Source organism: Ixodes scapularis, unplaced genomic scaffold, assembly GCF_016920785.2.
Source record: "Ixodes scapularis isolate PalLabHiFi unplaced genomic scaffold, ASM1692078v2 PGA_scaffold1__304_contigs__length_218370807, whole genome shotgun sequence".
NCBI classification, from domain to species: domain Eukaryota; kingdom Metazoa; phylum Arthropoda; class Arachnida; order Ixodida; family Ixodidae; genus Ixodes; species Ixodes scapularis.
Genome location: NW_024609846.1, coordinates 106,554,191 through 106,698,369, shown reverse-complemented (window position 1 = coordinate 106,698,369; position 144,179 = coordinate 106,554,191). Strand labels below are relative to the sequence as shown.

General features: G+C 47.8%; 2 protein-coding genes across 2 annotated transcripts; one reads left to right on the top strand and one right to left on the bottom strand.

Moving 5' to 3' along the window:
* Window positions 1–14,560: 14,560 nt before the first annotated feature.
* On the bottom strand, window positions 14,561–39,217 carry LOC120850733. Its single transcript, XM_040223355.1, has 4 exons — window positions 39,062–39,217; window positions 37,491–38,138; window positions 17,839–18,824; window positions 14,561–15,017 (listed from the first exon to the last, which is right to left on the bottom strand). Exons 1-4 carry the CDS (start codon window positions 39,215–39,217, stop codon window positions 14,561–14,563), a joined length of 2,247 nt encoding a protein of 748 aa, XP_040079289.1.
* A 20,702-nt stretch (window positions 39,218–59,919) lies between these two features.
* On the top strand, window positions 59,920–133,543 carry LOC121045697 (sodium-dependent low-affinity dicarboxylate transporter 1-like). The gene is made up of 11 exons (XM_040498810.1): window positions 59,920–60,048; window positions 60,125–60,413; window positions 61,502–61,538; window positions 82,690–82,809; window positions 90,414–90,530; window positions 110,132–110,206; window positions 113,559–113,666; window positions 124,784–124,967; window positions 130,041–130,199; window positions 132,859–132,996; window positions 133,424–133,543. The coding sequence occupies exons 1-11, from the start codon at window positions 59,920–59,922 to the stop codon at window positions 133,541–133,543; spliced, it is 1,476 nt and encodes a 491-aa protein (XP_040354744.1).
* The last annotated feature ends 10,636 nt before the right edge of the window (window positions 133,544–144,179 follow it).

Genomic DNA, 144,179 nt, shown 5'->3' with positions numbered 1-144,179 from the left:
CACATCATTTAGTCCTGCGTGTACAAACACTAGGTTCTCTCCTTCCCTGTTTTTCCAGACCTTCGCTTTGGCCATAGCGTCTACCATGCACTTTCCTGGCTGAGCCATACGATTACCCTCCCATCCCCTTTCACCCTATCCAGCAGCCCCTCCTTAACCCTTGTTATGTTTGAGTCTCCTACCACCAGCACCCTCTTAGCCCCCGACTGCCTGTCTTCATCCCCTCCAGCTCTCTGTGCTTTCTCTGCCTCAAGTTCTGCTGCCTTTCTCAAGCCCTGCTGTACTGCAGTACTATACAGCTGTGCAGGCTCCTTTCCTACACAGTCAATCACCTCGTCACTATTTAACTTGCCCCCTTTGTCTGCCCCCCCCCGCCGTCTTCTCTGCCACCTCACCCTTTTTCTTATTAACTACTCCTGCTAGTTGCTGCACCATCACCTCATACTTCTTATGCTCTTCCAACTCCGCCTTCCACTCTTCCCCTAAGCTCCCCTACCTGTCGCTCTACCTCGGCTCTCTGTTCCCGTTATCGTCTCAGCTCTCCCGCCACGCTCCCTACCTTACTTTCCCATTCCCTGGTCATCTCCACCACATCCGCTTCGGCCCTTTTATTCAAATCTCCGACCTGCGCCTCGAGCTGAACCCGCTTCTCCAGCTCTACCCGTATCTCCCACTTCGACTCCTGAACCGTATCCGCCCATTCCCTTCCTATTCTCCCAAAACCAAGTTCTACCTTCTCGCAACTCCGACAGGTAAAGTTGCTCTCTTCGGCTTCTGCTACAGTTTTGAGCTCCAACTCCATCATGCAGCACCAACGGCCACACTCCTCAGATTCTACATCGGGTCCCCCTTTTACTTTAGCCTGCGCATTTTTCTTCCGTCGCATATTCACCATTGCCTACGGGCACACAGTGCGACCCCCCGATAAGTATCGCACCAACACCAAAAAAGCCTGGGTACGTCTCTGTCCACAAAACCAACTAGCCCGCCAAAAGTTTCAAACGTGCAGGTGGTTCGGTCTCGTGACCCTACCTAAAAAGCCTGCTGTAACCCAACTATCGTATCGCTACTTTAAAAACTGCTTTCTGCTACCTCATAAAACCACCAAAGTTAGAGCAAAAATGCTTTACAGCAGGGTGGTAAACCTGGAGGATCAACCCCAATGGGGTGTGCCCGTGCAACACCACCAATGAAGCAGATGCAACAAGCAAGCCTATCCTATCGCTACTTTAAAAAGTGCTTTCTAGTACCCATAAACACACTCGCAACTAAACTAAATACACCAAATATTGCTTAGCTTCGCAGGAGCTCTGGAAAACACGTCCTCTTTGTCAGCTGACAAGCAGCTGACTGGTGAGACATATTGATGCCTATTTCGGAACACATAAAGGGAAGGTAGTGAGCTATGGTAATAGCACACTCATTCGTGTTTTCTTTTTCATGTCTTGTCATGAAGTGGAGCCAACGGGTTTTTTTTTTCACATTGCTCGGCTGACCGAGGTTACAAATATTTGTACAAAACATGGGAGTGCACAGCAGTATACTTCCTTCATACTTTGCGATGTCGAATTTAAAAATTGTCAAAATGGTTCATTAAAGTCTACCTAAAATATCATGTATGTGAAAAGCCAAGCTTTCATGAAACAATTTTTTTATATCATTATTAGTATTTGATGTATACAGCAATAATGGACCTCCTTTCTTAATGCATATTCCAAAGCTGAAATTACTTGTCTTAAAGGGGCGCTCGGGAGCTTTCTAAGACGGCCTATTTATGGCCGTAACACATCCGATGTGCTCTAAGCATCCCAAATATTTAAGTTTAAATCATGTGCAGCTCAGTTCACTAATAAAAATGTGATAAAAGCGAATCTTAGACATACAAATGGCGCCACTGAACCCAGCCGAATGTAGGTGAGGAACGAACGGGGCTCATCAGACAATCACAAGCGATAGCTTCACATCCGGACAAGCAGCCAACCAGCCCTGCTCGTCTGCACGAGAGGCTTTCGCTTGCAATTGACTGACAATTGTCTTTCGCCGGTCCACCCTATTCGCCTTGATTTGGTTCAACTGCATTCGCAATCTTTGATCACATTTTTTAATAGTGAAATAGGCCACACATGATTGTAAGTTTTGGACTTGTGGGATGCTTAGAGCACATAGGTTGAGTTAGGAACATAAATAGGCCATCCTGGAATACTAGAGAGTGCCCCTTTAATTTATTTCATTTTCTTATATATAACTACAGTTCAGCATTTCAGTGAAACAAAGCAGGAACATGATTGCAGACGAAAGTGGAGAGTCCATTTGTGTTGCCTGTATTTCTCCACTTTTTGTGCATTTTCTTGACAGTGTTACTCACTGCAGATTCATCTTAGACCTGGCATCAAAATGCGAGAGGCAGCATTTACACACGCCGTGGAAAAGGCTGCCACTCCTGGCCGCTCTCTCAGAATGGCCAGCGGATCACTATGGGAGCCTGCGGAGCTCTTCGACAAGGGTGTGTCAGGGCAAGCCTGCAGGCGTCTCCTCTAGGAGGGTGTGGTGGGAAAGCAGCCCCTACCACACCAGGTGGGTATTTCTGATCAACCTGGAAGGGCACAGCATCTGTTGTGGCTGCTGTGCTTAGCTCTGAACATAATGTTTGTATAGTGTGAGTTATGATTTACTATGAGTTGAGATTTTTATGAACCTATTGTTGATTTTGCCTTGTGCAGCACACATGTACAGTGAGAGGCACTAAGAGGTCAGACAAGGTGAATGTGGACAGAGCAGGAGAAATGCCACTTGGGGTGCAGCGCTTTCTTTGCTAACTGGCAGCGAGGCCACGATGTTCGACCTACAGTCAAACCTGATATTATCCAACCCGGTTAATTTAAACTATTTGTAAATGGACTGGTAGCTGCAATAGAAATGCATAGCGAAAAATGCAATTACATCGAACGAAAATTGCACCATCTCCCCATGGACCGATCTGCCAAGTGTGCTGTTTAGCTCTGGAAGCTGGCTTTCCCCCAGCATGAGAATCTTCCTTTGGGGAGAGCCAGCTTGCAGAGAAAGCTGGCTTTTTTTCTTTTGAGCAGCCGCGTCGATCGCCCAGGAGTAGAGAAAATCTTGTGCGGGGAGAGGGTGAGCCGGTAAACGAAGAAGCGGCCACTAAATAACTGCAGTCGGCGTCCCTCATGATGTACAGATGGCCCTTCGAGCGTGAACAACTTTTCTAAATGTGGCGTGCTTGTTCGTTGTCAAATTCATTAAAACTTCTATAGAGAATTGCCCGCCATATCAAAGTGGTAGACGGTTTTTTGAGAGTTTGATATAGTCAGGTTTGACTGTATTATGTTGCCGACAGGTAGGCGAAATCAGATAGAACGTAGGAGGGCGGGCCGAGTGATAAATTGACTGATTATCAGGCTCGACATGACATAACCTCTTGTTTACTGTTGTAGTTGTGATTTTATTATTTTAAGGTTTTTTTGGGAATAACTGCTCGTGTATTTCTTTTTATGCACTGCAGGTTTTATCACGCAATACCGACTTGCCGAAGCCATCATCTTAGCCATCCAGATGTGCTGGCAAAAGTGGCATGGAAGAAAAGAGCCGTGGACAGCCCAGTCTGCATGAGAGTGTTTGCGAGTGGTGCATGTTGGGAAAAAAATAAAATAGTAAGTTCCATTCTCTTTGTCTTTGTAGTTTTGTTTCATGGCAGAATGGACACCTAAACCTGCAAAAAATTAGCAGTCTTTTTGCACAATTTGCTTGCTGTTGTCATCAGCAGTCCTTTCTGCATTTAAATTATATTCTGCATGCATGACTAGGTCACCTCAGAAGACACTAGGTCGGCCGGGTCACATCAGAACACGCCAAGACACTAGAACACGTCAGGACAATAGAACACGTCAGGATACTAGAACACGTCAGAACACTAGAACACACCAGGACACCAGAACACGCCAAGACCCGTGTCTGAATTTCCGCTCTGATGTAAACGTCAGAAACACACCAGACCCGGGCTGGTGGATTTTTCAATAGGGTATACAAACCTCTCAAATCGCGAAAGACTCTGGTTTGAGGCTTGTCGCTGTCGTTTGTCTCTGTCTGTCGCTGTAGAGGGAAACGGGCATAAGAGATCAGTGGTGCCAGTCCTATTAGACATAAATCGTTTATTTGCATCGGTACACCCATACCTGCCGGATGTCGGGACGAGGCGCAAAACCGTACATCCGGCCAATATTGAAGCCGGTTTTAAGCCCAAATTGCCTTGACACTCGCCAAGAAGCAACTGTCTGTTTCGGCGACTGGTTTGTGTAATTTATTTGTTCAGTCATTTTATTGGGTCCCGGGCCACTGTGTACACCCCAAGGGGGGGGGGGGCGCCCATGACAAAGTGCTCTATGAGGGGGGAGAGGAGAGGGGGCCCAAGCAAAATGGAAGATTTCAGAGAGGCGGGCCTTATGCCCCCCCCCCCTGGCTACGTGCCTGACGAAAAGGGGTATTGTAGTTTTACATCTTTATAAATGTGTAGTGCATTATCACACGTTGTAAGAAACATGTTTAAGAGATCACAGATTTTTAAAGGTGTGAGGTTTACATTTTTTTATAAGGTTTATTGCTGTACCTATTAGGGTGTTAGTAATGGGACACCCCACTTACATGTATAAAGGTGCGAAAATGTTTAAGGTGTATATCCCTCAAACGGAAGAAAATCTCTTTCATGTGATTACATCGCATGCCGATGAAACGATCTGTCGATGACACGTCGTTCCATGAACTGAGTTGTCCGCCAATGCGTGACGACTGGCAGCAGAATTTCGGGTAAATAATTCTGCCGGCCGCCGGGAGACTCGACCCTACCCAAGAATTACCCCGGTCCTTGCTTGTTTTCAAACATTCTGAATTGTATACCAGCTTATTAGTACCTCTTCGGATATTACAGAAAAAAAAAACGACGGCAGCCGCAAAAATTCTCAGCCGGGCTCACAGTCATGTGGGAGGCTGACAGGTGCTCGTCAGTTGCCCCCGTGCCTTGAAAGCTACCGGTTCCGAAGAACCGGAGCGCGCAGAGAACTTGTGGTTCCACGGTCATGGTAGACGCGATTGTCCGCCGCCTCGAAGTCCGGGCGCCGAACGAAGCTCGTCGCAGAGTCAACGCACAACGGCTTTCGATAGCCGGTACTGTCGCCAAAAGTCGTCGTCGGGAAATTGAAAGGCGTCCCCGGTGGTCTTGGTAGCGACGCCGATGGTGGCGGAAGATGAGCTCGGCCGCAGCGTACGGCAGCGCCATGTTGACAAAGTTTAACTTCGCCTCGATCCGGACCGAAGATCTCGAGCTCATACCACGGCTCTCGCAAACTTCGAAAAACGTCACTTTGACGTCAGCGACAACTTCGACAAACGAGGTTTCTAATCACTTTTTTTTTACACAAACTTTCGGGGGATTTGGAGCGTCAGCAGGTCGCCTAGGGAAAATCTGCAGAGCATTAATTTTAGCTTGGCGTAGGGATGTAGGGACAAACGGGCGCTACGTCATCGGCGAACCGGTTCAATCAGTGGGCTCCTCGCGCCCCTCACGCGCTGCACGCGCGTTTTGATGAACTTTGCTACATTCTGCCTCTCTCAAAGAAATGAGCGTTCGAATGATTGACACCTCGCTCGGCGCGACGTCAGCGTCCCGCGAGTCCAATTAGCGCGTTCCGAAAAACTTTGGGCACAAAGTTGTGCTTGACGAGTTTAGCGACCCGGGGGTCTTTAACCTGCTCACACAGTAGTGATACACGACCGCACGCCGGTACGATGCTCGTCCAGATCGAAACGGGCAGGGTTGGGGCTCGAGCCCAGGATCTCTGGGTTCTGCAGCGCCGCTTTCGCTCCACGCGGGTCGAGCTGGGTGTGGGTTTTAGCGCACTCGGCCACCGATCCCCCTCAATGTTGTCACTTTCCACAAGATGCAAGGAGCATATGAATCGGGTAGCGTCCGCTTTCCGAGCTTCGCGTAACTGTTCTACAGGAATTGCAGCCAGCCATTGATCCCGACACGTTGATCTTTCGGAAACTTGTGCACTCTGCCGCACAATGCCACTTTCAGATGCAGGACATGTGACGCAGCTCTTCACGCAACATCTTGCGAGTGTTCTTTTCGGAGCCAATCACGGGAATTCACCACGGGCACTCAGTACTATAATATAGTATTGCCGACACATTTAAATGTCGGCAATTTTTTTTATAATTGCCGACACTTAAATGTAGAAAACAACTCATCTTGAAGTACAGAACAGCGAGCGAAACAAACATAACTGCAAAGGAATCGCGCGGCGGATAAACGCACTTCGTCGGCTACGTGCGGAGAAAAAAAAACGCACGGTTGGGTGTAGCCACGTGACTTCCGCCACTCCTTCTATCCTCTCCACTCCTACGTGGGGTGCAGTAGTTTCGGTATCGGTTTCGAGCAGTTGCGTTTTTTGGCTTTATTAAAAAAAATGCGTGACTCTGTAGCAAAATATTAATTGGGTAGTATTCCGACACCATAATGAATCGCGTGACAAAAAAGGAAAACAAATTTTGGGGGGTGTCAGTGTCCCTTTTAGGGCATGAGTTTGGTGAGGGGCGTGAGTTCGCTGAGGGGCGCGAGTTCATGAGGTCGGTGAGTTCATGCGTTTGGGGAGGCATATCCTAAGGAGCCACGGGTTTTATGATGGTTTGCGGGTTGACGTCGAGAATGGGCGGGTCATGTGACTTTTCCGTACATTTTCGGCGAAGTTGAGTTGATGCTCGCTTCGCAAACGCGCAGTTAGCTCGTGCGGCTCCTTCTATACGAGTTAAGGTCCGTTCACACTCTTGCAACCTGACCCACACATCAGATATACTTCTGGAGCCCCTGACGATAAGCCTGTTGGTGTATTGAAGAATTGAAGAAAGAATAAACATGGTAAGCCAACGACAACACGACAACATCTCTCATGGTTATGTTGCCTTTGTCTTACATGTTTATTTTTTCATTCAGCCTGTCACATAAAAAACTGCGACTTGCATATTTACTTGACGACATTCATCGTCATTGCTCGCACGTCACTGATGGGCAGACGGTTTTGATGGCCAAGGTCCAATGGTAATAGATGCTGTTTCCGAGTGTCCCCGCACGATGCCGTTTCAGTGTCCCCGCACAAACGATGCCGTTTCCGAGTGTCCCCGCACACTCGCTCAGGCTGCAGCCACTTATTTCACCCTTGATGCGACCATACAATACGAACCCGAAGCGGTCGATGATGACAGCAGCTGAACAGACAAGCTCACCTACGTTTTCGAAATCAGTTTCGAAATTTTAGGAACATAGTCGCCAGTCATGAAATGGTAATGTAAAAGGACACCCGAGGATCACATGATTTTCTTCAAACTTATGGAGAAGCAAGGCGTAGTTTCTGTGATGAGGGCTGTGACATTCAAAAGGGATCTCCCTCTGGTTGTAAAAATAGAACGAAAGTTGATGCCAGAGGCAAGGTATAGAAGTCAATGTACGACTCAGCAATTGCTATCATCCCTCAAATAATTGGGAGTGTTCTTGGGCTATGTTGACTCCCTCAAAGTGTGCGCTGGACGCCCCGGTGGACTCTGTCCAACTGTTACAACACTAATGGCGCATTCACACTGGAAGCGGATCCGCGTTCGCGAAGCGGTCGCGGATGCGGTTCGCGAGCGACCCCGTTCAGACACACCGAGACGCGGTTGGCGGTTTCTCGGCGATCACGCGTGATCTTTTGAGACTTGCCTTTGGCAACCCTGTTTTACAATCCAAAATCCACTTTAGTTCTAGATCCAAAGCCAAACTTCTGCTATTTTGGCACTCTGAAGATTTTTCTCCGGTATGTTCGCACGCATCACGACTCACAAGTTCAGGCGGCGAAAAAAGAAGCATGGTCCTGCCAAACTCGCCTGTGATTCCCTCGACTTCGCCCACAAGCAAAGCCCAGCTAGGCGCGCCTTGCTGACTCAGAACAGGATGCCCCCGACCTTTTCTTCGAAGTGGGCTCTTCCCGCATAAATAGCTGACCTTATTTTCGGGATAGAGGGCCAGTTTTTCCCCTTCGTTCGCTCTTATCATTTTCGAAGTTGTGAGCGGTGGGGCGGACCGTGGTGCGGGGGAATGTGTTCGGTGCTAGCCGGTCGAGGCTTCGTTGGTGGCGGACTCTCCTCTCGTCACTCGCTCGTCGATCGAGTCTACTGTTTGTTTGACATTAAGCTCAAATAAACGCCGTATGGATTACCTCTGCATTGTCTGGTACGTGCACTTTATTCCTTGAGTAGCTTCCCTTTACTTATTTTATGAGTAGTAAACGTTACAGGTCGAGCTAGCGCAGGTACCCTGCCCCCTCCGCGGTAGTGCGTTGCTTACGCAATCAAGCTCACGACGTCTCTATCGGCCTTCGTGGTGGTCATGCACGGTGTCGAAATCTTTCAATAGTTCACGCGACTATCTTAGTGGGTAGAAAGGCTGACATTTCGGTCGATCAGGGGCGGTTTCCGACGTTCTACAGGCAGAGATTAACAAGGCAGCGAGCTTGGGCTGTGGCATTTGGAATAATAAACAAACTCTTACCCGAACCAAATAACCGGTGCGAAGCCCGTTAAAATTACCGAGTCAATTCCTTTCGCGGCGGATTCAAGTGATGGACGTGAACATCAAGTTTCTCCGTTGATTTGTCGAAAGCTAAGACTACAGCGCTAGGACTACACCACCTTGGACGCCTCACCAGCGACAGGTGCCATCTTGTTTCGAAAGTCACTGACGTCACGTCAGCGTCGCGTTGTGATTGGTTGCCGCTTTGCGGTTCGTGAAAGCGGTTGGGAGAAATCGGTCCTGAAGCGGTTGGCAAAAACGCGCTCCAACCGCTCGATCCAAGCCGCTTTGCGGTTGAGAACGCGCGGATCCGCTTCGCGAACGCGGATCCGCTTCCAGTGTGAACGCGCCATAACAACAGCCATCTCGAATCGGCGATTAAAAAGAAAGTGGATTTACAGCTTGAGATTAGTTGACCATTACAGAACCGATGCGCGCTAGCGGAGGATTTGCAGCCGGCCAGGCGGAGCCCGCAGCAGATCACGCACGCAAAGCAAGTGCAGAAGAAGACACGGGGAGAGCCGATCTCATTGCGCTGGCAGCGCCACTGTTTCGTCCGCTACCGCAGCAGCCCGCGCTCCTCCGGTGAATGCCGTTCGAGTTCCTAAACTGAACCACTGTAGTAACATTGACTTGAAGTGATATTCGGTAAGCTGAAGTGCACTCGGTTGAAGTGCACTAAATGAGCCCCTCGGACAGGGGCTTCGCCAACTCGCAGCGAGAACAAGCGGTCACGTGATCTGGTGGCTGCGACAAGGAAGATTGTGGGTCAATGGCGATGCGTGCAAGCATAGATGCTTTTCACACGCGCCAGATTACAGACCCCATTGCTGGCCTTATCTTGTCTTACCGAGATACCAAGCTACTGAAGCGGGCTTTGACGAGCCTCCACAAAGTGCAATGCTCGGGAGGACACAGTTGAATCTAAAATTATGATAACCTGTCCTGCTGTGGTTATGATGAAAAGTAGTGATCAAAAGAAGAGGGGAAAAAATTCGATTACGGCGGCGCCCATTCACAGATGCATGGGCACCACAGTGCATGCACAGAGGCCGATTTCTCTGTCATCCAACCTTTGCAAACTCATGGAGCGCATAGTCACCGCCCGCCTGTCATGGATCCTCGAGTCAACGGGGGCCTTCCATCCCATGCAAACGGGTTTTAGACCCCACCTCTCAACACAGGACAGTTTTCTCAAGATTCACCATGACCTCTAATAGCACGGGCTCTTCAAAAGCCAGCCCCGTACGCTCGTGGCCATGAACCTACGAAAGGCGTTTGATTCAATTCCGCATAGCACCATTGTGTCTGCCGCCAAGAGGATAGGTGTTCAAGGCCGCTTGTTGAACTTCATCAAGACGTTTCTACAAAATCGCACATTCCAGGTCTCTATCGGTCAAACTAAAGGCCGGTGGAGAACAAATAACATCGGAGTCCCACAGGGGGCGGTCTTGTCCCCACTTCTGTTCAATCTCGCCATGGTGGACCTCGCTCTCGCCCTTGAAGCCGTCCCGGAAGTTCGTTTTACAATCTAAGCGGACGATGTTACATTGTAGACGACTGCAGGTGGGGCGAAGAGCCAGCAGAACAACATGCAAAGGGCGCTAAACATTGTCACAACCTTCACCCTTAAGTCAGGCCTCGAATTATCGAAGGAGGAGACAACATATATGGTAATCCCCTGCCGACGCCGAAGCGCCCGAACAGACATTGAACTGCTGCTGGATGGAATTGCCGCAACCCCAACCAACTCCGTCAAAATTCTAGGGGTTATATTTGAAACCAAGGGCGGCGCCGTTACCTGGCTCAGACAAGTAAAGCCGCAATGGAAGGACGGCACAGAGCTACTGAAGGCTATCTCGAGCGAAACCTGGGGGGCGCAGGAAGACCTCCTCCGACGACTCGTTCGCACCATCCTTACCTCTAAGGCTGTGTACGGACTGAATTACCTTCGTCTTACAAAGAACCAAGAAATGACACTTGTAACCATGATGCGAGCGGCCATGCGGGTCGTAACAGGGCTGCCCCGCTTCACACCGGCTGACCAGCTCGAGCGTATCTCACAAATGAGCACCATCGGGGAGATTTCCGATGAGATGCGGATCAGCCAGGCTTGTCGACTGTCTCGCACTCCTCACGGTCGAATTATTCTCACATCGAGTGGACGCACCAACCTTATCGAAGGCCCACTAATACCTACGCCGACTCCACCCTGGGATGCGGAAGTAGTCGCACCTGTCAAGCCCCTCCCCAGTCATCAAAGACTTGAGAATCCCGGTCGACGAGCCACGCAAGCAGCTATTCACCGCAGTGAAATCAAAAAGCTTGCCGCTCATGTAGAAGTCTTCTACACCGACGCGGCGAGAGACGATAGCGGTCGCACTGGGATTGCATGGCACTCTCCTACTCGCAACTAGACGAGCCATCAACTCACATCAAACACAAAGAGCACTTGCATGGCGGAACTCTTTGCTATTATGTTCGCCGGTGAGACTGCCACGACCACTTTAATACTAGAAATAAGATAAACACGTATATACACCGACTCTCAAGAAGCGGTGCGCGCACTTCGGCGCTCGAGCACATGCACTGCTACAGTTGCGCCAATCCGAGAACTTGTTCGCCAGGACGAGACCCGACAGACGATCATCATCGCGTGGATACCAGGCCACGCAGACATCCCGGGGAACGAGAGGGCGAACGGGGCCATAAGGGCACTAAAAGAGGAAAGTATTCAGCCCTCACGAGGCCCGGTCCTCTTACCTGTTCAACGGGATGTCCCACCCGACGAAGACTATGACCCATCTGAGTCGAAGAACTAGGAAAAGAAAGCCCGAAAAAAACGTCTCTCGGCGCTCCTACCTTCCAACCCCCACCCAATCCCACGAGGGCTTCCACGATGGGAGCAAGTGGCCTTGCACAGACTACAGAGTCGCAGCATGGGGACCCCCGTTTGGCGGGCCAGGTTCCACAGATCAACGGACCAGCAGGACACAGGCCCTGACCCAAATTGCATGCACTGTGGCGTCCCCGCGACTTGCCATCACCTGGGCCCGTTTTCTCGAACGCGAACCGTGGGTTAAAGTTAACTATTGTCCCTAGAAGGGGGAATTCTAGGTCACGTGACTGGAAGAGCAGTGGCGCCGAGGGAGGAGCAGTACCTACAAGCAAAATGGCCGCGGCGTCGCTTAAGGAGGGCTAATAGTTCTGCTTGGTTCTGTTGAACATTCATTTCGATCCGGCTGTTATATTAATGACGCGCCATCAACCTATTAGCACGTCAAGCAAAGCGGTAGTTCAGATAGACTACTAAACTAACCGACGGCAGCATTCCGCGAAGGCATCACTCTTCAGCAGTCCGGGATCCAAGACATATGACGGTACATAAGCCTTGCAAATGTTTTCATGGTGAGTAAAAAAATGTTTTGCGAACGAGTGTTGGTATATATTTATTCTAACACGTTTAATTTGTTACACTACGCACGCCAATTCGTGAGCAGCGATTACTTTGCAGAGAAAGGGGGTTATCTTTGATAAAGTCTTCGTTTCGGGTGAACAGCTGGGACATTGTACTGTTTTTTGTTCGCAGTGCGCCGACAGTATACCGACAGCATCGAGGTTTCTGCCTATCCCCGGTGGCCAGCAATTCAACGGTGACTAGAAGCTTAGCTTCTCGTCACCGGTGGATCGGTTGGACAAACGGAAGAGGGGGCAAACAGTTGAGATCAGCAGAAATCGCAGAAACGTGCGTCTCAAGGAACAAAACCGAGACTACAGCACCGGCGTTGCCAGACTGGAAGGAACAGGGGAAAGTTATGCGTTGTTTATGGCGAAACATATTGAAGGAAATGTTTCTTACATTTTCGAATATTCGTCGACAAACTCTAGCATAGTAGCTAAAATTTCTTCGCACCATCAGAAGCAAATAAATTGGGGTCAAGTACAACATTACTATATTTTGAGTTAAAATACCATACTAGATCGATAACAACCAGCGGAAAAAGAGGATAAACAAAATGACTGGCTTGCTTCACCTATAGATGGCGCACCTTATTCCCCAATCAAAAATAATTATTGTTGCTCTATATCCAGCCGTTTATTACAGTACCTAGGTACTTTTTCCTTCCTAGGCACCGTGGTTTACCAAAATGGGTTTACCACCGCTTCGAGAAAACCGGCCCTGGTATGATCAGGTCCGGGGACATCTCGTGAACGGGTGGCAACGATCAACAGTCTACCGCCGCCCTTCCGACCGACGACCCTACGGGAATGAACACACCCAAGGACGTCAGCACCTGCTGACCGAACACTAGCATTTCCATCGATTATTTCCTACGTCCGATCCTCCGGCACTGGACGGTACATCTAACCGATCGTCATCGCTAAATCCCCCTTTCCCCTGCCCTGTGCCATATGATGCCCAATAGGCCAGCGTATGGTTCACATAGTAAACGTTTCAATCAATCAATCAGATGCAGCAAAGCGTCTATAGTTATTTTACACATTACCGTTTGTGTGAAGTGAGAAACCTTCCGTCCCAATATTGTAGCACGGCCTTTCACACGGCTGGAACATATCTCAAAAATAAGATCTGTGTAACAAAACAAAACAAAAATCACGCAACCTTTGCGTCTTGACGGACGAGTATGCACGTCCCCACACATCAAGAACGTTAAACGTTGAGCTCCATGATTACCGAGAACCGAGGAGAGGACGGCGATTCTCGGTACATAGGTTCGGTTGCTGCTCTCTCAACGTGAGCTACGGGACAGGATCATGCAGCATGTTTCCAACGCATTCGACGCCCTTTTTACGATATAGTGCACAGTCGACGCTTGGTTAAAATTACTTATATTGGGATGGCATATGTTACAAATGATAACAGCAGTCTGTATTTTGCCTATTGTTATAAAGAAACAGGGTAAGCAAAGCGTATCTCGTTCGAATGTCCACCCTCCCACAGGGGGTAATTTCCTGCTGGTATGCTTTGGCCACGCGTGCACGGTCCAAGCTCATGATCGACGCTGAAGTGTCATAAAAAATAGAGAGCTCGTGCTAAAGCAGGGCAACTGAGAAACCTTCCTGGCGTGTATCTCCGCGTACAATCGGCTCAAACACTTTGTCCGAAGTCTGGGACTTCAACTTCACATTCCACGCCTCGACCGGACCACAGCTCCCTCAAAGACTGGCAGGCACTTCAAAGTAGCATGAGGGACTTTTCCAGCCTCATATCTTTTGCAAAGTAAATATATAAAATATGCGGGCAAAGCATAATCGAAATGCAGAATGCAATCAAAAACGTTAGAGACTAAGCAAGCTCACATATCATTTGAATGTGTATTTTACGGATTCAATTGCCACAAGAATACTTAGTCTACTAATTTCCAAATCGCTCTAAACGAACTAATTTTCTGTTATGCACAATAATAAAGTGTCGGGTAAGCGTGTTTTCTTACCGCAAATATAAACTGCTTATTGCCAGTTGCTCCGTCACCGCCGAAATATGGCGCTAACGGTTCGGTTTAGAGCCAAATTTTCGAAAACTTATCGTAAAGAGTTATAGCGGTACAGAAGCTTTCAATGGGAAAACGACACCCAATTTTTGGTCGCAGACGTCCTTTAAGTCCACGTATTTGTGGGGTTCGTTGGCGCCATTTTTACCTTGAAACATTTTGAAAATCGCTTATAACTTTAAATTAATGACGTTAAGGTCTGACACTTTGGCACCTGATCCGGACTCCTAGCGCTACATTTGGGCTGAGAGGAAATGTTCGGCAACGCGTAAAACGTTTTTTTTTTCTTTTTCTTCTTTTTCTTTTTTTTTTTGGGGGGGGGGGGGGAGCGAAAAAAAACAGTTTCGTTTACTCCCAAACATCTTCAATTTTCCGATTGCACTGGCACTCTTCTAGCTACCACGTATATGTTCTGACGTCCGATTCCAGACGCCTACCACATAAGGAGGCGGCACCTGGGAGTCCCGGCAGGCCGCTTGGGACAGTTGAAAGCTCTGCGGAACTCGTCAAATTGTTGCACCACCACGTTGCAGCGATGGTCGCGGCGCGGAATCTTTGACGGGACATAGCTGTCGATGGAAGCCCTGCTTCCGCAGAAACTCATACAGTAGCTGACGAAAAGAAGCTTCTGCTGGCTGAGGCCGGGTATCCGGGACGGGTTGGTCGGCACGTAGCACGAGTCATTCTTGATGCCCTCCAGCAGCAACTCCAGGCCGCCGATGTCCGCCATGTTCTCGTCACGTGCAATGTCGGCGTACACCTTAGTGCCTCGCGAGGGGATGAGGTTGTCGTACAGGTTCCGCATACAGGCGATGCGAAGTGCGTATTCCGAATAGAAGTCGTAAGGCCAGTACTGGAGGAGCCCGACGTCGCTTTTTTCGACGTTTGCGCTGTAGAGAAACAAACAAACGGTGGGGCGGAACAGCTTAGGGAGATTGCAGTATTTAATGCATACTCATGGCACGCGCCAAACATCTTTTTCTCCTTTCCGTTCTGTCTTTTTTTTTTCGAAATTTAAACGTTAAGCATGGTCACGCTAAGCCACATGGGCGTGAAGATGAACAGTAAGATGAAGGGTTAGAAGCGGAGGGGATAAGAGGATGTTACAGTCCGGTTCCCGAAACAATTTACCAAAAGAAGATACTCTAGCCTTTGTATCTCGCAGAAAAACATCATTTTATGACTGAAAAAAAGAAAAAAAGTCATAAATTATTTTTGCTCGATCGTGAATATGGGTGAAAAAGCTAGCGTCGCAACTTCACATTGGTGCGCCTTTGATTTGAAAACAATGTTGGTTGTCAAATGGTTACAGATTGGCAAATGGTACTTGCCTAGGAGAAAACTGTATGTCTATTACCCATAAAAAGCACCCCTCACTTTAAACATACCACATAGGTAACCAAGCACTGATCCGTGTTAATGAATATAATTATTTAGGACTACATATAACACAATTTAAAATGGGATAAACATATCACCGCGGTTATAGACAAAGCATCTAGAAAACTACGCAAATTACGGCAGGCAGCTCCAGATATGAAACTATTGTCGTACAAAACTTTTGTTCTTCCTATCTTGGAATACGCGAGTGTTATATGGGACACTTACACAAAAGAAGGCATCAATAGGCTGGAAATGGTACAAAAAAAAAAAGCGGTTCGATTCATCTACGGGGTATATAACAGGCATGCTTCAGTTAGTGAGTTACTTAATGAAGCACAACTATCAACCCTTAGCACGAGAAATATTATTAACAGATTGAAACTGCTCTTCCAGATAATTCATGGCATGATCAACATCAATCGGGTCAAGTATATATCATTTTCTGCACGCTCCAATATACGTAGCTTTCATCCCTATTATATCATTGAGCCGTTGCTGCGAAATAATGTTTCCCAATACTCATTTTTTTCCTCGCACTTTCAAAGATTGGAATAACTTACCCGCTGAAATAACGAGCTCTAGTTCCATAATTTCATTTCTTGATTATGTACGAGAACATTTCAATGTTGAGTGAAGATTTTGTTTGTATTTGCTTGCGTGTTTTTCCTTCCGTGACATATTAGTGTCATTTGGTTCTTGTGTTTGTTTGTTTTGTTTGTTTGTTTGATGACGATTTTGTAACCTCATGAATGTAACCATTCCTACAATAGTCCTGAACAAGGACCAGTAGTATAAATAAGTAAAAATAGATAAATAAACAAATAAAATAAAACGCAACAAACTAGGTGAAATGACTCATTATTTTTCCACTTTCCCCCCAGCACTCTAAAGGCTGGTTCATATATCTGCGTTATGAGTAGAGCTGACTACCTTACGGCGGCTTTCGACTGCTGAGGGTGGGGCGATGCCATTTCTGGCCATGACAACCGACAGCTGCGTGCGAGATGCACCGCGTATCACGTCTACTACTACTACGAGTAGTAGTAGTAGTCGACGCCATGCAACGCAGTCAACGGAGCAGTCTAAAGCAGTCTTGAGGAATTAGGCAGTTTGCAGATCGTGCTCTATCTCCGCCACCCTGGAGGATGGCACGATATGTTTGGTGTACTTATGTAAGTGAATCAGCATAACTAGTGTTGTTATATTTAATTATGCGGATGATACAGTTCCATTATTATCAGACGACAACATGGCGAGCCGTCCCCCGCCTTCAGAGGGATGTATATCCGATAACGTTATGCGTTTTTTTTTTTTTCTGTAGTCACTGAGAGTTTAAGAAACAATTAAGGGGCTTGCCGCCGTGTTGGAATAATTCAAACAAGCGCGAATATTCGGGCTTTTATATAGAAAACAAAATTGCATAGCTGCGTGTTGATCGCGTGAGAATATGCGGAGCGCAAATTCGTCTGCTTCTTGGAAGGGGTTGCGGTGACGTCAAAACGCCGAGCTCTGATTGCCTTCGACTGAAAGGATAGTGTATAGACACCAAGCCAGCTATACCATTGAGGTCAACCCAGCTATAGCATTGAGGTCAACCCCCTATATTTCTCATCAAAGCTAATCAGAGCTCGGCGTGTACAGGCGTCACTGCAACTCCTGCACAAGAAGCCGACGCACTTACGCTCCGTACTGACATCTTGCATATTTGCATACGTTTCTTTCTTAGTCGACTGTTAATCTCGCAGGTGACGGCTGCGAACTCGGAGGTGAAGCTCATTTGACTGACTTCCACGCTAATTCACTCCACCGCATTGTGTCGTTGTCCATGGTTATTATGACAACATGCAACAAAGCTACTAGTTAACCACATTTATCATTACAACTACAGCCCTCTGGTGTATGTATGTTTGTCTTGCAAGTAGCGTCAATAGGGCCAAAGCAGGAGGTACATGCCTCGTGCAGCTCTTGAAAGCGTATGGCGGTGCAGGAGTGAAATGAGCGGCCCTTGGAAGCGAATGGCGGCGGAGTCCTCGCTAGAGGCACGTATTTGGCGCGTTCGCACAACAATGGCTGTCGCTACTCGGGAAAAGCTCGATGGATGAATTTTATCAAGAGGCATTAATCATAACATTACTCTTACGCCCCCTGGAATTAACGCGCCAGCGCAACCATAGAAAAAATACCACCAGAAGTAGCACACATCGAAAAACTCCAGGCTTGCTGGTACGGATTTGGAAGTTTTCAACGAGCCAAAATTCCACTGTCGAGGTTCTAGGCACGCGTTTTAGCACGAACGCGCTGCTGACGTGCTGAGGAAAGTGGACTTACACCGTGAAGGGGTGCACCATCCCGCGGGCTATGAGGCGTCCAATGCTTGCCCACTGGGACACCGAACTAGAGCCGGCAAAAAATGTGGTCGACAGCAGCACGGGTGGGATGAAGAACACCGAGAAATAGGGCACGTACAATGGAGTTGCGCCGAGGAAGAAATTTTCCGCAACGCCATCTTCGCGCAGAGGCTTGAATCGGTACCGATTGGCGAGAACGCCGCTGGTGAACATCCCCATTTGGTAATTTAGCATGTCATGTTTGGCCTTCGCCTCGAAAGCCAGTAGGATACTGAGGACAACTGGTTCATCGAACTTCGGCAGGTACGAGTAGTGCCTGTCCATGGTCAGCGGGTTGTACAGGATATCGGGGATGCCCAAAATGACTCGTACGTTCCGAAATCGCTCTTGTGCCGATTTGTCACCGCCCAGCCAGGGGAACACTCTCGAGCTAAGGGAGACGAACTTTCGGTGAATGCGTTTGGCAAGGGCCACGTCGTCCGTAGATACGTGCTTGTGGGCGAAGAGGGCTTGAAGGGCGAACGGCGCCACCTGCCGGATGTAGCTGGCGCACTTGCTCGTGGGCGATCGGCTCAAAAGCACGTACTCGAAGGACGAGGCTGAGAATAGGTACGAGTGCACCATCATCGTCAGCCAGTGGTACACCGGCTTGGTGTTGGCTTCGAACTCCTTCTTTAAGTTGCTCATAATGAGCAGTCCCCACATATTATGTAGGTTTATGAGGGATAGGTTCTCGTCGAAAGGCGTCAGGAGGTATTTATTGATGCTGGCCTTCCAAGTGGCCTTGTCGATGTTGGGTGTCTTATTTGCTATGGCGTCGAACACCCCAATCACTGGAGTCCGGTAAGAAGACGGTACTTGGTTGATCCATATGCGGAACAGCCTATCCACCTTTTGCACGTCAATCATGAAGGAAGCGTCTGCAAACGGGATTGCAACTCCCATAATGCTTTCCTCCGTCATGTCCTGGAGAGAAAGATACAAATTCAGGCACTCACTAGCTAGGTCGAGCATTCGTATAAACAGTGACAAAGTCATATGAACCCTCTGAAATGAGACCCTAAGGATTTATCTTATTCGGAGTAGTATACTGCGGCAAGTCATAACAACACCTAAATGGCCTTCACGCAAAGGCCCGGAAGATATCTAGGCACCCGGGCCTTGCCACGGATGATTGCCGCCTCATTCGTACGGCCAAAAATGACTGCTGACGTCCGCAGTTGGGCAAAGGTTTGTCGGCAGCGCCAGCATATTACAGTAAGGAGGCGTACCTTACATGCTTGAAGCCATTTGCATCCCCTGGTGCATAATCCGACCGCATGCCCAACGACATCGTGGGCGAGACTCCCATCGTATCGATGGAGCACATTTTAATGAGTGTATTCACCGGCACGTACGGTGGTTATCCCTGTTGAGCGAAAGAATATCATCAAGGACCTGGATTGCTCAATTCGGCAGCTCACCGTAACGACGTACATTGAACTCTTTTTGCTGCTTTTTGTTTGCTACTCCGACAGAGCCGCTCAGGACATCAGCTATTGGTGGAACGTTCACACCGGTAGCTCAAGGAGGTCATCTCGCACGGGCGGTGCCTTTATGTGATCTACGACTTGGCTCCTGTACTACTTGATTGATATTGGCTTCGCTTTTTAGCAAGCCCTAAATTGCACCTCCGACAAGTTGGCGTAGGCTACCTTGCATAGATATGTCGAAGACTTCTTCGAAGAAGTCAATGCATTTATACTTTATCACAAATGTACGCAGGAAAACATTGGGCAAATCCTCTAGCAGCTATACAATCAAAAATAGTTTGGCTGCCAGACTCCGCGGTATGTGTCAGCCAAGGCTTCACAACGTGCACACACGCTCTCTTGCGCAAGGAAGGTCTTAAAGGTTTGGCAAAAAAGAAGAGTTTGACGATAGACTGTTCTAAGTTTATGATCTATGCGGCAGAAACTCAGCGAGAGGACAAGGCGAGAGCGCGCGGGGACGTCAAAACGTCGAGCTCTGGTTGGAATGATTAGTGGGTAAACGTAAAGCTATCTAGCTGCGTTTATCTCCACTGCATTTGCCCAACGCGTTGGAACGCGAAAGCCAAACGCCAGACGCCGGCGTTCCGCGCTCTAATGCGTTCGACGAGTGCAGAAAATGTACAAAGGATAACGATTGTTTGTAGAATACGAGTGGATATATAGGAGTAGGCTTTACGAGCGGTGTCACGCCGTGAGTTGCACGGTCGTTTCGGAGCTCGCCAGGATCGACTTTTCTGGAGCGCGCCTATTTTACCGGGCGATCAGGATCGAGACGGACGTCTTCCCCTCGTGGTTTTAGATCAGTTCCCACTCCAGATTTCGATTGGGATCCGAGAAAAGTACCTTCGCCCATATCGGTGGATTCGACCAGAGGCCAGCCTGGCCAGCCTCTCTATGCCTTTACACGCTTGGATACCGATCAAGAATCGACGCCGCGGCAAAGTATTGAAGGCGTGTCCCGCGTAGGTGTTTTTGCGTCATATATCGGCCAAGGAGTTCTGGGTCATCCGGATATTCCGGCGAGTTGCAATCAATAAAAAGGGGAAAATCTGTACCGTTGCTCTTATACATTATTAACCATGGCCATGTTCCAAATCTACTAAATATCGCAGAACAAATGGAGCAACACTGTGGAGCAAGGAAGATTTTCGTAGGCAAACGTGCAAGGCGGTGAGATTGAAACTATTTGAAATGCGGCCCATAGGATCGTGTGCAATCTGTTGTCAAACCACAATTCCTGAAGGGTCCAAATCAAATCGCCCCCTTTGAATATTGGAGCCAGGGTGTCGGAAGTATTTGGTAGGAAAGGCGGGGGGCGGAGTGCACAGAATATAAACGTATTTGTTCAACTGAACTGATTATCATAAGCGCCTAGCAAACAAAGCAAATAAGAAAACGCGCCGCAACCGCCGCACCCCTCCCCCCCCCTTTTTTTTTTTTTTTTGTTCCGTCACCCCTTTGCACTGGATCAAGCTCGTTCCTAGACCGCGAGTGCCGCAAGTTGCACATACAGTCATCGGGGTAAAGTAACACGCTGCTCCAGAGGCACATACACTTTCACGTACATGGCACACGCAAAACAGATCCACACGGCGTCGATTCTTGAACGGAATACAAGCGTACAAAGGCACAAAGAAGCAACACATCGGGGTGCCAAGGAAGCTTTCATCACGCCGCGAGTTTGGCGAAATTTGCCTTCGACGAGTTGTGCCCTTTTCCTGCGGCGCTGCACTTTCGTATAAATTTCCACGTGTTTTCAAGGGCAAGTATCACCGCTTTCACAAGGGTTTAAGAAATTTCTTCGGCGAATAACGACGAACGAGTAGAAAACGTCTTTAGCATGCTGCCGCCAGCCTCTGCAACGCTCGCAAAAACGCGAATTCGCTGCATGCAAGATGGCCGTCCGGTGGCCGCGCTCAAGCTGCAGCGACCAAGCGAGGATGCGCGATCCAGCAAATTATCACAGAGATCAGTGCCGAATACCATGACTCTTGACTTCTACAGTCGAGCAGCTAGGGGCCACCACAAAGGACCGTGTCAAATCAGCCTTCGTGGATTATGATTCCTTAGGTATTCAACAAGCAGTCGTCCGCACGGCAATCACTTCGCCAATCTTTAAGAAAAGACTGTCTCACGGGACACGTGACTTTGCGTTCTCTTCCTCCTCAGCGACTCGTGAGTCGCAAAGGAGGCGGGAGAGGTGGCGCCACTCCCTTTTCAGACGGCAAACGCAGTTCGAGCTTTCGCCGCTAGGGTGTCCGCACTCGGAGAACGCTTCTTAAACAAAATTCATAAACTACCGCTCTTTCAAACCAGAATATACGTTCGCCTTTTTTCTACATTATAAAATATGGCCTTATCAAGCGGCAACAGCGAGTTCGAGTTGTCATCAGAAGGGAGCGAGTGCGGTCGCACATATGGTGGGAGAGATTACAGGATGCTTGCGACAAAATGGGAAGCGCATACACACACAGCGAAAAAGTACACCCCTGGACGTGTAAACCGTTGTCCCAGGGCGGACTCCCCAAATGGTGTTCGTTTTACACGCGAGGCTCGGTGTATTTCGTTTGCACCCGAGGTCTCGTGTAAAATGAACATCTTTGAACGTGTACTTCGTTCTGCGATCACACGTCTAGGGGTGTTTTTTTACAATGGCGGCCGTTTGACGCAAGACGGGTTCGACGAGCGAGGCCCAGCGCTTTACACGGCTTTTCGCCGCAGCGAAAGCGTAGTTTGCACGTGTTCGTTCGTAATCGTCCATACGTGCTGAACTACCGCAAGCATTCACCCCTAAGCGCCGACGCCGTATCCATTTACGGCGATTACGCGACAGTGGGAGCGACCATCGACTGCATCCAGCAGCGTGCTTCCCCACCGAGCAGGTCTCGTTCGCGTGGCGGTTCAGCCGATCGCCGAGGCCTCAAGCCGGTTGCATTGTCACCGACGCCGGGTAATTTCCACAGCAGTTATCTTTTCGCGACCACAGACATGAACTTTATTGAAAAAGCCCGTTTGCCGCGAGCGACGACGAATAGCTCCGACACCGACCCGACCCGACCCTACCCGACCGGCGTTACCGACGTCCCGCTCACCTCTTTACCGCGAGCAAAGTTGTACGCGACGTTTCGACGTATCCACTCATATCTCGTGTGTACGCAAATTTTGCGGCTTTCCGGGTACGAATCGGCTACCGAAACGGCCAACGAACGAAGACGAACTGAACGCCGGCGCTATGCGCCATTTAAACACGCGGTTACTTTTCTACTAGACTGTAGCTATGTGGTGTGGTTCCTTACACATAAATGGACTACGTACAAACAAAGATAAAATGAAATTGGGCGGCTGCTTGCGCCACCTAGTGAGTATGCGGAAAACTACAAAAAATGAAGGACATTTCGGCATTTGTGGAAGTGACACGCTTGAACACGGACGGCAGCATACCAACACATACATCACAGCACATACCACAAGATCAACATACAAGCATCTACATACACAAACAACGACAGAGGCACTAACAACCCGACACTCCTACTCAATTGTAATAGAAACCCGCTCGGTATATATAGCAGACTTTTTGTTTCAGACGAAGGTCCGGTGACACCCCCCGTATTTTATATGAACGTAACGATATTACACAATTATTACTTATATAGTACGACGACATAAATATAATTTGGGAAGGTACACATTTCTCTTAGTCTAGATTATAGCTAAAAGACACCCTATATTTAAAAAAAAATGTTTCGAGCTAGCCAAAATGTAGCAAAATCTGGTTTCGTTTTCGGAAGTTCGAGCGCTCAAGGCTGGAATGCGCTAGCAAAGTGTGTGCTTGCTTCTGTCAAACTATAATCCATTGTATGACGCTCTCAAAGCTGCTGGCTGCAGCCCCCGTCTTGGTTTAGGGTTTGATTTACACGCGCTCCCGTGGAAATGAAATTATGCGCGCTCGAGTCGATAGTATTGACAGCGTGAAGTATAAACCTAATGTAAACGATTTTGCGAGCGACGAGAACAGCGACGGCGACCCGCTTCGCTGACGCTCGGTCACGATCGCGCGACGACGCAAGCCGCATGAAAGCGGAACGATGTTTTCTAGAAATCCAAAAACCGAGTGACGCGACGAGCGATAGTAAGAAATCTTCGTAATACGTCGCTGATTCGTCGCTGTCGCCGTCGCTCGCTAAATCGCTTTATGCAGTTCAGCCTTTATACTCACGCTAGTGCCGACCTGCATTACCCGCTGAGCCCAAGCAAGCGATAAGGATATTCAAATATGTCACAACAGTGGCGTGCATTCGCTAAGAAAACATATATCTCAAATTCCTGCAGTTTGACGTCGGGATCCGTTACTTGTTCTGCTGTCACCTTGGCGAAACGGTCACTAAAGAGAAACTAGTCAGTTTGTTTTATCAGAAATTATAAAAACCTTATCTAGCCACTGTTATGCACAAAAGCACTCTGGAATTTCATATAAATAGTTTAGAATAAACTGAACACAATCGGCAACTTAATTTTCCAAGCATAATAATAAAAAAAAAATCTTAGAAAACAATGTATTTTTAAGGTGTTTCAAATAAAAAAAAAACTGAAAAAGGAGCCTTATTTCAGCTGCACTATCACGTAAATACTTTGGGAAAAAAATATCTATTGAGAAGTAGGTTTTGCAATCTCTAATTTGCTTCTTTCAACTTTCCAGTTACTTTATGCATACTTGCAGATTGTATCCTGACAAATCTAGACAAAATTGTATAAAAAGTAACAGTCTATATAAAATTTATAGCTTAATTAAATTCACATTTGTTTGATAATGTTCAATCTTAAATATGAGTTTTAAATTTCACATCTATTATTACAAATGATTGAATTACATGCTGCTTGATGCATGCTGTGCCGCCCCCCCCCCCCCCCCCCCCCGCCCCCCCTTTTAAATATATATATCCTGTATATTTGCTGGTTAGTTGTTGTAAACCTCTTAATGTCGTGTTATTTGTTTGTTGTTGTAGGTGTGTGAATGCATATGTTGTACCCCACTCCTACTTGGGCCTTCAATGGCCAGTAGTATCCTCTAAATAAAATTAAAAAAACAAGTGAGCAGTAAAAATCTGGAAGACAAAAGTAAACACAGAGCCATGCAAAAAGGCATTCAGTATATGAAACAGGTACAGATATGGGCCTCTGGCGGTCCATCGGTTCAGCCTCCACACCGCCTAAAGACGGCAGTGTTGCAATATTACGAACCAGCGCACAGGTAGACAGTTACCAAAAATCCAAACACAAAAAACTCACATCAGCGCTGTGCGAGTGTATATTTTTGTGTATTTGGATTTTGAGTAACTGGTCTACCTGTGCGCTGGTTCGTAATTATGCCGTACCAACTCGCCCAATCTGCCGTATTAATGCATGGTGTTGCAAAATACTTAGATCAACTATAATGCTAATGACTGCAGTGTATAAAAGCAAGCTACTCGTCGGAACGAGCTTGACGGTACGAGAATAAAGAGAATTTTTTTACAGTTAAACTCAGAGTCTGTTGCACCGTCTCTTCCGTCCTCAAGATCGAAAGTGCTACAGATTGGTGACCTGGACATGATGATTGACTCCGAGCACCTGCTATCCAGGGGAATGTTCTTCGTGGCCAAGGGCACGGCAATGGCTCTGCCTTTTCGGACGAAAATGCAGTAGGCACATATTCAACTTTCTCAGCCTCCACATCTGCAGCGCCTCCGCAACCACCTCTGCACTGTCGCATCTAGCACCGGCATCTCCCAGCAATGGGCTGCAACCACCTTGCTTGCCCCACCGGCTTGGCAAGTGAATATTCATCGACATCTTCACACTGTTCACAAGGCATGCTGCTAGCCGACCAGGGTCTCCTCATCGTTGCCATGTCAGGCATTCGCTCTCAGTTCGGTTCCTCATCTTAGGGGATGTTGCATCGGCCCCGCAGTCGGCCGGCATCCCCCTTTCAGTCCGAGGCTGTACACTCCAAACTGATCGAGCCGGACTGAAAGCACGACAGGGTCGATTTCCCCCGTCTGCTGCCTCATTTCCTGACCTCGGCGTCAACTACCATGCACGGCTTCCAAACGCTCTCTTTCCTGCTCTCTAGTATGTCATCCTGCTTGCGGTACATGTCAACAGCAACGACACCTCTCTGGAGCCGCAATCACTTCAACAAAATCGTGCCATTCCTCACAGTGCAGAGCTGAGGGCGATAGCTCTGCGGCAGTCTATCGGTTCAGCTTTGGCATCGCCAAAGATGACAGTGCTACTCATACTCGTCACCACGAGCTCAACGACATGAGAATAAACAGAATGTTTTTATTGCTCGAAGTCGGTCGCAGCATCTTTTCCGTCCACAACATCGTATGCTCTATAGGTAGTAAGCAAGAGACACACTTCAGATGAAAAGAACAAATGCTCAGATCACACATGCCGCGGGTGTCCAAAATTATCCATCATGTTGAATATTGTTTTGGTTTTTTTAATTCTAACAGAAGACAAACATCATTATCGCGCAATCAAAATGAATACTTACGAAACACCTAAGTCGCAGTGTAAGTGCTCATCGCTGAGCTGCGGCTGTGGCATATATGTATTTATTTAAAAGTGCACCGATGATAAAACCTTCAGGTTTGGCAACAATACCGAGATTACAACGGTTGTTGTCCATTATAAAATACAAAAGAAATAAAAAATACCGGAAACAATGCAAGGTACAAATCTGCACAACAGGCTTCCGAATTCAACTACTTCGTCGTACTGGAGTTTGTTACAGTAATAACAGCTTTGGATGGGCTGTGAGGACAGCATTCACACTGAACTGGGTGCCTTGGTGACTATCACCAGTGTTGAGGAGTTGCCACTCCAGAGTTGGATCGATTCCGCACTTCCACAACCCTGGAATCGAATGCAAATAAAATGGTGGCAGCACTGGAATGGAATGGGAATGAAATTAGTAGTTACATTTTGCCCAGAATAGAGTAGGAATGGAATAGGCTTTGTTCTAATGCGAGCTGCTTAGATGCCGTCAAAGGGGCTTTCGAAACGGCATTATTGCACTTAGGTAACTGACGGTTTGGTTATCTGACTGCTTATGTTCCTTCGAGGATGAAAGTGGCAACCCCAGTGAAGCAACCCAAACTGTAGAGTTGTAGGCTGAGAAGGGCAATTTACTCAATCTTAATCCAGGGTAAGGGTTTTGTACCTCAGCATTCCAAAAACTACCCGTGCCCAGCACTTTTCAATCTGTGTTGTCACGTGACACGACCCACCGGAGTAACTCGGATCTATTTGGGTAAGATTTGGAACACAGCCAAAGTGTCGTTCCTGGTGCTGCGAGATGCAACCATAAGGCTGTTGGGACCATGTGTGATTACAGCACCAGTTGCAGGCTACCAGGCAGGGACAATGTCATACCGCCCGCACTTCGTTAATACACGTGACTCCTCACTTATTATGTATCTCGTAAAAGTGGAGGACATATACGGTTCTTTTGTGGAAAAGATGGGCGACTTAGTTTTCCTCTCTGTTACGAGGCTTTTACACCTGGTGGTGCGATCAATATCTGCAGTGCCCCCATACCAATTGCCACTAGTGCTATGTGCGACCAAAGCTCAACTTAGTAGAATCAATGATTGCGGGTAGGGTTTTGAATTTTGCAGTTGTCTACGCATTTCACAACGCCAGCTTTACGCCGACGTTATTTTCCGGTAACTTAGTACTAGCTGTCAAGTGCCATTTTCACAATTGGGAGGGATTGAGAGGAATGGAATGCAGCAGTTCAGCCATTCCAGGAGTGGGAATGGGCCCAGTTTTTCCTTTCCAGGAGTTCAAAGGAATGGAATTAGTATTAGAAAATTCCAATTCTCTGCAATGGAGTTGGGTGGAACGGGGAATCTTTTGTTTGTTTGCACGCCTAGAATGTTTGAGATGACTCGAGAATCTTGTTTGTTCGAGCTCGGAACCTTCTAGATACCTACGGGCTTACAAAAAGAGCTTCGCATGGCTGCTCGAGTCAGTCGTCCTTTTGTCGCTGTCAAAGTATGTGCGGTCTTTGTTACTTTATGTTTCTTGGCACAAGTTCGCTGCATTTAACATTGATCTGAAGTTTTATTAATCAAGTTTGTTTTTGTTCATGACATATTGGTGGATGTGCAGGGTAACGCAGTCTATGCCCATAAAGCGTACCATCTGTGAACACGATAACTCTGAAGACGACGATCGTGAAGGCGACGTCCTTGAAATCATCCGAGGACGACTCCAACTCTGACACCAACGACAACCTCAACTACGGCCTCGGAAGCGACCCGGACAATGAACTTGACAAAGCCCCTGGCTACCACACTTAGACGAAAACATCATGACGACTTCTACGCTGATGATGAAACGGACGACAACTCCAAAGACCAAACCCGGCTACAATGTCAACAACCAGCCTGACAACGGCCTCGATGACAAACAGTCTTCAACCGTGGTGACGAGACTGATGACGACACTGATGATGACCCAGGCGAAGACTCAAACAATTTCATGGAAGACGATCCCGACTACGGCTTCGACAGTTACCCAAGGACAATCCGGACGATGACTTTAAAGGGCAACTCCGGCCAAAACTCGAAATTAAAGAAATTACTGGTATCGCTGTAGTGACACAAAATACGACCCCAGCCAAAATATTACGTCCGTGGGATGCCGCATTCTCAACTAATGCCGATAATAAAAATGTGACCCGCCGCGAGCCGCTGGACCTTAGCGGTCGGCTAGCGGGTTGCCGATCACTAAAGCAACATTGGACCGTGATGTCAGTATCGTTCTTTTTTTCCTCCAAACGTTACGCGGAGTGCGCTTCTTTGAGCCGCTACCCCCGCTACTTGGACTTGTGATTGTCATGTTTAGCCATTGCTTTTATCTGTAGCCCGTGTAGCTTCGGTATAGCCTTTTGTTTATTTGCTTGTGAGGACTCAAAGACTGGTTTTAGCGAGCAACTCGTAGCGCCCAAGACTGCCCAGCTGTTCCTCGAAAGATGCCGAGTAGAACTTGTAGTGCTGTGGGCTGCTCAAACAACCCGCTGCACAACCCGGAGGTGCTTTTTCACAAGTTTCCAACGTACCAGAAATTGAAGAAGGTGTGGGTAAACGCTGTTCGACGAGTGGACTTTGGCTTTTACGCGCCCAAGGAAAAAAGAATGCAAAAACAGACATGTACAGCCCTAACGCAGCAGCCCGTGCCGGAAAGCCTCAAAGCTTCGTGTCTGTTACTGACCCGCAGCGCGAAAGCGAGAGGGCCCCCAGTACTGTACTTCACTGGCAGCGCGTCGTAGAGCAACGCCGCTCCATCCACGGAGCCCCGATGACAATTTAGGCCTAGCGACAGAGTACGGAAGACTGCACACACGGCAACAGCTGCTGAGTACGGTACTGAACGAGTTCACTCGTTTTCCAGTCGCTACCTTTTGGGTATACTAGCGACAAGTACGGCATGGCACACGCACGGCGGCAGCGGCCGCCGAGTACGGCACTGTACGAGTTTACGGGTTTTCCAGTCACTAGCTTTTGGGTATACGCACTAACTCTTCCTACATGTGCTGGATAACTACCACATATACAGAATTAAAATAAAATCAGCTTACCTCCTACCTTTAGACGGCTAGCGCAACAGAAGCAGCTGCTGATCAACCTGCGTACTCGTTGAACGAGAACGATCCTGACGTCACGTTCACATAGCGGCTGATTTCTAGTGCTGCCAGGGCCTCGAGCAGCTAGTTTCGGTTTTGTTGGCCGTGCCCCAAACAAAACTTTGAGGCATCCATATCTTTAAAACTACGCACAATAACGAGGAAAAAATTACACCCTGCAATTCAGGGACGCTGACTGCACTAAAAACAGTCATAATCCCAAAATTGAAAGTATGGTCCGGAGTTGCCCTTTAACGACAACCTCGACTACAAACTTGACGGCGACCTTGATGATGAACCCGATGACAATACCTACGGCAAGTGTGGTATCTGTCACGAAGACGAACAGGACGACGACGCCTGGTATGTCACTCAACGAACGAAGGAAGTTTGCCAGCTTGGTCGCATTTTGATGCAAGCCACAAGTTCCTGACGATGACTGCTACAATCTTTGTCACCACGACGCCCAGTTTCAGCCTGGCTACCCACTGTGAATCTAAACACCAATTCATCGTCGCAGCAAGGAACTGTTAAAGTGGTGCTTCGACCTCAACGTTATTCGCTACACGAGACCTAAGTTGTAAGTCGTTGGCCAATGGCACATCAACATTGTCACGCTGCCCTCTGCGACCCGTAGGCGATTCACGTCTTCCGACTCAATTGAACTAGGTATGCTCGGTAGGACTGTGAAAATCTGCTATTTACGAGACTCTGTATTTTGACTTAGTCTTGTTTAAGCTGTTAATTTAATTTTGTGTTGCATAAAGACGATGAGTCTTTCACAAGAGGGGAGTAATGCCATGTGCAAATAGCCGAGTCAGCAGCGTGATCGACTCACATGCCGCTGACCCCGCCAGCGCATGTCCTTCTTTCTTTTGTTTGCGTGACTGGAATGAAGAGACGACTTTAAAATTTTTTTTGTTCGAGCTCAGAAACTTCTAGATACCCACGCGCTTACAAAAGTACCTTCGCTTGGCTGCTTGACGCAGTTGTCCTTTCGACACCATCAAAAGTCTTTGTTAATTTATGTTTCTCAGCACAAGTTCGGCGCATTACACACTGATTTTAAGTTTAATAAAGAAGTATGTTTTTATTCGTGACAATATTTAGATGAATTTTGATAATTCAATCTTCTGATATTTCAAACTAAAGTGTGTGGCTTCCAGGGCCCGTTTGCTCAAGCGCAAACCGCGGCTAAAGTTAACCGCAGTACCTAGGAGAGGGATTTTGAAATCACGTGACTGGCTCGGCAGGAATGCAGGGAAACATGGCGGTGCCCCGGTGAGTGAGCGCCGCTCGCTTTGAAACTAATATGTCGTTGTAGCTGCAATATTGGGCGCGTTAGTCAGCAATGAATGGTGCCAGAGGCTTTCGCTTTGCCTTACCTCATTTAAATCGCAAAGCATGAGCATATGACCTCGCCGCATTTTTTAGATAGTCTTTCGATTCTGGCCATTCCTAAGCCTAAATGAACGCGATAAATGTTAGCATGGCAATGTCTTTGGAAAGTGGATTGCCTTGACTCAATCGGCCGGGTATTAATAGCACACAAAAGCAGACAGCGTCCCAATAAACCATATTAGACCTTTCTCTAAATTTCCCAAGCACCGAGGTGCATGCTACAAGTGTAGTTACAAGCGTTGCACGTGCTGGCGTCTGAAGTAGTAACTGTTCTAAAGCAAAAAGTCTAAAACAAATTTTGTCTTGCACGTGCATTGGTCAAATATTTATTATGATTATTTACTTCGAATCTTTTATAAGAGGAAGGCCAGTGCGTGCGGACCGCAGAATTATACTTCCAGTGTTCTTCTCGATGCTTGGGTAATTTAGAAAAAGGTCTATAGGGATGCTGTTTGCTTTTGTGTGCAATCAATACCCGACCGATAGAGTCAAGACAATCCGCTTTCCAAAGATGTTGCTAAGCCGACAATTACCCCATTCATTTAGGCTTAGGAATGGCCAGAGTCGAAAGACTATCTAAAAAATGCGGCAAGAGCCTTGCTCATGCTTTGTGATGAAGTGAGGTAAGGCAAAGCGAAAGCCTCCTGCACCATTCGTTGCTAACTAACGTGCCCGGTATTGCAGCTACAACGACATATTAGTTCCAAAGCGTGCGGCGCTCACTCACCGGGGCACCGCCAAGCTTCCCGGCATCCCAACCGAGCCAGTCACGTGATTTGAAAATCCCTCTCCTAGGTACTGCGGCTAACTTCAGCCGCGGTTAGCGCTTCGAGCAAACGGGCCCTGGAGTTTGAAATAATGAGAGTCGACTGTAAAACACCATTTTTGCTACCCCAAGTAGCAATTTATTTTAGTGTAATTTCTGGAATCTTTTATTCAGACCGAACACTTCTTTTTCATTAAGCTTGTCGGCATAAAATTTAGACTATTTTTTATAGCCTAAACGTAGCAAGCGTTCAAAACAAATACAACCTAGTGCATCAGATACACAGAAAACACAATATTAGCAAATGCTACTTTTATTGAACACATTTGGAGTTTCTGTTGGATACATACAGCGCTGTGAAGAAGTACACCATTCTTATATGAAAATAAGCTTCCCACCAGTGAAATTTCTCAAGTTGGACAGCCTTGTTGTAAGTCAGGCACGTTAAAGAGAACCCTGCCCAAGTTTTCATAGACACTCTTACAAAGTTGTTTCATCCGTACAATAGCGACTTCAAGGTATATGTGTAGAAACTTCCCAAAGTGCAAACATTATGTGAAGAAACTGCATTTCACAGTTGACGTCCTCGCAACCCCCCCTATCGGTAGCTGCTCTACCGGCAACAATGAAAAGAACTATAGAAAGACCGCTGAGCCACTTAACGTAAGACATGGTGTCCAAGATTCGCCATGGACAGCATTGTTGGTAGTTGGACTTGTTTGTGCTCACTCTTTTACCCAGTCTGTCGATTGACAGCTATTTAGAGTGCATGATAGGAACTATTTGTGCTGTAGACATAAAAACATGTACATGTTGCCCCCCCCCCCCCCCCCCCCCTTTGAATCTGGCAGGCGAGACCACTCGAAAATGTTTGAGAGTAGCTGTGTAGAACTGACATGTTCTAACATTCTGATGACACAATTATTCATATTAAAAGGTATGCTTAACCGAAATTCGAAGCTTGCAAAACAACACTGGGGCGGTAGGCGGGACGCTGCAAAACCCCCAAAACATCACACATACAGCATTATTTCTAACGGATGGCCGTATTTTTGGAAACATGTGGGATTCAACAAGGCCGACGAGACATGTGATGTCGCGATTCTCATTCCCTCTCCTCTAGGCTTCATCCCCTTAAGCAGGTGAACCGAAGCGGGAATGAGAGAAGCGAGGCCGCTTCCCCTCACTCTAAAGTGTACCAGGAGAAGTATGATGTCACATTTCTTGTTTGATTGTGCCCTTTCCTTTCCAAGAATACGGCCATCCGTTTGAGATATTAATGTATGAGTGATGTTTCGGAGTTTGTAGAGCTCCCATTCAAAGCTTCCGCGGCCTTATTTTATGAAATCCAAATTTTGGTCCAGCATCCTTTTAAACAAGCTTTTTCAAATATTAGCATAATGAACATACAATTGGACAACTTGCTAACTCACAACAGCATCCTCCCGATGATGCCGTACAAAGGTTCTGTCACACGCACCAACCGAGGGGATTGCTGCAAGTCCATCCACCCTCAACTTTTAGTCACCTTTGAGACTGAAGAACTGCTGTATGAGGCCCGTCCAGCCACTGCGCACACAAAGAGAAACACGGGAAATAACACTCAGTGACGAGCAAAGTCTCTGGGCGGAAAGCCCTCCATGACAAATGAGCACTGTTGGGTTACGGCAACGGCGTAATACACAGGTTCTGCTTCTTGGATGCCTTCACCGCTGCGGTGGGTGGTCGTAGCTAGTCGTAGCAGATAGTGTCACGTTTGTTGCTCGTACCAAAACACCAAAGCCGTGTAGTATTCTCGTTGCCGAAATTCATAAGCCTACGTTCCCGGTCTACACACACTACACAAAGCCAGCCACGAGCAAAGCTAGCTAACCCCGTTTCTGCTTCGGCGACAAGCCGCCAGGGCGGTGACATTGCCGCTGAAACTTCTGCCTCGGCTCTTCAAACCAGGGCCCCTCAGTGCACAAGCATGACACTTGCTAGGCTGCTCTGCCTGTACCAAGTGACACGCGCCCGCATGTTCCCTCTCATAATTCTTCTGACTGTACGTGCCCCGTATTGTACACGGCCATACTGTGCACATGGCGAAAGTTCCCTTTTGAAAGTGCTCCACGGTCGGCTTACAATGCTGCGAACACATAGCACATGACCACTATAGGTGATGACACTTGGGACACTTGCCATCCGTCGTTGTGGCGCAAAGTCGCTTTCTCAGTCGTCCTCACAAGGGGCAAGGAAAGGCAGGCACTGCATAAAAAATCAATACATATTATAACACTGGCTGTGGCAAACTAGTTTCAAAGATGATACAGTCATGTCTTCTTAATATGGACACCTCCGTACTATAAAAAGATTTTTTTTCTATAATGTAAGGTGTTTATATGAGAAAATTAAATTTAAAACAAAAATTGGGTAACAAGCATAACCAAAAACAGTTTATTCAGCTAAAAGATAATGAGATGTGAGTTTGCTCTATCGCTTTAGAGCCGTTTAACATGTAGCACTACTGTCGTTTACAAGAACAGATACCCAGGCTGTAAAGTGATGATCGGCTGAATAGCAAAAGATGTTGCACTGTATGCACAAGCCGGATGTAATTGACACTTAGCTGCCGGCAGTTAGGATCCTATAATCTTATGATCGCAGACGGGAATTACATCTGGTGCCTACGGCTGGAATAATGTCTCGCTTCGTAATAGAAAAAGCACGAAAAAAACACAGGATGGAGAAACCGGGTGTCACAAATTCAGGCTTCTCTTCATTTTTTTAAATACTTTTATGATCTTTTTTTTGGACCACTTTAAGTGTTGGTACGGTCAAAAAGGGGGAGTGTGGTGCCACTTTTAATCTCAGTTCGTCCCGTCGTAGTTCCTTTCGAAGTCCCCAACGAATTTGCTCGTTTGCGGAATGGGTTTTTGTTAACGGGCGACGTAGATCATCCCAGGTCACAGTTTGTGGCTTTGACCTCGCGGACGGAGGGGTGCGTATGCTGGCTCGCGTATGGTGCCGATTTGACATGCAGGGACGTTGCCGGGATACAAAGATGTTTACGCTGGCTAGCGCACTTTTTGAAGGCGGCGGCTTTGCTCAGTCTGCCGCCGTATCTATGTATCGGCGATAATTGATGTTTTTGGACTCGTACGGGGGAATGGATGGGCACATATGTTTGGTTGTCTGAAAAATGTAATAGGTTTTGCCATTTGGGTCGTTGCTGTGTGGCTTTGTTTTTCTTGAAAGTTGACTGACCCGAAAGGCGGGGAAACGGGAGGTTGGTCGGTAGACGAGCCTATAAAAGGGGGTTCGGGAACAAAGAAGGTAGTCCAACCCCAGAGCTGGCCGGGTCGCTACTCAACGCGGTTACTCCCTGCAGATGAGTCTTGGAACGTGTAACGTGTAATTTTTGGCTTCTGCCCTGCCCGTCGGACAAGTGTTTGAGTTTGTTGTGCTGAAGCGTGTGTGGCTGTGTGGTGCGCGGTGTCGACCTCATCAAGCCTCTAATTGGACCGCTGGACTTCGAGACGCCGTTCTTCGGCCGACAACTCCAGACTATGGACTGCTCTGGACTCGGCACCTATTGGAAAGCTAAGCCTGGTTTTCTAGGACTTGTCTACTGCATTCTCTGGCTCTGAAGTACGAATTGTTGAATGTTGGGAAGATTTTTACACAGTGCTACTTTCTGTTGCGACTGTTTTGGGGGATTATCCCATGTGTGTAGCGGTAACGTTCGAGCTCCATCTCGGTTTGCTCTCGTTGTTAGTGTCGGGTTTTCGTCACTGTTTTGTTGGCTTATTCCGGTTTTATGAGCGTCGAGTCTTTTTAGTATTAGTTTCTGGCTCGCAGGGCTCCATAGCTTTGAGCTGGAGTGTGGTTTGTGTTGAGTGCTCTATTGCCGTGTACAGCTAAGTTTTTCACTTTATTAAATCTAATCTTTTGTTTGCTTATCCTCCCTGTGTCATCATCTTTCTCTACTGATTATACACCAGGCGTGGACCTAGCGCTAGTCAATGGTCGAACTTAGCTCTCTTGTTCTTTTCCCGTTATTTCGCGTTTATTCTCAGAGTGGATCATTGAATTATTTTTATTAATTTGAACCCCACTCCGTGACACCGAAACAGATGGGAAAGCACCACAACGTATTAAACTCGTCGAACATTAAATGTTCTTGAATTATACCTCACCCATGCTTGCTACGTGATGAAGCCCAAAGGTTAGTTCAATGCCAATCAATATTAAATGTCTTTAGATGGGCACCTGCTGCCCGATCATGGCCTTTATTGCAAAGCACTGTTCACACATTTGCGAGTCCTGCAGTGCCTTGCGGAATGGTGGGCGATACTTGCCGTTCCGCAAGGCACTGCAAGACAGATCAGGCTCAACTTTTGAATGTCGACGTGCTTACGGAATGCTGCAGCAAACCAATCATTCGCCGAGGGAAAAAGAAAGGAAGCTGCATGCCTCCGTGTGCTCATTGCCAGTGTTTTCTGCTCTGCTATGTACCCTGCTTGTGTGCTGTGATTTGCAAGCCAGCGCGGGATATATTTCCTTGATTTGTTTGTCTGTTCAGCTGTGCGAGGTTGTGATTGAAACAACCAAGAAGTATAGACCGCCATTCTTTTCATCAAGCTAAGGCTTCGCTCATCCGAACCGGGGACGATGACTGCTGTTGTTTACACGATTTTCGACAGCTATGTGGAGTGGCTTTGTGTTTAAAATTGCAATCCTAAGTGCAAAAAGAAGTTACCGCAGACTATATTGTTAAAGGTTGATTTCAACTGGCAGGCTCTGGCTACAACCACCTTAATATTCATTCAACATTGTTTGCATTTCTACTTACCCGTGATCGCTTCATTTGCGAAACACGTTAGTGGCCGGTCACCTTACCAATGAAACTAATGTGCTGGTGTCTCCGGCGAAGAATTCCCTCAGGGCTACATGCAATGCACAACCCAGTTTGTAGCCCGTTGTGACTGAAAGCTTTCACACTGGGGAAACGTTGTTGTCACAAACGCAGTCAAAGAATGCGATAGGATTGAGGGAACAGGGGGATTGTCCAAGTTGACTGACTGCATGAGCATATGTTTCTATCGCCACCGTGTTTCCTCCACGCAGGCGACGGAGAAAACGATATAGAGACTCCTCGCGCTTGCCAATGCCAAGTTTCTCTAAAACGTCGAAATACGAGACACCCAGCAGCGAAGTGTCGATATTGCCGGAGAGAGCGGCGGGACAACGATCAGCGCAGGATCGCGGCTTCGCCACTCTTATGCGACGGTGTCTTCGGTGTCCGCTCTCTGCAGCTTCCACCGGGACGCTAGCCGTGCCTAATTGTGCTAGCTTTGAGCACCACAGTTCATAGGGTTCACAGCGCCCGAGCGAAAGCTCGCGCAAAAGAACCGGCGAGCAGTCGAGTTGTTTCCAATCGACGGGGTGTCTAAACGCCGGTTGTGTGAATCGGGCTTAACGCCTGAGCCGGCTTGCTCAAAGCAAATCTAACGTTCTTGAATGGCATGTAATAAAAATCTGAGACGTGCTACATTCTATACAAACTTGATAAAAAAAAAATCAAACACTCACCTTCGGCTGCTACGTCCGCCGTACCGCTTCAAGGCAGAAGCAACATGGCGCTCGACGTTTTGGGGTGTTGGGCTGGGGTGTTTTCAGTGTTGCTTACACGCCTAGTCGTGTAAACCGAAACCGAAACACCAATTTTTACTACCCCAAGTAATTTTTTGACGATTTATCACTAGCAGAGCGTGTAAAAATATGCTAACGAGTGAAAATGGGGTGTAAACAGGCGAAATATTACATTTTCGCTAACAGTGTACTGCTGAGGTGTACAGTATCAAAATACGTGCACTGCACATTACACTCCCGCTCGAGCGCTTGCTTTGATAGGGCTTTCTTACACCGGTGCTATTTTAAACGAGCTCATGACAGCTGCCTCCAAGAGCAACTTTGGACGCCTGCCGCTGGGTGTTTTGTTTATGCGCAGAAGGCCCGATACAGAAGATGGCAGCCATGTATAAAACGTCGTAGCGTTCACACACATCTCCTTAAAATATATATTCAATTTTGCTACCACTGTCCGTGCCACTATAGTGCGGGAAAAGAGCCAATTTATTTTTATTTATTTGAATACCTGAGAACCTCTTTACAGGTACGCAGAAATAAGTCAGTGTGTATTTATGCTGTTCAAAAGGAATGTGCTTCCAACATGTGATATAAAAAGAATCTTGTAAAAAAATTATGCTCACCACGATCCAGTTATCTACGATAAGGCTCTGGCCAGAAATGGTTAACCGCGTTGTGTTGCCAGAGTCACCCAAGTTGCCGAGGTCATACTTGGGCTGGATGGCTAATAGGGTATGAATGCCGTGGCGCATGGTCAGCTTGACCATAAACTCCACGATGCCGGTGACAGGAAAGGAGTCGTTGTAGTAGCGCAGGCCGAGTCTCGACAGGTACTGCCTCGCGTCGTTCATATTCTCCTTTCTGCCCAAGTAGACCTTGTGGCAGAGTTTGTAGGCCGCCATCACTTTGTCCCTGCTTCGATGTTGGTCCAAAGACACGGGCGTCTGCATGATCCAGTTGCGGCCGGTCTCCATGACTATCCTCTCCAGTCGGTCGTAGGCGTCCTCGTCATTTTTCTTGAACACGTCCCAGTTGCCGCACGAGTAGCTGTAGAGATCCTGACATGGGTCTGCGGTTTGTCGTTGCACGCGAAAATCAAGAAAGGTCTCCTGGTTTGTTTTTGGAACACCGGAGCTCGGCGACCGAAGAGCCGCCAGCATCACGGTTGTGGCGAGGACAAGCAAAAGGACGAGTATGAGCGCCAAGAGAGCTCGTTCCCTCCCGGTCTGGGTGACCGGGGATTCTGCAGGAGCTTCTCCCGCCACATCGTCCTACATGGAAGGTTTGCACGAAATGTTATTAGCCAACGTGCAGGCAAGGTAACTTACCTGCCAGCATCATTAGCAACGCTGACAGTCTGACACATGGAGGTAGGAAGGAGGTAACATACCGGCTCGAACAAGCCAAATGAGAAAATCCCAAGTGAAGCCGTAAGTAGAGGTCACGGTCGGTGGAAAAGCCCCCAAGGGTGCTCCAGGGTGTGCCTTTCGTCTAATAGGGTGTTTTAGAATTTTTTCGTTTTTGGTTATCATTGGGGGCGTGTCCCTCCAAACCGAAGTCTCCTCCAGCTTCACCTCTGGTGTCGTCATGTCGCTTTCAGAAGCTTCCTACCTACATGGCATGACATGGACAGGGAGGAATCTCGCTGTCAGCGACGCGCTTCAAAACAACGCAGGACTATGGCGATGTCTCTGTATTTGTGATAGGTACGAGCGTGTGGCTATACAGAGGCACTGCGTGTAATCTCTAAGCATGCCTCCTTCCTTTCTGGTAAACTAGGCTCAAAGTTGAAACGTCCGTTCAGTCATCGTTTCGAAAACCGTTAGCTATGACAGCGTATTTGTTATTGGCAACATGGGCGATAAACGTCTTCGCCCTGGATGGCCTTCCACAATTGAGCAAACGCTTCTATAAGATCTTTAGTATTACACATTCTGCTTTCTTCTGCGCAATTAAGAATGATATATGGCAGATGGCGCCTTCGAACTCCAAATTTCCACTTCCACAGAAACCTTTTAACCTGACGGGTATAGAACCCTAATATGGTCCCACCGAAATATCTTGTTGACAGTATAGTTCTTTCAACTGTTGAAGTCTGCATCATCTCCGCCGATTTAATGAGGAAATTGAGCTTCGGATCTAAGCTTTCACAATCCATCAAAAGTTTAAAAAAACTGTTAACATTGAGAGGTACCTTGACGTTCGGTCCAGCTGGGAAGTACTCGTTGACATCGCTCGTTTCGATATGTTCAGAAAGCATAACGAAGATAACTGTATAACTGCGATGACAGAGGGGTAGGTGCAAATAGAACTGCTCGAGACGGCACATTGGGCATTTCTTCTTCCTCATCGTCAATACACACACCCGCTCAAGGCCCCCGAGATTTTCCGCGCACTGGCTGCGATTATTGGGCCGTTGCATTCGCCGGTAGAGACCTCTACGCTAAGTGGCACTCGCAACCAAACCAAACAGTACAAAATATTGTCCTCGGCCTGCAAAACTTAGGAGCAGCGAAAAAAAAAAAAAAATTAGTATTTTTTTTTTTTTATACCGCAGGAGTTTACTCTGCCAGAACATGGCGACGTTGTTACTCACTATAAATGATCACTGCAGTACGACTGCTAGCCTTGGCTAGCCCGGGTCTTTAACGTGCTCTACGCACGACCGCGCACCGGTACGATGTTCATCCCACTGATCTCCACTAGAGGGCTGGATGGCGCATTGAGCAGACAGGTATGAAGCCACCGGAAGTAAGCCGCCTGTCTCGGAAGTAAGCGCTTAACAGGCTTTCCCACTCTGACGTTCGGTGGTCCAAGCATATTCCAAGGCTCTTGATTTTCTTTTGTTATTTCAAGAGAGAACCTGCTTGTGGCGCAATAACAGCTCATGCAAGCCCGAGAAGTCCTTTTGGAAGCCATTTGAGGTGAGAGAATTTCGAGATTCTAGTCGATTAAATTTAAGTGTACATGCACCACGTTCAATTGCCTAGTTTTCAATAATAAATATTAAAAGGGAGTATTGAAACCCACGCAAAAGTGCAAAGAAAAGTGAACCAAAACGTCAAATGCACTATAAAACCCAGCAGACACTCGACTTCCGAAACAAACATCGAACTTCCGGTGGCTTCACTCGCGCCTGACTCGAAGCTTGGCTACAGTGGCTTGCGCGGCTAAGCGCCATTCAGCCCCCTTGATTCATCCAAATCGAAACGGGCAGGGGTGGTGATTGAACCAAGGATCCTTGGATTCTGCAGCGCCAGCTTTCGCTTCACGTGCTCCGAGCTGGTGTCGGCTGTGCGCTAGCCCACTCGGTCACCGATCGGCGATCCCCCAGCAGCGCGAAATGTGCTCCCCGCCTCTCGTCGTAACTTCGGCAAGGAAGACGATCTAAATTCTAAAGTTCATCTTTGTAAATAGCGGAAGGTGTAGAACAGGGTCGCTGAACTCTTCAAGCACAAAGATTCTTGGTGTTACGATATAGTGGGGGGAGGATCCTAAAGATTGCCGCGAAGTTTTCTATTTTAACAAACCCGTATATTTGTGTAACAAACCCGTATATTTGTGAACTCCCCGCACCTCACGGGCTGCTCCGGGCGGGAGGATCGCCTGCATTCCCTACATGCATAACGTGGCGCACCGCGTCAAGTCTCTCGCGTCCCGCTTTGGCACCAAGGTCATTTTCAAATGCAGGTTCAAACTGGGTTCCATGTGCAAACTGGTTAACAACGCCAGTTCCCCCCCAGCATGTGCAAAAAAACACGGCTCTCAATTCGTTCGATGCGCAAAAGAAAAAGTCTACTCGATTCCTTTGACCTGCGGTGCGGAATATATCGGCCAAACAGGCCGATGCATAAATGATCGCCTCCGAGAACACCACATTGAATGCGCGTCACAGCCAGAGGGGTCATTGCATCCTATTATAGTTCACGGTAAGGAGTGCCAGGCATGCACGCCTTTGTTCAACGAGACCAAAGTAGTTGGGGGACACCGGGAGCGCTATGGGAGGGAGATAATTGAAGCTTATAGGATGACTACCACCAAGAATAACATTGCTTCCCCATCCCTCTCGTTGACAAAACCAGAACTGGTGTTTCTGAGGCCGGCGTTTTCTCGGACTCCAATTGCACAACCTTGAACAACAAGACCCCCCCCCCCCTCGGCCTTCGGCCGTCAATCAGCTTCGTATGCGGAAACGCTATCTTCCCTTCCCTCCCCCCTTTTCTTCCCTCTCAACCTTCTCTCCCTTCTTTTCTCCCTCTTGCTCGTTCCCCCTTTCCCTACCGACGGTTGTTGGTGCAGACTTCGCTGGCGTCAAATATATGTTGTTGTAAACTGAAAGCTTGTACATGTCTGTTTTTGTCCCTCTGTTTGTTTTGTGCTTTCTTACTGTTACTTGTGTATCTTCGTGACGTTTTTCATTGAAGGGGCGAAAAATCCCAACCACTTTCTAGGCGCCGAAAAAGATCAGCACAAAAAAGCGCGCGGAGACGACCGTGGCTCATACGTGTGACTTTACGACAAAGACTATCAGCTGCAACCCACTTGTTTGATAGTCTCTATATAATAATAATAATAATAATAAGATTAATTTTATTGCAAATGAACATAACGTATGTTAAGTCTGACCTGCCTAAGCCACATTGGGCTTGACTGGCAGCGTCTTAAAATCAGTGAAACCATGCCGTTTGCAAAAGGAAACATGTAAAATAAAATCCACACAAAAAATCAGAATAACAAAAGCAAACTAGTGAGCACTTTACGATCTAAAATTTCTCAGGGCTTTCTTGAGCTTGTATTTTGTTCTTAAATTTAGAATACTAGAAGGTAGTTTGTTCATAAATGCTGGTGATGGAGGCTTGGGTAGTTGCATTCTAAAATCAACACCGTCGAAGTTGATAGTCTGATATCGTTCTTATTTCCTTTGATAAAGCAGAATTTATTGAAAAGCATCCTCGCCGTTCCTTTTATTTCTTTCGGCCTTTTGGATTTGATCAAATGTATGTAGCCCGAAGTGGCCAGGTCAGAACCAGCCGGGTAGCATTGTCCACTTTCAGGCGTATTTTGCCTCCGGGAAGTTGTCCCCTTATTGGCGCGATAAAATAATTTCGTGGTAGGCTTTTCAAGACTACTCAAACTGGGATTAATTCTGCGTTCATGAACGGAAATAAGAGTAATATCAGGTTGTCAATATTGACAGCAATGTGTTGAGAACGTGATGATACCAAGCTTCTATCGTACCCAATCAAACATGCCACAGTCGATTCGAGCACGTACCATCGAATTTGCCGTTCACAACTGATATCCTGACCCTGACGTCGAAGGCAGGAACTACTAAAGGACGTCACTGAACGCGCCTGCACACTACGAGTCCTGGCACGAGCCTTTCGCTTGGAATTATGTCGTGGCCGCTCGTGAGTTTATGCAACGTGAACAGCTTTAATTCCAGAACCTCTAGAACCATAGTTCACAGAAAGAATAAAAACACTGAAAATATACGAGGGACAGACACTCACAGTTCTTTAGTGAAAAAACTGTGAGTGTCTGTCCTCCGTACATATTCAGAGTGTTTATTCTTTCTGTGTGAACTGTATCCAACACGCTCTAGTACGTGTATCTCTAGAGCTATTATTTCGAATATTACACGCTGTGCTGTTCCCCGTCGTCCCTCAGTTGGAACGCCTCTAAGGAGGGGCGTTAAAACAGGAGGACGGAAAGGGGTGATTCATATCCCCCCCCCCCCCCCCCCCCACAGCGTCAAAAGAGGGGGGCAAGGGGAATGAATGTGTAAAGGGGGGGGGGGGGATCACACGCAAAAAGAAGGAAGGAGTACGAGATCTGTTAAAATGTTTTAAGCATTCTTGTAAACCAACTAGCTGCCTCCTTCAAAATGTAATATTGCACAGCCGAAGGCCCTCGTTAAATCTTTAGCTTCGTTGTCCGTGTAGCATTTATGCTTTCTAGCACTGGTGACATAAGCAAGCTCAACAAGCTTGCAAAGACGGTGCGACCGAAAGTCGCTCGGGACGCAAGCGGCATGTTCACGTTTGTAAACAGCAAAAGGGTCCATACACGTTTGCAAGTCCGGCCTCAGGGTGCGGCCACCTTGCTCAGTTGGGGTGCGCCTGTGCGGGTCACAATCCGATTACGACGCCTTGCTAAGGCTTCGTAATCGGATTATGACGCCCACCTCAACTGAGCAAGGAGGCGCACCCTCAGGCTGTACTTGCAAACGCGTTTCAGAGGGTTGTAACACTTCAGAGAATTATATAAAAAATGCGGGGAAGGGATATCCTCCTTGTTCACTGTCATCACACCCCCCCCCCCCTTCTCTCTCTCTGTCTAACATGAATTGGGCGGTACCTAGCGCCACCTAGCCTAGTTACTTGCAATCACTCTGCTTGACCCTGCCATCTGGTGGCGAGCGATTTAACCTTCTTTCACGCTATGCGATGAACAGCGGCTTCGAGCTTGTTGTTCGGAGAGCAGCTTTTGATTTCGCGGATTGGTTTTCCATTCCTCCGTGATGTGCGGTTGACGAAGGAATTGTGACACGAGGAACAGCAAAGGTAAGACGTAAAGGGCGCGAAGTAAGTGGGTATCGGTAGAGCCACTAAATGAGCTGCGCTTAGAGTATCGGCACTCTGTTCCCCGGCATTGTTGTGGGCGCCGCCATTTTGGCTCGTATGCAGAGCAGACGCAACTGCCGATCGTCATGATTCAAAAGTGCAACTTCATCAGCATTAGATTCGGTTGTGGAAAGGTCACGCAATATTGCTTTGCTCTGTCACGAACTATTTAAACATTTGTGGAGAGCGGAAAGGCGTTTCCTGTGATTTCAGATAAAGCTTCAGATAACTGGCAAACATGATTTTACGACACAATATGGCCAAGTGTCGTTACTCTGAAGCGTAGCTTATTTAGTGGCGCTAGGTATCGGTTGTCTCCGTTTAACATCGCAGTGCTGACGACGAGAAGACTGAGTAACTGCTTTCGAAACGTAAGTTTCTGTACCTGCAGGGGGAATCTGGCTTCGGAAATAAACACATATCGCGGAAAGCTCGTGTTATGCTTTTATTTGCTGCTCCTCTCGTCCCGTACAAGAGACGTAGCGTCCTCGTTAAGCCTCACTGAGCTAGATTTGCTCGATTAAGGGCCGCCATAATGAGATGCAGGCGACGGAGGAACTATTTGCTCCCCTGCTTCAGGGACTAAAGTTTCTCCCTTTCTAAAGAAACATAGGTCACAAGACCGTTCATCCATTTAGGGAGGACTATCGATACCCTTTTTTCTAAAAGTGTAGGCTTCAACGCAAAAAAAAATATCTGCGTTTCTACAGTTCTCAGGGTCTGAAGACACGCTTTGCTATACACTTAAGTAGGGCGACGAGGTGGTGCCACTTCAGGACTGGTGCAAATATTTGGGTGTCATTCTAGCCAACACTTCAGCATACCTTCGAGAGCATCACGCTCATCTTCTCATCTTTGCCAGTCAACAGGGGGCCAACGTCCTCCGAAAAAGAAATCTCTGCAACTACAATAGGTTCCTAGTTACACGGGAAGTGTGGAAGGCAGTAATAGTTCCAGGCTTGACTTTCGCTAATGCTGTCGTATGCGTCCCTAGTGAATTACGAGAAGTTCTGGCGCGACGACAAGGAGCAGTGGGACGACAGGCTCTGGGCTGCCACGGAAATGTGGCTAACGAAGCCGTACAGGAAAACCTAGGATGGTCTAGCTTCGAAGCCAGGGAAGCCACCAGGAAGACATGCTATGATGTACGACTCCGCCACATGGATCGAAACCGATGGGCCGAAAAACGTTTTGTACACACTCAGATGACTGGGACACGAACAAGGTGGCAGAAGCGTCTCTATCAACTACAAAAAATATGGCTTCTTTGCAGAACCCTTAGAGGTAGTGACAAGTGAGAGGTTGGAGTGAGTGAGAAGCAGAGTACGTCAGACGGAGGTTTTCCAGTGGTTTGAAGCCGCTGAAGCGAAGCCAACACTGCAGGTGTACAATAAAAACAAGCAACTGATCGCGGCTGAAACCCTGCTCTATGACAACAACTTGGTACCACTAGCAAATGGTAGCACTTCCTAGTGGTACCTGTTCAATAAACCACTTGCAAGTGGTACCACTTGCAAAAATTTCCACTTGGGTTGTAATATCACTGTTGAAAGAGGTTTTCATAACGAACAAGAACATAGTGAACTTGCGAGATTATTTATGAAGACATTAAACTGATATAGAGGTCCATGTGATTTCGCCAAAAAATAAGAAAGGAAAACAGAAAAAAATCAAATCAGAAACTTACGCATCACCTTTGGTAGAAACGTATTTCCTACGTACTGAAGGCCCGTTTAGTTTCCTTCCCAATCCGCAAAACGGGAAGTGTTAAATTTAAAAAAAGAAAAAAAAAATTGTTTCGGGCGCCAAAAACACTAACGTGAAAATTCAATTTCCATCTTACAGTAAGCAGTTGTTTGTTGGTTAAGAAAATATATTGTAATAGTTAGAGATCACGCTTCTTTTTTTTTATATCCACTAGCCACCCAACCAGGTCTATAGAGAATAAAATATCTCAAATAATCTTTCATAAAACAAATGTGTACAGAATAAGTATTTTAGCCGTCTTGGCAATGCATTCAACTATTTTGTTTTATTTCCAAATACATATAGTCTCTGTTCAACCCTGCACGATTTTAGGGTGCTTACGAGCCACGCTTATAGCGTTTGCAAGCGTTTGACCATGCGCGCTAACATACCATACAAGAAAAAAATAGAATCAACAAAGTTTTCCCTTCAGAGCCTTATCGCGCCTTTCGCAAGGAGTCTGCTGACGTCTAGTTACACGTGCAACGCGTGTTAGAATCTACAGTCTTCTATCTGCTTGAATGCAAAAATCTATTTTGCTTTCAAACAGTTCTATTTTCTGTTGATTATTTACATCTAATTACTTATATAGAAGAAATGAACGCGTGCTGTGCATGCACTTAGTAACGTTTTTAATAAAATCTTGTTTTTTGGCCCGTGTAAATAAATTACGAATCGCGGGAAGATGAAACTCTTAGAATGGGACACCAGCAGTTTGAATAGAGCGCTAAAATTTGAGAGGGGGGCGTAAACTAAATCAAAAGATAAAAACGAGAGAAGAAATTTCTTTTTGAACAACGTCCACCTTAGCCTAATATTGTCAAAACAAGTACTTTCATTGTGGATACCTTTAGGATTTATTTGAGTGAAAAAAAAAAAAAAAAACTTGTCAGCAGAAAATAAAACAGTATAGCCTCTTATTTTTTTTTTTTTTTTTTTTGCTGTTAAGTGTAGTTTATTTATAGAGATGTGACTTACGTCCACAACGTTAGCTCTATTTGTTTTGACGATACTAGACTTAGGTGGACGTCGGCTGATCCACTGCATAACGGCGGAACAACCGACATTGCAGAACGTGCGAATCTGAAACTTTGGGTGATAATCAGAAATGCTGCGAGTGCAAGCTTGTTTGTACCTATGGCTTGAGCTCCCGCTGCACGAGTACTGTTGCAGCTGACGTGCAATTGAACACAAATAGCTGACGCTTGTGTCCGTCATTGCGCAGGGATTCCACAGCTTGCAACAAAGGTCAAACTTTCGAAAGGATCCATTGAGCTTGCCAGAAGCGCTGTTCGTATCCTTAGCGTTACCTGCGACTCCTTATGTTTTGTTCTCCCGTACACTGAAAGAATCTTTCCTTCGGACGTCCACTTTCGCTACAAAATAAGATGACATGAACAAGTAAGGAGCAGCCCAAAGATTACTCCCAGTGAAAAATGGAAAAAAGGCAGAAATGATTGTTGTTTTTTATGCCCTAGTTTCATACAGTGACAAATAGAGACAACCAACACCAATAAGCTCCAAGCAAAGGATACAATCAATCTCCGCCCTTGCACTTTTCGATCTGGATGAGCATCGTACCGGCGTTCGGTCAAATGTGAGTTCCACGACGCGTGACTTTCCAAGGCGTCTGATGTCTGCGACCTTTCTCTCTGAGCGGAGGTTATCTTCCAGTTAATTGTTCTTCAGTAGCGTGCATGTCAACGTCCCGGATGACGCCGACTGAGATGGGCCCAGACAAGACTAAGGAAGGTGGAATCGGTATATGACATAAGTCCGTGCTTTTCAGTAGCGCCTGTGCAGCCTGTTTGTTCGGAACGTCCACCGCGATCAGGTTAAGACGGTCGTTTCACCGGATCTGACAGGCAGATTCCTGACATATGTCTTTCAGTGCTTCTGTAAGCTTCAGGGTACTAACAGATGTTAATCTTGTTTTTTGATTAACTGGCACGAAGATGATGGTAAAATCTTCGGTATGTCGCTTTCATAGACGTACCGTTCCTGTGCTTGACCACGAAAACATCCTTTTTTGTCTTTTTTCTGGTGACTAGGTTTCATCCCTTAGAGGAGCTTTCGCTGCCCATGTTAACAATCTCCGTGACGGAGGGCGTCGATGAAGACTCCGAACATGCCGGATCTTTGCTGTCCAGGGCTGGCTCCTGTTCTGAACTGCACGCTGTACGTTGTCCAGTTGTAATGGTGCTGCTGTCCTCTTATGTGGACATACGTTAAAGGGGCGCTAAAGTGGATTCTGAGATCGTGTATTTCTTGTCATAACTCAATCTAGGTACTACAAGCATTCTAAGAAACCTGAAATCACATTTAAGAGCGGCTCTATTTCCCTATTAAAAGTCGAATAAAAAATTGTGCATAGTGACAGTTGCGCACACAGGGACAAGGACAGAGAAGAGGAACACGTAGGCGACAGACAAGCGCACGTGTTCCTCTTCTCTGTCCTTGTCCCTGTGTGCGCAACTGTCACTATGTTCAATAACTACCAACTCGCCCAACTGTCTACTCTACTTCAAAAATTGTGCCTCGTCTCTCTTTCTGCGCTGTGGCGTAGGAGACCAGGGGGCTCCACCGACGGGAAGGCAGCAGGGGAGGGCACGCGACAGCCCATCACAAGTGACGGCTTCCCGGCGGACTGAGTTTTCGAAGGCGCACGTATACGAAAATTCATTCCTCCGGGAAGCCGTCACCCGTGATTGGCTGTCGCGTGCCCTTTCCTGTTGCCTTCCCGTCTGGGAAGGTAACAGCGACGCAGAAAGAGGGGCGTGACACGATATTTGATTGGATTTTTAATAGAGAAATCGGCTGCCCTCAAATGTAATTTCGTTTTTTTTAGGATGCTTAGAGGCAATTGATTGAGTTATGACGGTAAATAGACGATCTCAGAATCCACCTGCGTTCACCTTTAAGCTCGGCGGCGTGCGCATGGCTTAAATTCTGATATCCACACAGGATATCTGGTCCTAAGGACCAGTAAAAACCGTTTCGAACCCAAATTTCTGAAGAGGTACAGGTTCAGCGTCCCAAGTTTGGTTAACTTCGTCGTCCTCCTTGATTTACAAGAAACATGAGTTTATTTATATAGCTACTGCGAATTGGCACTGCAAGATAACGCCACCGGCCCTTGCGCCACTTGACCTGAACCATAGCCTTCTTTATACTGATATAAAGGAGTATAAAGGAGGCTATGTCTGAACCAATGTGTGCAGCCGTGCAATTCCCAGAGTGGCCGGTGCCTGAGAAATGGCGGCGTTCCGATCACCTTTAGATCGGTTCTCCAGTACGGGCAGCACACTCAGCACTGTACCGGTAGTCGTCAGGCTAACGTTGGAGGGGCGGTACAAGCACCGTAAGTTTATCTCCTCCTCTCGAGTACGAATCGGAGCCACTTTTTCAAAGCAGGTTCTATAGCAGTTTCCCAACTGAGTTGTTTTATACTTTGTTTCACTTTCAGGTTGAGCGTAGCAAAACCTACAAGAGCGAGCTCCAGGCTTTCACCTTTCCTGTCAAGCCCGCACGCTCGTGCAGTGCAAGCACCGCTCGGGTACAGTGTTGTTCGGGGCCACATGCTCGCGCTTGTAGCATCGGACGTAAGGCCCTCTTTGATAGAAAAAAAAAAAAGAAAAAGAGAAAGAAGCGTGCCTCGAAAATACGTGACAAGAGCTCGGCACATTTTCCAAGGTAACCCTGAAATATTTTCGCCTTTTATACATGGGTAATGTTTAATCTGGTATTCTGTTTCATGGAGGAATCGTGTGTAATGTACGTTAAAGCCAGAACCACCCTAACTCAATATTATTCCCGCGTGTACAGGAAAGGATAACAATTTATCAGATGTGTTCCTGGAATTTTCACTGAAACGTAAATATGGGTTCGGCTAACAATTCTATTATAGAACTATGCCGATCCGTTTTGTCAACCAGTTATTTAGTCGGTTTAAACCCTTGGTAGAACACACTCTGTAGGAAGTATTTGCTGGCGGCCATAACTGTCTGCGCGACTACTGAGCGCGTTCGGATGGCGAGCTTCCATAATCCTTTTCCAACGTGCATTACACACCATCAGAACAGCCGATCTTAGCAGCCTATACCGTGAGCTTGCTCTCAGCATCCGTTCTAAACATCGCCCTCAAATATTGCCTCCAGTGAATGCTATTAGTGGCGAGATGCTTCGGTGGCGCCCTCGTACGGTTCCCTCTCGTGACGCATTGTTGTGTGTATGTTTATACAGCAAGAAGTTAGTCTGCCTCACTGGGCGTCTGGTGTCTTAGCTGTAGATGAGCAATTTAGCCATTGCAGTACAACCGCTAGCCAGGGCCGCTTTGGTCATCTTGCGGCTGCGGTCGCGGCTGCGGCCAAGAGGGATTTTTACGTCACGTGACCAGCTCCATGGGGACAAGGAAGTACCTAGCGTCCCTGCCTAATGGCGGAGAGATCCGCATTGCTTCAAGCACAAAAGCCTAATGTCGCTCGCAGGAACTGATTGCAGGGACTTTCAACTGGAGTCCGATTGACCGCCCCGTTATACTGTAGGAGCGGCAGGTAAAGTTACGGCCAGGGAGGGTAAATAGGAGCCAAAATAAAGAAGAAACCACAAGAGATAAAAGCGGTAGCAGTATATTTATCTACCTCCGCCGGCGCCGGCGCCTCGCGCCTGCTGCTATGGTCGAGAGGTTAAAGCTCCGGTACTTGTCGTCGCGGCGTGAAAGTTCCGGGTTCAAATCGCGGCGCTAGGGACTTCTTATTTTCTTTTTTTTTTTGTATCTGGTGCGTGTCTTACTTTTTAGCTGTGATCCTTTTTAGGAAATCATCCACTTGCACTACTGCGCCTTACACGGTTTTTACTGTTAGTCCCACCTGTTCAATCGAAACACCGAGAAGAAGAAAAAAAGATCAACGCAAGTTAACGCGCTAATACAATCATTTCATTCCATTTGTTAATCCAAAGTCATTTTAGGTGTTTGCATTAGAGAGAGGGACCTAAAATGACTTTGGATCATAAATGGAATTAATTATAATGAATTCCATTTGTTGCTCCAAAGTCATTTTAGGTGTTTGCATTAGTGAGAGGGTTTGCGATGTCGACGCCTGATTCATTTTTGCATTCGGTCGTGATCGTCCGCTAATCTAACTAAAATTCAACAAGTAATGTGTTAATATTACAAAACGATTGCCACAACAAAATGTAAAGAGTATAAATATACTTTTAGAGCGCAGCTCTTAGGCGCCCGTTTCCGGCTTGAGCGGCGTCGCCGTCGGCGTAACCGCGCGGTGCATTATGGGAAATGTCCCATAATGCACTGCGCGAGCCCCCACCGGGGTCACGTGACCTCGTGGGGGGCACGTGACCCCCTTCCCGAGGTCACGTGACTCCCCTGATGTCACGTGACCCCCGAAGTCATGTGACCCCCCGAGGTCACGTGACCCCCGCCGATGTCGCGTGACCCCCCCCCCCGATGACGTCATAGTCACTGGTGACGTCAGCGGCATCCACATCGTCATCGTCATTATCACTGATGACGTTATCATCACTGATGACGTCATTAGTGACGTCATTGATGACGTCACCGACATTCGCATTGTCATCGTCATCATCACTGGTGAAGTCATCAGTGACGTCACTAATGACGTCATCGGTATCCGCATCGTCATCGTCACTAATGACGTCATCAGTGACGTCAGTGATGACATCATCGGCATTGGGGGGTCACGTAACCTTGGGGGTCACGTGACCCCCCCTGGTCAGTTGAACCCCTTCCCAGTACCCTTCCCTCCTCCTCCTCAAGAGCTGCGCTCTAATTCGGCATTACAGGGAGTTGTAAATGGCTTTCACTTTTTTCTCACATTCAATGCAAGTAAAATTATGATCTCTTTGATTTCGGTTTTACTACTTTCTCAGACGTTTGACTTGCTGCCTTGCCTGTAGGATTTCGCTCAATCTGTGTAGCCACAGTTGCTAGCCTTTTTTTCTTTTTGCTTGTTTTTTTTTTTTTGTTTCTTTTTAATTGTCACAACTGCAGCTTTTATTACTCCTAAAGAGGCGTCTCTTGTTATTGAAAGCAATCGTAGGAAGAGCGTTATTTAAAAACATAAAACTGTAAATGCTGGGAAAAAGGATGCTTGTTTCGGCTCCGTTTGTGTGAAAGCCATAGCGAGGCTGTTATCTTGGTTTCCTTTTAATGAACATTATGAAATGATTGTATTAGAGCGTTAACTTGCGTTGATCCTTTTTTTTTTTCTTCCCGGTTTTTCGATTGAACAGGTGGGACAACAGTAAAAAACGTGTAAGGCGCAGTAGTGCAAGTGGATGATTTCCTAAAAATGATCACAGTTAAAAAGTAAGACGCGCAAAATACAAAAAAAAAAAGAAAAAAGAAATCCCTAGTGCGATTTGAACCCGGAACTTTCACGCCGCGACGACAAGTACCGGCGCTTTAACCTCTCGACCATAGCAGAACGCGGGAGGCACCGGCGCTGGCGGTGGTAGATAAATATACTGCCGCCGCTTTTATCTCGTGTGGATTTTTCTTTCTTTTGGCTCCTATTTACCCTCCCTGGCCGTAACTTTACCTGCCGCTCCTACAGTATAAAGGGGCGGTCAATTGGACTCCAGTTGAAAGTCCCTGCAATCAGCTTCTCCGAGCGACATTAGGCTTTTGTGCTTGAAGCGATGTAAATCTCTCCGCCATTAGGCAGGGACGCTAGGTACTTCCTTGTCCCCATGGAGCTGGTCACGTGACGTAAAAATCCCTTTTGGCCGCGGCCGCGGCCGCAGCCGCAAGATGAGCAAACCGGCCCAGGGGTCTTTAACGTGCATCACGCAGTAGTGATACGCCGGTACGATGCTCATCTAGATCGAAACGGGCAGGGGCGGGGATTGAGCCCAGGATCCTGGGTTCTGCATTGCGAGCTTTCGCTTTACGTGCTCTGAGCTGGTATGCACTAGGCCACTCGGCCACCGATCCCCCATCGCACCATCAAAATTGCCGGTTGTAGCAGCCTGATAATGTGAACTCCTGAGCATGCGCTCTAAACATCACCATCAAATATGGCGTCCAGTGAATACCAACTTATATATATATATATATATATATATATATATATATATATATATATATATATATATACATATATATATATATATATATATATATATATATATATAAGCTAAAAATTCGACCATAAACCATGCCTGAACTTATATGAAAACACCCATTTTCGGGGTTGGGCATGCGCAAGTAATACGTGGCGGAAGTTCGACATCTTTTTTAACGATCGTTCTCGTGTTGCTGGTTTGAAAAACACCAACAGGCGCTACAGAAAATCTTCGGAAAGAGTGCATCTTTTTGCTAACACGAATGACAACTCAAGTTGATAGGTGTCTTCTTGGCCCAAATTTAGCACAACTAAACAGTCATACCCCTTCTAATATTCGTGGTTTATTGTTGACGTTTCATGGTATGAGCGTTCTCGACGCCTGCTCGGGCCACACCCGTGTCACGCGTCACGTGATCGTTTCTCCTCGTCGTTTTCCGACTTTCTCTGCTTGGTGGCGCTCCCTAAGGGTACTTACATCTCCCTTTTTCTCTTCTTTCTTTTAAGTCGTGAAGTTCGGGTCGGTGTACCGCGCAGGAGGTTTTGCTTCTCTGGTACTCTGTCGCAACACAACCCTATTCCTCTGATGTAATAGTCCCTCTTCGCCCTGAACAATGTACGAGTGAGGTTGTTTCCTTGTGAGGACGATGACTGGTGCCCACTGGTGGCTTGATTGATTTTTGACGTTCACGGGTTCTCCTGGCTTGAGATCAGGCAGTGGTGCGGTTCCTCTGTTGTAGTACTTTGCTTGTTTCTTTTTGTGGTCGAATAGTTTTCCCGAAGGAAAAATCCATCAATGTAACCCTGCTTGGCAGTCAATGTTTTCTAGTGGACCTCTGACTGTGCCTGACTGTACGTCAAGCATGTCTGATTGGCCAACAAGTTACTCCAGTCAGACCCCCTTGTCGGCTTTCTGATGGTTTCCTGGTGGCAGTCGGCCGCCGCGAAATGCCATCAGGATGTCTTGGTGGTGATTCTGACTGTACATCGATTGTCTCTGACAGTACGTCAGAAAGCTTTGACGTGCAGACAGACGTACGGTCAAAGGACGTAAAGTTCGTTCGGATACCACTATTTCGTCAAATCTATGATTACGAAAAGTAATCTATGCACGAGAAAACGATTTTGGGACGTGAGCCCATAAAACCGCTGACGTTAGAGATATGACACGCAACCGACCGACAACCTTGATCAGAAGCCCGCCGAAGCGCCGAACACGACACTTCGCACTTCGCTTCGTCCATAGAGGCTTCGTCGAGCTTTCATGAACGATCGCTCCCGGCTCGTTTTGTTTGCCCGCTTGCTCCAACCTGTCGATCCTGCCCGGGCTCTACAATGTCTTATGTTTTAGTAGAATTTCTACTCGACAAGACCCAGCCTGTTGTGAGTTCCGACGATGTAAGGGACTTTAGCGGTGTAGTTGAAGACGACAGGGTGTACCAGGTCTACTGGGCCGGTGATGCGCGAACAAAAGGATCGTTCTACGACGCGAAAGTACTCTACATGGCAGGTGAGTAGAACTGAAGTGCGGCGAGTGATGTACGAGTGCTGTGCATAACATGCTGACGGCTTAACTGCATTAGCAGCCAAAGCATTTCGTATAAAACGAATACTCAAATCGAGTGTCTCTAGCCGTGGCGTAGCATAGCGGCTAAGGTGTCCGATTTGTACGCCTGTGGTCGCGGGTTCGATGCGCGGTGGTGCTGCTTTTTTTTTTCTTTTTTTTTTTTTCTCGAACATTTTGTTTTATCGAGGCATTTGGCGATATTTATGAGTGCGTATAGCTTTACTCTTATATAAATGCTGCCCTTGTTGATGAAAATCCCTTGGCAGTGGCAGTCAGACGTCATCTGATGGATCATCAGATGACGTCTGATGATCCATCACGTTCCACCAAGGCTGCTGACTGGCAGTCAGTGTCCCAAATTACGTAGCTTGGTGGAATTTTCAATAGGGTTTTTATTACTGTTCCTTGATCCGGTGAGTTTTTCTGCAAGAAGCATGGATCTGCGGAAACTTGCGCTCGCGTGTGGCGGTTCATGAGACGCTGTACCGCAGATTTTAGAACTCCGTCCTCCGGAGTGTTGCGCCACTCCAGCAGTGCGGCATACTAGTCCTGAGTCCCAAAACGATGCTTGTTCATCTACTTCTTTGCTTCCTGTACTCCCCTCTCTGCCATCCCATTTGATCTTGGGTAGTAAGGGCTTGACGTCACATGAGAGATACTGTGGTATTCACTATAGCTGGCAAAGGCAGAACTGTTCAAGGGAGCACCGTTGTCCGTGATGACTGGTAGTGGCAGTTCACGTAGGGAAAAGGTAGCTGCATAGCAGTTGAGCACACTTTGTGTATTCGTCTTGTTCATGAGATGGAGTTGGTAGAAAAAGGAATAGTAGTCCACTACTAAGTAGTGCTTCCCTTGATGTTGAAATATATCCAAAGCAATGGTCTGCCAGGGTCCCGTTGAGATTGGATGACTCCGTAGAGGCTCGCGAGGTTGTTGGTGCTGGTACTGCTTGCAGACTTTGCAGTGCTGTACCATTCCCTCAATGTCCCGGTCGAGTCCTGACCAATACAGCACTTCTCGGGCTTTGTGTTTGGTCTTCACGATACCCCCATGCGATGCGTGCAGAAGGCGGAGCACCTCTGGTCAAAGTTTTCTTGGGGCTATTAGCCGGTTGGAACGAAGCAGAAGTCCTTTCTCAGCATGGACCTCGTCCCGATAGGACCAGTAGGATCGAAACCTCTCACGAACCTGCATCGTTTCGTTTGGCCCCTCAGTCGCTGCACACTGTAGCAGTATCTTCATGTCTTCATCTTCCGCGATTGCCCCACGGAACTCCTCCAGCTTCTTGTCTGTGACTGGGAGGACCTCCAGTGTGTTCACCTCGTAGTCTTCGTGGTGTATTCCACTTGATGGATATCGCGATAGGGTGTCAGCTACGTAGAGTGCTTTGCCAGGTTTGTACTTCACCTGGATGTCATACTTCTGCAAGGTTAGCCGCATCTCTTGCACTCGAAGCGGGCACTGGTTCAGTGGATTTTGGAAGATTGCTTCTAGTGACTCGTGGTCACTTTCAACTTGGACGGTTTGTCCGAAGACGTAATCCTCGAAACGTGTGCATCTGCGGGCGACGGCAAGGGGTCTCTTTTTAATTTACGTATAACGCACTTGTGTCTCTGTTAGAGACCGTGACGAGTAGGCCACAGGTTGACCTCCTTGAAGTAGGACCGCTCTTAGTCCATGAGAGCTGGCATCAACTGAAAGAGTGAGAGGCTTCTGCTTGTCATAAAATCGCAACACCGGGGCCTTTTTCAATGCTTCCCGAAGTGCCTGGAAAGTGCTCCCATGGTGCTCGTCCCAGCTCCATGACACGTCCTTCCTCAGAAGTTCTCGCAGTGGAGCACCGAATTCCGCCATATGCGGAATGAACCTGTTCACATAGGTGATGCCTCCAAGAAAACTTTTTAAGTCTTTGGTGTTTTGTGGCGTTGTGATGCTGAGGATGTCACCGAGTGGTTCCTGGTCCACCTGTAGGTCATTGTCTGAGAAGATGTGACCCAGGCATCTTATTTCGGTCTGAAGGAATTTGCATTTTGCCTTGTTCAACGTTAGGTTGACGTCCCTGCACCGCTGTAGAACTACCTGCAGTCTCTCATCATGCTGTTGTACCGTTTCTCCCCATACCAAAATGTCGTCTATCATTACCTCAACGCCCTCAAGTCCCTCGAGGACATGAAGCATCGTCTTCTGGAAAACCTCAGGTGCAGCTGAGATACCGTAGGGCATCTTGAGGAAACGGTAGCGTCCAAAAAGCCAAAAAAGTGTTGCAAAGGTGCACAAGTAGGAGCTCTTCATATACAGCTGAATTTGACAAAACCCTGTTGAGGCATCCAGTGCTGAAAAATACCTCGCCTTATGCACGCGTGTTGCGATGTCCTCTGAGGTTTGCATGTAGAAATGCTCCCCTTGTAGAACCTTGTTCAGTGTCTAGGGATCAATGCAAACACGCAACTTGCCGTTGCTTCTTCTTACAACTTCAATCCGATGAACCTATTCAGTAGGTTTTGACACTGGTGTGATTATTTTCTCTTTGAGCATCCGATCTAGCTCTTTTTTTAGGTCATCCCTAATCGCAGCAGCCACATTTCTTGGCTGGTGAACTGCACCTTCCGCGTCTGGCTTTAGCTTCATATTGTATTTCACGCCTTTGATTGTTCCCAGTCCCTCAAACGCATCTTCATACTTTTTAAGAAGATCATTTTTAGGTCATCCCTAATCGCAGCAGCCACATTTCTTGGCTGGTGAACTGCACCTTCCGCGTCTGGCTTTAGCTTCATATTGTATTTCACGCCTTTGATTGTTCCCAGTCCCTCAAACGCATCTTCATACTTTTTAAGAAGATCAGTTTTCTATGGTTGGACGGAGGCAACTCGTCGAAGGATCTGTAGTTCTTCCGATACCACTCCACTCAGAGTCGTAGGCACGTTCTGCTTTACAGCGTAGAAGTCGACATCCGACACACACCCCTTGTGCTGCACGTGCAAAGTGATCTTGCCACTTGCAGTCTGCACATGACTGAAGTAAGAACTAAGGTGTACACTGCATTCTCGAGCTGAGCGTTTGGATAGAATATGAAGCAGTCTCCCAGAGATTACACAACAGTCTGCCCCTGTGTCAACTCGGCAGTTCACAGGCTGACCTTCGATGGACACTTCCACTTCTCAGGCTTTCGTTGAGTGTGCTACAGAACTAATCACAAGGGTGTCATCATCGTCATTGTCCTGTTCATGTAGCTGCCTGACATTCTGGTGAGCAGATTTCTGTTTAGACTTTTGGAAATCTTATTTGTTTGTCGTACGGCACACCCGCGCGAAATGTCCCTTGCGTCCACATACCTTGCATTTCGGGCTGTTTTCGCTGGGCATGTTCTACTTGTTTGAGTGGTGTACCCGCACTGAAAACACTGCTTTCCTCCTGAAGGAGCGCACACTTCTGGCGTCGCTGTTGCAGCCTTGGCAGCGATTGTATCTCTCGAAACTGTTCAACTCCCTTTTCTGCCGTTCTGCATTGTTGGACCACCTTCTCCAACGTTGGATCTTCGTTGATCAGTTTCTGCTGTAATTTCTTGTTAAGTGCATCAAGGATGCCTCGACTGCGCAACATCCTGCCGTGCATTGCCCCGAAGTCGCAGTTCGCGGCAAGCGTGCGAAGCTCCGTCAGCCAGTTGTCGAACTTCTCTCCTGGTTTCTGATTCTGCATTCCAAAAACAAGCTCCCGGCACGTTTGGTTCACTGCCGACCTGCAGTGTGCGTGAAACTTTTCTATCACAGTGTCGAGGTCGTGTCGGTCCGCCTCATTTGCAAATGTGAATGTATGATAGACGCGATGTGCGTCATCGCCAATGATTACCGGGAACGTGGGCGATTGTACTGCTGAGTCTTGAGCCTGCCTGTAGCCGTAGAGTACAACGTGAATTCCTCGTACCACATCTTTCATACTTGCTCCAGATCGCCGCTCAAATCCAACGATCGGGGTGGCGGCAGTAGGCTTGTCAGGATACTTGCGTGTGTGCTTGGTACTCCCGATACCGACGCATTCTGCCTGGTCGCGCTCGGTACTCCCGATGTTCCTGGAGGATTCTGCATTGCCGCGTTCGGTACTCACGGCTCTTCAGTGGATCTTTATCGCTTACACTTCTGACGCCAGGTAATATTCCTGGTTTATTGTTGACGTTCCATGGTATGCGCAATGTCGACTCCTACTCGGGCCACACCCATGTCACGCGTCACGTGATCGTTTCTCGTCGTCGTTTTCCGACTATCCCTGCTTGGTGGCGCCCCCTAAGGGCGCCACCAAGCACCAAATATTACACCCCTAAAGAAAACAACTGTTATAGTACAGCTGAGCTGGTGGATGTTTACCATGTTGGAACTTAACACGAGACGGGGGTATAAATTACAAAGTTAAACGTAGAAGGGGAAGAAACAGGGAAGAAGAGACGTCTAAAACGCAGCTAAAAGGTTGATTCAGTCCTAACTTCTCATTTACACACGGCCGGAAGGTCACCAACCACACATCTTGCCCTTCGCTAGAACGCAATACACCAGGACACACAAAAGAACAACCAGAAAAGGACAAAGAAATGAACCCTCAACGAACAAAATAGATAACCTACATCAAACCTTCCCAACTTGCACAACCTTCCACAAAGAAGAAAATTTATGCGTTGTAGAACATGGCACTACACCCGCGAATAATATTGACCCCGAAGATAAATACAAAGACCAACGCGCTAAAAAGCAAAATTAAACTGGGCAGTAACTTAAACTTCTTCAACTCTACCAATCCGGAGCACAAACTTCAAAAGACAGAGGCTTCTGGACTCACTCTAGCAAAGTGCTGTCGCGCTTCGCCTTCAGAATATATTACACATAAAAGAAAAACAAACGCAAACACCAACATAAAAAATGGGCTAGTCTCACAAATGCTTTAGCATCGTTCCCTGACTGCAGCGATGCCTGACTAATACAGTTACTAATTGATTTTATTCGAACAGTTTCCCTTTTCACTGCCATTCGCTTCTCTATGTCTTATTTCCGTTCCTGATCACAAAGCAGTGCTTTGATGTTTCCAAATCAGTTGAGTTAATCCCTAATTTTCTCGTGTGTTCGGTTAGTCTATCATTAACGCACCTTGAAGCATGCCCTATATATGCAAATCCGCATGTTATCGTAATTTCATTGCAAGGGGTCGATTTCTCACGGTGAGCTTTTCTTCCCTCTTGCACTCCTGTTTCAAAAGGAGTTAGTCTACCTAACCAGAAATCAGAACTAAAAACTCTTTCCACTTCAAACTGCTTAGCACACGCCTTCAAGTTCATAAATTCCATGAATTCCATAAAAATACGGGATCACGGCCGTAGTCTTTCTCACGTGTTTTTCCTTCCTTTTGTTCTCCTTCGTGTGTAGATTTAGATACCTTTTGATGAACTCATCTGTATACCCTGCCCCGCTTCCTCTCTTCCATTGACCTTCCAGCGACTTTGTCCTGTTCTGGTTGTTGCTTTGTGTGTCCTAATGTATCGTGTCCCAGCGAAAGGACCTTGTGGTGGTGTATATAAGGAGGTGGAACTGAATAAACCTTTTGGCTTCGTTTAAACGTCTCTTCTTCCCTGTTTCTGCCCCCTCTACGCTGAAATTTCTATTTCATACCCCAGTCTCGGGCTAAGTTGTAACACGTGAAGTACCTAAAATCACGCGTGCCATTTAATGCTTCCAGGACAATGAGACCACCGGACACAGTAGGGACCGAACTGTCGCGTCAGGACGGAGATTTCTATGGCGCACGAAGTCAGAGCGCATACAGATTCATGAAGTTAGCCATTGGCTACATCGCACCGTTCTTCCTCTTGCCCATGGTCTTCGTTTTCGGCTCCAAGGTTTGTGCACGCTTTAATCCTTCAAACAAAGCAGCAAAAATATGAACGCAACATTCTACGGCAATTAAGAGTGAACAGCGGCACAACTTGACCAATCCTTGCATTCTGCAGCCCGTCAAATGCCTGTACATCATGGCAACAATGTTAATGCTGTGGGTCTTCGAGCCTGTGCCGTACCAGATCACTTCCTTTTTTCCACTCATTGCGGGCCCCATGCTCAACCTAACTGACACGAAGACACTCGCACGATTCTATTTTAATGTAAGAAGAACTCGCACTAGGAAGGAAAAAAGAAAGAAGGTATACCTGTAGCTTCCCCGTGCTTCGTCCGCCACAGGAGCCGATCGCCAATTGCATCGCGGGTCTCACGGTCGCGCTGATCGCCCAGAACTGTGGCCTGAACCGGCGCATCTCGTACAACCTCATCTTGTTCGTGGGACCCCGAGTCAAGTGGCTTATGCTGTGGTTTATGCTGATCGTCTTCTTCTTGTCCATGTTCATCAGCAACGTCGCCGTCACCAGCATCACGATGACCATTGTGGACACGCTCATCTTCGAGATTTCCCAGAGCAAGCTGACCAAGCGCGTCAACGAGATGCTTCGCCGCAAAGGGAGTCAAAGCGACAGTAAGCGCTTCTTCGTCACCCTGTTCGTCTGTATTGATATTGTGTCAACGCTGAGAAACCTAACACCCGCTCATTAGCACTCATTAACACACTCCAAAGTGTGCCCTACGTATGTAGATCAACATGACGTCGGAATTTCATAGACTGCACAATTCTTGCAAGGGGTCGATTTCTCACGTTGAGCTTTTTTACTCACGCATTCCCGTTTCAAGAAGTTCGCTCAATTTTAAAACGAACGAATTAATTTTTTAGAATCTGTGAAAGCTTCACTAATGTTGTCTGTGCAGGTGAGTTTTATGGCCAGGGGGACATAATATAGAAGGTTAATTCTCATAATAAGTCAAATAATTAACTAAAATGCGGTAATTGCTTTTTAAATAATAAAACAAGATTTCAGAGTAGTGCAATGAGTGTCATCGAAAACTACAAAATCAGTCGATTTTAGAGATACTTGATGCACGTGGAAAGCGTGGGAGCGCGTAAAACTCCCGCACTTGTGCAACAGGCACAATGCTAGCGGTGGAAAACGCGAATGACAATCGTAGCATCCACGTTTTGGCACCGCTGGCCCTGTATCCGCTGTACGAGTGGAACGTTAGCGCGGTATTGCGCTCCCCACTTGCTTCAATAATTTGTTTTCTTTTTTTTATAAAATCGGCTGAGTTAGTATAGTTTTCGATGACTCTCAGCAAGTCTCCAATTGGAACCAAGTATTTGTTTCCAGGGATTAAAAAATTATATAACAAATTTTAGTAAGGTATTTGTAACTCACCTGCACAAACAAAATTCGATATTGTGTTTGTGCAGGTTCGAAATATGTTCGAACTAGAATTAGATATTCCGTACATACGGTTTGTTCAATGATGGTTTGGCTGCGTGAAATGTGCTTGATATTCCAAGACTTCGCCAGAACTGATGTCTGAGCCTCACCTTGTACAGTTTATTGCCTAGTGTTCTCATAACTTACCTCACCCGGAATTTTGAATAGACAGAATAACGTAACGATATCAGAGTTCCAAGTGAGTTGCATATTTGAAGCAAAGACGCGGACTATTGCAGTGGATGTTTTCTAACTTTCTCGTTTCAAGATATCGACCTCGAGGAAGTGCTGCACACTGAAACAGTGTAAGTCTGCCATCGGGAACCATATATTCACTATTCTCATAAAATTGCACCATACCACTAGCTTTGATGGAAAGAACGCAGCTTGGAGGTTGCAACGATGTTATCAAGAACCACCAATCAAGGAACTCCTGCCGTTGCTCTAGTTGTACCTACACTGCTCTTACAAGGCTATGGGAGAGAAGCCACCCAATAGCATAAAGAAAATCGTCAGAGTCCTAAGTGACCTAGTAGTTAAGCTAGATGCATTTGCGACAGACATAAAAAAGACGTCGCGAATGTGTCAAGTTTGAACACTGAAATCTATGCCGAGCTCGTTGGTATACGAGAATCTATCACATTCCTGAACGCGGATGTTGAGCAAGTCAAGAAGGATGATGTGGGCTTTCGCCAAAACCTAACGGAAGTAAACCAAAAATAAAAAAGAAGTTCTCGGCTACTCCAGGGTCGCTAAACTCGTGGAACGAAACATTCTTTGCTTTCTGACGCAGCGGGGGGAGTGACCAAAAGAACGCCGCAAAGTTTCCTCCTCCCGGCGCGCGGTCAACTTCGCAACTTTTGACGAAAAATCCCCCGCGATCCCTAGATGGTGCACGAGAGCACAACACAGCGCGGGGAGGCGAGCGTTCACGCCGCTCAATGTGCGTTGTCTTTGTGCTCTGTAGCTCCGTTGGGCCGAAATTCGATACTGTCATGCCTCGCTCAGACGAGGAGCGAGAGCAGACGACGCGAGTTCGTCTGCTACGATGAGTCGATGAGGCATTCGCACAGCAGAACCGAAACCAAAAGTAGATTTTCTGCTCGAAATCGCGTCCCGCGAACCACAAACTCAAACGCGAGCTTAAATTATAAGCGTCTGATATTTCACGAAGGGAGGAATCGACGACCCGTGCTTTATTTGCGAACTTGGAGTCGCTATGTTGCCGTACAGACGCTGAAACCTACCAGTGTGTACTGAAAGACTCAGGATAAACACAGAGGCCGCGAGATCATCAGTGTGCGAGTGAAATGTGGAAAATTTGTCGACAAAGCTCCCACAGCAGAAACCTGTGATGCATTCACTCAGCGTCCGGGAAAGCTAAACATGGAGACGTTGCCCGAGGGTTGAGCAAAGCCATTTTTGAACGGCAGCTATCTTGCCCGTCGTATTTTGTTTGAGAAAGCTCTGGTTCTTAATGCCTTCACCAGGGAAATAAAACGTCTTACGAAACGTATTTCTAGATATTCCAACAAACTAGATTTAAGCCGTATCCTTTAAGTAGTTCACTCATAATACCATGCTTAAAACGAAGCAAGCTCTTGCGCGCACAGTGCCATCAATTGTCTCAAGTGTATGCTGTTTTGTAGTCAGCTGGTTGCGGAAACTTACACCGTCTGTAGATATCTCTGACGCCGAGCTACTTAATTGGAAGTCATCGCAAATGTAAGTTCCACGTTGCAGCAACCAACGTTTATAGATAAACAATGGCAGCGACTGGGCACTCTCGCATTCCCACCCACCACGTCGAACAAAAAGGCGCTAGTTTCGGTTTGAGGTCGGTACTTTCCTACAACATCTATGGCGACAGCATCAGTCTGCACTCGGTGCATTCGGCAAGTTCGTTTGGGGCCGGTTCTCCGTGCCGCACTCCGCGGGTGCAATGCTTTAGAACTCTCACAGTGAAAGTCTGGATCGCGGATGGGGAGCCCGTCCCTGGCATCACCGGCGGCCATTGCTTGACAACAGGCAGTACACGCAAGTCTAAGGGAGAAACACGCAAAAGTAGGAAGGTTGTACGCGGTGCTCGAGGGCGAGTATTTTATGACGTGCTGCGATCATTATTTCGAGTGCTTGGAGATCAAACAGACATTCGTCAATCGTTCAAACATTGATTTAAAAAAAATTGGCCGGAGCACCGCCGAGTTTACCGACGTCGCTTGCTTCGGTTGCTAAATAAATGGCACGTTCAGCGACGGAACAGCACGCTCCGAGTTTGAGTTTGTCACGGAAACCCTCAGAGCAGTTCAAACAGGAAGCTTTCACCGGAAGTACTATACACAAGCGGTTAAAACGATGCGAATGTTCCAGTAAAGGTATTCTAGCTTATCGTTTGCTGAGCTCTGATGACTCCGAGATCACCGTATGACTCCACAATAACTCTCGGTAACTTTGGCTCATTAAATAAATCACAGTTAACGCCCAACAATGTCGTCCTAGACCCTCAAACACCCAACATCTATCTAAAAATGATGGGTATTCTAACGCGTTTAATATTCTTGCCCACAATATTAACTGTTATTTGCGGAAAACAATATAGAAGTTTCATGGCCGAAAACAACCTACTAACGTAATAAAATTCAGTTTTCCCGTTTCTCCTATTTCCTATAGCATGCATTAGCACGTGTCAAGCGATGACTGCCGGCAGTGTTGCTCGGCCCCAGCAATACAGGCCTCTATCCGCGATCCAGCCTACTGAAAGATCATTGGTGCCAGTGCTATTAGCCATAAATCGTTTATTTGCATCAGTACGCCCATACCTGCCGGATGTCGGAACGAGGCGCAAAACCGTACATCCGGCCAATATTGGAGCCGGTGTTCGGCCGAAATTGCCTCGACACTGACCAAGTAGCGACGTGCTGGTTCGGCGACTCGTTTGTGTAATTTATGTGTTCAGTCATTTTATTGGGTCCCGGGCCACTGCGTACACCCCAAAAAAGAAGTGTACTGTAGTAATTACACCTTTTTATTTTTATTTACATATACTGCAGGCCCCACATGGGCCCCAGCAGGAGAAATAGCATACATAATAAATATAATAGTAATACATACGGCAAAACACATGAACACAAACGCGTCCATATAATATAAGGCGGCGTTATACAATTTATCATACAGCATAAACAACACTTTATAACAGAGGTTTTCAAATGTGCACATAAACAAAAAAAAGCGCAGTTAGGTGTATTGTAGTTTTACACCTTTATAAAAATGTGTAGTGCATAATCACACGTCTTAAAAAACGTGTTTAAAAATCACCTTTTAAGGGTGTGAGGTTTATATTTTTTTCAAAACGTCTATTGCTACACTTATTAGGGTGTTAGTTATGGGACACCCCACTTATATGTATAAAGGTGTGAAAATGTTTAATGTGTATACACCTCTAACGGAAGAAAATCTCTTTCATGTTATTACATCGCGTGCCGATGAAACGATCTGTCGATGAGACGTCGTTCGATGAACTGATTTGACCGCCAATGAGTGACGCCTGTCAGTGGAATTTTGGGGAAATAATTCTGCCAGCTGCCGGGAGACTCGACCCTACCCATGAATTACCCCGGTTCTTGTTTGTTTTCCAACATTCTAAATTGTATACCAGCTACATTATATTACAGGAAAAAAAAAAACGATGGCAGCCGCAAACACTCTGACAGCCCGGCTCACAATCATATGGGAGACTGACAGGTTCGCTTCAGTCGCCACCATGCCTTGAAAACTACCGGTTCCGAAGAACCAGAGCGCTGAGAGAACTTGTTGTTTCACGGTCATGGTAGACGCGATTGTCCGCCGCCTCGAAGTCCGGGCGCCAAACGAAGCTCGTCGCAGAGTCAACGCACAACGGCTTTCGATAGCCGGTACTGTCGCCGAAAGTCGACGTCGGGGAGTTGAAAGGTAGCGACGCCGACGGTAGCGACGCCAACGGTGGCGGAAGATAAGCTCGGCCGCAGCGTACGGCGCCGCCATATAAACAAAGTTTAACTTCGGCTCAATCCGAAGCGAAGATTTCGAGCTCAAATCACGGCTCTCGTAAAGTTCGGAAACGTCCCTTTGACGTCAGCGATAACTTCGACAAACGAGGTTTCTAATCACTTTTTTTTTCACAAACTTTGGAGGGATCTGGGGCGTCAACAGGACGCCTAGGGACAATCTGCAAAGCATTAATTTTAGCTTGGCGTAGGGATGTAGGCAAAAACGGGCGCAACGTCACCGGCGAAGCCGTTGAATCAGCGGGCTCCAAGCGCCCCTCACGCGCTGCACGCGCGCCTCGATGAACTTTGCTACATTCTGCCGTTCTAATGATTGACACCTCGCTCAGCGTGACGTCAGCGCCGCGAGAGTCCAATTAGCGCGTTCCGCAAACTTCGGGCACAAAGTTGTGCTCGACGAGTTTAGCGACTCAGGAAAACCGACAGCTCGGCAGGGAGATCAGTAAAGCAAAGAGGGAAATAGTAGAGCTGAAACAACACAGTAGGAACAAGAATGTCGAAATCAAATTGCTTCCAGTTGTAACAAACGAGGACCTGACAGCATCTGTGAGGGCAATTGCTACATGTCTTGGAACCGAGGAATCTGTGAAACCCAATATTGTGGTAAGGTTCGCCTCTCGTGGGGTGCTTGACAGGCTGCTATCAGCGGCTAAGAAGACGAGGTTAAACACCACCCACCTAAGATTTCAGGCTGAGGATCCATTTTACATAAATGAACATCTTTGTGTCGAAAACAAAGTATTACCAAACAAAGCTCGCCAGGCAAAGCGAGAGAAAAACTGGAAATTTGGTTGAGTGTCACAGGGCAAGATCCTCATGCGGAAGACTGATAACTCGCCTTTCTTGCACATCACGTGTGAAGGGGATTTGATCAGGGTGGTGTAACTGTTCTGAACCTGACGCAAAAAATTGTGTGACTACGTTTGTCATGTCTTTCACTTTTCAGCATGTTGAATAATTCATGCAGAACGAAGATAGGCTTTCAATTTTCCACTGCAACGTAGGTAGTTTACGAAAAAATCTTTAACTGTTTAGTTGGGCATGTTTCCCAGCAGGTGCCTGGTTTTCATGTAATCGCAGTAAGTGAAACTTGGTTAAAAAACAATGAAACCATTGTTATGAATGGCTACAATTTATCATCTTTTCCACGTAATGCCCATACGGGAGGTGGAGGCGTCGCGTTTTTTGTAAAAGAAAATATTGTTTTTCAGGTTTTATCGCCTGCCACTATTAGTGATGATGTCATTGAAGCACTTTTTATAAAGCTTGATTGTGGCGTAATAGTTGGTGTAGTGTATCGACCTCCAAGCTCGTTAGTAAACTCATTTCTTTTAAAATTCGAGGCAGTACTTACGGCATTGTCTAATGAACAGAATGATCGACTCGTAGTTGTCGGTGACTTTAGTTTTGATCTGGCTAGTGATAAGCATAATAGCTGTACGCTGCTTTTAGAATCTTTCAACTTGCGCAACTTCATTACTGAACCTACTCGCATTACTAGCATCTCCAGTACATTAATTTATCATGCTCTTTGCAATACTGATACGGATGTCCATACTGGTGTTTACCTAAGCTTGATAGCTGATTACTTAACGATTTTTCTTGTTTTACAAAAAAAGGTCGTTCATGAAAGAAACTGTTGTCGTCCTAAACAGCGCACTAAAATGCGCAGCTTCGCAGGGTATTAGAACGACTTGATATATACTCCACTTATAATCAAAACGTTCACACCGAATACTACAACTTTCTTACTAGTCTCAAAAACGCGATAACGTTGAGCGCTTTAAAAAAGACGTCTAATAAATACAATGTATCGGTCTGTCCTTAGATGACCAGCCAAATTTTAGTAGTGCTAAAGGAAAAAGATAAATGGTATTATAAATGGACACAACACAAAAATAGTTATTACTATTTAAACCAATTCAAACATTTCATGAACATATCAGTTTCTATGTTAAGAAAAAGAAAGAATATTACTCAACCAAAATTAGGGAAGCGGATGGAAACAAAAAAATAATTTGGGACATAGTCAATGATGTTGGTGGCCTTCGTGCAAATAAACCTGTATTTATTTATTTATTTATTTATTTACCCTCAAGGTACAGAGTACATTTTAGAGGGGAGTGAGCAAACAATAAATAAACGTAATTAATCAACCAAGGGTGCTGTTAATAAGTGATTGCTTAAAGAGTGAAATATCATTAATATCTGCAATAGAAGCGGGAAGGTGGTTCCAGTCAGTCGATGTGCGAGGTATGAACGAGGTGCTGAATTTGAAGGTGTTAAAATTAGGTATGCCTACCTTGTGAATATGGTCGAGACGGGATGAACGGTAAGAGGGCTCGAGCATTAGTTTCAAACGGAGAGATGGGATGTGATGATAAATTTTGTGAAACAGGCATAAACGAGCTGTTTTGCGCCGAGATTTAATCTAACAGAACACGGTAGAAACATTGAATGATTATTTTACTAATATAGGGCCTCTACTAGCAGCTCAGTTGCCCATTACAAATAGCTTCGTAATGCAAGAAATTGAAGTTAATGAAATAATATTAGTAGTTGGGAATCTTAGAACAGGTAAAGCCGCAGGTCTCGATACAATTCATATTAAACTATTAAAAGATAATATTGATATTTTAGGTATTCATTTTTTGCATCTGTTTAATCACACGTCAGAGAGTGGAGTATATCCTAATGAGCTGAATATAGCTAAATTAGTACCTATTTTTAAACATGGAGATTCTTCGGCACCGTCCAGCTATAGATCAATTTTAGTTTTAAGTACAATTAACACAGTTCATGAAAAAAAATATACAAACGTATAAAGGACTTCATAACTAAATACTCAAAATTTTGCCACAATCAGCACAAATTTAGACCAAATAGATCCACGTCCCCAGCTGTTTTTGTCCTAACTCAACATCTCAACAGAGCTCTACATGAAAGTAAGATTGCCGTTGCTGTATATTTAGATATAAAAAAATTTAAAAAAAAAACATTTGACACAGTAAATCATAGAATCTTGCTTTATAAACTCCATCAGTGTGGTTTTCGGGGGAAAACGTCGGAGCTTTTTAATAGCTATCTCCCTAACCGCAACCAGTGTGTAGGGATGAGGATGACTAACTTTATTTTCAAAAGGGTGGCGCCATGGCTTCCTTGGGGGAAGGGGAACATACATAGGAAAGATTTACATTCTGCGATGAACTCCTGTCGAGCGCGCGAACTCCCATAGCGAGAGTAGCGTCTCCCTGGCCAGTGCCTCGTTAACCGGTGTGATCCAGGCCTCTAAAGTGACAATGTGAGGCCCCAGGTGTTCGGCTCTTTTGTCTCGCAAGCCGGCACAATCCCAGAGGAGGTGTCGGATCGTCGGGCTTACGCCGGCGGCGTACGTAGTGCAGACGACAACTGCAGCGGGCTCGGACCCTTCCGAGGGCGCTTGGTCGGGTGGGCGGCGCCTCCGTGGTTTGTGGTCACGCCATCGAGCGAGTATGTCTTCGGTGAGCGCAGCTCCGGTGCGGGCCTTCTGTGTTAACACTTGAGCCCCTCTTGGTAAACCCTTGGGTAACGGTGCCGGGTTGTAGAGTGTTTGGTCTCGCAGCCGACGTTGATCCTCTTGTCGGGCGACAGATTTCTTCTCTAGGGGGTCTGGGTCCGGCGGCGCGAAGGGGACAAAGATCTCTGGGTTGGAGCGGTCTTCCTTGTGCTCGCTCGCCTACGCGTGTGCGGCCTCGTTACCGATGCCACCCGCGGGTCACGGGACCCAGTCCACTCTCACCTCAATACCTTTGGTGTTTTTCAAATACGAGCACAGACTCTTGATTCGTTGGCAGAGCGTCCCTTCGCGAGGAGTTTTCCCCTGATGGGTAAGGGCTTCCATACAATCCGTGAAGATGGTTACACGGGTAGGTACTTCCACTGGGTCGAATGTCTCTGTTATTCGAGATAGTGCCAGGTGTATTGCATCAAGTTCGAGGCGGCTCGTGCTAGGTTCGCTGTCGTATTGAAGTGTCTGAGCGTATCGGTCTTGGCCGGTAGCGTAGGCTAGTGTGGCCCGCGTCGTCTCTTGGCACCACGCGGCATCTGTGAAGACCGCGGGCTCCACGAGGTCTGCCTGCGCAGCGAGTGCAGCTCTTTCTTCCGAATGTTCTTCGCGGTGTTGTTTGGGAGTGAGCGGCTTGGGTTTTCTGACCATAATGTCCTCCCATGGTGGTATGCTCTTCGGAGGCGGGGCCTCTTCTACGTGAGGCCGCCAACCCTGTAGTTCCAGAAGGCGTTGACCGGCTCTAGTCGATGCCTGGCGCCGCTGATGACCGGCAACGCGGGTCTCAATGATGGCTTGTAGAGTCGGAAGGTTCGAGTACCGATACAACTCTTCCGTCTTAGTGTGTCTTGGGAGACCCGTGATTGCACGCAGGCATTCACGATGCAATATTTCCAGCTGCTTGTGCTGTGCCTTGGTCAGGATGAAACATGCGGCTCCATATATCAGGCTTTTGAGGTCAGGACCGCTTGAGTGAGCAAGCGGATGGTGCGCGTGCCCGCTCCACCGAGGCGGTTGGCCATTCTCTTAATGAGTTGGAGCTGCTGTCGCCACTTGGGTTTGAGTTGCTTGATATAATCTTGCGCTCCTTTTTGTTCGTGCAGTGGGACTCCCAATATGCGAATCCAGCGTTCAGGGCAGCGCTGAATCGGCTGGCCGGCCAGGGTCAGGTGTATTTGAGCTCTGTTGTGCTCAAGACCGCCGACGATGAGGAAGGCTGTCTTCTCTGGGGAAGGTTGCATGCCCGTAGTTCGCAGGCACTGGTCAATGGCATCTAGGTACGTCTGCACGGTGACGACTGTTTATTTAGTGTCGAGCTCTGTGTTACGGGGGTCCACCCAAAGAGTGATGTCGTCCGCATAAGTTGTGTGCTGAAGGTGTGGGACGGTGCGCAACACTCTTGCTATTTTGCTCATGACCAAGTTGAAAAGGGTCGATGAAAGGATGGCTCCTTGAGGTATTTCACGGAAATTCTGGAACATGCGGGGTTGCTGGGCGCCCGAGCTGATCTCAGAGGCACGATTCTCGAGGAAACTTTTCACGAAATTGATTATGCGGGTGCCTGCGCCGCTCTCTTCGATTGCTTCGATCACTGCCGAATGCTCAACGCTGTCAAAACCTTTACGAAGATCCACTGCCACCAGAAGTCCGGGTACCTTGTTGGTTCCTCGGCGCCTTTTACCCAAAAAGTTTTGGAGGAGGTGTAGGCCGTCGTGGGTGCACAGTCCGGGGCGAAAACCAGTCTGCAGAGCGTCATAGTGAGGATCGTCCCTGGCTTCTTCCAAGACATGAGTGAGTCGCGTAAAGACCGTCCGCTCGTCTAGCTTGCATAGCGTAGACGTAAATGAGATTGGTCGGAGGTTCTATATTTGATACGGACTCTTTTTCGGTTTCGGAACTGGGTACACCACTGAATGTTTTCAGTCGGCCGGTAGTACTCCTGACGCCCAAACGTCGTTAAGCTCTTTCAGGAGCTTTCGTTTCTCCGGCTCGTCCAGGTTGCGCAGCATGCGCCAGGTGGTTCCATCCTTGTCCGGGACGCTGCGCTTGTCGACAGAGTCCAAGGCCGGTGTCAATTATTGAATTGTGAACGGGGCGTCTAGTTCTGTGTTGCTCGGCGGTTGCAGTTCGTAGAGGTACAGGTTCGGATCGTTAGCCGGTTGTGGGAAAAAGGCCTTGGCGGCTGCTTCCTCAAACTGCTCCGGAGTTTGGTCGGTGGCTAGCTGGATGTTGCGAGCAGTGTTGGGCGCCTTGGTCTTGCCGGTCAAGGCTCTGTGGACGCGCCATAGCTTGCGGGTGCCAGTTCGTTCGTCAAACGTCGCGCAGTTGTCAAGCCACCTCGAGCGAGCCAGGCGTTTGGCATATCTACGTGCCCGTGCCGTCTTGTTGCGCAAACGCACTAGGTCCTCGAAGCGTTTGCCGTTGTTGAGATATATCTTGTGGAGCTGCTTGCGTGCCTCCCACAGGTTGATTAGATGTTTGTCGGGAACCGGGTCTTGGTCTTCTACCTCCAGGTTTCGCGTGGCCGCTTGCGCTGCCCTCAGCAATTTTGTGGTTACGGGAACCGTGTCTTCGCACGTGGCCATCGCCTTCCAAAAGGCGTCCCAGACGATAACCTGAGTTAAGCGTCTACGCCCTGCTTTGCCGCCGGCTGACAGCTCTAGCCAGATGGGATAGTGGCCGGTCCGCACCGCCAGTCGGTCACCAGTCAGGAGTCCGCCCAGGTCAGGTCCGGGGTGGTGTCTCGCTGTCCCTCGTGCAGTCCGCGGCGCGTTGGGTAGTCGAGGTGCGCCAACTCTGCTGCCTCCTTTAGCTGCGCGCCCCTGGCGTTAGCCATCGACTACCTCCAGTCCGGGTGGTGCAGGTTAAAATCGCCCGCCACGAGCAGGCGGTCACGGGGGTAGCGCTGCCGGATGTCCATCAGCCATTGGAAGCCGGCTCGGCCGGCGTGGCCGCGCCTGGAACAGCTTGACTCAGGTCTCGCGTAGTAGGAGGTTAAGATGACCCGGTGACGTCCAAGCGTGCAGCGGACCGCCACCACCTCCTGGAACGGGTTACAGTAGGCCGTCGTGTTTATTTGTGCCTGTGGGAGGCCCCTGCACACAAACACCGCAGCTTGTGCTTCAACGGTCTGAGATATGTGTCACTTGATCCGCCTCTTAGTCCGTGTTCAATCGTTGGTTGGAAGTATCCGTTAAAGCCCGAGATACCCGGACTCGTTTTTCGTGTCTCCTGCAGCAGAAGCGCTGCGGGCCTTCCGGTTAAGCGGAAGAGCTCGACGAGCTCCATAGCGCTCTGACGTAGCGAGCGGCAGTTCCACTGCAGGAGGTCGGGAGGACGCTCAGGCGGTGGGTGCACCAAGCTGCTGTTCGGTGCATATTGGTTGCGGCTGGTGTAGGCTGGGTCCATGTTGGCTAGGTATGGGAGAGAACATCTGAACGACCTATTGTGTGACCATTTGAATCACCTGTTGGAGGAACTGTTGCGTTTGTTGTTGTTGTTGCATTTGTATTTGCTGCTGCATCTGCTGCTTTTGTTTCATTTGCTCTGCTTGCTGCTGTTGTTGCTGTATGGGTTGTTGTAGCCACACCGGCGACTCGTTAGCATTCTGGGTTGCTGCCTAGTGCTGGAGTGCAGGTGTTCGGAATTGCTTTCTTGCCTGCTGCCGTGTGGATGAAGCGTTTCCCACGTTACTATCTCAACTCAGTTGTGGAACTTTCCATAGACGCCGTACACTGGAAGGAGTCCGAAACCGTGTCCGATAGTTTTGCGGCGAGGTGGCGCTGCCGGCGCATTAATCCGCGCATTTTCGTCTGCTACTGCTCCGCGGCTGCCAACCGCTGCAACTGTTTGCGAGTCCCAACCCGACTCCTCGGCGACCAGCATGGTTTACGGTTGGTTTTCGCCGTTTGGCCAGTAAAAATGCAACTTGAGCATGATAAGCGGTAGCAGCATGATGGCATACGCTTTGTATTATTTCGAAACGCCACCGCTTTAGCTGTGCTGGCAGCGCGAGGCGTTTCGAACAACCTAAATTCGTCGGCGCCACAATCCCGTGGCTACAATCAGGGCAAGTTTGTACATACTGTAATAGTAGATGTGCCGTCTTACCAAGGCAATTCCATTGCTGGACGTGATCGCAGCACACCAATACGAGCGTAAGTATCCGAACGTTTCGATTGCGTTGGGGGCATTGCTTTCGTGCTGTGGCCGTTCTTATCTTGGGCACGCTGATTTCATGGACGAGCTAAGTTCAGCACGCCTGATTCTCTTCCTACCTGGAGTTTTTTCGGTGGCATTTTTGACGAGAGAAGCAGTGCGCGTGCGACGCGTATAGCTATCACTCAGTCACGGCAGCTCGATGCTTTCTCGGTCCTTCCCCAGTTGATAGAGATTCTCAGTAGCTTTGAAACAGCCTTCTAGGGGATTTTTACCAGACAGGTCGGCGCCCCCAGGCAACCTTGACTGAGCGCCTCCCGAAGAGTTATTCACGACATCTTCACACAGAGGCGTCTCTCCTGACCGCCTATTCTCAGGCTTCGTATCAAAACGCGGCAAATTGTCCGGGAACGACGCAAATATGCTTGGGACGGCGTCCGGTTTCAGGCTCCACTTACCCCGTGGCGTTAGGACGACTTCTCCACGAATCTCGTGCTTGAAGTACTTCAGGATGTACTGTTCTCTAGAGTGCAAATCACAGAGGACGTCCTTGTGCAATATGTCTCACCAAGGAAAGTTTCTCGACCATAGGGCGAGTCGTTTTTCATCCAAAGGGACTTTGAAGAAATGTCTCGCCTGAGTACCTGGCCCCGACCGCTTACGATGTCAACACTCCGGTGCGCAGCACGCCACCGGCATATTCCAATAAGATTGTACACTCACGGATTGTCGCTTCACAAGTTTTGAGCAGTGTGTGAACTCTGATGTCCTGGTATAAGCTTCCCTGCGTTGTTATTCCGAGGCGTGAAATGCGCGCGGACGTTCCCGTCGCGGCGGTTGCAGACGACCGAAGGAACGTTCGCGCGCGCGCGATCATTATTTTGCGCCGACAACAGACGACACTTGGAATGTGGTTCAGAGCCAACAGGAACACAGATTCAATGTTTTATTGGTTAAAACAAGTATCAGAATTTCTCATATGTGACTACCAACTGCAGCAGAAACAATTTGAAAGTCGTCTGCTGCTGTCAGAAAAAGCGCCACGAACATCCGTAAGCTCAGTAGGCCAGATGCAACGGCCACAGGCACGCCGTCAATGATGATGATCGCGAGTATTAATGCGGAGCACGCGCCCTCTATCAGGCGCCACGCAAAGGGACCCCCCTCCGGAACGGAGTTATGGGACTGAGTTGGTTCTAATAACGTTGGTGTTTCCAGATGGTGTGCGATACCGCCCAGGTAAAAGAGACTGGCGTCGCTTGCTTCTCTCGAGGAGCTCGTGTTCCAATCTCTTTTTCCTCAATTTCAAGGTGCAGCGCCCGGAGCCGACCTGCTCGTGATTTCTGCCGTTGATTGTGTTTGCACTTGACTTGTTCCATTGAACGCTGAATTTCTTTCAGTTGTTGTTCCAGCCGTTTCATGGTGCTATCAAAATAGGCTTGATCGCGGTTTTCCTCGCCCTGCAGTGTCTCAAGCATCTGGCGTGCATTTGGACTGCGATCGCCCTTGAGACCTCTCGTAGTCATATCGGCGTAGGAGTGGAGCGGATCCTGGATCTGAACCTTGCTCGACCTACCCAGCGGGGAGGTAGTATCCTTGGAACCGGGACGTGGGTTAGTGGTGTCAGAGGGTTGTTTGGATCGCTGCCTGCGCTTGCGCGAGCGGCTCCGCGCCATTCTTTCTTGTTGGTTCCTTCCCTTTGTTTCGCGCGCTGAGCGAATTGAGCTCGAGCGGGACTAGAGGGATCAGTAGCCACGTGTCCATCCTGTTTACAGTGATCGCAGTACTTAGCCTCGCCATTCGGGCAGGCTTCTGGGGGTTGCTCGTGTTGTTTTCCGCAGTTGCTGCAGACCGGCTGGTTAATCGGGCAGCTAATGGCTTTATGTCCCGGGCGGTGACAGCGCGGGCACACGAGAGATCGCTGTTCGTAGAATTCCACCCTTCTCCGGAAGCTCCAATACATAACTTTGCGTGGCGGATGCGGGGATGCAAAGTGGATGAGGACTGTACCTTTGCAGCCCATTGGCCGGGCCGTCAAGACATCCAATCCGTCGGCGTACAGCGCCTCCAGAGGCTTATGGCGAATTCGGGTGGTCAGTCGCCGGCGAGAACGAGCCGGCGCAACCGTCAAACAGAAACGCGCCGGCGGCACACCACGCGGCCCTCACCACCCGAACACGAAACGCCAGACGGTGGCAGTTTACTTCGCCTCTTGCCCGCGCGACACCGCTAGCGAGAGCCTGTCGCACCTGTCGCCGCCGTCACTCATGTCCCAACGACTTGGATTGACTTTCGTAGCGGCTGCTAAAGTTACTTCAGTTCAGTTTCCTTCTTTCATTCATTTTTTTTCTCACTGACCTTCTCTCTCATTTCGGAAGTGACAACACCGGATACAGTCTGGCGCCTACTCGCCCGGCCGTTCGGAGCTCGGGCGGAAAAAGCGCCGGAAAGTTGCCGGTGTTTGCCGGAGAACCACCACCCCAACGGTGCGCGCCGGCCGGAAACTGACCACGCGAACACTATTGCCGGTTTTCCGGCAAAATAAGTTGCCGACAATTGACCACGCGAATTCGCCATTAGCCGTGGGTTCGTTGGGCTTGCAGCCATGGATTACTCCCCGGGAGATGCCGTCCGTGGTAACCTGGTGCGTACGCACCGGGAGTGGTGGTCTCGATCGCAAAGGTAACAGACATATACGGAGGAGACGCGTGGCCTGCGTGGAGTCGCACGTAGTAACAACGATGGTATTAGAGAGTTTGCTTATCCTCAGTATCTGACGTTTGAGTAACTTGAGGTCACCGGCGAAGGAGCTGATAACGGTCTTCAGTTCTTGTGGGTCTAAACCCAATACGTCGCATCGTTCTGTGGGCTGTATCTTGATTACATGGGTGCCGAGAGTTACAGGTTCCTTTCGGCTTGTGGTGGGTAGGGGTTGACCCGATGCCTTGAGTTGTGCTCGGCGCTGGGTTCTCGTTGTAGCCTTTTCCCAAAGTCCCTCCAAGCCAGTGGCGTCCGGCTCTCGCGAAGCCCATGAAGCCTGGAGACTCGAGTCTGCGTCTTTAAGGCTATCGCCGGACGAACGAAAACGTTTTGCGTTACTGGACGTGTCGAAGTCCTCCGCATCTTCGTCCATCTCTTGCGAGAGAGGGGGAGAGGTATCGTACGCAGTGACAGCGGCATGATCCTGAGTAGTCTGAAACAACTGCAGCCGCGGTGGCGCAAAAAGAGGCGTGCTGCTTCGTGGGTGCGATGGGCCGGCGGCGCTACCGTCACCGTGCCCTATTCCTTGCCGCGCTGGGCTAGTAGTAGGCTTAGCGCGGGAGGTTCGATAAAAGGCTCATAAAATGTGAAAAAGGGCTCGAAATTGAGCAAAAAGTTGCTCACGGATGCGAGTGAAGCTCTCGAAACGCTGGTAAAATCAAAGAAGAGAAGAGATAAGACCAATTACATTCCAGTACATCAGGGCAAGGCCGCAGGAATGCCAGGAAACGATTCGAACCAGTCTTCTTTGTCTTTTTTGAGAACGAAATCTGCGTAGGAATAAATGAATTTATCTCTACTTCCCAAACGGTTTTAACTAGCGTACCACAGGGCTCAGTTCTTGGGCCTATCCTTTTTTCTCTTCATGCAAATAATTTCCGTCATCTTCAAAATATTCGGAAGCAATAATGTACACCGACGATACGGCACTGATTTTTGTTGGGGTTACGATAGGCGACTTGCAGTATAAAATCAATGAGCATTTGGCTAGGGTACTGACATGGTTTACACGTAATCAACTTACAATCAACCTAAATAAATATGAGTATACAGTGTTTCACCCCAAGAAAAAGGCGATAATTACGATGAGATAGTTATACAATTATATAATACGGAATTACAACATGTTACTCGTTATAAATATTTAGGTGTTCTGTTTGATTCTGATATGCACTGGAAAAGCCAAATTAAGCACATGTGTTCAATAATTGCATATGGTTGCTATACATTATTAAAGGCGCGCGAATGTTTTGATTTACAAATTTTGCGCATACTCTATTTTGCATTCGTGCACAGTCCGCTGGTTTATTGTATTGAATCCTGGGGCAATACTTACGTTACATACTTAGATCCGGTAACTCGCTTGCAACAACGGGCGATACGATTTATAACATTTTCAAGAGCAACTAACCCTAGTAGGCTTCTTTTCCAATCGCTGAACGTGCTACCATTCAGCTATATTTACAAATTAAAAATAGCTCAAACAGTTCGTAAAATCATAAGATCTAATGAACCCCTTTCCTTGAACTTATTTCGATCTCCCAAAAGACAAGCAAAGGCTACAGCCAATTATATGTTTAATTTACCGCCATGCTATAATGCATATAGACCAAGGCTGATTCAATATTATGGTGCTCTAGTTTGGAATGAAATGCCTATTAATATAAAGTTGAAAAATAACTTTCGGTCGTCCTTAAAAAGATTCTTTCGTGATTATGAGATGCAGTTACGCTATTTATTTCTAGAACGTGATTTCTTTTGTTGTTGTTTTTGCGCATTGCATGAGTCTATTGTATGCTGCCGCGTTTTGAACCTATATTACGACTGGACCCCGGACTAGCCTTAACAGCTATGGGTCCAAACAGTTTTTTGTGTATTTTGAAAACAAAATTGGAAATAAAGCAATGAATGAATCAATGAACGAATGAATAAATTTTGGTTCTGATCACCGACTATATCTGCTGTGTAACAGTACGACAGTGCCTTTTAATAGCATTACATAGCGAAATGAGTACTGCACTTCAAATTTGACTTTCTTTATTGCGTTAAGGAAGCGTTGACACCAAAAAAGAAAAGACAGTAAATAATAAAAAAGAAAATCCGAGGACACCTCAGCACTTCCTATGAGTTGTGAATGCGAAAGCATGAATGTCGTTCTTCCGCTCCCTTAGTTCGCCTGCGGTGTACTGGCGTGGACGGCCACGTTTCGCTACTGCCGAGGTTGCGGCCGCCGGCGATATACACCAACTCATGTTTACAAAACAAACCGCAGCGCCCGGAGCGCTCCTAGCGGACGCCACTGGCGCCGCGCATGGGCGATGGGGGTGTAAGCAAGAAGCTCGCCGTCGCCCATAAACAAACCATTGAAAACGATGTTGTCGACGTCGGTGTGAGTCCCCGCGCTCTTTTTCGCGTTGGAATTGTTGATTCTATGTCCTCCTAACGATGTCTGACTACTTGAGCGGCGTCAGCGAAATCAACGAGGCTCGTTACAACGCGAAACTTCGCGTGAATAACCTGGCATGCGGCGATTCATTCCGCATTGACGCCGCAGAATAGACGCTAAGGCCTGATTCACATGATGAGATTTCGCTCGCAATTTTCAGTAGCGACGTCGCTCGGTCTGCAAAAGCGTGAACCGTAGCTGAGAGGGTCGACGTCGATATTGAAAATCGCAAGCAGTATCTAACCAAGTGAATCAGGCATAACAAGTCGGTGATGGCCACTGGTAACAGTGATCAACATCTCCTTGTATCTACTGTTTACGTCCAGCCTGCTTACCAACCTTCAAACTGGAGTCTTTTGAGGCCTGCACTTACTTCTTATCGCAAGTACCGGGCCCACGTTTAATCTACGGGTCGGTGTCCTCTAAAAGAGCAGACGACAAGCAGAAACGTTTGAAAGAGCAGACGACAGTTCCAACGATCAAGCGACCGTCTGAACTTGAAGACGCACTGAACGTAGTCCGCAGGTGGTCCGTACGACTTGACGGTTTTCTGGCGTTCATTTTGGAACAAAACAAATAAATCTGATCGCCAGAACTATCCCTGAATTCAACCCAGAATGCTTCCCGCCCAAGCAATCGTGGTCAGGCGGCGTCTGGTTTTCCCTTTTCACGGCACATATCCACGTTCTCGGACGAACCGAGCGCATGAAAACTGACCTTCAAACCTTTCTCGACCCTTTTGGTGTAGCCCCAGTCGCAGCATTTTGACGAGAAGGCAGGTTTTTGTCTGGTTCCTTTCAAAACAACACAGGAATACACGCCTCACATGGGCACTTCCGGCCACAGCCCCGGACCGGAAGTGCGTCCGACGCGCCACCACCGCGCCGTGACGTAACAGAGATGAGTATATGTATAGAAGACGGCTCAGGCCCCGGCATGCTCCTCGGTGCCGAGGGAAGTAGAAGCGGCCGCAGCCACCCCCCCCCCCCCCTCCCCCAGCCATTTTCCTCCCCCCTCCGGCAACGCCTGACACGCGAGCGGCGGCCGAGCGCGTTCCACCCTCTCCCTTTTACCGGCGTCCAGGCCGCAGCGCCAGGAAGAGGGCTTCTCTATGGGGTGCCGTTCCTTGGAACTATATGCGCGTCACGGCCAATGGCTATCTGGGAGCCCTATTGGAAAGACCAGTTTAAACTGGCAACCAGTTCAAACTGGTACCAGGTTCAAACTTGGATATTGCTCCAGTTTGACCAGTTTGATACTGGTTGAACTGGTCACACTGGTTGACTGGTCATGGTGGTTGAACTGGTCATGGTGGTTGAACTGGTAACCAGTGGCTTATTGCCACTGGTTAAATTGGTTGAACTGGACAAACAAACTGTGCATACTGGTCTTACTGTGAAACTGTACATACAGGTCTGACTGTGAAAATGTGTATACTGGTAATACTGTACCACTGCGTATACTGGTTCACTCCAAGCAGTTAAACCAGTTAAACTGGTAATATCGACAACACATTTCGTAAACAGATAAAATTCACTTTTTTTTCACAAAACATACACATACTTCAGACCACAAAAATAAACATAAAAACATATTTACAATTTAAAAAATTTTCATGATATTATTCATTATAGTCCCAGCCGGTCGGCGAAATTTTCCACATCTTCTGGAGTGTCGGGGTCCCGGTGGTGGATAACATAGTACCTCAAGGCATCTGAAATAAGAATAAACATAAGAAATTAGAGCCATGGCAGATTAATTCGCACCCGTCTGTTCTGAAACGGTGTGTATAACTAATGCCACGAATAAAAAATATGCACCATCATAAACAGTATGAGAGGGAATATGGAAGCGTGCGCCAACCGTACATGTGGTGCTAGTCTAGCGGCAATTGAGTATAAACCGCATTTAAACGATTTGGCGAGCGACAAGAGAAGCGACGACGATCCGCTTCGCTGTCGCTCGGTCACTCGCGCGCCGAGACAAACCGCATGAAAGCGACGGCAGCAAGCGACCAAGGCATGAGCGACGATTTCTAGAAATCCAAAAACCGAGCGACGCGACGACCGACCGTGGGAAATCTCCGTCGCTCGTCGCTGATTCTCGTCACTGTCACCGTCGTTCGCTTAATCGCTTAGATGCGGTTCAGCCTTTACGCAAAGCAACGCCCAGGAGCGAAAAGATCCTGTTGTTACCCCCTTCCTGCCTCCCCAATCTGTCGTCCGCTACGCAACTCGCACCCATTATGGTAGAATATATCTCTGAAGCTGCATGCACGCTGGCGGTTGTATTACTAGCATAGCTGTTCCAAATCGTGTAGCTGAAACGTTCAGTTTCACATGCATCTAATTATGAAAATGAATCCAAATGGTCGAGCCTGCTTACCTGGCTCGCTGGCGCGGAGGCAGAGGCAGCCATTGCCAGCGCCGCAATGAGGACGGAGCGAATTCCAAACACGCCGTTCTGGGACGCAGCCATTTCGCCCGCGAGCGAGTGGAACTCAGGTGGAGGACGTCGTCAGCCACAGGAACCATCGGCAGAGGCAGCACTCAAGGCTCCTGCTAACTATCTTATACAAACACAGCTTGAAGACAACTTGTAACCTCCCCAAGCAGAACAGCGGCCCCAAACAACAAAGATCCAACCGGCCCAACGTGCGCCCAACCGTCGCGCCAGATCTGTTTGTTCTTTTGTTTTTCTTTTTTTGGTTGCCGGAGCTGTCGTTGACGCCGACTGGCGCTTCGAGCGGGCGCGAGGGCCGTGCTGATTGGCCCGCGCGCTCCCCGTCCTGGCACGTGAGCACCTCTCCCCTTGCAAGGCACCCAGGGCACCCAGGGCGCCCAGGGCACCGGCGCATTCCAGGGGCCTGACTCATACTGCCACATTTTCCCGCGCTTCTCCAACATCACAATAGAGGCTCCCTGCCTCGGCCTCGGGCACTTGCGCTGGAGCCTGGAGGCGGCTTCTCGGTGCAGGCCAGGGTGGATAAAGGCCTTGGTAAAAAGCGGGAAAATTATAAAGTCCAAGTGGGAACGATTGAAGTCATGGCGTTTTTTTCATTTTTCGGACCTCGAGAAAATGGTGCACGTTACAATCGAGGGCGCGTTATATTCGAGTAAACTTGTCCCATCACCCACATAAAGCATGGTGCAGCAGTTATTAACGTTTTTATCTCAAGTTTTGTAGAATTTAAACTGGTTTAACCTATTTTTGGGAAGAAAATATTAAAAAAAAAACCTTTAAGAATATCGAAGTATGTTGGCTCTTACTTTTTTTGGATTGATCAAGTGTTCTCTAGCTAAATAAATAAAGCTGACCTTTCGTGTGGGCATTAATATGCCATGAATTCAGTTGCAAATGAATTAATTGTTTGTAGTACCATGTCGCCCTGTGACAATCGCGAGATGGTAGAACATATATGACAAATAAATAGCTTCAACACTGTTAACAGAACCTTTTGTTGCGACTTTATTTTGCACAGTGAAGGTTACGAATGCCTCTGCGCTATCCAATTCGCACACCCCTACAAATAAAGTGAAAAAGAGGGGTCAATCTGGTAACCAGTTAGGCGAATCTGGTGACCAGTTTGGTCAATCTGGTTACCAGTTGGACCAGTTTGGCCAGTCTGGTGACCAGTTTGGTCAATCTGGTTACCAATTGGACCAGTTCGGCCAGTCTGAGGACCAGTTTGGCCAATCTGGTGACCAGTTTGGCCAATCTGGTCACCAGTTTGGTCAATCTGGTTGCCAGTTCAGCCAGTGTGGTGACCAGTTAGGTCAATATGGTGACCAGTCAGGCCAATCTGGTGACCAGTTCGAAGGCAATCTGGTGACCAGTTAGATCAATCTGGTTACCAGTTAGACCAGTCTGACTACCAGTTCCACCAGTTTGATTTCCAGTTAGACCAGTCTGACCAGTCCAAATACCAGTTTGACCAGTTTAAATACCAGTATGACAAGTTAGATTTTCAAACTGGTCTTTCCAATAGGGAGCCGTTTCGCTGGGGATTTCTCGCACGTTTTTACGCGGTTACAGACGCCGCCGGGAGAGTGGGAATCTCTCGCACGTTTTTCGCGGTTACAGACGCGGCCGGCTCCGCTCAGTGGGACAGTTAATGCGTTCAAATTAAAAAGGTTAACTGTGAGGGTTGCCCTTAAATACCGATTGATCCGACCTGATATCTGAAAGGTAGCACGGCTGGGTTCGTACAATCTGGGCATGCTTTTCAAAGTTTCCGTCTACCGGAATGAAAGCTCCGTCCATGTATCGGGGCACAAACTTCAGTTAGATATAATCCTGTGCGAGAAGAAAAGGTTGAACGGAGAAAGACACGTCTAAGGCGCCGCACCAAATAAGCCTTCTACAAAACGAGCTGCAAACACGGTGCTCTCAGTTATGGCATCATTCAAAGTGAAACGGTAATCATGATGAGGCAAGCAATGGCTTTTGGCTATGCCGCTCTCATTCGTATTTCTCCCGTTCCGCTGGCGACTGACAAACAGGAAAAGCAAGCAGCTCCGGAAGACCTTCCTGCTCAGCATCGGTTACTCCGCAACGCTCGGGGGAATGTCCTTTGTTACAGGACACCAGGCCAACATCGAGGTGGTCGAATACATTAACCGGTGAGACGAGTCGGAACGTCGCTGCGCAGGGCACGCAACGCCGGCCAAGTATCCTTCCTGCAAAAAACATACATGTGATTTTCGCACGAAGCACGCCTGGCACAGAAAAAAGCTTGATATCGTCTTGGCTAAAGGGTCAACCTTTAAGAACCCCCCCCCCTCCCTTGCTTTCCTCCCCTACTCCCCTGTCGAAGGAGACAGGGGCGACAACTAGGCTAAGAAATCCTCGACGACTTTCACCCCCTCCAACACGAGTGAAGGATTGCTAATGTTTAGAATAATTAGGCTATTCATTACTTTCGAGTAATTAACTTTTTAATTATTCAACGTAAAGGTATGGTCTGAATTACAAACCTTAAGGGCAGCGTCGCAACTGTGCCATTGCGCAACACGATATTTTACTTAAAAAACTTAATATATATGGTATACGAGGAATAGCGCTAAAATTAATTAAAAGTTATCTAAATGAACGCTAGCAATATGTATGCTTAAATAATGGGTCATTCAGCAAAATGAAAATAAAACATGGCGTTCCCCAAGGCTCTATTCTAGGGGCTCTGCTATTCCTAGTCTATATAAACGATATAACGGAAATACCTGGCTCCCCTCAGTTAATAATGTACGCAGACGACACAAATGTATCTTTTTTTGCTGGTGAGACAAAACAGATCGTAGAAATATTAGCCAATGATTATCTTTTAAAACTCTCAAAATGGTTAGAAACAAATCGCTTAGGTCTAAATACCAGTAAAACAAAATATGTTATTTTTAGGCCGATAAACAAACGCGATCACAATACTGTCAACATAACATTTGAAGGTACGTTGCTGGAGCAAGCTACAGAGCAAAAATTTTTGGGGGAGTGGTTTACTCAGAAACTCTCTTGGTCAACTCATATGAGTTGACCAAGAGAGTTACTGGTAGCATATACGAAGTGCACACTTTACTACCGACCTGGCTTAAACAAACATTATACTACTCTCTATTTTACTCAAAAATGAGCTATGGCATCTTGGTGTGGGAAACCACGACAGAAACTAATTACAACAAACTAATTATCTTGCAGAAAAAAATCTTGCGTATGTATGAAAATTATAAAGGAGACAGAAGAAATTGAAGCACGCAACCATTTTTTAATAAATATAATACGCTAAAAGCAGATCAAGTATTATATTTCAAATTATTACAATTGATACATAGAAACAAGCTCCACACTACGCCAACATACAATCTGAGCACGTACAATATTCGAAACCCAATAAGGAAGATGCCGGCAATAAGAACTAGCTATGGCCGACAAAGGCTAAATTTTCAGATAAATAAAACTCTGAATAGAAAAGATATGTCCGTAGATTTCCATCAACCTTTTAATAGCTTTAAATGTGCTTGTAGGAGGATGATTGTGGCAAGTGAAATTGCTTTTTCATCTTTGTTAGTGCCGTAAACTTTAGGAGTGTTATACATATGTCTTTGCTTTTTGTGCATATTTCCATTCCTTCTTTCTTGATGTTTAAGTGTGAAAGAAAAACCTTTTATTGATTTTTTATTAATACCACTGTGTGGTGTCAAATTTTAATGTGATGTATTGTATATTTCTCATGGTATATGAAACTCTAATTTTGTTTATATATTTTTAGAATGTTGCACAAATGCTTCGTTCTATTTACTACTAACAGATCGGTTTGGCAAATGGCGCATTTTATTTCTCTGATGTATTTTCCACTGTGTTTTTCTACTGCACTGCTTAACTGTGCGGGGGGGGGGGGGGGGGGCAGAGGCCTTGTCAGGCACCAAGCCTTTATCTCTGCCCCCCACGCGGAACTTCCCGCGAAACAAATTAAAAAAATATACCCTTCAATCAGCAAACTTTGCAAAACTCTAATGTACGCCCACCGTTCGAACTCCATTTAAACGCGTTTTTAAGCCTGCGCCGGGGGTCCTCCTCCCCGCGTCAAAGGCGCGCAATTTATACTACCTCGGTGAAATAAAATACTGCTGTACGAATTACTATGCAATATTAAGCTTTGGTTCTTGGGTTCAGCTCCGTAATGCGAGGAAAACATGGCAGGACAGGATAGTTGCGCGCTTTGACCACGGGAAGCAGGACCGCTGGTGCAAAGATGCATTCCGATAGAAAACCGAAACCTAAAAATGCGCCAAGCACTTTTTTTTTCGGCGCGCCAAAAAAAGTTGCAGGAGACATATATTTCTAATGCTGGCCGGTTTAATGGTTTTCGACAAGTGCTGAGCAACTCTCTAAGTGAAAATACGTCTAAACTTACTTATTCAAAAGTCAATTACTTAACAAGAATTGATTACGTAACTCTCGTAAACGTTGATAATTTTCCTGACTGACCAGGTCGGAATACGACACCTATATTTTTCTCTGGGATGCCCATTTTTCGCAGCGAAAATCCCTCCGACGTTTCGTGCAACAGCCTGTACAAAATTTCTACCTAATTAGGTTTAGGATTCGCTTTAGTTAAGTGTCATTGTTACTGTATAAAAACAACTAGATAGAGGAGTAAACTGGCAGCTGAATGTGACTCCCACCCGGCCGCCGTCATGTTGGACATTTTTTACCACTAGACACGTGACCTTATAGTTTTGCGTCCAGATTTTAGCAAAGGGCCGCGCACAAATAAATGCTTATTGATATTTAATAACAGTACCGACGAGCTCAGTTGTTTCCCTTGTTTTTAGTCCAAATGTTCTTTTAGGACAGAAACTCGGGCAGCTTCGATATGGCTCCGCTAGGTGCCGTCAGCTACGCGGTGCTGTATTTTGTGTTTTTATCGGAGCTAGACACTGATCTCTGGGGCTAACAGTATTGAAACAATAGTTTAATATGTTGTTTACATCCATCGCCATACAACTCTCGACTCAGTTTTGCGTAAACGCATCAGGATTTGGTAAGGTCACGTGTCTAGTGGTCAAAATTGTACAACATGGCTGCAGCCAAAAATGGGGGGGGGGGGGGGGGGGGTCACTTTTGCTTGGTGAACGGGATACCTGTTTATCCCTCTAAGCCCCTCTACCTCGTTGCCTACAATCCCCGTCACCAACTTCAGATGCTTTTCCGTTTGAGTGTGATCGAGGGTGTTGTTACGCTTGCGAGTGTTTATGATAAAAGAACACACTGGCTCCGTCTATCAGCCAGCCCTTGAACATTTCTAATCTGCGTAGAACGGGTGTAAACAAAATGGTTCCGCTACAAAATTGTCCCGGTCAAAATGGTCCCGGACAGAATGGTCCCAAGTGCAAACCTGGACAAAATGGTCTCACGTGATTTGTTGACACTCCAGACGCTCTTTGAAGTTTTAGTGAACTGCTACTCTGAGCGTGTATTCAACACGCGGGTAATGTATATTTCAATATATTTAGGTTTTTTGTAATACATTTGAGCGAACAACTAAAGAGGTCTAAAAGTTATATCATTGCTCACTTGGCTCTATGGCTCCTATTCGCTTCAGAGCTCTACAAAGCCGGAGCTTGGAAGTCACTACAAATACACACCCACACACTAAAAGCGCAAGGTCGCGATGCACTCTGCGACTGATCGGACTAGCCGGTAATAGCATGCACAAAAAAGTCGACGAACGCCATTTGTAGGTTTTGTTTTCAAAGCTGCTTGATTGGCACTATCAGCACGTAGCTTCGGCTGCACTGCGACTTTAGTAAAACGTAGTATAGGGGCGGGAAGAAAATTAAACAAACATCCTACAGTATTTTCCATATATATAATTTCGAATTAAAGCAATGGCGCTGCAAAGAAAAAAAACGTATGCACCTGATGATTCAGACATTATCATGCACATACTCTACATTTTTGATGGTGTGCGTGCAGTCGTGTATCGCTACTGCGTGATGCACGCCAAAGACCCCAGGGCCGGTTTGCTCATCTTGCGGCTGCGGCCGCGGCCGCGGCCAAGAGGGATTTTTACGTCACGTGACCAGCTTCATAGGGACAAGGAGGTACCTATAGCGTCCCTGCCTAATGGCGGAGAGATCCGCATCGCTTCAAGCACAAAAGCCTAATGTCGCTCGCAGGAACTGATTGCAGGGAGTTTCAACTGAAGTCCAATTGACCGCCCCGTTATACTGTAGGAGCGGCAGGTAAAGTTACGGCCAGGGAGGGTAAATAGAAGCCAAAATAAAGAAAAAACCACACGAGATAAAGGCGGTAGCAGCATATTTATCTACCTCCGCCGGCGCCAGCGCCTCGCGCGCTCTGCTATGGTCGAGAGGTTAAGGCGCCGGTACTTGTCGTCGCGGCGTGAAAGTTTCGGGTTCAAATCGCACTGCGGACTCTTTTTTTTTTTTGTATTTTGCGCGTGTCTTATTTTTTAACTGTGATCCTTTTTAGGAAATCATCCACTTGCACTACTGCGCCTTACACGGTTTTTACTATTAGTCCCACTTGTTCAATCGAAACACCGGGAAGAAAAAAAAATTATCAACGCAAGTTAACGCGCTATTACAATCATTTCATAATGTTCATTAAAAGGAAACCAAGATAACAACATCGCTATGGCTTTCAGACTAACGGAGCCGAAACAAGCATCCTTTCCCCAGCGACTAGTTTTATGTGTTTTTAAATATACAACGCTCTTGCTACGATTCCTATCAATGACAAGAGACTCCTATTTAGGACTAATAAAAACTGCAGTTGTGACAATTAAAAAAAAAACAAGCAAAAAGAAAAAACAAAAGACTAGCAACTGTGGCTACATTGATTGAGCGAAATCCTACAGGCAAGGCAGCAAGTCAAACGTCTGAGAAAGTAGTAAAACCGAAATAAAAGCGATCATACTTTTACTTGTATGGAATGTGATAAAAGTATATTTATACTCTTTACGTTTTGTTGTGGCAATCGTTTTGTAATATTACCACATTACTTGTTGAATTTTAGTTAGATTAACGGACGATCACGACCGAATGCAAAAATGAATCAGGCGTCGACATCGCAAACCCTCTCTCTAATGCAAACACCTAAAATGACTTTGGAGCAACAAATGGAATTAATTATAGTTAATTACATTTATGATCCAAAGTCATTTTATGTCCCTCACTCTAATGCAAACTCCTAAAATGACTTTGGAGCAACAAATGGAATGAAATGATTGTATTAGCGCGTTAACTTGCGTTTATCTTTTTTTTCCCTGATGTTTGGACTGATCAGGTGGGACTAACAGAAATACCGTGTAAGGCGCAGTAGTGCAAGTGGATGATTTCCTAAAAAGGATCACAGCTAAAAAGTAAGACGCGCACAAAATACAAAAAAAAAAAGAAAAAAAAAAGTCCCTAGCGCGATTTGAACCCGGAAGTTTCACGCCGCGACGACAAGTACCGGCGCTTTAACCTCTCGACCATAGCAGCAGGCGGAGGTAGATAAATATACTGCTACCGCTTTTATCTCCTATGGTTTCTTCTTTATTTTGGCTCCTATTTACCCTCCTTGGCCGTAACTTTACCTGCCGCTACTACAGTATAAAGGGGCGGTCAATTGGATTTCAGATGAGAGTCCCTGCAATCAGTTTCTGCGAGCGAAATTAGGTTTTTGTGCTTGAAGCGATGCGGATCACTCCGCCATAAGGCAGGGACGCTAGGTACTTCCTTGTCCCCATGGAGCTGGTCACGTGACGTAAAAATCCCTCTTGGCCGCAGCCGCGACGGCAGCCGCAAGATGAGCAAACCGCCCCAGGCGTACTGCACTGGCACAATTTCTCGTCCACAGCGTAAACCAGAGTCGCCGCTCCTCAAGGGCAGACCGGACTTACACTGTATAAACACGGACGTCAAGTATATATATTGTAATGGCGTGTTTTCGAACAACGTTTTTCTTCTCGTGCTGATTATATCAATTATAGACACATGATTTGATAAATGCTCTTGTATATTATCCCTATAGTATATATTTTTCCCTTCTTGTTGGCACAGCTACTGGCATGTAATGTTAATTTAATATGTAAACTTCAAAATGGTTAGTGTTCCATATCTCAAGCATTCAGCAAAACATTTTTTTCTATGACAAATTTGCAGCAAGTGCAAACAATCGACTAACTGCGGATAACCAGGCAAACTATGTCTGAAAATTTGCTAGGAACCATTTTGTCCGTGACTATTTTGATCGGGGCCATCTTGTCTGGGACCATTTTGTCCGGATCCCGCGTAGAACTAAAGACTGAAGATTTCGCAGCATTTGCTAGATTAAAAGCTACGCACTATCTATGAGAGGCGGACACTTATAAAGTGTCAAAATTATTTGAAGCCCATAAAGAAAACCACGATGCGTAGCGAATTAGGAAATAGAGGCAGATCAGAAATGTTCTATGGCTATGCCCGATTAATGGAGTAAGCGTGTTTTCTGATCATAAGCAGTCACATGCCGTTGCAACACATTTATGACTCAGTCTCAAACGCAGATGTGTGAACCGCTGAATTACAGTGACAGCGTAGGCGAGCTGTTGAACATTTACCATCTGGATGAGTTACACAAGACAGGGGCGAAAACATTGAAATGTCAATCGTGGAAGAAGAAAATGTGTTGACAGGTCAATCCATTCACTCATCTCAAGCCCTGCTGCGAACACAAACCACTTCGGCCCTGCCACTTGTTTCTCCTTTTCGGAACAAATTCAGTTTTCGCGCGTCTCACCTGCATCCGCAAATAACACCTATTTGCGGGTGCGGGTGAGTGCGGGTGCAGGTAATTACGATAAGGAGAAAGGGACATGGAGGACATGCAGACGACATATGGGAGACAAACAGACGAGGCTAAGCTGCAAAGACAACCGGGACGCCCTCCGCAAAACATATGCGTCATCGACCTTCACATCGACACTTCACCTTTCTCCAAACCTCCCCCCCCCCCCCCCCCTCCAAAAAAAAAAAAAGAAGATAATTGAAGGAAGGTTTTGGAAGCGTTACTGAGTTACAAAGAGGCTTGACTTATACTAGTTCCCATCGCCTTTATTCTAACCATTTCTCTCACCCATCTTTTCATGTCATTGCGTCCTTTGTGCACGACTTCTGTTTCTACCCACTGGATTGTACGGTTTTCCCGGGGATGCGATAGCTACTTCCGAGTTGGGAGCTTTTATTTTGAAGTTTCATCTATGCTCGGTTAATCGGTCATTTAGACATATGGAAGTTCGGTCCACGTATTCGCAGCCATGGGCCAACGGAATTTCATACACTGCCCCACTTCCACAGGAAACTGACTTCTCTCTATCTGCTGTTTGGCATCCCTTCCTCTCCGCGATAAAAGGGGTAAGGTTCCCCAACTTGTAGACCTTTGGTACACAACGACGTCCACTTCTATCTTCTTCGCTCATCCCCACGCCAGCTATTCGGGACTAGGCTAACCTAAGTGACGTAAAACCTAAACGGCGTACCACCAGGATACATATTTATCTGCGTTTGAGACTTTGACCTCCTGTCACGTTTTTTGTTTTTGTTTTCTTTCTCATGCGCGATTGACATTTTTAAGTTTTCGCCCCAGTCTCAGTAATTAATCGAGATGGTGTGAACCCACCTCGTCAGGTACATAAAATTTCTGTCCTTCAAGTCAATTATTACATAAAGGACCGTTTCCTTTCCAGGACGGCAACCGAGAAGTGGCTCACCACGCTCAGTTGGATGCTCTACTGCTTACCCGTCGGTTTCCTCACGACACTCATGGGCTGGATGTTCCTATTCACCGTCTACCTGAGGGAGTAGTGAGTTCGCCATGCGTACACCAAAACATTGTCACGACTGACCCATCCTCTGTGACGTCAGGCCGATGCGGTGGCGCCGCGGTCGCAATGGCGGATACGCAGACGCTTCACTACACGCGATTTCGGTTTCCGCGCATGTGTAGTGACTGCCCTCACTTGATGTGAGCCATGGAGGTAGGAATAAAAGGAGGAGACAGACCGGCCCAAGCCAGCCCAACAAGAAAATCGCAGATGAAGCAGGAAGTAGAGGTCACGGTCGCTAGGAGCGCCCCCAAGGGTGCCCAAGTTCGTCCAAAGTGGAGAGCAAGTCGTCTGCTTCTTGCGGAAGAGTTGCGATGACGTCAGAACGACGCCAAGCTCTGATTGGCTTTGATATTAAGGATGGTCGGTAGCCCTAATGCTAGCTTCCTCGCGGTCTACTCACTGTTTTTTTCTTTTCAATCAGCCAATAAGAGCTTGGCGTTCTGACATCATCGCAAACCTTGCGCAAGAGGCAGAAGTAGCTGCGCTCCACATGGCGTCTTTTGGTTTTGGTCATCGTTAGGGGCGTGCCCCTCCAAACCGGAAGTCTCCCACCATGGAAGCAGAAAGCTTCTGGAGGTGACATGACGCCAATGCGTCCAGAAGCTTCCTACTTCCATGGTGTGGGCAAACGCCTACATGTTTGTAAGCAGCGCGTCGGCGTATGGTCACGTGATTAGTATAATGCGCGGTTATGAAGACGTGCTATGTATGTTACGGCTGCTCTGACAGCAGAATGACCGCAGCGGAGCATTTCCCTGAGTGCCTTAACGTTATCAATTTATATTTTAATTTATAAAAGATAAGCCCTACGCTAGACTGGTATCAATAAATATTTCGAAATGCTGCAGGCTGCGTGGCCTGTGCGGAGTACACATTTAAATGGCGCCATTCACAGACAAACGTTATTGCAAAATTTGCTCGTGGATTCGGAGAGATGCGAAAAGGCTCGACGCTCCCGCTTCCGTTTGTGTGTGATCGAGGGCGTTGCTATCGCTTGCGAGAGTCTACGAGGAGAGAGTATACACTGGCGCCGTCTATCAGAAAAGAAAACAAAACCCTGAAGCTTGAGTCGTTTAAAACTTTTTTTTTATAAACTTCTCGGTTAGTTTTTTTGTAACCAGCTACCGCAATATTTAACACTTTCTCGTGCATATTATCCATCTAGGGAACCTGTGCGATAAACCAACAAATAAGCGTATATGAAGTACATGCGGCGTTCTCCTCTCCATACCGCGCGCACTTGCGCGTCATAAAACGAGGCGCTCACTGAATGTGCCGCAGTCCCTCGCAAACGAAAGGTGAGAACTGGAGAAGAGATTGCTGAACAGAAGCGGCGACGTGCTGAGTATGGTCGTTTTCGCAGCGTCAATGAGACGACAAAGGGGAGGGGGGGGGGGGGGAGAGAGAGAGAGAGAGAGGATTAAGGTGTACTCGTTCTGCTGCCACAGAAGGTCGTGTAAAGAAACAAGAATCCGACTAAAGATCGTACTAAAAAAAGCAGTGCGCCCATTCGCAAAGGTTTGCGTTGGTCAACAAGTACTTCAAAGAGTAATTTGTCAAAGATTTGTTCGTGGCGTGCGGAGCGTGTGATCGGATCTGGTTCAAGAACGACGTGTAGGCTAGACAAACGCAATGCTGTCGCATTTCGACGTAACCTGCAGCGATGCACCGCAGGAACACAGCCCCGTTGAAAAAGTGATACCATTTAAAAACGGGACTCAGCTGTTTCTGCAATTCTTTACCCCTCAGTGTGTATGTCTGTGTGCATGTGCGTGTTCTAGGCTTCACAAGTTATTATTAAAAAAAGTGAAAGCCGTTTACAACTCTCTGTAATGCCGAATTAGAGCGCAGCTCTTGAGGAGGAGGAGGGAAGGGTACTGAGGGGAGGGTATACCCCTCCTCCTTCTCACCTCATTTTTCAATCTCCTCTGGAGGGGTCACGTGACCTCGAGGGTAGGGTTGTCACGTGACCTTGGGGGGTACGTGACCTTGGGGAGGGGGCTTATGTGATTTCAGGGGGAGGAGGTCACGTGACCTCAGGGGGAGGGGGTCACGTGACCTCCTCCCCCTGAGGAGGTCACGTTACCCCGGGGGTATTCGCGCGGTGCATTATGGGACATTTCCCATAATCCACCGCTTGGTTACGCCGACGGCGACGCCGCTCAAGCCGGAAACGGGCGCCTAAGAGCTGCGCTCTAAAAAATGAAAGGAGACAAGGAAGAGGGGAAGGTACAGAGAGGAGGGTAAGCCCCTCCTCCTCCTCCGTTCCCTCTCCTCCTCCTCTCATTCTCCTCCCTTCCACCTCCATCCCTCCTCCTGACGTCAACCGTGACCCACGTGACGTCGTTCGTGAAGGCCGCGACTTTCACTTTGAAGGTCGTGACCTTCACTTTGAAGGTCGTGACTTTCGTCGTAACCTTCACGAGTGATTTCGTGACGTCACACGTGACGTTACATGTGACATCATTATGGGAAACGTCCCATAATGCAATACGCGGTTACGGCGACGGCGACGCCGCTTAAGCCGGTAACGGGCGCCTAAAGGCACGACCACATTGGCGTCGTTGAGGCCTGCGGCGCGACGGTCGGCGCGGCCGGCTGCCGACCAAAACCAGTTTTCGGCTTCTGTGGCGCGACGTACAGCGCCGCAGGGCCAACCGCTCCTTGCGCGGTTCAGAGATCGCCGCTCCTCGCCGCAGAAGAGAGGAGCCAATGGGAAGTGGTGTAGATAGTGACGTTGCGATGTCATGGCAACGCTCAAGCCGGTCCTCCGCGCGTCTTTCACGTTCCGAAGGGCGTAGCGTTGTTTTGTGTCGGTCTGCTATCCCTATTTCCCCCATGCCTTCCCTAATAGAGCGGTTGCTTGAATCTGTGCGACTGTTTCCTTTTTTATATGACAAGGCACAGCCAGACTACCTAGATAATGAAGAACAACCACTGGGAAATTAGAGCAGAGGAATTCGGAATTACAAGTGAGTTTCTCAGTGGCAATTGTTTCATGTCGTCTATGTTCTGACGGATGTCGTGTTGATTTGGTGACACTTGAAAGTAGCCTTCATCTTTGGCGCGCCGCCGGGGCAGCAAAGCACTGAGCTGTCCTTCGGTGTTTCGGTAGAACCAACTCGGCCGAACCCAAAACCTGTGCCTCCTTCCCTTCAGAGCGCGGCGACGTCGCAAGATCAACGAGCAGGCTAGGATAATCACATTCACGCTGATCAGCAAGTCATTATGGACACCAGGCAGCGAGTGCGGTTTTGATGCTGATATATGCGAAAGATGAGGCCGAAACGGAACTATCTAATGAGGAGCAGACGACGAAAGAGCGGGAAATCTGACGGGAGGCGCGCGCGCGCGATTGCGAGAGCCAGTGTTGTCAAGTGATGCCCGCGAAACGGAGGCTAATGTGGGCTCCTCGCGTTGGGATGCCGGACGGCGGTGCCGCCCGGCGGCGCCGTTCACCCTAGTGTGGTCAGGCCTTAAGAGCTGCGCTCTAAAATTAAAGACGTTTACAATTCTCTGTAATGCCGAATTAGAGCGCAGCTCTTGAGAAAGAGAGGGAGGAGGGAAGGGTACGGAAAGGAAGATATGCCCCGCCCCCTCCTCCCCCCGCCGTACCCATCCCTCCCATTTACCCGGAAATTTTCGCCAAATTTCCCGCTAAATATAGCGGAACAATTTCTCCGGTCAATTTAGCGGCAAACTTTTTCACTAAATTTAGCAGGAATTTTGCTAAATCTAGGCGCTGTGTAACGTCACGAGGGTGACGTCACACGTTACGTCACTCGTAACGCTCGTGACGTCACGTGTGACGTCAATATGGGAAGCGTCCCATAATGCAACGCGCGGTTATGCCGACGGCGACGACGACGCCACTCAAGCCGGAAACGGGCGCCTAAAGGCCCGACCACATTAGGCCTGGTTCACACTTACAGCTAATCCGCTGCCGCCGAAGCGGAATCGGCCGCGGCAATGCACAGTGAACGCTACTTTCGACGGCCGAATTCTTGCAGATTCGCCCGCCGATTCGCAAGTGTGAACCAGGCCTTAGCGTCGCGGACAGCAGCGTAGACTTTCCATTTTCACGGGGGGGGAGGGGGGGGGGGTGCTTTTCCCCGCTATCGGAAAAGCACCCCCCCCCCCCCCTTCCGGAAACACGCTGGGATTTTATTTTTCATGTATTTCGTCAATAAAGGCAATGTGTGTATTAATTTGTTTACATGCCTCTACTAGAAACTCGTGACATGGCACGTAAACAGCGTCTCGTAAGGATCATGGCCCGGGCCCGGGGGGGGGGGGAGGGGCTCTGTTCTCCCCCTTCCCCCCCCCCCCCCCCCCCCCGCCCCCCGGATCTCACCATGGGGGGCACGAGCCCCGATGCTCCCCCGTAGTCTACGCCTATGGTCGCGGACGCTTGCCGCTCGGCGCTGGCCGCCGCGGGCTGCCGACTAAAACAAGTTTTCGCCTTCAGCGGCGTGCCTGACAACACACCCAAGCCAACAGGTCCTTGCGCGGTTCAGAGCTCGCCGCTCCTCGCCGCAGAAGAAAGCAGCCTATGGGAGCTGGCGTAGATGGTGACGTTGCGATGCCATGGTAACGCGCAAGCCGGTTCTCCGCGCGCCTTTCACGTTGCGAAAGGAGCGTAACGTTGTTTCGTTTCGTCTGCTATCCCTATTTCCACCAATGCCGTTCCCCAATGGAGCGGTTCCTCGAAACCGTGCGACTGTTTCCCTTTTCATATGACAAGACGCAGCCAGACAACCTAGATAAGAACGCTAAGGAGAACCGATGGAAAATAATAATAATAATAATATTAATAATAATAATAATAATAATAATAATAATAATAATAATAATAATAATCGTTTATTTCTTTAGTGCCCCAGAACAACCAGGAGGTTTTGATGTTATAGCACATACACAAAAAAAATAAACTCAATGAGATATTGTTTTAGGCATGGTACAGCAGTATGTCAAGATCAAGCTTGAAGGAAGCAAAGTCACCAAAAATATCAAAAGATGATGACGCTAAGTCGTTCACTGAAATTTGCATGCGAATTAATGGTGTGAGTGTGTCCTTCGGGGACGGGTAGAATAAAGAGTGCTTTCTACAGACGCGAGCAGGCGCGTGAAAATGTACAGAGCTTAGCATGTCAGCATTACATTCACCGTGGATCCCCTTGTGTAAAATAATATATCATGTTAGAGTCTGCGTGTCAATAAATTTTGGAAGCTTAAAGTGGTAAGAATATATTCGCAATCATAATAACACCTTTTATTAAAATGCCTGTCGTACACAATGCGAAAAAACCGTTTCTGGCCGGATTCTATTCGTGACGCATCAGAGGCCGTCAGCGAGTTCCATATCACACTAGCAAACTGAAGTTTAGTACGTACTAGACAAGAAAATAAACGAACAATGCATACAGGATTCTTGAAGTCACGAGATAAGCGAGATAATAAACCCAGCACGGGGAGACAATCTGTGTGACATGATAAGAAAAAGAAAGTGTGGCACCAAAAAAGATCCCAAGGTCACAAACCACAGCGACTCGTGCGACTGTGACAGACTGGAGTACGTAATTGTAAGATAATATATTGCGTTTTCGAGACATTGACAGAACTTTTGTTTTGCTTGGATTAAGACGCAAAAAAAATTTCAGAACACCACTCCTATACACGTAGTATATCGGCTTGTAGAAGACTGCCGTAGTAGGATGACGGTGCATTCATAAAGATCTTGATGTAGTCAGTAAACATTAATAAGTGTGAATTTTTTACGCACAATTCCAGGTCGTTTACGAAGACGAGAAATAAAAGAGGCCCCAACTTCGATCCTTGAGGAACCCCAGAGTTCGATCCTTGAGGGTTTAAAAGTATCAGAATAGCTGTCTGAAATCATAACAGTGCTCTGACGTTCAGTCAAATAGGTCCTGAACCAACTCAAGAATCCGAGTGATACTCCGTACAAGAATAATTTATACAAAACAAAAGTATGGTTCACTTTGTCAAAAGCCTTAGTCATGTCGAAATACACATGTATCGACCTGGCCATGGGAATGAACTATAAAAAATGTATATTCAAGAAACGAACGCAGGTTAGTTTACACAGAGCGACCCTTTTAAAAGCCGTGTTGTAAATTGCTAAACTTCGGTCGGAAATAATAGGGAACATGCCAGTAAATACCATCTCAAAGTCCTTTAAAAAAGCACACAATAAAGATATCGGTCTGTAGTTCTTTACGTTACACATCGCCACCCTTGTATATCGGAACAACAACCGACCTTTTCCGTGAGGCTGGAAAAACGCCAGTTCTCAAAGAGTGGTTCAACATGTGTTCTAAAAGAGGAGCTATGACATTCGCACAACCCTTTACAATAAAGTTTGGAATCATATCTATCCCAACTGACAACTTTGACTTTAGTTTCATTATTGCTTTTAAAATATCATCTGTGTCAACATGACCGATTGCCAAAGAATCCTGGCAACCTAGATTGTTCACTTCGGCACTACCTGAAAATACAATTGAAGAGTAGCACTGTTGAAAATGTCCTTGGAAAAGGTTTGCAACTTCGACTTCTAAAGGAGAAGATGTGTAACCAGTGTCAGTCCGTAAACATAAAGTGTTAACTACTTCCCGCGTGTGCTGCTTGACAAATTTCCAAAACTCCTCTGGTTTTCGGTTGAGAAAAGTTTAGATTTTAGCTTTATAGGCCCGTTTGTCATGTTTCAGCAATTTTTTTACAAGTTTCCGATAGACACCGAACTAAGTCTACTATAATTTCAAACCATTATTTTGAAACAATTTATGAAAGTGTATCTTTTATGTGTGTAGTATTTCAATTCTTTCGAAAACCAAGAAGGATGCCTTGAGTGCTTCACGTTTCGCTTCGGAATAAACATGTGCATTCCATTCCTAATAATATCAGTAAAAGTGTCTGTCGCAGTGTCTACATTTTCGTCATTTAATACTGCCGACCAGTCAAAATCCCTAAGAAACCAGTACAGTCCCATGTAATCACCGGCACAGTAATTGTATCTTGGATAATACTGGCGAATACACTTGTCACGCAAATGTTAAAAAGAAAAAAGAAACGGGGGATAGAAAATATCTGGGCGTACTAGGGCATCGCTGACGGAATCGAAGCATTCTATAGGATTGTTGGATAGGAAATTTTCAAGAACGTTCCCTACGTTGTTTGTCAGCTGATTGTACTGACAAAAACCGTTAAACCGGATAAAATCATGTAAGAAAGTTGCTTTGTTAATCGTTAGCGAGTTTCCACTGGTAGTGTTAGATGACCAGTCTATACCAGGGAGGTTAAAATCACCGTATATTTGAACGCGGTATCTTGGAAAATCTATGTTCTTTTCAAGGTTTCTAAAGTGGTCAATAAAACTGTTGTGGTCAAAAAGAGGAAGAAAATAGAAGTTTTCAATAAGAAAGTTAAAACCGTCACTTGATAACACTTTGATCCAGACACATTCTTTATATGTTTCTTTATATAGGAGAGGAATTCGGGATTACAGGCAAGTTTCTCTGTGGCACTTGTTGCATGTGGCCTGAGTTGTGACGGATGAGTGTTGATTTGGTGACACTCTCGAAAGTAGACTTCATCTCTGGTGCGCAGCCGGGGCATCAAAGCGCTGACCTCTCCTTCTCTGTTTCGGTAGCACCAACTCGGCCGGAGCCAAAACCTGCACCTCTTTCCCTTCAGAGCGCGGCGACGCCGCAAGATCAACGAACAGGCTAGGATGGCCACATTCACGCTGATCACCACACTGTTAGCAGGTCCCGTGTATTTTGGGGTGAAAAACACGCTATTTACACAAATTACCATATATTTCCACGTTGAGTAACCGATAATTGGTTCAAAAATCATGCGAGATTGTAAAGAACGTGTTTTGGTTCGGTCCTACACGCATAGCCGTGTAGCCGACCTCGAAAAAAAGCAAAACTCACGGCGATGACCGCAGCATTGCCGGCTATCGAAGCACCGGGATTCTTGGGGACACACCTAGAAAGGACCGTCGAGGCAAACGCCGCGGAAAGAAACATGTCTCGGGGACAGATATGTATCAAAAGCAATTACGCCATGCCGCGGGACGGGGAGAACCCCGCGCTTACCGTACTCGCTGCCATTGATTCTGGTCAATGGCAATGCGACTTCCCTCTGTTGCCTATGTTTGTACTTATTTTAGGGGTCTTGACAATAGTTTCTTACACACCACACATAAAGTTATGGGTCTAATTACTCGTTCTAAACAATTAAAATGGATATAAAAAGCGTGCCCTCGACCTGAACACGTGACATTGCAGTTGGTTTCGTTTTGGGCTTCAACCCTTCAGCTGCAAGCGAATTGATGCCGCCGCTTCCCATGCACCGTCCTTGGAATTTTCGGCGCTCCGTGGTGGCCGCCATATTAAAACATTATACGAGTGTTGCTCCCTCTGTAGGCCATCTTTAAGTTAGAGCTGACAGAGAAAATCTGGCCACGGCGCAACGCCGATGTACCCTAAAAGCTAGAGCCGATTTGCAGATTGCTTTCGTTGTTTCTATTTGGTCGGAGAAAATCTGGCAACAACGCACGTGTAACATGGCGCTGGTATTGTTTTGGTTTGACGGGACGCGAGACGCTCGTCGGCAGGGTATCGGAACAAAACGAAAACCAAAAACGAAAAACGAAAAAAACGATATTTTTTGGCGGAACGGAAACGTAATCGAAACGTTATTTATTATTTTGTTCCGGAGTGAAACCGAAAAATTTTCTTATCGGTTTTCGGTTCAAGGGAAAATATCAGGTATTTCAGTAATTCGTTTCACGCAGCGAAGAGACTGCCGTTGGTTTGTACCATAATTAAAGAGAAAACAAGCATCGCCCCCGCGTCTAAACTCCGGGCGAACAAACATAGCAAAAACAAAGACAAAAACTACAACGAGAAACAAAAAACATGACGCAAGGCACCATTGCTTCCCACCAATGAGAGCGCGGTGGCGCGACGCCTTCACACGCTCGCAATGCTCTCCTTGGCTCTTGCGCCCTCTCCCTCCATGCTTTCTCCGGACGACACAGACAGACAACACATCACGGCAAGCGCGGGAAGTTTGTGACCCGGCGTTGTAGAAGTCCATCTTTTGTTTTTCTACAGATACGGCAGTCTGAGACTCTGTTGCAAAATGTACTTCTTCATCCCTATGGGCCTTCAGGGCCTTCTCGGCGCTGAAATTTATTTTATCGGACCAGAGGTCTTGCCTTTCACCGAGCACACTTGATGACGTGCTGCTTCTGAGATCATGCTCGGTGCCTTGATCATGATCTCATTCTCAAGGTAATGAACATGACCTCAGAAGCAATGTCGTTTCCGCAGATTCCTCTAGAGCACCTGAATTATCTATTTTTGTGTAAAAATAAACGTCACGTTCCTTTTAATTTTTGCTGCGATTTTTTTTTTTTTTTTTTTTATAGAAAGAAACCGTTACGAACCGTTACGGAGCATTATTTTTTCGTTCCGGAGAGGAAACCGAACGGAACTTTTTTGTATGGAACGAAAATGAAAACGGAACGAAAAACATTTCGCTCCAACACCCTGCTCGTCGGTTTGCGAGCATATGTCGCAAAGACGTGAACGGAGAAGTGCCCCTGTGATGTTCCCGGAAGACGGAAAGTATCATTTGTAAACGTCGTGTTGGCTTTGAAAGCGAAGGGAGTCACAGGGTTCACAAATGCGCCACCACAAGCCAAGGTTCACGACAGCGCTGCGTTGACTTCGGCGATCTCGTTCTGTTTGGTGCCACATGGCGATGCGACAAAGAGCTGAAACGTTCGTGGTGTGTGGTGCGGTGCTTGGATGTGGAAACCCACACTAACACGGAGCTCAAATTGGTTGTTGTTGCGTTGAGGTTCAACGGGTTCAGTCCCGTCATCGTCAACTGATCCGGTCCAGCTGGTCCGGGAGGACTCAGCGAGCGTTTTTAAAAGTAAATCTTTCTTCGTTCCGTTTCAAAATTTGGATTATTCCCGATGCATACCGTGAGTAAAAAGCTGCGGGCGTTTTCAACAAAACTACGTCGTTTTAATTGAACAATGGACTACGGATGGCTGTCCTAAATCTGCCGATTTATGCTTCGTGTTATTGGACTGCGTTTCCACAGCGACGTGTTTGCACAGCAACGCACCCCGCTCGAGTAGATGATTCGGTCCTGCAAACGACCGGTTATGCAGAATTTCAGGGAAACTTAAGTCACCACCGATATTTTCCTGTAAATCTCGTGTAACTTTGTTGCACTCATCATGCGGTGTGAATAAATTACGGCAAGATTTCCTGCCTGCCCGCATATGAATGAACTAAGACCATCTTTTACGTAGTGAACATAGTGCTTTTTCTTTATTTTGGGAAGAGGCGTTGGTGCATTTATTATATGGTACAATCACTTGAGAGTTAAGAAATTGGGGAGAGCGAGCAAGCTTTCCCAACTTGGTCCCTTTTCCTTCTGGCACTGCGGCTAGCTTCAGTTTTAGTAGCAGGTACTAACTGCTCTAAAGCAGGTAAAAGAGAGAGGAAGTCAGGACGGTACGGACTCCGCGTTTCATGGTTTTCGTAAGGTGACTGGGTAAATGCTTTTGCGAGGTATGCGGAATCTGCAAGCGATTTTGTTACGCCCTTCGTTTGCGTCTCTCCAGGAAAACGAATAAGATGATCTACAAATGCGCAATCACAAGCCAAGGTTTACGATAACAGTGCGTTTGCTTCGGTGGTCCGTGTAGTTGTATTTTACCCTGCTCTCTGCAACACCGTGTCATGACGAAGAGCTGGAACGGTCACTGTTTGTGCTGGCCTAACGGTTGACAGCAACCCGCATCGCCCGCATCGGCACCGAGTGGACTTGGGCTGTTGATGCTCAAGCCTTTCATCCGCGGCTTGTCGCCAGCTGATCCTGCTGCTCAACGGTGAGGAAGCGGCGAGAGTGACCTCTGAAGTAAATATAAATCCTCGTTCATCCAGTTATCCGGTGTCAAAGTTTAGAAGATGTTTAACGTGTACTGACGGTGGGGACTACGAGCGTTTTGCCTTGCTTTTATAACCGAAACCAGATCAACGAGATAACTGCTTGCGTACTCAAAATGACGGAAAAGATAAGTTTCAACAGGTCGAGTACGTCACCGGGGATGTAGGCGAGACGATGAACACTGTTTAAACGCTTGCAGTATCCACGAGTGGTACCAGGAAAACGACGTCAACAGAGAAGAAGCTCGCGATTCAGCATAATGCAGTGCTACGGGCCCGTGAATCCTCAAAGTTCGGGTTGGTGGCAGTATAAAAAAAAAAAAAAAAAGACGTATCAGCGCCACACCAGTGATCACGAATAACACCGCTCACAAACTACCAGGCCCCGCCGCTCCACTCGACACCGACACGACAAACGACAACAAACTGCATCAAAAAGCTCCAAAAGTGAAGGCGTCTGCTCCCGTACTGCAACTAGCGGAAGTGAAGTGTTCGGCGGAGGTCCTTCTCAAGAATATATAAAAAAATGCTTTGCGCGAGGATAATTTCCCTTTATTACTGAATACATAACGATAAAACCTCAATAATTTGTTTTTCTATCTGATTCAAGCTTGTCGGACTGTTCATAACACTGGTCGAGCATAAAAGTAACAAAAATTTGAACTTTTTCATTACCGGTTTAAGATATATTGTTAATAGGTCGCTATTTTTTTGCAACGGACTAACGTTATAAATTTTTTCTTCGTGCTTTTTAAATGCAAACAGTTCTTACATACGGCTGTCCACTGCGCCTTTTTTTGTGTCTTCTTCTTTAAATCTGTATCGGTCAGCGACCCAAGAGCTCACCCGACATGTCAAGCTTATATACGCCGCGGGGAGAAAAGCACGTTGAGTAGGAAGTGTCGGGCGCTGTGTAAGATAGTTGTGTTTGTGTATATGTCGGTGATGTGCAATAGGTGGTACTCGTGTTGTCCGCGATGTACATAGGTTTGCTGTGTAATCGTGATCGTTCGCAGCGTATTAACAAACTATTTTTTTTTTATTGGCCGCTAGAAATCTTTCTAGGTGGCGTAAGTTACCCGCCCGATTTCAAATACTTTGGACCCCGCCGGCGTCTTCGGCCAGTCAGACTTGGATGCGAGGGTCCGAGTGGAGCAGAGTGGTGTCTCAGTTCTCTTCATCTCTGAGCTGCGTCAGTAATTTATTCGCGCACGCGCCCCTGTCTATCTTACTGTACTCCCACACCACGTGTCGCAAGTTCGCTCTCTGCCCACATAGTTTGCACGCGCCCGTGTATCTGTCCGGGTACCACCGATTTAGTAAATCCGGACACGGATAGGTGTTCGTTTGCAGACGTCTCCACACCGTAGACTGTCTCTTGTTCAGCGAGAGTGCGCGGGGCAAAACCTCGTCCTCCCGTCCGGGTAGTGGTCGAGAATATCTCTAAAGGTCACCAGCCTGTCTCTCCCGGACAACGTGACGGGGGCCCCAGACGTTTTGCCGGCCCGGACGCGCCGCGTCGTCAGCCTCCCCGTTGCCACGAAGCGGCGCGTGTGCCGGTGTCCACACGAGTCTCGATCTTTCCCTTTCATCGAAACACGTCGCACCCCTGAGGACGCGCAGAGTCTTAGGCGACACTCTACCTTTGGCGAAGTTGCGAACCGCGCTCTGTCACACACGATTGTCCTGACGCCGGGCGTGCTTAGCGCGAGTGCCACCACCACCTCTTCCGCCGTCTCCGGGTCGTCGGTCTTCACGCTGCAGCTCGCGACAAGCTGTCCGTCACCATTCACCACCGCCGCTGCCATGGCTCCTCTTCCCTTGTACTCGGCCGCGTCGACATACGCGGCTCCCTCCTCTTCTTTTAACGTTCTTCCCGGGGCATGGGCCCTCGCCTCCCTTCTCTTGACGTCGTGTACGGGATGCACGTGCTTTAGGATGGGGGAAATTTGCAGCATCTTCCTTACGTGTAAAGGAACGTCCACTTTCTCGCCTCTCTGCGTCTCCTACCAGACGTCAAGGCTCTTGAGGATGTGCCTGCCAGTCGCGCTCCCACCCCTGCCAGCTGGGCCGTTTTTTGAGCGTCGATGAGCTCGTCGATGGTATTGTGTATCCCCAAGGCCGCCAGTTCCTCGTTTGGCGTCGAGTCCGGCAGCTCTACGGCTCGCTTGTATGCTTTCCGCACTATACATTCCAGCTTGGATTTTTCGGCCGCTCCGAGTATCATGAAGGGAACCACGTACGCCAGCTGGCTCATCACGAAAGCTTTTATAATGCGCGTAAGGTTGCCTTCCTTCATCCCATAGTTCCTGCTGGAGATCCTGGCGATGAGCTGGGCGACCTGATAGGCCGTCCCTTCCACGGCCTGTGTAATCTCCCTGTTCTTTCCATCTGCCTGTATGGGCAGGCCTAGCACCCTGGTGCTCTCGACCTTAGGTATGCGGTGCCCTTGCGCGAAGAGTTCGATGTTCAACTCCCCCTTCCCGCCGCAAAAGCTCGGACTTTTGCGGAGAGCACGCAAGTCCCCTGGGAGCTACGTACTCTTCTACGACCCGGATCGCCTCCTGCAGTACTTCCTCTATGTAGCCGTTGCTGCCGCCTGTCGCCCACAGCGTTATGTCATCGGCGTAGATGATGTGCTGCAGTCCGGCTAACTTCGCAAGTTTCGCGGGCAGGCAGATCGTCGCCACGTTGAAGAGGTACAGGGACATCACCGATCCCTCTGGCGTTCCTCTTCCCCCAAGGCAGATGTCTTCAGACTCGACCCAGCCGACCGCCAATCTCGCCTTCCTCCCACTCAGAAAGTCCTGGATGTATTTATACGTTCGCTTGACCACGGCCAGCGCCCTCAGGTTGTCGAGGACTGCGTCGTGCATAATGTTATCGAAGGCCTTGGTCCGGTCCAGGACCACGATTGTCTGGTGTAGAGGGGGGAGCTCCCCGTTCCATCCACTATCTGATGCTTCAGGCGAAGCATCACGTCCTGAGTGGACAGATACGACCTGAAGCAGACCATGGTGTGCGGGAAGAGCTCCATCTCCTCCATGTGCCTGTTCAGCCTCCCTAGAGTGACGTGCTCCATGAGCTTGCCCGCGCAGGAAGTTAACAAAATGGGTCTAAGAGAGTCCAGCTGCGGCCTCTTGCCCGGCTTGGGGATCATTACCACCTTGGCGGTCTTCCACTGCTGGGGAATAGAGCCCCGCTCCCACCACGCGTTCATGTATCGCGTTATGCCGGTAACGGCTCCATCCCTCAAGTTGCGGAGCATCTTGTTCGTCACCCCATCGGGACGCGAGGCCGACTTGATCTTGAGTCTGAGCAGGACCTCCCTCACTTCCGCTTAGGTGATGGGCACGTCCAACGCCGCGTTCCTCTCGCCGTCGTACTCCGTGGGAACTCGGGGTGGGCTGTCCCCGATGTACCTCTTGCGGATCTCCTCCATATGGTTGCCCTCGGTCCCCTCATGACAACAGAGGATATCGCTCATCTTGTTCTTCTGGGCCGTCTTGGTGCCGCCTGGGTCGAGGAGGTGCCGAACGATGTTCCAAGTCTTCGGAGCGCCAAGCTGGTGGTCGAAGCCGTCGCAGGAGTCTCGCCACTCCAGTCCGGTGATCTTGTTGGCATGGGCTTCAATCTCATTACTTTACTTGGCGATCTTACGCCGAACGTTGTGCTTGTGTCTCTGGATCCTCAACCTCCTCTGCATGCTGGACTTGGCCTCCCACATGTGCAGGACCTTGCTGTCTGCAGTCAGCACGTTCGCCTCCTCTTTCACGGTCTTGGTCGCGTACTCGGCGCAGGCCCTTACCTCTTCCGTCCACTCATTCGATGTTCTCAATGTCCTCTTTCTCAAATTATTCTAGATATCCTCTGAAGGCGTCCCACTCCGTAATCCTAATCCTAATCCTGCCCTTCGGTTTCCCCGGGCCGGCTATGACCGTCGCCGCCGCCACGAAATGGTCGCTGCCCAGATCTTCCCCCATGTGTTGATCCACTCCGGTCCTTTCACATACCGGAGGAATGCTAGGTCTGGCGTGGTGTCCTTGTGCCTTGCATCTCCCCTCCTGGTGGGTTGATCTGGGTCAGTAATCAGAGTCAGTCCACCGTCATGGGCGTCATGCCAGAGGTTCCTGCCTTTCACAGTCTACGTCAGGTACCCCCAGTCCGGGTGCGGCGCGTTGAAGTCACCGACCACCACGAGGGCCTGCTGCTTTGTGATCTCCAGAGTCGCCCGGAAGAGTCCGTCGAACCTGTGACGCTTGGCGGAGCTGCTGTAGACGTTGAGCGCAAAGACGCTGCGCCCGTCCCTCTTCGTGTTGGACATGATCTCGATCAACACCTGGTTCACCGTCCAGATCCCGGTGTCGTGCTCGATGACGGGTAGGTTTGTTCTGACTAGCGTCGCGACCCGTGTCTTCTCCTTGGCATCCTTACCGTATGCCCTGTAGCCGGAGAGCTTGGCCATGCCCCACCCTCCTGGACGGCGACAACGTCGGGTGTGCTCTTTCCTTTTTTGGTGCTAACGTACTGCTGCAGATTTCCCCCCTTCTTGCGTTAACCAAGCCAGTTCCACTGCCAGATGACGTACTTACTACGGCTCCGATCCATCTTCGTTGATCATATCCTCAGTCTCTGGTCGTGTGATGTTCCCCGTGACTCTTGTGTAGTGCGCCCAGGCGTCGAACGGGTCTGGCGTGCCTTGTGCCAGTCTAGAGCAGCGGCTCTGCAACACGGTCAACATCCTCTCCATGCACACCGTGATCGCGCTCTTCAACATGTTTTTCGTCACGAAGCTCTCTTCGTCCCCGCTAACGGGTTTTGCCTCGCGCGCCTCTCTTCTCGCTCGCGCCGGAACGCGCGCCCTCCGCTTCAGTGGTGGTGATGCCGACTCACTATCGCCAGACCCCGCGGAGATCGTCTCCTCCGGTCCGTGCACAACCTATACTCGTGCATCCTGCTATTTCTGCTGCATTGGTTGGCTTTGGACCGACTGTCCGGGCATCTTATCTATCAGTTACTGCAGCTTCCTCTTTAATTCCTGCTCTCTCGCCTCAGCTCTTCTCTCGATCTCATCCAGCCGCCTAAGTAATTCCCCATTCTGTCTTTTGAGTTTCTCAATCATTTTCTCACAGTTCTTATCGTATTTGTTCCCTCGCCCTCTTTACAGCTGTGGGAAATCGTCTTTTCTTCCAGTCGTGTGGTCAACCCATCGCAGCCGGCTTCCTCGACCCCTCTCCAGCGTTGATGCCCCTGCTTCGTGCGCCTTTTGCCCGGTGTCGGCGTTCCACGTCACTTGTTGGTTTCCACTGGCGTTCTTCTCTCTCACGTGTAGAGGAGGGGGTCAAGCTTGAGGCTTCTTTTACACTCCTTGCTCGCCGTCTCATATGACTGGTCACATATCTTGCACCTGCGTTGACATTCGCGGCCCTCCGGGGTCACCTTTTCCCCGCATCTCGGACACTGGTTTGTGTCCGGGTGCGGGCAGACGTCCTGTCGGTGGCCCACTTCGCCCCAGGCCCTGCAGTACTGCACTACATTACTCGAAAACATTTCACCCGCTGTATTACGCGTTCTTAAGCAGTCTTGAGTGTCCTCCTGTATTTTTTAGAGCGCAGCTCTTAGGGGCCCGTTCCCGGCTTGAGCGGCGTCGGCGTCGGCGTAACCAAGGTCATTCCAAAATCTCGTGACCCCCCAAGGTCATCCCAAGGTCACGTGACCCCTTCCCCAAGTCACGTGACAACCCCCGCCCGAGGTCACGTGACACCCTCCCAGGTCACGTGACCCCCCCCCCGCCGAGGTCACGTGACCTCCCCGATGACGTCATCGTCACTGATGACGTCACCGGCACCCGCATCGCCATCATCATCATCACTGATGACGTCACCAGTGACGTCACTGATGACGTCACCGGCATCCGCATCGTCATGGTCATCATCACTGATGACGTCCCCGGCATCCGCATCGTCATCGCCATCATCACTGATGACGTCATCAGTGATGTCACTGATGACGTCACCGGCATTCCCATGACGTCATCAGTGGCGCCACTGATGACGTCATTGGAATCCGCATAGTCATCGTCACTGATGACGTCATCAGTGACGTCGCTGATGGCATCATCGGCATCGTCACGTGACCCCCCAAGGTCACGTGACCCCCCAGGTCACTTGACCCCCCCTCCAGTACCCTTCCCTCCTCCTCCTCAAGAACTGCGCTCTAATTCGATGTTACAGGGAGTTGTAAACGGCTTTCACTTTTTTGTAACAAATCGTAAAGACAAAAAAAAATTATTATATGTAACGCTACACATGAGTAAATATTGGAGCACATACACGGCGGCTGAGTAACTAAAACAAACCGAAATCTGTTCACCTAAGCAAGGTGAAAAAGGGTATAGAGCACACATATCAAGTATAAAATTAAAGTTAATCAAAGAAACATTTGCCAGTTGTGGACACTATAAGAACCAAAGAAACAAAGCAAATTTAACAGAAGTTTTTTTATTTATTTATAACATACTGCAGACCATGACAATCCAAGCAGAAGTTAATGAAACAAAATATATTGTCCGCATTACAAACAAAATACACCACGCAATCTTAGACAAAAATGCAACAAAAACAAATGAGAAGAGAACGTTTGTTCCTCAATACAAAGGAAATTCCAGACATTATTCTTTGGAAAATAGGAAAATTAAAAAAGGTTGGTGCGACAAAAGTAAGGAGTGAGTAAATGTGGCTGGTGATATCTCGTCTGTCGAGTGGTGATGGGTTTCAGATAAGCGTTGCGATTAGTAGAGGGCTTGCCATTTGCAAGAACAAACAGAAACTTAAGCCTTGCTATATTCCTTCCTTCCTGCAGCAATGCAATGTTATTCATTTGCACCAGGGAAGAACGAGAGACGGACCGCTAGAATTTACTGTAAATAAATCTAACTGCCCGCCTTTGAACACTTTCAAGCTTATCTGAGTCTTTTTTTAATAAAAGGATCCCACAGTATGCTTGTATAGTTTAGTTTTCACAGGGGTATTGTAGGCTAATAATTTCACGTTAATGGGTGCATTCTTTAGTTTGTGCCTAACATAACCAAGCTTTCTTAAAGCAGCAGATGTAATGTTATCTATCTGTCTTGACCAGTTTAAACGCTTGTCGATTGTCAGCCCAAGATACTTGTAGTGACCTAACTCAGCGAAATTATAATTCCTAGTATCACACTGAAAAGAAAGAGGCTTTTTTGTATTCGTGATTCTAAGAGAGAGTTTTTTCAAGATCTAAGGGCACTTTTCAATGGCCGCACCAGTCCTGTATATAATGTAAACTCGTATACAGTTCAATTTCATCGTCAGTACATGTTATATTCTTAAATAATACGAAATCGCCCGCAAAGAGTCGCATGCTTCAATCGGGACATAACTAAAAGTAATATCACGTCGATTAATAGCAATAGCGGCCCCCGGGCACTTCCCTGAGGTACCAGAGATTCACATCTAGCATCTGTGAGCATATATGCAAATACGAGTCGATCCATTTTAATATGGCTAGGTCAAGACCAATAATTTTCTATTTATATAGCAACCTCCCGTGTGGTACTCTATCGAAAGCCCGAATTAAGTCGAGAAATACAATCTATCTGGCCGGATTTATCCAAAACAGGCGGAATTTTCATGTACTGCGGTAACTAGCTGAGTCACTGTCGAATATCCTTTCCGAAATTCATGTTGAAACTCTGTGTTTAAATTATTTTACTGAGAAAGTAACTGATCATGATAGAAATAACATGTTCCAACAGCTTAGACGACGTATGTACATGTCAGCGAAATTGACCTGTAGCTGCTTAGAGACAAGCGGTCACCCTTTGTGAACAGCAGCACAGCTCGTGCGAGGAGCCAATCATTCGGCAGAACACCGGGCAAAAATGAGGCACGGAAAATCACCGTTAAAAAGTGAACTACGCACTCCACGAAACGACGCAAAAGGTATTTTGTAACCTATCAAGACCAAGAGGATTTCTTTTTTAATTTAATAGCATTGAGTTAGATATAAAATCAGTGTTCAGGAATGACCACATACAGGTTTCAGGTTCATGTTTCAGTGTCAGAAAATACAGACTGAAAGTAACCAATAAAATGACGTGCGATCGCTGTGTCATCAGCAACCACCGTAATGTCAACATGAATTCGGGTTTTGTTTTCCTCTTTCCTCCAATAGCTCCAAAACTTTTGAGGATCGTAATTACTCAGCGTATTAGCAAAATAACAGCCATGGGATTGTTGAACATGTCTTCCTAACTCGTCCCGCAACTTCTCAAAGCGACTGTTGTCCAGAAAGTACTGAAAAAAGAAAGAAATATTAATTCATCACGAGACGTTAATGCAAAAATTGATGGAAATAAAACGTGGACATCCGAAACGAGCTGATGACGACGTTTCGGCGATGGCACTGTCTTTTCCGGAACAAGACGTTTTGACGGTGCCGCTATCCACTTCTACTAGGAACATCGGTTTTCCTCTTGTTAAGTTTGACAAGTGTTTTTTTTTTTTTATTAATCCGTTTTTTGTTTTTTCAATGCAGTGAAAATCAATTAAGAGTGGACGTGAGAGAGGTGAAGGAAAAGGTAAAGACGAAGCTTGAAAATATGCCCCGAACGTAAGTATGACCAAAATTCGTAGCACAACTCAAGGGGCAATAAAGTGGGTTTTGAGATCATATTTTTTAGCGCGAACTCAACCCATGCCACCATAAGCATTCTAGGAAACCCAAAATATATATCACGCGTGACCTTTTTAGCACTTAAAAAGGCGATCAAACACAGCGGCACACACGTTTTTCTTAGATATCTAAAAAAAAAAAAAGCGTGTCGCGGTGTTTGGTGGCGTTTTTAAGGCCGAAAAACGCCACGCGTGATTGTCGTTTTTTTTTTTTTTTTTTTAGGATACTTAGGATGGTGCATTGAGTTCGCGCCATAAAAATACGATCTCGAAATCCACCTTATTGCCCTTTTAAGCTACATCTAGCTTCAATCGATACCTTTGCGTAGCCCTTAAACTCCCAAGTTACACAATTACGAAGTTACTGTTCCCGTAACAACGTAATGTCTTCTTTCTTTTTTCGTAAAAATAAATGGCAGCAACCTTTACTTTCAATGCATGGAATGCAGTGGTAGCAGGAATCGTTTCAATTGTTTGGTAGACATTTAACAGTCGTTGCGTCAGTGAAGTCTGTAACGTTTCTGTGGCACGTGTTATCGGGATACATTTCGGCATCCTAATAAGGTTGTTGCGCACCCTCGGTTGTACCCTTTTTATCATTATTTTTGCTTTGGGGGGAGCCCACGTCTGTATATAGCAGCCGAGACTCTGTTTCCTCAACAACCGTTCCGTCGTCGAATCACCGGAAATGTAACAAGACCCAATATTTTTTATCCCTTGTGGAACCAGGGAGGGCGAGGGCACTGTAGGAAGCTGAGGGGAGGATTTAGAGAAGAAGGGAGAGGGAAGGGAGGAGAAAGGAATGGAGAAACTCAATTGGTGTAACATGACCAAAGAAGGGGCAGGGAGAGGAAGCGGGGAGGAAGGGTACAGTAGGAGGGAGGGAGAAATATGGAAATAGAGTGGGAGTGAGAGGAAGGAAAAGGGGAAAAATGGGTAGGATAACATAGGAGGGAGAAGGGAGGAGAGGAAATGGGGAAGAGGGGTTTGGTAAATGCAGATTGTTGGGCTAGTTGGTGCTGGGAATTTGACGTCATGATGGCGCTTAAGACGAGGACAAAAGGAAGACAGACAACACGGAACGCTACTTCAACTGTTCATTTTGGAACAATAGGGGGAGGGGGACATGTATACACTCACACCGCTTTACTTCAGCCAATCCCGCGCCTCACCGTCGCTCGCAAAAAGGCTATCTCTTTGTCTAACAGGTCAATGGAGGCAACGCTGACACATTGTGCTCCAGACTGTTTTATCAAGTCTGCTTCTATTATTTCCCTGACCGTCTTATCCTTGTGTCTGGCTAGAATCGCGCACGTGTTGAACAAGGGCCTGCATCCACAATCGTGACAATGAACTGAAAGATGACCGCCATGGTGGTTATTAACATTCAAATTGTGCTCCCGTAACCTATCATTTAGACGTCTGCCTGTTTGCCCGATGTACTTTTTACCGCAGGACAACTGAATCACGTACACGCACGTGTACGACTCGATCCCTCTGCGCACGCTGAATCACGTGCGCAGAGAGAGTCGTGTACGTGATTCAGTTGTCCTGCGGTAAAAAGTACATCGGGCAAACAGGCAGATGCCTAAATGATAGGTTACGGGAGCACAGTTTGAATGTTAATAACCACCGTGACGGTCATCTTTCAGTTCATTGTCACGATTGTGGATGCAGGCCCTTGTTCAACACCTGCGCGATTCTAGCCAGACACAAGGATAAGACGCTCAGGGAAATAATAGAAGCGGACCTGATAAAACAGTCTGGAGCACAATGTGTCAGCGTTGCCTCCGTTGAGCTGTTAGACAAAGAGATAGCGTTTTTGCGATCGACGGTGAGGCCCGGGATTGGCTGAGGTGAAGCGGTGTGAGTGTATATATGTCCCCCCCCCCCCCCCCTATTGTTCAAAAATAAACAGTTGAAGTAGCGCTCCGTGTTGTCTGTCTTCCTTTTGTCCTCGTCTTAAGCGCCATCATGACGTCAAAACGGATTTGGTGTCACGTGTTAAATTTAGAGGCGTAACTAATTTGGTGTATAGGTCAACTGACGCCAATTTTCCGGCTATATTTAGCGGAGAAAGTGATATGCTGTATATGTCACGTGACGTCCATTTCTCCGCTAAATTTAGATGGGAAACTGAATTGGTGTTTAGGCCACAAGACGTAAATTTTTCCGCTAAATTTAGCGGAGAAGTGAATCGATGCATGGGTCACGAGACGTCAATTTCCCCGCATAATTTAGTGCAAAATGCACGGACGGATAGTCGGAGGGAACAAATTGTGGGATTGGGGCTTCCGTTTTCGTGGTTACAAAAACAAGTGTTTATTTGTTCTATCGGCTACAACTTAGTCCTTCTCACGTTTGTCATTGCCTGAAGTCCCGCTGCGGTTTTGTTACGATTCAGAAGCACCGCGGGAGTGTAACATAACAAAAGCGGGGACGGACAGTTGAACGAGCGTGTCGGCGGAGACCAGTAAGATGATCCGCTCTCTGGCCCGTACAGCAGTGATTTAGGATGGCCTCAAGTCTGGAAGTTCATGACCCCTCAAACTAGAAAGGAAATGTTGCCATTTGATAAACGTTGAAAGGTGCACATACATTTCGTCTACAAAAGTCACATCTGTCTATAATGTCTTTGAGCTAAGCCAGACACGAAAAAAGGCATTTATATGGAGTAGCCTATAGAGAGTATTCACTGGACGCCATATTTGAGGTAACTGCTCAAAGCGCATGCTCGGGAGGAGTTTCCCGTCAGCTCTCGGGCAATCACAAGGGAAGAAGGGGGGGGGGGGGGGGGGGGGGGGGGGAGAAATTCCCTTCTCACCGGGACTTTCCTTTGTATGCCCCAGGCCTTCCCCAGACGTTGCTATTCTCCCTCTAAAAGATTATAGAAGATTAACTTTCACTCAAAATTCGTACAAAAGCAGCTTTCCCCTCTCTCTCTTCCCCCGTGGCACGACAGCAGCAGCGAGCTTAGCTATGACCGCTAGTGAATACATCCTATACAAATTTCAGATCGGACTCACTTGAATTCTTGTGATGCATGTACCAGACATATTACAATAACCTTTTTTTGTGAACGACATGCGATTCAAACCCGCAATCCATATCTCGTAGTCTTTTTGTTGTTGCTTTTTTTTTTAAAACCAGTATCCGTGTTGTTGTTGTGTTTTAAAGGGCGGGAGAGGGGGAGCGTTGGGTTTAATGTAGAGTCTCATTCGTACTGATTCATCTGCCTGCATGCCTTGCCCTGCAATTCTACTAATGCAAATTTTTCTTTACTGTCGCAGGCATGCCGAAGTCCTGTCCACGTTCCTTTTCGGCCTCTGTCTTCTACTGTGGGTGACCAGAAGGCCAGTCTTCATACATGGATGGTCTGACCTCCTGAATCTGAACGAGTCAGTCCTTCTCTCATGACCGTTTTCCTTAAAAAAATACTCCATTAATAAAAATTTAACAAGACGTATTTAGATAAAGTACACTAAGTACAGACGTCTATTAAAACTAGTGCACTTAAAGTGTGTTTTAGTATTCTTTTAAAATTTGAACTATACTTTTATTATATTTTACTTCGTACATTACCGCGGCGGTCCACCTACCTGCGAACAAAAGCCGTGCATATTGCCACGAGCGCAGCTGACCGAAAATACAGCGCGCCCGTGGCCTAACGGTTATCGCGTTTGCCTTTCACGTAGAAGGCCACAGTTCGAGTCTCGGCCGCGGCTACACATTTTTTTGTTGACACTAGAATGTGATGTTCTGGTAAATTCAAGAACCGTCTTGTTGATTCGAGGTTAGAATGTTCTACGCGCCGAAGCTTCTACGCCGAATGCTCCAGAAGCACACCCATGTACAAAAGCTGCTCCGCGTGCCAAGCCGGAGTCAGTCTCGCCTGAGCGTTCGATCCTGCTGTTTCGCTGCCTGAGACGCTATCCTTTTTCTGCTCTGTTATTTGGGCACAAGTTCGCCTCATTAAACGTTTAGTTTCTTTAGTTATTCTTCGCCTCATCATTTGTCATTCGTGACATTTTGGTGGAGGTGCTGGGCACAGTATGCCCGTGCAGCGTTCCCCTCCATGAGCCCGCAGTGCCAGTCCGATTCCAAGCCCGGTGAGAAGACAACTCTACGCGGAACCTGAAACTCGGACCGGCCGCCGAACCAAGTTAGAGGATCCTGAATACGGTTTGCTGCCTGGGCCATCCCAAGCCGAAGAAGACGACAATGGCCAACCAGGCGCAGAACCCAGCCGCTTCTGCCGTCGTATACCTGCCTGTCGCACCCAAAACTCCGACGCCTTTCCACGGAGAAGCCCACGAGGACATCGAGGACTGGTTGCAACATTATGAACGAGTGGCCCGCCATAACGGGTGGTCAGCTGAGCACTGCTTGCAGAACGTTTACTTTTCGGTGGAAGGAACTGCGAGGCACTGGCTGGAAAACCACGAGGCTTCTTTGACGTCGTGGGAGCTGTGCAAGCAAGAACTGAAGAAGACGTTTGCCTGCCAACACCGACATGAGAGGGCAGATCTCCTGCGAGCAAGAACCCAAGGCCTAAATGAGAGCATCACCAGCTTCGTCGAGGATGTTCTCCGCCTGAGTGTCCGCGCCGATCCTCAGGCTACCGAGGGGAAGAAGCTGCACCACTTGATGAGGGGTGTCAAAAGCGAGATATTCGGCGGTCTCATCCGCAATCCCCCGACAACAGTCGACGAGTTCGTCACGGAGGCGACAAATATGGAACGGGCCCTGCTAGCACTACCAACGACATTCTGGCGTAACAACTCAGGTGACATCTGGATTCGACCTGGGCACCACCCTCCCCGGCATCCGTGACATTATCCGTGATGTCGTCCAGGAGGAATTGAAAAAGCTGCTGCCGCTGCCGCACGCCCGGCCTCGCTCTCCATCGCCGAGGTCGTGCGGGAAGAAGTTCAGAGAGCCATCCAACCAGAGGCTCCCGTCGTCGTGGCAGCCACCGAGGAGCCCACGTTGACTTACGCCGCAGTGGCCCGACGGCCACCGCCTCCTCCTCGCACCTATGTCGCGCCGCCCCGACGTCAGTCTCCTGCGCCGCAGCACGACAGACACCACGACGACCCGGTGCAGTACGCCCGCCCGGAGCCTCGCGCACCCCGGAAAACCGACGTGTGGCGAACGCCCGACCGACGCCCTCCGAGCTTCCAATGCGGGGAAGCAGACCACACCTACCGCCGATACCCATACCGACGACTTGGGGTGCGCGGGTTCCATCCGAACGACCCGCGGCCCCGCTATGGTGAACGACCTCGGGAGATAGACGAGTACCTGCGACGACCTCAGTCCCCCGAGCCTGCGTCCCGCAGAGAGTTCTGATCGCCGTCGCCACGACGTCCAGCTTCGCCGATGCGCCGACCCCGACGTGAAAGCCTGTCACCCTTCGCTCCTCGCCAGGGAAACTAGGCGCGGCAACCCCTGGAGGTGGAGTTGCCGAAGACGACCGACGCCAAGATCCTCCACGAACGTCGGAGGGCCCCCACTCGAACGCTACCAGAGATCGAAACGAGGCCCTTGCAACGGTGTCCAATAACCTAAACGTCGTCATCGGCGGCCACGACGCATCAGCGCTCGTGGACACCGGAGCAGACTATTCAGTCTTGAGTGGGAGGCTCTCCCGCCGCCTTCGAAAAGTCACGACGCCGTGGGATGGACTTCAAATACCAACCGCCGGAGGGCACCTCATCACACCGGTCGGGAGATGCACTGCTCGCGTCGAGATCCACGGTGAGACGTGCCCTGTCAAGTTCGTCGTTCTGCAAGACTGTTCGAGGGACGTTATCCTCGGAATGGACTTTCTCTGCACGTATGGCGCCGTCATCGACCTCGGAGCAAACCGGCTGACGCTTCGAAAACCTGCTCCATCACAGGAGGACCCCAAAGCGACGTCACCCGCGGTACGAGTCCTCGCAAACCACGTGAACCTACCGCCGCGGTCAAGTGTTTTCGTACCCGTCGGGGTCGATGAGACTTTCTGCGGCGACGTTGTGCTCGAAGGAAGCCTCCAGTTTCCTCTAGGAAGAGGGATCGGCATCACAAGAGGCGTCGCGGAGCTGCAAGACGGACACACTATCGCACTCGTAACGAACTTCCGACAGGAGGCCCAGCACCTTACGAAAGGCACCGCCGTGGGTCACGCCGAGGAACTCCCGGGCTCAGCCGCAATCGCCGGAATATCAGAAGACCTCTCTTCGTGGCAAACCAAGACAACGCCGCCTTCGCAGTTTGACATCGACCAAACCCTGCCTACCCCACAACGACGACAACTCAGTGACCTTCTCGCCGAGTTCAATGAGTGTTTCTGCACGTCGTCAAAGGTACGCCAAACGACCGTCGCGAAACACCGAATTGTCACTGAAGACAACGCGCTTCCTGTCCATCGGTCGCCGTACCGTGTCTCTGTCAAAGAAAGCGAAGTCATACAGAAGCAGGTCCAAGAAATGCTCGATGACGATATTGTCTAGCCCTCAAGCAGTCCGTGGGCTTCACCGGTAGTCCTGGTGAAGAAGAAAGATGGGACTCTTCGGTTCTGCGTGGACTCTCGCCGACTAAGCGCTGCAATCAAAAAGGACGTCTACCCGCTGCCACGTATCGACGACACTCAGGACCGGCTGCGCCATGCCCGATACTTTTCGTCAATGGACCTGAAGAGTGGGTACTGGCAGATCGAGGACGACGAACGGGATCGTGAGAAGTCTGCATTCGTTACGCCGGACGGACTGTACGAATTTAAAGTGATGCCGTTCGGACTGTGCACAGCACCGGCGACGTTCCAGCGTGTAATGGACACCGTTCTTTCCGGCTTGAAATGGCAAAGCTGCCTCGTCTATCTCAACGACGTCGTGGTATTCGCAAGCGACTTCGACGAGCACCTGAGACGTTTGCGAGCCGTGCTACAGGCTATCCAGAATGCTGGAATGACACTAAAGCCGTCAAAATGTCGGTTCGCTTACGGCGAACTCAAATTCCTGGGCCATGTCGTGAGTGCTCAGGGTGTAAGCCCTGATCCTGCCAAGACATCCGCTGTCGCCGAATTACCGAAGCCATCAGACAAGAAAGCCGTAAGAAGATTTCTTGGACTGTGCGCTTACTACAGACGTTTCGTTCGCTATTTCGCTAAGATTTCTGCACCGCTCACGCATCTGACCAAGGACGACGTGAACTTCCATTGGGGAGAGGAACAAGAACAAGCGTTCAACGAACTGAAGGAAAGACTCCAGTCGCCCCCTATCCTCGGACACTTCGATCCATCAGCGGAAACGGAAGTTCACACGGATACCAGCAACGCCGGACTCGGCGCGGTCCTCGTCCAAAGACAAGACGGAGCAGAGAGGGTGATCGCTTACGCAAGCCGGGCACTGTCCAAGGCAGAGAAAAATTACTCTACGACCAACAAGGAATGTCCCGCAGTCATCTGGGCGTTAACCAAGTTCCGCCCGTACCTATACGGGATCCCGTTTCGCGTTGACACGGACCACCACGCTCCCTGTTGGCTCGCCAACCTCAAGGACCCGTCAGGACGCCTCGCTCGCTGGAGTCTGCGACTGCAAGAATTCGACGTGACCATTGTGCATGAGTCTGGCCGCAAGCATAACGACGCCGACAGTTTGTCTAGGGCCTCAGGCGAATCTCCTCCCGAAAGCACTGACGACGACGATGACGCCCGTTTTCTCGGCGCAGTGACAGATGCCGACATTCGAGCACTTCAACGAGACGACCCGGTACTTCGCGCCGTGATCGAACACCTTGAAGGCCAAGGAAGTTCAGTTCCGCAAGTCTTGGCCCGAGACATGTCGAGCTTCGTTCTACGGCGAGGCGTGCTCTTCAAGGAGAACTTCGGAACGAGCAACCCTGCCTGGCTGCTGATTGTTCCGGCCAGACTGCGAGAAGAAGTCTTTCAAGCATGCAACGACGACCCGACGGCTGGACACGTTGGCTACAGCCGGACGCTCGCCCGGATTCGTGCAAGTACTACTGGCCGAGACTCCCGAAAACAGTCCATATGTACACAAGGTCGTGCCATGAGTGCCAACGACGTAAGAGGCCTCCGACGAAGCCAGCAGGACTCCTGCAGCCGATACCTGCCCCGACTAGGGCTTTCCAGCAGGTCGGAATGGATTTACTTGGACCGTTCCCAACATCGACGCAAGGAAATCGGTGGATTATCGTCGCGACCGATTATCTTACACGACACGCCGAGACAAAAGCCCTGCCATCGGGAACAGCCGTGGAAGTCGCTAAATTTTTCGTCGAGTCCATTCTCCTTCGACACGGCTCACCTGAAGTGCTGATTACAGATCGCGGGTCATCCTTGATGGCACAGCTGACCCAAGAAGTTCTTCGGCTCAGTCATACCAGCCATCGACGAACAACCGCTTATCATCCGCAGACCAACGGGCTAACGGAGCGGCTCAAAAAGACGATCGCCGACATGATTTCCATGTACGTCGACGTAGAGCACCAGACATGGGACGAGGTGTTACCGTACGTCACGTTTGCGTACAACACAGCGGTTGAAGAAACCACGGGAATGAAACCGTTCCAACTGGTACACGGCCGGATGGTTACCACGATGCTCGACGCCATGCTGCCTCACGTGCCAACCGGTGATGGCAACGACGACGCTCAGCTGATCTCCCAGCGCGCGGAGGAAGCTCGTCAACTGGCAAGAGTCAAGATTCAAGACCAATAGCGAGTCGACGCACGCCGGTATAACCTTCGTCGCCGGGACATCCACTTTCAACCCGGAGACCAGGTATGGGTTTGGACACCAATACGGCGCCGCGCTCTCAGCGAGAAGCTCCTGAAACGCTACTTCGAACCCTACAAGATCTGACGCCTCGGCGATCTGAACTACGAAGTCCTTCCCGACGGAACACGCCCATCTGCAAGACGTCAGCCGCGACCCGAGGTGGTGCACGTCGTCCGGCTGAAGCCGTATTACGAACGATAGAACTTGCCACTCTCGTCGACGAGTGAACTGTGAACTGCGGCTCGCGATTCTGCTGTCCTTTTGCTGTGGATTTTTTTTTTTATTATTATTGTGATGTGCTGCATTGGGACGATGCACTTCTTTTTTAAAGACGGGGATAATTCCACGAGCGCAGCTGGCCGAAAAGACGGCGCGCCCGTGGCCGAACGGTTATCGCGCTTGCCTTTTACGTAGAAGGCCAGGGTTCGAGTCCCGGCCGCGGCTACACGTTTTTGTTGACACTAGAATGTGATGTTCTGGTAAATTTGAGAACCGTCTTGTTGATTCGAGGTTAGAATGTTCCACGCGCTGAACCTTTACGCCGAATGCTCCAGAAGCACACGCGTGCACAAAAGCTGTTCCGCGTGCCAAGCCGGAGTCAGTCTCGCCTTAGCGTTCGATCCTGCTGTTTCGCCGCCTGCGACGCTATCCTAAACGTTTATTTTCTTTCGTTATTCTTCGCCTCATCATTTGTCATTCGTGACAATATACTAAGTAAACACATTCAATATACTATTTGTATACTAAACAATATAGTTTTAATATAATTGGTGAAGTGTTTCATAGAGCGAAATAGCGGCTTTTAAGGGGCACTGAAGTCATTGTTAAAAAATAGGTCGTTTTTGATCTCATATTGTTTTAAATGTGTTAGTTCCCCCATATACCAAGTCCTATATCTAAAAAAACGCCTATTCATCTCAAGGCAAGGGAAATACATGTGGACTCTCTTCTCTCGCGGACTACATTGTGCGGACCAATGAAAGCCCTACAATACGCACAGATTTCGAATGATTTTACTATAACTCGTTTCGAAGGAAGTCTGATAGGTACACATTAAGATAAGACTCCTCTTTTTCTCCGCGGGCGAAGCCATCGCTTGCAACTCGTTGATAAGAGCCCTTCGTCGACCAGTTCACTTGGAAGAAAATTCTTCCCAAAAGGGGCGTGTCGCGATCTTTGAACACGCTTTTAACGATGAAATAAACTACGCACGGTTGCGGTTTCGGGTTGGTTGGGATGCTTAGAGTGTCTAGATTTAGTTGTCACCGCCGATCTCAGAATTGACTTGAGTGCCCCTTTAATGTATTATTTTTTATCATGACCTCGATCGAGAAGTGGTGTTTTATTTTTCCTTGTTTTTGTGAGAGACACGAGGCCTTAGTGAAATCCCCCAGATTTTAGTTTAAAGGGACAATTAAAAAAAAAGTTGGCAATGGAGAACAGGACGATCCTTCTCCAACTGGGGCGATTATCTCACTTGAGAGTTTTAGCAATAGCCGATAGCGATAGCCGATACTCCGACGCCGTCTTTGTGCATGCCTCGTATATAGTTCTCGGGTATCGTTATCGGGGGTATCACAGGTACCGAAACGGTCAGCTAAAACTTTCTATTTAGACGTCATCGATACTTTTCTTTTGCGTCTATGGTTTCGAAGCGATAATTCAGTGCGGTAATTCTGTCTACTTTCTATTTCTGTTTTCCCACTAGCTCTTGCGAACTCATCTAAGAGAATTACGAAAAAAATATTTTTTTTATATTTTTTGTTTTGATGAGGGGCATGATCCTCCGTTTGTGGAGAACACGTAACTGAGGAATATATAAAACTCTCCACCACAGAAGTGTTTCTTTTTTTCTTTTTTTTATAAAACCAGCGCATGTAGACAAAAACTAGCTGCCCCATTGCTTTATGTACTTTATTCTGGACGCACCAGAATAAAGCTAAGAAACCGTTTGTGCTAATTTTTGCTGGAATTTTTTAGTCTTACCGACTTGATTTAAATAACTAAAAACAATATCGCCTTCATAATTTACACCAAAAACGTCTGAACCTTGAGGAAAACGGGAAGTATTAGAAGCGATTTATTTGAAGGTAACACGCGATTGTCGACCCCTCCGTACCGGCAGCGTCATTAAGCTGCTGCCAAGGTGGCTTGTGAGTTTTTACGAACCAAGCGTGTTAAGATGCGAGGCGCGGAAGCCGCCACGGCTGCCGCTTATAGCCGATTCAGACGACGGACCGACCCTCGTCCTCAAACGGCCGGCTGATAAATTCGAGCGCCTTTTCACTCGCGGAGTTTCGGCGGGAGACTGACTTGAAAGTCGTTTAGTCTGGAAACGGTACAGTGTTTTTCGGCCTAGGTTTACGCCGGAGCGGCGGTGAAGATCAGGAAAAGCCTGGGGTACTGGAGGAACAGGGGGGACGACCGGAGCGCGGCGGGAGAACGCTCACTCGGCGGTGGAGGTGACGAACACGAGATAGGAATTATGGTGGCAGGACACGGCAACGGGAAGCGGAACGCACGGTGGAACGTGCTCGAGTCACACAACAGCAGACGCAGACGGAAGAGGCACCGAAAGGAGAAGTGGCAGAGGTGACCACTGACTAGATCCAGAATCCAAAGTTTCTGTGATCATCTGATACAAAAGGGAAGCGTACGTTGATTTCTCACTTGAACAACGTTGCCACGGTGCGGTGTTAGAGTTTCGCGGCATTGTTCGGTGGCAAGCAGGTTTAGTGTTTATTGTTTAGTTCATTGTACCTCAAAGGTATTTTAAATGAAATGCATTGCATGAGGGGGTATTCGGTTCGTCCTCGCTGGCGTCTGCTCCCTCGTGTGGATGAGCTTGGGAGACGGGCGAATTGCGGACTAGTCGTCACTTGATCAATCCGTCCGCGGATCAGTCCGTAGTCTAAATCGGCTATTAGTGACGCTGCCAGAACGAAGCGGTTGACGATCGCGTGCTCACCTTCATACGCATTGCGACTACACCCAACTGCGTAAGAATAATGCGTTTGTATTCAGTGTATATCTGGATTGGTCTTTTGGGTGACGTTTATATTTCGAAGTGCAGAAAATTAAGCGGGTGGATCATTCTTGAAACGGAATTCTCATAGGGTACTTAGAATATAGACGATTGCAAACAGGGCATCTGGCGGCCACCATGCTGCTCTTCGTCTGAGCAAGCACGTGCACTTCCGGGTTTGCGAAGGCTATCTTGACGTGCATGCTGCACGTGCTTGCATGCAGGGGGCACCGGACGCAGTCAATGCTAGGAGGCGATGGGACCAAGCAAGCAGCGTCAAAAGCACAATTCACTGGGCATTTTCTGTTTATCATTGGTTCAGCGACGATGAAACACGTACAGAAACATGACAAACACCATGATGGCACGCTTTTGACGCTGTTTGATTGGTTCCGTCAGCTAGCAGCGTAGACTGCGCATGGACTTTAGGTGAAGGTGAGTATCGAAACTCATATAAAAACTGATCACAAAAAAAGAAGCCACGGGCTCATCTTTTACGGGGCTTGCTCAAAGTGCTCGTTTTCAGAAAAACGTAAAGCTCCAGAGTTATACCGCTTTCATTTTTTTATTAAGTTTTATTTGATTCAATTGAGCATAGGTTGAATGCTATTAGTTAAATATTTGAGCAACGATAAATTTCGCTTTGGCTTCAGCATAATTATAAAGAAAAAAAAATATACATTCATGAAATTAAGAAGTCAAACTAAATTTACAGCAAAATGTATTCTTTTGAAAACCAGTTTTAACGATGTCGACTGGAATCTGAAGTTACTTCGCTACATCCGCTTCTTCGTTATATCTAGACTCGATAAAGGTAACACACAAAAACAAAAACAAAAGAAAAAAAGATAACATAAACAGTCACGGGCACATGTTCATCGTGCCTGCAGAAGGCGGTCGAGGCTTCCCTACGCGATCTCTGCTAGATCGTAGCCACTTCTCGCCAACTGCGAGAAGCTCTGATCGAAGCGAAATCCTGCAAGCTACCTACGGACCGCGTCCAGAGCCCTATCGAAAGCTGCGACGGCCGCCACGGAGGACGCCGGCGGTGGACGGCATTCTTTACGTTGACGCGTACTTCATCGAGGATGGCGGCACGCTCGTTTCAAGAAGATTGCCTTCGTCTATCCGTCAAGGTGCCGACGGTGCCGGGACTCGCCATAGTTGAGTGGCGATCAGTCGCCGAATCGGTGCTTGTGCGAAGCTAGACTTTCGCACCAGAGAGTGACCACACCGACTAGCGACGCCGACACGGAACACGAAGCAGACAAAGCACGCAAGGCACCGAGTTCGGGTTAAAGTTCGTGCTTCGTCGTTATAGAGTGTCTAGAAATAAGGAAGAGGGCAACCGCTCGATCGGGGTCACGTGGTTTGTAGGCCGCGTTTGCAAAACGAGCTGTAGCCTGCAAGGAGTCAAAGGCGCTCACCGTCTGCAAACGTGTCCGCTTCTCCGCTCGGTTTCCTCGCCACGCTGGCCACGAGACAACCGAATGCAGATGCACTTGAGAAGATCTGCCAGGAAACGTCCACCATTAAATCTAGGTTCTTCCCGTCGTCTCTATTAAAACGTCATGGGTACGTTGTCGCTGGTGCTCCGAACGACCCTATCGACACGCCACGACGGCTTCTCCGCGTGCGATGCGGAAACCCGCTTCCCAGATAAGGAGCGGCAATCTGCGACTCGATAGAGTTTCAGAATTATTTTTTTAGAGCGCAGCTCTTAGGGGCCCGTTTCCAGCCTGAGCGGCGTCCGCGTCGCCGTTGGCGTCGCCGTCGGCGTCGCCGTCGGCGTCGGCGTCGGCGTCGGCGTAACCGCGCCCCTCCCTCTCCTCCTCCTCCCCTCCTCCTCCTCCCCCTCCTCCTTCTCCTCCTCCTCCCCTCATTGTGTAGTATGGTCCGGGCGGGTCACGTGACCTCGGGGGGAGGGGGTCACATGACCCGTTTCCAGCCTGTGCGGCGTCGGCGTCGCCCCTCCCCCTCCTCCCCCCTCCTCCCCCGCCAAGGTCACGTGACCCCGGGGGGCGACTCCCCTCCCCCCGCCGAAGTCACGTGACGGCCCGCCCAAGGTCATGTGATCCCGTCCCCTCGAGGTCACGTGACCCCCCGGACCTCTGTCCTCCTCCTCCTCCCCCTCCTCCCCTCTTTGTCTAGTATGGTCCGGGGGGGGTCACTTGACCTCGGGGGGAGGGGGTCACGTGACCCCCCCGGGGCTAGCAGGCATGATCACGAGGAAGGAGGAGGAATATACCCTCCACTCCTCCTCCTCAAGAGCTGCGCTCCAATTCGGCGTTACAGGAAGTTGTAAACGGCTTTCACTTTTTTTTTATTATTATCAGAGAATTTTGCTTCGCCATATTCACGGGAGCCGCTCAATTCTTTTTTTCACTAAAAGCAGAAATACATTGAAAAAGTGCTAAAGGGAATGGGAAATCGTGATCGCTTCGCTAGAGCCGCTACTTCGTTATAACTGACTTCGTTATAAACGGTCGCGACAGGTTTCACGGTACAGGAAGCCACGTGTTTTCCCTTCACTTATTATTTTCTCCGTGCAAGCAAATACCATATTTTTATTTTATTTTTATTGAACAGGCGTCTCCGAGCTAATTGCTGACGCACCTTTCCAGGCATGTTTTGAGTATCCCTTTTAGCTTGGAGCCAGTAACTTGTACGGTGCAATGAGAGTATGGAACTGCACGGCCATCCAGGAACTACGTGACCGACTCATCCGTGGGTTTCTTGATCACCTTCATCGCCTTCATGATGCCCGCGAAGGGATACAACTTCTCGCTGGAGCACAGGCTCATGGAGTGGAAGTTCATACATAAGAACATGCCCTGGGCGATCATCTTCATCGTCGGCGGAGGCTCCACACTCACCGAAATCGTGAGGGTGAGTTTCTTCCTCATAACGGACGCTACGAACCATCGCAACATATCCAGCGCTGAGAACGTATCACGTGACGACGTTCCCTGTGCATTGCTCCGCCCCTCCCGGAGGCCCGAAGGTCACGTGATCGGCTTCGATGGCTCTTAGCGTCTTCTGTGGCCCACTGTAAGGTGAAACGGAGTGTATGACAGTCAAGTCTATCACCCTTGAGCAATGAGCTACGATACCTCTATATTGGAAACTCCATTTGTCAGCTTAAAGGAGCAATGCAACAATTTTTGTACTTTGCCCAAATACCGCTTAAAACGAATCCCTAACGTTAATGACCAATGAAACACGCGTTCGTTTTTCACCCCACGCAATAGAAGTCCCAGAAAAAAAATTGAAGAAAAACGAGCAGAGTTCACCCCCTCAACTCGGAGCCAGAACAAGCGGCCACGTGATCTGGAGCCGATTATATGCCGCCAGTGTTGATCATAGCCACGCGCTGGGGTTGGCAAAGCGCAGGACACGCGCTGAGTTCCAGACATTGTTATGGCTCGGCTGTTGTCGTCGTTGCAGCGATTGGACACGGGTCACTACCCGAATGCTTCTCGAGCTAGCAATTATCACGAGCCCAAGTCGAGTGCCCACGCAATGCTCGGGTCCAATCTATGAACCGCATTGAAATATCGTCACTTGGGTGTACTGCGATCCCCGAGTTACGTCATCAAATTTTGCAAAGGAGAGATTGAATGAAAATTATCGCTTTTGTCCTTGAAATTACACCGCAAGAAAGGAGTTTCTTGGCCAGTGGCGTTGCGTGTGAGTATCCTTGAGTCCCAGGTGTGCCATTAAGCTCGTGTCAAGTGAAAAACATTCCAATTGAATATCGTTGCACCGCTCCTTTAAGGTCACCAGAAGAAGTGCTGACTAAACAGTCAAAGCTAAGTTTGAAACGGTACCAAAGCCAGCTTCCCTTTCATCTCTCCAAATATATCAGCACGATAAAAATCCTGAATTAGACGTCGAAATGTCCATGTTCCAGTGTACGTTTATTGCAACATATTTAAACTGTTTCCCTGCAGAAATCGCGACTCTGAATGGTTCCAAACCGTTTTTATGGTCTGTCTTTAATAGGCTCATGTACCCAATACCTCCGAAGGATAAGGATACACGGTTTATTTCCGAAACAAGTACAAAGTTGAACCAGAACAAGCGAGGTCACGCATTTAAAATACTTCTAAATTACCATGTTTCGCGCGTGTCCTCAATCTGTAGACTAAAACTAAGTAACATAATTGGTTAAAAAAATGCCGGGTAATATTTACATTAACAGTGTTCCCTAAGAACGTGAGATGGAAAATCGCGGATTTCATAATCTCAATTGATCAATGCTCATAACAAATTGACCTGGCAAATACTGTATCTTTGCCCAGTGTTGAACATCGCACGCTCGTTTTGTATGCCACGAATTAACTAATACCACGTTTTAATGCTACGAATTAAGCGAACAAATGATGACACCAAACTCTCGACAGCTACCGCCACCTATAAGCGACGGCGGCCACCAGACAACCGGCTTGCCGGTTGCCTTGTTGCCGCCGTCGCTCATAGATGGCGGCAACCTTCCCAGGCTTTCCACTCTGGCTTGCCGACTTGCGGCCGGCCATTACTTCGTTGCCACCATAGTACAGCTTCGCTGGTCTTCCTTCTTCACAAAACAAAAAAAAAAGGCTAAAAGATTTTTTTGTTTGTTTCTTTGCATAAGAGTGGCTCGTTATCCAGGGTTGACATGGAATTCGTGTAGGGAGTTATGTTCGCCTCATTATGTTAGCCTCGCAAAGCGAACCGCCACAGTGTCAGGAGCCTCCTTCTTGCGCGTCTTAGGTCAATGTTACCAGATTGCCTATGTTGTGGAACTCCTGCGGAGGGGGATACCCCCTCACTCCGTTCATTCGGCCTCCCGTAGGGACCTTATACCCGTGCCACACGGGCAACTCGAATGCCATTTAGAACGAATGACATTTGTGTGATCGACAAATCAGCTTCCAATCTGTCGCGCGTGGAATGCGCAACGCCCGGAGGTGCGCGTGCTGATTGGCCGTCCGCTCAAATGTCATTCGGTGTAAAGGGCATTCGAGTTGCCCGTGTGGTACGGGTATTAGCCCCCCGTCGTTTGAAGCGCGATATAGACTTCCGTTTCAAAACTGTCTGTTCCATAGCGCAGAGTTGTATATTTAGAGAGTTTGGCCAGTTTATGATCTCGCCGCAGTAAAGCCCCCCTCCCGAGCGAGCCCATTAGCCCGCTGCGCAGAGTGAGAGGCACGAACGCATGCGCGTGAACTCCCGGCTGCTCCCAGCTGTGCGGGGAGGGCCGCCATTTTCATTAATTCGCCCGGTGAAATGCAAGGGAACGACATCCGAATTTTGCTTCCTTTCTTTTGTTTCGCTGGCTCTGCCAAGAAAATGATAAAGTGCTATTCCTCGGTGGGTTAAAAAGCTAACGAATGAACCTTTAACCACGTTTGACAGCAAACTTTTATTCAGGCGAAAAAAGAAGTCGACCCGTAGCAGGCGACGCGAAGCCTCAACCAGCGGCGTAGACTTTCCATTTTCCCGGGGGGGGGGGGGGGGGAGTGCTTTTCCACGCAATTTTTCTTTACACCGGCAATTATCAGTAGCTTAATTTAGGGGGTACATTTTACAACGTATGAATATCACCTTGCAAGCGTAGCCGTGTGTTGATCGCCAAAACCACGGCGCATCCGCCGTGGTATCGGAGTAGGCGCCCTCTATATTAACTTGAGGTTGCTTTATTTATCTTTTTTTTTTCTGGTGGGACATCGCAAAATAGCGGGCTGCTGTGGAAGCAGATGAAGCGTAGGTAAAAGTGATCGATACCGCGTTACCTTCTCGCCAGAACTGGAGATCGAAGCTAACGAAAGCACACTGGGATTCCATTTCCCAAGTATTTTGTCAATAAAGGCAACGTGGGCGTTATTTTGTGTACATGCCACTACTAGAAGCTCGTTATATGGCACGTAAACAGCGTCTTGGTAAAAATCATGGCCCGGGGGGGCTCCGCCCCCCCCCCCCCTCACCAGGGGGCGATGCCCCCTACCCCCCCCCCCCCCCCCGTAATCTACGCCTATGGCCTCAACAGTGCTCTGCGCCGCAAGCATGTTGCGTCAAAATGGCGGTCGTTTCCTCTTTGCTCCCCCCTTCCTCTCTCGCTCCTTCGGCGCCCTCCCCCTTTCCTTCACTTTTCTCGTCTCCAGCGTTTTCGACACACCTGCTGGCCAGACTCTCCCATTATTGGCGTCTACAGTGAAATCGACGCCGTGTAGCGGCAATGCCGAGAAGCTCAAGGGGGTAGGTCGTTTCGACTCTGTTGTCTGCTATTGCTGCTTGGTTCTCGTAGGCAGCATAGAAACAAACATAGTTTCCAGTAATTATTTTTATGCCTTCCGCCGTTTCATTCCTACGCGCAGGTTTGTACCGTCGAAAAATCGCTTTGCTTTAATACGTAACACCGATTTTACGCTGCACTATAACAATTGTATGGTGGTCCGCGTGCTGAACGACGAAAGCGACATTCCTTTGTTCGCCATTTTGTCTGACCAGCACGCCCCCCATAGTTTGCTGGAGTCGCGAATGCGGCTCTGCCATTGAGAACGGTAAAGCGCCGTCTAAACGCTGCACTTCGAAACATACGTAATCCATGGAGCACTGCAGTTAAAGCATCTGTCCCCCAGAAACGGTGGCGCGTTGAACGACGGGGGGGAGGGGGGGGGGGGGGGGGGGAGCAGGCCGGGCGGAGAGAGGCTGGTACCGCTGGTGCAAGTATTTATAGGCAGTTACATAGTTACATAACTGATTCTAATCTAATAAAGTTGTCTGAGGCAAAATCCACAGTTTATATTACGTACCTGGAGGTGACAGGTGCTGCGCGCGTAAGCTAAAAACTGAAACATCTAGAATACGCTAGATCGCTGTAGAAATCCATGACTGTAGCCAGTAGTCCTTAATGGTTTACAAAATAGAAGCTCAAAGATTTGTCCGCCGGAGCATCCTCCTTTGCGAACGGAACTTGAATTTCTTCATGAGAAGCTGAATTTCAGTAGATTACTTCAGTCCAGGGATGGGCAGTATTTAAAATACAAGTATTTGAAATACGTATTTCAAATACTGTGTGTATTTTGCATTTGTATTTAATTACAAATTGGGTAATGTATTTTGAGGTGTGTACTTAAATACTAAAACGTGGGTATTTCAAATACAATTGTAATTAGATACAGTTTTGTGGGCGAAAATACATCCCTCAAATTTATTGTCACTGTCCAGAGCAGGAAGAAAACGTTCTGCACCGAATGCAGTGTCTCTCTATCAAGCACAAGCGTTTAGTGACTTTGTGATTACGGTGCTAGTCCAGGGCAAGAATAGTGACGAAATCGACGTTCACAGGCAGACTGGCTAAATAAGTGCCTGTGACAACTTGTCAAGCTTTCCAGCCTGATTTCCATCCATATTTTTGCCTGGAACATTCTAAATGCGCGGGTCGTCCAGATTTTCGTAACTGGTGCGAGTTGCAACAATAAAAAATTCTCTAGCTAGTGCTGCGCGTCTTGGTCGTCTCGGTTCTTTGTTGGTCTATACCAACATGTAATCGACAAAAAAAGCTGCTTGAAGCTCTGTACTTTTTTCACCTATTACGTCCAAGCTGATTACATTTTTTTGTGATTATATTTCTATTACGTTACTAGAGCCTCGCACACTAACTCCCGAGTGTGCGATGCAAAATTAAAATGATATACAGAAAAATCCGTCGCAGGTGCCCTGAAATCGCCGACGCAAATTTTGAGGAATGTATTTGGAAAAGTATTTGGAGGAGACCAAATACATTTGTTTTTATCTGTATCTTGTACTTAAATGCTTTTTGGGAAATGTAATTAGATTTGTAATTAAATACATTTTTGACGAAGTAGTTTGTATTTATATTTCGATACATATTTGCATGTATTTCGCCCATCCCTGCTTCAGTCGTATCGGATATGGGCCGACATTCTCACCTACCACCCTGATGGTCTATTGCAGCTAAGCGGTTTTTTCTCGGAGGCCCTTGATCTTGCGGGTTCCATCAACTTGGGGTTAACAAGCAACATGATGGTTGCCGTGCTCCTCAGCTCACTCATCACCGAGTTCACAAACGCCGAGATGACTGTACAAGGCATTCTCGCACTGGCGGAGAAAAAAGTGAGTTTGCTTCTTTAGTTGACCTCCAAGGGTCAACACGCATACACGCATACGAGCAGCGCTTCGGAATGGACGGTAAACAAATTGACAAATACAGCTAGCATTAGCGCCTACCCCCTATCACTCCGATCAGAGTAGGGCGCTCTGACGTCACCGCAGGCTCTCCTCTCCTCCTCCTTCGTTTCGCCTTTGTTTCATGTAGCCGACGCTGCGAGCTGATGGGACCAACCATACAACGTCTAAAACCACCATCATGATGTTTGTCATATCTCTGTACGTGCTCTAGTGTCGCTAAATTAATCCTAAGCAAAACAAATTGGAGGACGCTTAAGCTTCGCCTTTAAGAGTGGAACGCGATAGCGTGATCGGGCCCTCGTTCGCATCGCCTTCTCATTCACTTCTCATGCTCTTCGTGCCAGTGAGCTGGAAGTGCGGCGGACATGGACTGGTAGTAGCGTGTCTGGCTCGCAACCGAATGGCGTAGCATCGAATCCCGTCTAAAATTCTTCACAAATTTTAAAGCAAATTAATTACTCCATAAAGTGAAAACATTTGAGACATGGGGCGACCTTTAATTCGCATTATATGTCATGTCATGTTTTTTTAATCACTTTCATTCACGCGTGAGCGTTGCGGGTTGTTTTAAATTCCTGCCAGAGGTGGCGGGACGTCATGACATCATCGACCAATCAATATTTTCCCGTCACGCCACCGACACTGAATTTCGTACGACACGAGCTCCTTAACACTCTCGCGTTAAAAAAGGGTGCACGCAAGCACCCGACGTCAAATGGCCCGCGGCAAACGCCTCGCCCTTTTTGCCCCGCTTTCAAAAGCCCCAGTCGCAGAAGCCCATAACGCGAATCCCCCATGTCAAGTAGCTGGGCCTTTAGCGTGAGGGCGGAGGGAGCATTCGGCTTCTAACGACAGCAAGTATGCACGCGAGCTTGTGTAACGTAATAAGGCCTACCCCGGACTCAAGGAAGGAATAACTGGACAAAGCATCCCGTTGAGGCGCGCGCTATACACACAAGGCAATAGAAGTGAAAGCAAACAAAAAATATCAGTCACAAGTAAAAACATGTAGAGTTACAGTTTCTATAAATAAGAATTGACCCAAACCTTTCGTCGACTCTGAAGCACGCGCGGATTCACAGTTCCGACGAAGTGGGTTTTGTCAAAACTGTTAACCAGCAGCTCATGGCGCATTATTATTACGTGCAGCATTTCAGTTCCATTCTTCTGACGATGTTCTAAAGAAAATTGTATCCATCTAGATAGATAAAGTCTGTAATTCTACGCCTGAGTTTAATTCTATGACAGCGAAGTGGATTGCTAGTAATGCAGATTTATGCAACTGGCCACTAGTACATCATTCTAAGTTTTTCTACGGTTCAAATTAACCTTATCTTGTTGTTCCTTTCACTTAAAATACTTCAAGCGCGAAGACGGTGGGACGGGGCAGTGAGGACGGGGCTTTTCGCACGTGATGAATACGGGACGGGTTAATGCGCAATATGCAAAATATCAGCGGCCTTAGCGGTTCAGGTGCACTCTGAGAGCAAAAGATTCAACGTATAGGTACGGTTTCGGATCCGACGGGTTCTTCCATCTGTCGTCTGCTATCGTTTTCGCACTACCGTTGCTCACGTCGTCGTGGATTGCTGCATACTTAAGCGCGACGCTGTAAGTACCCTCTTCTTCGCGTCACTACATATTATACACAGCGAATAACGAAACAATTACGACTGCGCTGGCGTAGGGAGCGAGCGAAAATGCCGCAACGGCGAAGTTAAGCGAACACAGATCGACGTATGCCGAACGACGTACCAGCTCACTGCATGCATTCGCTTGCAACGTCGAGAACAGTCACTGAGACCAGTACCCCAGTTTTATAACATCCTTGCTAAGCCAATCGCTATTTTCAATCAGGTTAACGCGGTACATGACGAACTTCGCTGTACGAGTATCCGTTCAAGCGCAAACGCGCACCCCTTGCTACGTCGCTGTGAGGAAACTGGCCACGGGAACGAGGGTGTTACAACACTGGATCACTTGTCTGAGTGGCTGTTCTCGAGGTTGCAAACAAATGAAAAAGGGAGCTGGCAAGGCATTTGGTGTACGTCGATGTGCGTTCACTTGACTTCGCCGTTGCGGCACGTTCGCACGCTCCCATGCCAGCAAAACCGTAAATGTTTAGTTATTCGCGTTGTCTGATATGTAGCAACGAGCAGAAAAGTGCACTTACTGAAACGAGCGCAAATGTGGAGCAATCTACGGCCACGTGAGCATGGCGGTGCAGATACGATAAAAGATGGTAAATGCGCCACCCAGTGAAACCAAAACCGAAGCTACAGGTTGACAGTCTCCTGCTCCCAGAGTGCACCTAAACCCCTAGGGACGCTGAACTTTTTCAAATTGCCCATTGAACGCGGGGTTTTCGAAGCTGCTGACGGTGAGCTTTTTCAACAGGGGATCTGCCCGCGGTCAATCGTGCTATACCCGCAAAAAGAACCCAGTGACTTCCGTTGTTGACGCCCGAAACGTCGGCTTAGAATGATCACGACAAAACAAAGCAGGATGTTTATGAGTAAGCGCTCGCGTTCCGGGGTTTTTTGGTACACAATCCTCATTGTGGGTGTGTCGGTCTTCTTTGCAGCAGCGGGAAAGTTTGACAAGCCCCCTGTATTATGCGTTACCAATGGGACTGGCAAATAATTTCGCCTTTATCTTGCCGTCATCGGAGGCTTGGAATGCTATTGTGTTTGAAATTGGAGGGCTCTCCGTCGTCGACATGGTCAGTAGAACTTTACCCGAATTCATAGGCTACCTTTATCTGCACTGCACTCGCCGAGCGCGTTAGAATCCAAAAGTCAAACAGCGGACGCCGGCGCTCCTCGTTCTAATGCGTTCAACGAGTGCAGTGGAGACAAAGGCAGCTAGCTTTAGCTCTGCGCACTGATCGTTCAAACCAGAGCTTGGCGTTTTGCCGTCCGCGCGCGCTCCTGTCTCCTCCTCTCACTCACTTTCTCGGCGCGTATTCTTTCGACAGTGCAATTACATTTGTTTAACTTTTGGTTTCCATGTGAGGATCTACACACAGTCATCACATCATCCCGCTTTCCCAATAGTGATGATGATTTTCGCGCGACGTTGCAGGCGCAGTTTTCTGGAAAATAACACAATGTGAGAGAGGTTTGTGCTATTTTTTTTTTTCAATACAGATCGTGCCCGGAGTGTTCATGAAGGCAATGTCGCTCCTGCTCAGCATGGTCGCGTTCTCGACCACTGGGACGCTCCTCTTTCAAATCAGCACGGAGGTCACAATGAACAGTACCGTATAGTCAACGCCGGGGCCAATCGCCGTTCTTATCTCATCGCCGTCCTGGCGCAGGAACTCGAGGATGACGCACTGAAAGGCTCCTTACGTATTCGGTGTCACGAGTCAGGTGTCTCAACGCAGAGACCATGGGCTCCCGTATATAGCGTTTGAACAATATTATACATATTCCGAATAAGCTAGGCATAGTAGATACATATATGCTTCAAAGTGTTCCTGACAGTGGCATAGCATCAGAAGCGAATTCATTTCATGTGACTAACCGCACAATATGTTACTTGGCTGTTAATAAAATGTCGCGAGTGGAAACAGTGAAAAATACGCGAGAAAATGCGATATAAAAAGTGCTTATTTTATTCATACATGGCATTAAAGTATGCTGTGTACAGAATGTACAGTGATCACTCGATATGCATTTAGGTAGTGGGGTGGTTGATTAACATGAGCGCATAGTGAATAGGCTTTTATTTAGTTTGATATAATAAAACAACACGGAAGATGAAGGCAAGCAAGCACTCTGTACCATATAGAGCGGTCTTGTAAGTAATGAGTTACAAGGAACTGATTATTTGAAATCAATTTCATTTCTTGTAACTTTTAACGCTTCACTTACTTTTTTTTAGGGGGTAATGTTCGCTGTAACTCAATAGCTACTTTTCTCTAATCAGTTGCAAGTAATGAATTATATGTTTCCGAAATAACTGAAAATATTGAGATTTTTCACGTAGAACATCACACTGTCTGCCCCTGCGTCACCCATCTATGTTGCACAAACGTTGGACACATTTTTTGACCCCCAAACAACCGAAAAAAGACCCCAAGATACCAGGAAGATTAGAATGTCGACGCGCTCAACGACGTTTTCTTGTCAAGAGTGCCTCGTTTTCCGTGTACAGGTTGTTATGATCCGGGTTTGCCTCGACATAGAGGACTGTGTTCTGCACTAACCTCATCTAGCCACGACAAAGACCCCCCCCCCCCCCCACCCACACACACATACGCACCCGGGCTTGCGTATTATAAATTTAAGTAAAGTCACAGTTTTGAAAATTCAAGCACTGCACTTGCTTGTGACCTGATGTTATGAAGTGAGGTTGGGCAATTGAAACTGCGACTTAGTTGCCAACCGATATACCCAAGATGTTTCGCGAGGAATCTGACCGCTAGGATTTCATTTCATTTCATCTCATCTTATATCCCGCAAAGGTACATGGAAAGTACATTATATAAGGGGGGACAATAAAACAAATATGAACAACAGGTGAATTCGAAAAAGAAAAGCTGTGATTAATTATGGACATGGTGTATACAAATATCGACAGCAAAAAATGAAAACAAAAAAGACTAAACAAGAAGGAACAATAGGTGGTGGTAACTACACGAGGTGATTATTGTCACGCGCGTCGGCGAGCGAGCGCGTGCGTGGCCGAGTGGTTACCGCGCTGACTCGTGCGGAAGCTCAAGGTTCGATTCCTGGGAGCGACGCGTCTTTTATTAAAAGGCCTCTGACACGCCAACATAAAAAAAAAAAAAATTTTCATGCTAGGCGTTGAAATGGCATATTAGGACATTACAAAAAAATGTTTCCCTATAGAGTTGCGTATTTTTTTTTATAAAAAATAGAAATTCGAGGCCCAATTCAAAGTTCCCGCCGTGCAATGTGACGTAACAGTGTACCGCAAGGTATCGGGGCGGTCAGAAGGGAGGCATCGCCGGAAGTCACGTGAGTTGTATCCCTCCTCCTGCTTACCGCGAGCGCGTGTAATATATTTTAAATATTATTTGTTATTCCCCGCACCTCCACGAGCGATCCAAGCAGACAAGGTTTCTTTTATTTGCTTTTCATCGCTTAATGTTGCTCTAAAGGTAGAAGAAGCGGAGTCAGTGAACTGACGTGATCAACTACAATGCCTAGAAGGTGCGGTGTGAAGGGCTGTCCCGGTATTTCAGCAACTGAAGAAGAGATCACACTGCATGCATTTCCGAGAGACACACGTCGGCCGCATGTGCACCTAGTAAAAAGTTGTATTCATGTTCTAGACAAAATACGTACTTTGTGCTCGACGTTTACTTGTACTTGGTACACAAACCAGTTCGTATTCTTTAGACGGCAGGAATCTTTAGCCTGGAAAGCATGCGATGATTCAACGACCTCGGTGTCTGAACCTTCAGCAATGCGATCCGGCATGTCTTATGCTAGCAATACTAATTTTTGCGAGCGTTCAAAATTTTTTTTTCAAAACTTGATAGCTTGTTTTGCTCCCAGTATAGCCCTGTATCATCGGACTGACGGCATGCACTCGTACACTGGCTTGTACTCGCAACGCTTTCATCATTGACCTCCATCACGTCGATCCACTGACTCTTCGTCCTCAAATTTTACAGCACGCGAACTAACCAACGGTGCAGCGATAAAGAGCTAGTGGAACTGAAACTTCGTTTTCTACGATCGCTCGTACAAAGAGCAGAAAAAAAAATCTTATGCACGGTCGCGGAGAGCACGAGGAGTGAAACTCACGTGACTTCCTGCGAACCCACTTTTAGTGGCGTAGGTCGATGCCTCCCTTCTGACCGCCCCGACACCTTGCGGTACACTGTACGTCACAGTGCACGGCGGGATCTTTGAATTGGGCCTCGCATTTCTATTTTTTATAAAAAAAACTACGCAACTCTATAGTGAAACAATTTTTTTGTAATGTCCTGACATGCCATTTCAAAGCTTAGCATGAAAAAAAAAAGTTTTTTTTTGGCGTGTCAGGGGCCCTTTAATTCTTAGAATTTGCATTTCCGGTAAGTTCGAGAACCTTGTTGGGCTTCTTCGAAGTCCGAATGTTCTACACGCCGAACCTTCTACGCCGATTGTTCAAGAAGCCAACGCGTGTACATAAGGGGCTCCGCGTGGCGAGCCGCAGTCAGTCTCGCCCCATCGCTCGATCCTGCTGTTTCGCCGACATCGACGCCTGCGACCCTTAATTCTATTTTGTTTTGGGCAGAAGTTCGCCCCCATTAAACGCTTAGTCTTTTCAGTTATTCTTCGCCTCATCATTTGTCATTCGTGACATATTGCAAAATGTCACGAATGACAGATGATGAGGCGAAGAATAACTAAAAAAACTAAACATCTAATGGGGCCAACTTATGCCCAAAACAAAATAGAAGTAAGTCGGCATCGGTGTCGGCGAAACAGCAGGATCGAGCGATGGGGCGAGACTGACGAACGGTATCTTGAATGTAATAGAAAAACTCCCCAAGCTCAGCTTCGGGTGCCGACAGTATCTAACCAAATTAACAAAGCACATATCCTCCCCGCTTTTATCTTTAATTCAACACTTGCTTGACTTAGCCACCTAGGGGATCTTAGGGGATTTGGGAGAGCGTTACCCATTTTTAACTCGGGAAACAAAAATGACTATTCAAAATACAGACCGATATCATTAACTTAGGCTGTCCAACAATGGAATATCTTACTCAATTGGTTACTAAAGTTGGTAATCGATTGGCTTAGGCTGGCCAACATTGGTCTGTCTTAGCCAGTGGGTTATTAACATAGGTAATCGATTGGCTAAGGCTGCCCGACATTGGCCTGTCTTAACGAATGGCGTGCCAACGTTAGCAATCGATTGGCTTAGGCTGGCCAACATTGGTATGTGTTAGCCAATGGGCCAGCAACATTGGTGATCGATTGGCTCAGGCTGGCCAACATTGGCCTGTCTTAGCCAATTAGCCTAATTATCTACATCTGCTTTGTTCAGGGCGTTGAATTAAGAAATGGGGGCTATTGGAAGAGACAATTCAGATAATGCATTAAGGAGGAGTAATATTTGCTCCGCCTCTCCGTGTTTATGCGCAAAATGACGGCAGTCACCGGTCAAGTCGGATTCAAAAATAAGACTGCCTTATATGGAGATAGTGCGAACTTAGCGTACGTAGAGAGGGTGTGGGTCCGGTGCCGCTGCGAACCCTCCGCCCAGCCCTCCACCGAGCCCTCCGCCCAGCCCTTTGTCCAGCCCTTTGCCCAACCCTTCGCCCAGCCCTCTGCCCTGTCCACTGCCGAGCCTGCCGCCGAATCTGCCTAGGCCCTCCTGGTTGTACCATTTTTTTAAATTTTTTTATTCGATTTAAACCAATTATGAACTGCCAAACGTTATGAACAATTCATTTGCATGCTTTAATGATTTCTAAAGTGTTCAAATATGGTAAGATTGCTGGGTTTATTAGATTTTAGTATCAGAATGAAAACAGTGCTTGAGGAAAAAGGGCAAGGGACTTGCTTGGTTCTCTGCACTGTTTTTGTGACGTTGGTTAGAACACTGGCTGAAAAATGGCACCCAATAATGGCATAGACAATGGATGCAAAAAACAGCCAGTGTATTAGACTAGATGCCAATATTGGAATAGCCAATATTTAAGCCAATTTCGGAAGAGCGAGTGTGTAAGGCGCTGGATGCCAATGTTGGTTCAGCCAACGGTGAAACCTCTATGCTAATATTGAATAAAAAAGCGCAAACCACGTTGGTCCAACGTGGGCTAGAACGTTGGCAATCCAGTGGTTCAACATTGGCACCAATGTTGGACCACCATTGGATCGGGTGGCATTTTCGAAAATGCCAACGCCAGACCAATATTGGAACCATTTTTTGCCAACATTAGGCAAACGGGGGTCCAACAATGGCGTGCTGCCTGGGTTTTTCTCAATTTCTTTTTGAGAAATATCCAATTAGATTCGACTGTTCTTTCGCTAAAGTTCAGCTCGTATTCTGAAGCAAAGAGCTCAGAAGGTTGGTTAAGAAATATTTTCATTAGTTTTCACCGAATCGCTTCGATTCGGTGTAAATAGGCAATGGGAATTATAGTTATATTCAATAGCAATTTTCTTTATACATTTAATATAAACGTGTCGAGACTTTTACTAAATATAAAATATAATGTAGAAGTCGCAAGAAAGACTAATAACTGGTAATTACAGAAAAGCCCTAGGGCAAAAACAGTGGTTACTAGAGACGCCAAAAAGATTAAGACACGAATAACTGCGAAAGAAGCCCCTAGGCAGCCTTGGTAAAATAAGGCGACAAGATTAAGATTTCGGTCATAACCTGCGTTTTGGCTTTCTTCGTGGTGAGTGTCCATCCTGTGGAGCAAGGGTGTCTTGACATAAAAACCATAGCAAGTTGACGAAGCGATGAGGCACTTAAATTTCAGAAAGCGGCAAACAGTTTCTGTAGATAGCTTGTTTAATATGTCGTGAGCTGAAAGTAAGGTCACATAAAGCTGCATGGTGAATATTAAGCATGACAAACGCCGCGAGACTGCGAGTAAAAACGAAACATACACTAAAAGGTATCAAGTAGAGACCTGTAATGTATGGGTCGTTTATACCCGGAGTATGGGGTTTTTTGTCAGGCTTAATTGCTTGTTTGTTTCTCAGTTGATTGACAACAGAAAACCCTCTTTCTACTGCTGCACTGAAATGTGGCCAGCAGAGCATAGTCAATACAAACACATGTGGTGTAGGAAAGGCTGGACTTTCATCACCATGTCTCAACCGACAGATCGAACGCCAGAACTCGTGTAGTGATGCATCACTGCATGTACTATCAAGTTTTACGTCCCTGAGCAGACCTCGATTCAGGTTCTGCAAGGACATCCCACTTACCACATTGGAGAATGCTGCTGCAAGTGTATCAACTAATGAGGCTGATCAGGTCCTTTTGACAATTGAATTAGGAAGTTTAAGGTTTGCCAGACTAGGGCCCCGGAAAAGCACTCGCTTGAGCACCTGCTTCATCCTTTCGAAAAAGCAAGGATTGCCGTGCATTGGTTGCAGTGCAATCTTCGGAAGACAAAGAAGCTGTCGCCTTGCTGCACACATAGATATCTTCGGGCACAAAGCACTTTGGATTCCTTAAGGCCATCTTGTCCACTTCTTTTCTTTGTGTGCAAGAGGTCTTGTGGCAGTATATCGTGCGAGAGCAGATTATGTTGCTCAAGCAAAGGGTCCACTGCTGCCAAAAAACACCAACCTTGTTTGACTGCGATAAAATAGCTTGTGCAGTTTCAGCACAATGGCTAACAAGCAGGTAGTGGTCTCACCGCCCTCTCTCGCGCATGCTTGGAGGTAAGGCGGCTGCTTCACCCAAAGCGCTGAAGCGACGTTGGCGTCCCGTCGGTGTCGTCAGGCTCCTGTTCGCGTGAATGCAATCAATAGCTTAAAAAAAAATCGGGGGCGATTTGAAGTAGGAGGCCCAAGGAATAACTCGAATCTAGTTTTTGATTCTCCAACGTCAACGAACATGACTTTAACAATATCAGAACATGCAGCCTAGCTAATGCCCGAGACCTAGGAACAAAAAAGGGAGGACAACACACAGGTATGTGCGTGCGTTGTACCCTTTTATTTTGTTCCGAAGTCTCGGGTTTTTAAGTTGTAAAACATGGCGGGCTGCGTAGTATTTATTAAACTTGTTTGTTTTACGCTCGAAGTATGAGGGAATGTTCCGGTCAATATTAAGCAAACTATTATTGCTAACAAAACTCCATAATGTATGTTGGTATGAGATGATAGACCCTTTCCAAAAGTCCGCGCCAACGCCTGTTCGCCATTGCATGCTCACATACTTTGATCGTGTATTGGACACGAGGGACGCGTCGGTCATCGGCGTGAACTCGGCTCTGCTTCTATTGGACACGAGCGCTGCGTCAGCATTGGGCGAGGACGCGCACCCGCACTTGGGCTGTACAAAGAAATTTTTATCCAATTAATCGGTGCCCTTTATTATCTTGGTTTAATTTGGATGCTCATACATTTGTAGAGCTGTTGCGAATTTATTTATAATATGTTATACATTTTTCCGACACATCTGCTAACTGTATTTTTTAACAAAATAGTTTAATTTCGTTATTCTGCATACACTTGAAATAAGTAAGCCAATGATAGAACAGGGGGAGGCGCGACAAAAAAAAATGTATAAAGTATGACCGCATCTCCACGTGGTGAATGATGTTGATTGTAGCGAAGCTCTGGTGGGGCTTGTCTGAGTAGACGCTGAGCCGCAGCATGCCGAGCGTTTCGTTCGTTTTTATCCATCTCAGAAAATGAATGTGTGGTATGGAACGTGGTTATATACGCATTTGAGCATTTGACCGTAGGGCTCTCTCGTCTATAAAGTTTAAGCATGCAAAGTTTAACGCGATTATATACGCATTTGACCGCAGCGCCGTCTCGTATAGACGTCGAGCGGCTACATGCAACGTTTCATCCATGACATCCCCCGCTCTTGAGTTACTAGCACATCTCAGAGCCCCCTACAAGTCCCGCAGTCGTGGCCGAGTGGTTAAGGCGATGGACTAGAAATCCATTGGGGTCTCACCGCACAGGTTCGCATCCTGTCGACTATGCAAACATTTCTTTTTCATCATTTGTTTTTTGCAATACACGAGCACGTGAGCTCACGAGCACGATCACGAGCACGAGCACCAGCAAGATCAATGGGAGCACGGACGCCGGACGGACAAGGCAAGACCCTAAGGAGCTTCGCCCCTAAAATGTATACAACTGACACCTACACAGTTCCTAATGACCATGCATGGTCTGTTGTTTCATGGCTTAGTGCCCCGAAATTGCGAGCACTGGATGAAGGCATTGACCTAAAATATGCATACTACAAATAAATAACGCGAAGGTCAATACACACTGACGGAACAAGCGCTTGTTCCATCGGGTACTTGACCTCGGCGCTATTTATTTGTAAAAGGCATCGACGATTCCAGCTCTCCAGATAATTTCTGGTTCAATCAGACTTTTTTGAGCTCCGTGACAAAGAAGGGCTTCTCTACCCCTGATGCCCTCTTTTGTTTTGTGCCCCCAGAGGCTTGAAAACTAGTTCACATAGTACTTCAACCAGAACACCTTGCATACTGATAGTATTTTGGACATCCTTATCACAGTGAAAGTCCAGATACTAAGAAAATCGGGTACCAGGCGCATTTCCGCTTACAGGCTGAGTAATCGCTTCTTGTGAAAGGCGTCAATGCCGATAAAGCGGACAAAAGAAGAAGAAAAAAACGAAACCCGCTCTGATCAGCTTACCTACTCATCTTATTTACCGTCAGTTGAAATAGACACTCACCGATGGCTAAATTACATAAATTAAACATTCAGCCTTTTTACCCTAGTGAAAAAGGAAGACCAGCGAAGCTGTACCATAGCCAGCCGGCAACGGCCAGGCGGCGGAAGCAGATTGAGAGACCACGGTTATAATTTGTATCACTGTAACTTGGCAAAGGGTGAACAATAAGCCCCACATTGCATGCAGACGGCTTCGATATGCCCTACGCATAAGAGCGCAGCGCAGTAAAAGCCCATTCCGATGATACGACGTACGTAGCAACGTTCCGATTGGCCAGCCAGGGCCGTAGCTTTCGCCGTACTGGCATGTTACGCGACCACAGCTTCCTGGGATACCCAGTATCTCTTGCTTCAGACACTAGGCTAAGCGGCGCCGCTAGAGTAATAGCTCACGTATGAACAACACAGCCCACTCCCAGGCATACCCAATGTTTCTTGCTTCAGTCACTAGATGGCGCTAAACCAAACAACCTTGCAGGTTGCCTATGGTGGGAATGAATGATTTATAAATGTAAGCATTAAGGTGGGATGGTGTAATTGGTTATTTGAACAATTGAAGGATCAGACATATGTATAATAATCCGGGGTTGCTATTTATTTCGTAACCACAGTGACCATGGGTGATCACTGTGGTAAACAGCCATAGGGTGTACGCCGACGGCAGGCACGTTCTTCGTGTAGAGGAGGTCTAGATACATCCGATGCCTGGTTGTGGGCAGCGTAGCTTCGTTCACACACGCGAGCCCGAAGCGATCGAGCAAAAACGAAGTGAACCACCTTCAATCCTGGCGTGCAATGTCAACGAAGCCACCCGTCACTACGAGAGACGTGTCGTCGCCGAGCATGACCCAGCCGAAGACGTCCATCATGAAGGCTTCAATGTCTCTCCTAGGCGTCGCGGGGGGGGACGTACACGACGGCGACCACCGAACCACCTCGGACCTTGACGGCCCACGCGTCGGCGCACGCGGAGACGATGGCTTCGTTCGCGACCGGCATCTCGTAGTGTTCGACGGCACCGAGGAAATCATTCCGCGCGTAGATGGCAACGCCACCCGTTCGGGAGTCGACGATCTTGCTGCAGGCAAGTCCGGTATACTTGTCCCCTTAAAGGAGCAGCGTCCGTCTATGTCTCCGACAAGCACAAGAGTTGCATTCCGGTCAGCACGATATCGTGCGTAACGTCGCTAACGTGCTTGCGCAGGCACCACATGTTCAGCGCGATCAAAAACTCGTGAGGTCAGCCCATCTCCTCGACGCAGGCCTTTCGCACCGTGTGCAGGTGGTGCGCGTTAAGCCGCCTGTATTCGTCGAGCAAGTCCCGATCGACATTGCCATTGGAATGGCGGAACGTAAAGACCCCCTTCACGTTGGTCAGATACAGCCTCTCCTTGTCACTGCACCTGCTCAAAGCGACGCAGACTAGGTTTTGAGGGTGCTTTTTATCGTACTCGTACACGACGGAGGAGTAGGTCACACACCGGGACTTGCGCACAGTGACCGCACTCACTTGCACGACGGGGAACTGCTTACGCCGGCACGCCAGCCCGGTCTTGCGGTCCAACATCACCGTGGCCGTGTAAAGCTCAATCGACACCCAATCGGGCATAATGCGAACGGCGCGCCTACACGCCGTTTGAACGAGTGGCTTGGCTTTAAGGCGCACCAGACGGTTGTTATTGGCGTCGGACTAGACCCACAGCCGCACTATTTCGTTCGTGTTGCCTTGTCCATATTCAATCTCTTGCAATACCCCGACGGCACCGTTGACCAGGCCATCCCTAACGTCGATTTTCACCGTCAGCATATAGTGCCTACCCGTAGCTAAAGTTGCCGGTTTCGGTGCGCGTCATGGAGGCTACTCTGGCTTGCGCACATTCACCCTCAAGAGTCAAGACTCGACTTATAGCCGACGTACGCATCGCACACCAGCGACTGTCGCACATCGTGCACTCCCTGTAACGCGCCGTCCATGTTATATGCAACATTTCTTTGTTGGAGTAGGAGATGCGCACAACCCCGGGTGCAAGGACCGCCGCCCTATCCGCCGTCAAGAACCGACTCTGGATTAACTCGACCTTTTGCGGTTCTAATGGCCGCCCGTCTCCGATCTTGGTTAGGATACAGGAGAACACGGCATCCTACAGGCGGACCACTTGACACAGAAAAGGGTACGACAGGTTATGCCACTTTACCTCGGAGTTATAACCTCGTTGTGAGAGCGAGCGCTCTTGACGACTTCACTGGCCCACACCGGTGGCAACTGTCGCAGGTGTCGCACATGACGACGTCGAGGACTCCTAAAGGCTCGTCGTACTCGTACGTGATCCGTCGGAGACAAGAGTTTATGCGGTTGAAGGTATCCGCCGACAGCATATATCGATCGCGTCGATGATCACGCACCTGACGTTCGTAAACGCGGCGCGGAGCGTGTTTAGATCGCTGTACCGGAGCCCCCGTCGTTGTGCCGCATCAACTTAAACGCCGCGTGGACGGTCGTCCCTCCGAGTGCCAC

Bases quoted from the DNA above. Each gene is read 5' to 3' on its own strand.
- LOC120850733 (XM_040223355.1), bottom strand. From the start codon at position 39,217: ATGAGGAAGAAGAAATGCCCAATGTGCCGTCTCGAGCAGTTCTATTTG. The intron at 18,825-37,490 runs GTGAGCATAATT...CTTTCTCTCCAG, and splicing joins TCGTAGATAACTGGATCGTG to GACATGACGGAGGAAAGCAT. The intron at 15,018-17,838 runs GTAAGTCCACTT...GTTTCTCTACAG, and splicing joins ATGGTGCACCCCTTCACGGT to CGCAAACGTCGAAAAAAGCG.
- LOC121045697 (XM_040498810.1), top strand. From the start codon at position 59,920: ATGGCAACAATGTTAATGCTGTGGGTCTTCGAGCCTGTGCCGTACCAG. The intron at 90,531-110,131 runs GTGAGTTCGCCA...TTTTCAATGCAG, and splicing joins ACCGTCTACCTGAGGGAGTA to TGAAAATCAATTAAGAGTGG. The intron at 132,997-133,423 runs GTCAGTAGAACT...TTTTCAATACAG, and splicing joins GGCTCTCCGTCGTCGACATG to ATCGTGCCCGGAGTGTTCAT.